Source organism: Bombus vancouverensis, unplaced genomic scaffold (genome assembly GCF_051014615.1).
Source record: "Bombus vancouverensis nearcticus unplaced genomic scaffold, iyBomVanc1_principal scaffold0033, whole genome shotgun sequence".
NCBI classification, from domain to species: Eukaryota; Metazoa; Arthropoda; class Insecta; order Hymenoptera; family Apidae; genus Bombus; species Bombus vancouverensis.
In genome coordinates, this window is record NW_027468924.1 from 13,883 (window position 1) to 143,212 (window position 129,330).

The 129,330-nt window shown below is 35.6% G+C and overlaps 8 protein-coding genes across 15 annotated transcripts; 5 read left to right on the forward strand and 3 right to left on the reverse strand.

The window, feature by feature from the left end:
* The first annotated feature begins 13,937 nt into the window (after nt 1-13,937).
* LOC143304385 (omega-amidase NIT2-A-like) lies at nt 13,938-20,433 on the forward strand. 2 transcript variants are annotated; one of them, XR_013061072.1, is made up of 5 exons: nt 13,938-14,025; nt 18,664-18,848; nt 19,250-19,418; nt 19,693-19,926; nt 20,078-20,433. XR_013061072.1 is itself a non-coding variant. In XM_076626844.1 (4 exons), the coding sequence occupies exons 2-4, from the start codon at nt 18,765-18,767 to the stop codon at nt 19,824-19,826; spliced, it is 387 nt and encodes a 128-aa protein (XP_076482959.1). In that variant the 5' UTR covers nt 13,938-14,025; nt 18,664-18,764; the 3' UTR covers nt 19,827-20,433. The 2 variants fall into 2 exon arrangements, 1 of the variants encoding a protein (XP_076482959.1); XM_076626844.1 differs by having other exon boundaries at nt 19,693-20,433.
* An 18,378-nt stretch (nt 20,434-38,811) lies between these two features.
* LOC143304378 (omega-amidase NIT2-A-like) lies at nt 38,812-45,307 on the forward strand. 2 transcript variants are annotated; one of them, XR_013061068.1, is made up of 5 exons: nt 38,812-38,899; nt 43,538-43,722; nt 44,124-44,292; nt 44,567-44,800; nt 44,952-45,307. XR_013061068.1 is itself a non-coding variant. In XM_076626832.1 (4 exons), exons 2-4 carry the CDS (start codon nt 43,639-43,641, stop codon nt 44,698-44,700), a joined length of 387 nt encoding a protein of 128 aa, XP_076482947.1. In that variant the 5' UTR covers nt 38,812-38,899; nt 43,538-43,638; the 3' UTR covers nt 44,701-45,307. The 2 variants fall into 2 exon arrangements, 1 of the variants encoding a protein (XP_076482947.1); XM_076626832.1 differs by having other exon boundaries at nt 44,567-45,307.
* Nucleotides 45,308-61,169: 15,862 nt separating this feature from the next.
* On the reverse strand, nt 61,170-65,557 carry LOC143304384 (venom serine protease Bi-VSP-like). Its single transcript, XM_076626843.1, has 8 exons — nt 65,303-65,557; nt 64,799-65,120; nt 62,973-64,470; nt 62,665-62,760; nt 62,310-62,588; nt 61,966-62,234; nt 61,809-61,905; nt 61,170-61,646 (listed from the first exon to the last, which is right to left on the reverse strand). The coding sequence occupies exons 1-2, from the start codon at nt 65,532-65,534 to the stop codon at nt 65,017-65,019; spliced, it is 336 nt and encodes a 111-aa protein (XP_076482958.1). The 5' UTR covers nt 65,535-65,557; the 3' UTR covers nt 61,170-61,646; nt 61,809-61,905; nt 61,966-62,234; nt 62,310-62,588; nt 62,665-62,760; nt 62,973-64,470; nt 64,799-65,016.
* Nucleotides 63,632-70,127, forward strand: LOC143304383 (omega-amidase NIT2-A-like). 2 transcript variants are annotated; one of them, XR_013061071.1, is made up of 5 exons: nt 63,632-63,719; nt 68,358-68,542; nt 68,944-69,112; nt 69,387-69,620; nt 69,772-70,127. XR_013061071.1 is itself a non-coding variant. In XM_076626842.1 (4 exons), exons 2-4 carry the CDS (start codon nt 68,459-68,461, stop codon nt 69,518-69,520), a joined length of 387 nt encoding a protein of 128 aa, XP_076482957.1. In that variant the 5' UTR covers nt 63,632-63,719; nt 68,358-68,458; the 3' UTR covers nt 69,521-70,127. The 2 variants fall into 2 exon arrangements, 1 of the variants encoding a protein (XP_076482957.1); XM_076626842.1 differs by having other exon boundaries at nt 69,387-70,127.
* Nucleotides 70,128-86,020: 15,893 nt separating this feature from the next.
* LOC143304380 (venom serine protease Bi-VSP-like) lies at nt 86,021-90,408 on the reverse strand. 3 transcript variants are annotated; one of them, XM_076626836.1, is made up of 8 exons: nt 90,154-90,408; nt 89,650-89,971; nt 88,444-89,321; nt 87,824-88,367; nt 87,516-87,611; nt 87,161-87,439; nt 86,660-87,085; nt 86,021-86,497 (listed from the first exon to the last, which is right to left on the reverse strand). In XM_076626836.1, exons 1-2 carry the CDS (start codon nt 90,383-90,385, stop codon nt 89,868-89,870), a joined length of 336 nt encoding a protein of 111 aa, XP_076482951.1. In that variant the 5' UTR covers nt 90,386-90,408; the 3' UTR covers nt 86,021-86,497; nt 86,660-87,085; nt 87,161-87,439; nt 87,516-87,611; nt 87,824-88,367; nt 88,444-89,321; nt 89,650-89,867. The 3 variants fall into 3 exon arrangements, with proteins under 3 accessions (XP_076482951.1, XP_076482952.1, XP_076482950.1); XM_076626837.1 differs by having other exon boundaries at nt 86,660-86,756; nt 86,817-87,085; nt 87,824-89,321; XM_076626835.1 differs by having other exon boundaries at nt 87,824-89,321.
* On the forward strand, nt 88,483-94,978 carry LOC143304379 (omega-amidase NIT2-A-like). 2 transcript variants are annotated; one of them, XR_013061069.1, is made up of 5 exons: nt 88,483-88,570; nt 93,209-93,393; nt 93,795-93,963; nt 94,238-94,471; nt 94,623-94,978. XR_013061069.1 is itself a non-coding variant. In XM_076626834.1 (4 exons), exons 2-4 carry the CDS (start codon nt 93,310-93,312, stop codon nt 94,369-94,371), a joined length of 387 nt encoding a protein of 128 aa, XP_076482949.1. In that variant the 5' UTR covers nt 88,483-88,570; nt 93,209-93,309; the 3' UTR covers nt 94,372-94,978. The 2 variants fall into 2 exon arrangements, 1 of the variants encoding a protein (XP_076482949.1); XM_076626834.1 differs by having other exon boundaries at nt 94,238-94,978.
* A 15,836-nt stretch (nt 94,979-110,814) lies between these two features.
* LOC143304377 (venom serine protease Bi-VSP-like) lies at nt 110,815-115,202 on the reverse strand. The gene is made up of 8 exons (XM_076626831.1): nt 114,948-115,202; nt 114,444-114,765; nt 112,618-114,115; nt 112,310-112,405; nt 111,955-112,233; nt 111,611-111,879; nt 111,454-111,550; nt 110,815-111,291 (listed from the first exon to the last, which is right to left on the reverse strand). The coding sequence occupies exons 1-2, from the start codon at nt 115,177-115,179 to the stop codon at nt 114,662-114,664; spliced, it is 336 nt and encodes a 111-aa protein (XP_076482946.1). The 5' UTR covers nt 115,180-115,202; the 3' UTR covers nt 110,815-111,291; nt 111,454-111,550; nt 111,611-111,879; nt 111,955-112,233; nt 112,310-112,405; nt 112,618-114,115; nt 114,444-114,661.
* LOC143304376 (omega-amidase NIT2-A-like) lies at nt 113,277-119,772 on the forward strand. Of its 2 annotated transcripts, XR_013061067.1 has the most exons (5): nt 113,277-113,364; nt 118,003-118,187; nt 118,589-118,757; nt 119,032-119,265; nt 119,417-119,772. XR_013061067.1 is itself a non-coding variant. In XM_076626830.1 (4 exons), exons 2-4 carry the CDS (start codon nt 118,104-118,106, stop codon nt 119,163-119,165), a joined length of 387 nt encoding a protein of 128 aa, XP_076482945.1. In that variant the 5' UTR covers nt 113,277-113,364; nt 118,003-118,103; the 3' UTR covers nt 119,166-119,772. The 2 variants fall into 2 exon arrangements, 1 of the variants encoding a protein (XP_076482945.1); XM_076626830.1 differs by having other exon boundaries at nt 119,032-119,772.
* The last annotated feature ends 9,558 nt before the right edge of the window (nt 119,773-129,330 follow it).

Below are 129,330 nucleotides of genomic sequence, written 5' to 3' on the forward strand. Positions count from 1 at the left end.
ATCGAAATAATTTATATTATTAATTATGTGATCGGTACAACCGCTATCTAATAGCCACACTATTTCGTTCTTACTTATTTCATTCGTCTCACTGCTGTTTGCTGCGTGCGCCGTTGCTGTCCATATGCCTGCTCTTGAGTTTCCATGCTCGCCCGTGCCGGTTCTTGATTGACGATGAAAGTTTCCACGTCCTCTGCTCGTATTGCCTTTGTTCTCTCTTCCTCTGTTTCGACCACGTGTTGGCCCATGCCAATAGCCGTTACTGCTTCCCGCTTGGACGCCATTTTGACACTCTCTCGCAAAGTGTCCTAATCTTCCACATCTGAAGCATCCTTCCTTTTTTGCAGAAAAGGCGTTGGTTTGCCTTTCTCCTCCATTGGATTTATTTTTCTTCTCTGCTATTTCTATTTTATTTTTCACATACGCTACCGTTTGATTCTCTTCTTTCAATGCGTCTATTATGTCCGCTATGTAGCTGTATTCTTCGGCTAACGTATTCAGCATGTAATTCAGCTTTTCCCTCTCACTTACTTGTGCGCCCGCACTTTTTAATTCATTTATTAATTTTTCGAAATCGTTAAAGAATGATGCTGAATCACTGTAGTTCTCCAGTCTTATGTTTTCCAATCTCCTTCTGCATACGATCTGCAGTGCCGTCGACTCTTTCAAGTACATTTCATCGAACCTCTTTATTATATCATACGCCGTTTTTCCTTCCCTAACATACTCCAATTGTCTGTTCGATATTGCACTATAAATTATATTTATCGCCTTCAAATCCTTTTTGTCCCAGTCTTCATCGTCTCTTTCGTTCTTCATTCTAGTTGTAACAACCTCGCATTCCTTATATTTGAGAAACATCGTGATTCTTTGCTTCCACATTCCATAATCCTCGCCATCGAATATAGGTATCATGATTTCCGATCCCTCCATTTTAATTGATTCTTCTTTTTTTTTTCTTTTCTTACTCAAGCGTTCCTACGTGCTCGAAGTATATTTTGTTCCTCTGAAAGTTTTTTTTTCTTTACTGAAAACTCACTCGCAAGATCGTAACCACGCACTAAATATCTTGCAAAACTAGTAACCACGCTCTGCTACCATGTTAAGGAAATTCGAGGATTTGGGAATACAAATAATTGACTATATTTCCCACACAACAGTTATACATCTATATTACACTCTGAAGAACGTCTTGCACGCACGCTTGTCGCCAACCGACTATCCTAGATTCTTCTAACATCTGGCAACAGTCTTTTGTCTCCACTAAGACCTTGACGCCCTCTGGCCCTTACACACACACTCTCATGTACAGTGTAAATGTATCACTTCCTTAACACAATTATCCCGCGTTAGGTTCAATCAGGTTAGTCCCACGCGAAATTGATCCAACCATGCGAAAAAGAGTGTATTCTGATTTCTGTCGCAGATACTTCTGGCTAGTGCGGTACTTACGCCACTGCTAAACTTCTTTTACGCTTCTGATCGCGACTTATTACGACTAAGAAGATGTACCACTGTTGGAGATTCTACCTGAAAGTGATCATAATTGCGGTCTCTGTACCGCCTGCACTTCTTTCTATTCTACCGTTAAAGACCGGTAAGTTGATACTGATTAATTATGCGATCGAAATCTTATATAATGGCTACAAAAAATATTTGCATCATTATTCTCGTTTCCTAATGAATCGCTGTTTTAATCAAGTTTTATATTGCATCAAATTTCTGTAGTTACACGAAAGTAGTAAATTATAGAAAACTTGATATACACGGATTTAATTAATTGATAAATTAGTCAATATATAGGCATTATTATTTCACGTGAAATTTTACAACGTCAAAAACCTAACATTCCTGTACGAGCAGTATTAATCACAAATTGTGAGAATGCCTACTGATAAGGAAGAAAGATAATATAGAAAACGCGGACTTGTGGAAAGAGAATCCCTGACATTAGACACGAATACGCGATTTCACGAAATATTTTATGGTATATCTAAGATAGAGAATATATATAGAGTACATATAAGTATATATAGAGTAAGAATATATATAGAGTATATATAAGTACCAAAAATACATCCTAAGACGTGTATGCGATCTACGCTGTATGGGACGTGTTATAAATGGTTTCCGCCACTCAACGCAACTCAATGACAGGAATAATTTTTTGTTACGGGTCGTTTAATTTATTCGTTCGTTAGGACGATTGGTCTGACAAATTCAAAGTCTTGTTCCGTATAAATATTTTTAAACAAGCACGTCATAAGCTTTGTATATTTTTTTTATCGCAACGAAGAAAGTTCAGAGAAATGTTGAAATTATTAATTACAAAAGAAGACATTTACGTTGTAAAAATGTTAGCGAAAACATTTGTGAAAAAGTTACTTTGTTATAAATTCTACAAAAAGAAATATTGAAAATCACGTCCCATTTATTCAGTATTTATGCACGTATGAAAAGTATTTTGCATTCGCGCAAAAAAATCCCTTAAGGATACATATTTTATAATAATTGGAGTGTCAAAGTTATTACGCGGATTGGCGTACCTTAACCACGTGCCTTTTAATGAAACTAGGTTATTCATTTGTTATTCGTTCCTAACTTTCAACTTTATGATTTTTGCGGAATAAAATTTTATATTCCGGTTCAGTTTATAAATGATTCAGGGTAAATACATTTATTACGATCGTTTAAAGTTTAAAGAAACACCGTTATAAAGTCGTAATACGAGACAAAGCGATTCAGAACTCGAATTCATTTGTTGGAACGACGCCATGGGCAAAAGTAGATAATGGAAAACTTTCTTCCAAAGACCATTTGATAGCGCCGACGTAATCAAGAGTGTGACGATATTGCCAGAGACGTTTCTGCAAATAGAAGACTAACTTATTTACGAATTGCCGTAACACGATTGCCGCTGGTAGTATGGTTAGTAATCGCTTTATTGAATTTTCGCTTGATGTGACATCGTCGAGAGTTTCTAGCGAAATTCTTCTCCCTGTAAAACTATGTTTCTACAGCAATGGCTGTAATTTTCGAGTTACCGTTTGCGAAGAAATCTTTTTCTTTGTTACGTGTAATAGATTATTTTTAAGTTTTAAGTTTTAAATTACATTGGTAACCTTCTATAATTTATTACTCGAAGGTGGTAATTTTTTCTTAAATAGTTTGTTTTTCCTATAATTTATTATAATATATTTTACTACAGAATCCTCAAAAACATGATGTATGTATATATATATCCTGAAATATTATCAGTCTATTGTCAAGTTATAGAACATTATGGAAATTGCCAATTAAAGTCATAAAAAACAAAAAATAAGGAAGTTCGTTAAAATAATCAAGATATAGAATTTATTCGAGTAATATAGATTACGGTAGAGATGGTGACGGTAACAATGAGTGGACTGATACTTCGTGCGAAAACAAATTGGAAGCGCAGAGCGATGTATTGTTTCAGCGAATATCGATTTTAAAGCACGGTTTTAAAACACGGTATAATCAATTTTTTTACATAAAATTATATTGTATAGGCTATTGTTATTTAAACATTTTAAATTGGATGGTTTTTACATATGCTAAAAAAATGGAAAATGATGATGATGAATCAATGACACGTAGAAAATTATAATCTATTGTATTGCTGTTATCTAATGGTGTTGTAGTTGACTGTATGGTGGATGTATCTAATGGTGTTGTAGTTGACTGTATGTTGTTCAATATTGCTATGAAACTCTTCTGATTCATTGTCACTTATACGAAGGATGGAAGTATACGAAATCGATAAAATTATTAATAATATTTACGAAGAGAAAGTAAACTGTTGGATATATGACAAAATAATTCTATTTTAAATGAGAGACTGGTCAGCGTGGTTATTTTGTTTACAAAATCAAACGAATTTAATGAATGTAATGGTAAGGAAGTAACTATAAGTGGCTGTTAAACTATTTTTATGCTTGAAAAGTAATTCGCAAAGTAATGTAAAGCAGTACTACTGAGTTGTACATAACCTCTTTCAGAATTTGTTCTTAACCTCTTGCTTCATAACTTCCTTAATTATACTCTTCAAACTTATTGACTACTTCGATGTTGTTACGAACAGAAACTGATAAAATATTAATCTTAAATATAGATTGAAATGAAAGCTTGTCACGTAAATATATATATATGTACTACTTACTCAAACTATGGATCACATAACCTATACAAAAAAAAAAAAAAAAGAAAAAAAGAAAAAAATTATTGTACACTATAAAGCAAGAGGTTAAATCTTTAATCTGTTAAGAATTAAATTTTTTATTGTAACTGCGAAAATTATAAAAGTACCAAGCGAAGCAAGTACGGAATATATGCGGAATATGAATCGCTCAACGAACCAAAGAGCGGCTCAGTGACAAAATTAGCAAAGTAAAGACCACAAATATTACAACATTATATTCTACCACAAAATAATTCTCTATACAAAAAAGGTACACAACGAATCGATTTTTCACAACGATAAGAGTCAACAGAACCAATCAAGACCAGGCGAGACTCTCATAAGACAACGATATCAGAGGGATCAAATCAGCGACTTCAATCTATGTTACAGAGTATAGTTATCAAGAAAAATTGCTCTTTTCATGAAAAGTATGGTAATGATACTCTTATAATACATTGTATATCTGGCAGTCGGATGTGCCCGTGGCCATCGGAAATGTAAAGACGACGCTTTTAGAAAGTGATAGCGCCTTCGCGTTTTAAAAACGCGTTAGAAGAAGGACGGTTTCGCTATCCAAGGCGAATCGAAAAGTGCGCGTGTTGCGAGAATCAGAGTTGATCGAGACGTCGAAGCATAGAGTCGTTAGAATTGAGTTGCGAGTGTTGTCGAGTGTTGGAGTTGCTAGTGAGAGAGAGAGAGAGAGGGAGAGAGAGAGAGAGAGTTACCAAATAGTTGTCAAGTTATTTGTTGCAAATACGAGCGTTGCATTTAGTTTTCCTGTTAATCAAACATCGTTTCTCTGTCTAACTAATATCTGTATTTTCAATCCATTATTAATATATTCCGATATTACAAGTGGGGGCTCGTCCGGGATTGAATAAGACAGAGAAACGATACGATTTAACGGAGCTATTTGTGCGGGAGTAGAAAAGAATAGAATAAAATGGCAAACGTTGAAGACGAACGATTGTCGGGTGAAGAGGATTTGACGCTGGAGGAGCTGAGGAGTAAGCTCGCACAGATGAATCTGCCTATATCCGGTGCGAGATCAGTGCTGGTTGCCAGGTTGAACAAAGCGTGCAAACCTGGTCGATCTACTCCTAAGGATTCGAAGCGTGGCGAAGAACCAACAAACCAGCGAGATCTAAGAAGCAAGCAGAGAGCCGAACGCAGTCAAGAGGGAGAGGAAGACCTCGAGAAGCTGAGGACGAAAGAGCTGAGAGCGCTTCTCGTTAGCTTGGGGTTGAAGGTAACGGGAAGAAAATCCGAACTACGCGCGCGGCTACAGGCGGCCCTAGAAGGAGACGATGTATCGTCGGAAGAAGAGAGCTCCGACGAAAGTGAAGGCGAGGACGATAAACAAGGCGCGCGAGAATACAGGAGAGGCACGCGAGCGGTGTATCAGGACCGCGATGAGTATCAGCAGAAGTATATGCTTCGGTTCGATGTTGAGTCTTAAAGACGTGGAAGACTCATTAGAGAAATTCAGCGGGGATGATCTGCTGAGTGTAAATCAGTGGGTGGAAGACTTCGAGGAAATGGCAGAAGTGTGGGGTTGGTCAGACGCCCACATGGTGGCCTATGCTAAGAAATTACTCGCAGGCTCCGCTCAGGCCTTCGTACGACAAGAGCGATGCGCGAAGTTCTGGGCAAAGCTAAAAAAGGCGTTGAGGAATGAGTTTGAAAATGTAGTAAGCGACCAACAGATACATGGCGAGTTATCCCATAGAAAGAAGAAAGCAGATGAGAGTCTGCAACAATATATGTATCACATGTGCGGGATTGCAAAACAAGGAAGGGTTGATACGCAATCCTTGATAGACTACATTATTCAAGGCATTCCCGACGAGGTCGCGAACAAGACTGTGCTATACGGAGCCAGGAATATCGAGCAATTAAAAGAGCGTTTCAGGCGCTACGAAGCGATAAAAAGAGATATGGAGATGAGGACGAAATTTGAGGAGCCGAAGAGTAGCAGGGTAAAGCCGGTGGCGAAGCTGTCCGAAACCGAGAGGAACAAGGAACCCGGTCGATCTGGAGATGCGAGGAAGTCGAGAGGACCTAAATGCTTCAAATGTAGGGAGTACGGACACATCGCATCAAAATGCGACAAGGCACTGGGTGAGCCGTCAAAAAAAGTTTACAGCGTGTTTCGGTCGTTACAAACAAGGCGTTGTAAGGATGTTAAGATGGAAAATTTCGAATTGAGCGCGTTGATAGACACCGGTAGTGAGCTGACTCTAATGCGAGCAGATCAGCATGTGAAAATCGGAGCGCCCAGATTAAGTCGGGAAATCGTTGGATTTGGCGGTGTCGGTTCCGGAAGGAATTTTACGCTCGGGAAATTTTCGACGAACATTATTATAGACAATGAGTCGTACTGTATAACCATACACGTAGTTCCAGACACAGTGATGCAACATTCGCTTATTATTGGCGCAGACTTTTTGGACACTGTTGAAATAAGTATAAAAGGGGGAGAATCTTTTATTAGTAGAATAAAGGACGAAAATCCCGATGAGTGTCCGGAAGTCCTCAAGATAGATGTAGAGACACAGGCGAGTGAGATAGATTTGTCACACGTTAAGGACATGCAACATAGTCTAAAAAGAGATTTGAAGAGAACCAAAGCATTGCTAAGAGACGCTCAAACGATGCCGGAGAGATCGAAAGGTGACTCGACGGGTAAAGCAGCTTTACGACAGCTGAAGAACCAGTTAGAAGATGCAGAATGCGCTAGAGCAGTTGCAGTTAAAGCGAAACAGGCACTGGAGCAAGAACCGAATGAGACGCAGGCTTCGTTGCAGGAAGTACTGCGGCAACGTTCCGAAGCAGAAGATCGTGATTAATGTAGCTAGTCGCGAACGAACTGAGCTACTGTCGCAATTGGAAGAAAATAAAGAAGAGTTAGCAGAAGTTTTGAAGAAGTATCGGGCAGCTGTGCAGCAAGTGTCGGAGGAACGGAGAATAGTGGCAAGACACGTGGTGATTGGTAAAGTGGACCACGAGATGGTGTCCTCGTCGGATTCTTGCGGCCAGCAGGAGGACTTAGCGAACATCACGAGGAGGAAGAATCTGGCTAAACAACAGCAACAGGATGTTGTTGATGATATTTGCGAATTTACTGAGAAGGATAGCGTTGCGGGTGTGAGGGTTGTTTCAAGTTTTCGGATAGACTCGAAGAGAGTGAATGCAAGGCGAACGAAAAGACAAGGGAAGTCGCACGCGCGGAATCCCTCCAATAATATCGATACAAAGATTCGATATACAGAGGATGTGGATGACGAGGACGACGATGGGATTGTCGAGGACACGATGAACGTGAAGACCTTCGAAAAAGAAGAGATCATAGTCTCGGTAGATGGTAAGTTGTTAACGTCTTCCATGTACGAACCGAGCCTACGAAAATGTCACGATGCTGCCACGACGATCAAAGCCCCTGACAAGAGTGAAATGGGTAAACAAACAACGGAGAGGAAGATAGAGGAAGAGCGAAAGAGGAGCAGTAGCATCGAGGACGAACAGGCCGCGGTGTTCCAAGAGGAACGAGATCAGCTGCGTGCGGACGCAAAGAGACGGATTGAGGAGATCCAAATCCGAAACAAGCGGGCGTATAACAGGAGACGCAAGAAGGCGACAGCATACAGGACGGCAGATCTAGTGGCAATCGAGAGGATGCAGAGGGGTCCCGGGCTAAAGCTGCATCCGAAGTTTCTTGGACCGTATCGGGTGATAAAAGTCCTGCGAAATGACCGATACATAGTGCAGCGAGAGGGGGAGCACGAAGGGCCACGTACAACTTCCACGGCAGCCGATCACATGAAATGGTGGAATGCTGACGATAGTGATGTAAGTGCGAGCGGCGATGATGAGCACATCTGAGGGCAGATGTGATTGTCAGGAAAGGCCGATTGTAATATCGTAGAATAGCTTTGATTGGAGATCGGCTGAAAATAGAAAAACCGTGTACGTCGTGTTTCTGTGGTTCGTTTACATTTAAGAGTGCCTACGTGACTAAAGGCACGTAGTTGGTAGTTCTTACGTATGTATGAGGGAAACAATAGACCACGGTAGAAGAAGGACGGTTTCGCTATCCAAGGCGAATCGAAAAGTGTGCGTGTTGCGAGAATCAGAGTTGATCGAGACGTCGAAGCATAGAGTCGTTAGAATTGAGTTGCGAGTGTTGTCGAGTGTTAGAGTTGCTAGTGAGAGAGAGAGAGAGAGAGAGAGAGTTACCAAATAGTTGTCAAGTTATTTGTTGCAAATACGAGCGTTGCATTTAGTTTTCCTGTTAATCAAACATCGTTTCTCTGTCTAACTAATATCTGTATTTTCAATCCATTATTAATAAATTATAATTAATCGGACAAAATTACACCTTTAATATATTCCGATATTACATTACCGTGATGTAATATTTATCATGCTTATTTTGTACGTAAAACGAATCGTTGGAATATTCCCGAAGCTAACGAAGCATTTCCCAAAAGTTAAACCGAAGAAATTAACGCGAATAGTTAAGTGAAATTTTTCCATTAACTTGCTGACCAACCGGCAAATAAAGAATCATAAAAATTGTTTCAATGTGTTGAGGTCACGCATAACTTCTTTTTTCATTGACGATTACCAAACAGGTAAAATTTCGAAATTGTACGAAGGCCACGTGACCAGATCGTATTGGAATTTGAAGTGCATGGAAAAAGACAACTCGAAGTACAAACCTTGAGCTGTACTACTCGAAGTACAAACGTGAACTAATGGATGCAGAAAAGCAATTAACGCCAAACATCCGAACAGCATCTTGGAGCTCGTCATTGTTCTGAAATAAAAGAAGTGACGAATTAAAAAGACGCAGGACTAATAATAATAAAGGAAACTTAGTTCGTATTATAAATTGAATTTACATCAGAAAAGAAGCACGATCAAGCGAAACAGATCGTAGAAATGACAAATATCATCGATATACGTTTCAGTGTAATTTCACTTTTGAAAATTATTTAGTTTAATACGATCGTATTCATCGCTCTGAAACTTTCATTGTGCTGCAATTTGTGCTGCGTCTTTTTAATTTCTCTATCTTTCTGTGTTTTCGGAAAAATTACTTGAAAGATTAAGAATTGCTTGCCTTATTTTATTTTCGATTAGTTAGGATTTGATTATTCCAGGTAAGGTTTATTATTTATAACAGGTTTTATCACTTGTTTATTATTTAGGAGTTTGTTATTTTAGGATTAGTACCTTTTAGGATTTCTTATCCTTCGAGTTTCTGTTTCAGATATCTAGGTCTATTTCAAGATGTTTTATTACATTAGGATTATTTATTCGATTAAGATAATTTAAGAGTTTCACAATGTACAAAGAAATAATCGCGTGAAATTTAGATTTATGCTTTAAACGTATTAAACACGCGGTAATTTCAATGTCTATAGCCTCGAACGTGTTCTGATTAGTTGTGTCATTGTCTGTGACATTGAAATCACAAAAATCCATTGCAAGTGTGCTGTCATGCAATGTGGATGTAATTGGGTTTTTTGGGTATTTCCTGTATCATCTGATTTGTACAGTACTATTTTAACGCAAGGACAGGAAACTTATTATATATTTCCCGTCCATTATTTGAATCGTTGTGAAGTGTAACGAATTATATTCGATTCGAGGAGATGTTAATGAATTACCCATTTCATATGTAATTACATGGAAATAAAAATCATTGCAAAAATAATTGATCTAATGACAACGGAATTTCCAATATTTTTTTGTTTCGTCACGTCTTTTTCATAATATATCTTTTATAGGTACGTGATTTATTAATCGTTCGAATGGAAATAATTATTCGTATAATATTCAAATGATTCTAGCCATAAAATAAATTAAAACGATACCTGTCAATGATATGCAATCTGCGTATGACGTCAACCTCGATCTATGCTTATACAAGAAATTTTATCAATCAATGACTAGATATACAATAATCAAATATTATAAAATTTCCTGAAAACCTTTAGGTGTTAATATTAAGGTGTTAATATCTTTAATATTTGCAAGTTATTGTTTAGCGCTAATTAGTTAGAATGTAACAAGTGGTGTACCAGAATTGAGATAATTAAGCTACACGAACAATCTTATTTAGATCTTTTTAATTTTTTAATTCTCTTTTGCTCTAATACTTCGTAAAATTAATCTTCATTAGCTACTACACTTCATAGAATGACAAGAGATAATTTTTCTTATATAACGTTTCATTCATAAAATCTATCATTAAAGTATATCTTCATAAAAATATCATTCCATACTAACGGTATATTTGGTGTCATACGAGATAACAGTTACCAGTGATGACATATGTAACTTTATAAAGATATCTCGTTTTATTATATATTAAAAGAATGTACTCATTGCTGCTATATTTCAGATGAAAAAAAGGAGGCAACGATTTTACAGTAAAATCGTTCGTTTACAACTGATTCATTTACATTTCATGATAATACTGTGCATTCTGAATATGCTATGATTTGCTTTAAAATAATAAATAGTCCATTCTTGCATACTATTGCTCCGGCTTTACTTGTATTTTCGATATTGGTATAAATAGAAAGACAATTAATGTCGTTCGAGTCTATTTTCGGATCATTTATATTACGTTTAATCCATATAGTTATTATATGAGACATAGTATCGTAAAATTTGGAAGAATAAAACGTTCGTACAGGAAGTACATTTTATAAGAACTCCAACAAATCTGCGTGTGCACCTAAAATACAAACTGATAGTGATTGTTCATAAGTTTATATACATTATCTAATGTCAATCGAAGGTATCAATTCTTTTTCTCCATAAGAGTACTTTTTCATTTATATGTGTTCAACCGTGAAGCATATGTCACCTACAACGAAAAAGAGTTTTCCTATACTTAATATTTCCTTTATATACCTATGAAAGTCTATTCTTCGCGTAGTATGAAATTATGAATAAATCTGGAATATTGTTCAATCTGGAAAGAAAAATAACTCATTGACATCATTCATTGATACGAGATTCAGAATGTTTGTTTTGTCTTGCAGAAAAAGAAGGCAGCCCTCCCTTTCTTTTAATGTGAAATAGAAAGCGAAAATTTGAAAACAGATTTTTTGGAAATTTACTTGCAAATATCGTTTTCAATATCGTGATTTTCTTCCCAATGGTACTGTACTTTCAAATTTTCCAGTATCCCTCTAAAAACAAAAAGTCGAACCTCGTTATCATTAACATAGGCATTACAAGGAAGAGAAGTATTAGAAAGCAGCTCCTTTTTATTATGGATTTCTTTATAATCGTGTAAATAAGAAATTCCGGAAATTTTTTCCTCAAGAATTTAATTCTTGTGTTTTGATTGATAATTATTACACTGCATACTAACATTTCGCATACTGTTCGCGTCTAACAATTTCCTAATAATAACTACTTCAAAATTACATATGTTCTTGCACGAATTCAAAAGTACGTATGATACAATTACAATTGATTCTAAAATAATAATTATTTGAAGATATTAAGATACTAATTAAACGTTTCACTATATTTCAAAATCTGGAACAACAAATTTTTATTTATAAAAAATGAAACTGTCTTTATATATTCTTTGTCATGATGCTATTTCTTATTACCATGTCGACATTTTTTAAAATTCATTTTGTTATCTCTACGCAATATGAAAATTCATATACTGCTTAATATTTTTTACATATTATCCATCCACCGCATGATATCTCCTGAAAAATCAAAATATTAATGTTATATTATTACAATGCTTCTTAAATTTCAATTTTTGACAAATTTGAAATCCAATATATTTTGCACAATTATTATTTATCAAAAAATTCTAAGTTAGTAACTTTCTTTTCAAATGGCAAATAACATATACATTGACTTACCTGTAAGTTTTTGTTCCCAATCATCATTTCCTCTTATAGAACATCATTATTGTTCTCATAATTACTACCAGTGTCATAGATATTGTAGTGGCTACAACTGAATTAATAGAAAATGATAAATAACTGTGTATAACAATGACACATAACTTTTACTTACATATCAGTCGATAAGGGATTACTGTGATATCCTGTTGATGTTTCTTAAGGCACTTGATTAGGTGCGATACGGTATCATTCCTTATGGTATACTGTAGAGAAGTATTTTAGAAAATAACAAGAATAAATCTAAATTATTCAGAGGTTCCAGTTTCGGCTTAGACATAAATACAGGACCATTTGCAAAGAAGAAAGGGTGCGTTTCTACAGCCTCGTTATAGTAACCATGAATACCGATCTCTGAATTACTGGTTACTAAACATAAATATCCTATAAAATTTAATATATTTCTTTAATTTTTAATACATACATGAGTTAGTAGTTCTAAATTATGAATCATCTTACCTGTGATATTACACTTTTCCTTATAATATCATCACTCAAGTGAACAACATTAAGATCATGTAAACCATGTCATCCTATCTTACTGTGAAGATACTTAGTTATGTTATCTAACATTATAAAAATATCATCAAATTCAAGTCCTTTTATTCACATCACATGGCCACGACGATCTGGTTCTTCGTTATATAATGTTCTAAAATTTGTCGTACATATAGGATGTACAAACCGTGATATCAAGGTATCAGTTCTTCCTTCCCAAGGGACAGTTTCATTAAAATTCTGATAGAATTAAAAATTAATTATTAATATTCTAACAATCATATATGTTAAATACATTATAGTCAACGATATATACCTGAGCGAATGTAGGGGTGATTCCTCGATAATTATAAATGTCATCAGCCCACATCATTGTGCCACTTCTTTGTACTCCAGCCTCTGGATTAGCAGCCTAAACAAACATACAAAATTTTATAGAAGCTGCACAAAATATAGTATATATGCGCAATATTGAAGCGTTCAAGGGGATATAAAGGTAATGTGCATCACATACACGTGTACTCTCATGCAACAAAATACAATTAGATTTAATAGTATAAGCTCTTTTATTCATCATAATAGATTGGAAATTTAAGTGTCTTACGAGGGTGAGTAAAAAGTTACCCGCTCTGTCGGTGTAGAATTTATTTTAAGCAATTGTCAAAAAAGACATACATCATTTTTTGACATAATCACTCAATTTCTGTATACACTTTGTCCATTTGCTGAAGGACCTTCGTATTTTCTCATTAAAAAATGTTTTGGGCTGAGCTGCGAACCACGAATGCATCGTCGTCTTCACCTTTTCATCAGCTTTCTCGGCATCCATCTCGCACAAACTTTTTAAAACCCAAATCTGTCGTGCACTATTGCATAAGCAGAGCCGTGGCTGATTTGCAAATGATTTGCCACATTATCCAGTGTCACTCGTCTATTCCATAGAGCATAAGTTCATGAGCACGTTCAATGTTGTCATCGTGGATGTGGACGGGCGTCCAGCTGTTTTTTCATAACACTTGTGCGATCTTCTTTGAACTTTTGTGCCCATTCAAACACACTTCGTGACAAAACACTTTCTCCATAATGTGCATTAAATCTTTGATAAATATAGGCATCAAACATAACCTCCGACCACAAGAAACGAATCACAGCATCCTGCACTGTTTTCCTGCAAATCGCCATTGCAAAGCGCCATTACTCGCGCAACGGTCACAAACGAATTGACGTAACATAATGAAACCTACGCAGCAGCACTGAACAGATATTGACGTCATACGAAGAGTGCAGATGGATCAATACGGTCGACAGAAATTTTAACTATCTGTAGTGCGGATAAATTTTTACCGAGAGTCGTATAGGAATCTATAATTTGTAAGTACACCTTTGGCTGAATGGAAATTTCTCTTACATATAGTCAAAAATGCAGAAACAGTGTATTGAATTGGAAAGTGATAAAAAATAAGCGAAGTTTCGAGGTTGCATGTGATTGCATGAGTACACAGGACGTTTTTAGCGAATAAAAAATAATTTTGAAAGACACGAGACTTATCTTGTATTTTATGCACTCTCTGTGTCCGAATCTCCAGAATCTCTCTATCTTATGAAGTGTTTTAGATTAGCCGGAAAATTTTGTATGTACATACAAGAAGTATACGATCTAAGTGGAATATTCCATTATTCTCTTGATACAACAGAAACGAAATTTACAGAACTTCTCAGAAAGTTGGTTTATTATTACCAAATTAATAGAATTAATATACGTTTATCATCTTTACATACCTAAGTCGTGGAGGTTTATCGTGCGTAGAAAATTAGTGTCGTTTCAAAGTTACATTTCGTACATTTTAAGCCTATAATTTGTAACGTACAAAGCAATGCAAATTTGTGCTGTTTCTGATCTCCACAATAAGAAAATCCAACTTTAGGTTTTTTACACAATGATATTTATGGAACAGTAATATCATATTATTGCATCGCTTGGAGAATGAAGTCAAGGTACGATGTGACCCTAGTGTAAACGCTGGGATAGCCAGCTGTGCCGCACTTATAAGCATAAGACACAATACCTATTAAATACGAGGTTAATACAATGTTGTATCAGCAGTGGTCCGCCACGGTCAGCCTGAAAGGATCGTTAAATTTTTAATCAAAGATACTGAAATATATCGATCGAATTGTATTGAAATTATACTTATATACAGTAATAATCTTCTATTGATTTGTGTATTGAAATACTCCAATTTATAATGTACATGTTATATGTATTTTGAGCAAAACTAAGATTAGAAGGAAATTAGATTAAATACCATAATGAGGTGTGAGAAGTGGGCAAAACTATTGAATTGTGTTTATCTATTATTTCTAATGTTTAAGACGTCGATTTGATGTTAATTCGAATTGACGTGTCTTCAGATACCGTATAGTTTGTAGTAACTCTGTAACTTAATTACCGTACAAGAATCCTTTCCACCCTGAGCATGTTCGGCGCATATTATACCATCAGTGATATCAGGTGCATTAGGAAATTTGGAACAAGCTATTTTGCATTCGGCGTTCTTAATCACTGGCATTTGTACTACCATTAATGCATTACGTCGTGGTCGTCCTACGAAGAAAATAAGAAAGATATTTAAGACTGGAACTGTTTAATTTTATTATAAAATTGATATCACTTACTATATCTTAACGCTCCCCATCCAGCAACAAGGGGGTTATAGCCGACGAAGTTGCTCTTTCGTAGGGGCTCTTTCGTACAAATGGGATATACGTACCCTGAAAAATAAAAAAATAAATGAAAATGCAGGAAACGAATGACCAAAAGTATGAGAAAGAATTGTACACGCTTTATGACACAATATATGTGTACAGTAAGAAATTTCAGGATATGATACTTCAGTAATACTCAATAGCATATATATATATATATATACATATATATATATTTGAGGACTTACTCGAAAATGGCACCTCCTCCGCCAATCTAAGAATGGCAATATTATGATTGCGTATGTTTTCTATTCCATCCATATGTGCACAATGTGCTGCGGTCAAAACATGCCTAGCCGATATCAGGGAACCTCCGCACTTCCATAGTGGTTTGTCTGGGTGTCGGGGATTACGAAAACCTAATGCAGCGATCCATGGCCAAGCGCCTAAAATGCAATAGTCATAGTTGTGAATATACATAATTTTTTCTCACGTAACGAGTAACAACGATTATTACCTATTCGATATTCGATCATACAGCAGACGATAAGTACATACGTACAAATACTCTGAAATAGAGATTTGATAAAGACAGAAATTAAATTTTTATTCCAGTGAAATACAAATTATTAAATAATTCTATATAATTTCTATTTGAACTATACTGAACTATAAAGTTCAAACGTGTAATTTCTGCCCTAACAGTTTTTGATCTCTATCCATATTATTACTCCTATATCAATTTTTTATTTCAAGCAAAAAGATACTCTTTCTAACATGAAGTAAAAGAAAGAAATAATTCAAGTTAATAAGTAAAGTTACTACCGATGAAATCATAGCATTATTATTTAGTCTAATTGAAATGTACATTGATGTGCTGTTTAATGCCTTTAAAGTTCATTCTTTGCAGTAAATGGCTTATTATTAATCGGAAAGAAAGACATAAAACGTACCAAGTTCAGCTGGTTTACCATCGACCAGCCTGGTATGAGAGACGTTGCTAAAACCACAGTATGGTGGTCGCAAAGCCTTATACTTGTACACAGTTTTTATTAAAATTTCTCTCTTCTCTTTGTTTGGATCGTTCGGACAGCAAACGATCGTAACATTGCCCTGGTATCTGCACACTGATCGTCTATAAAAATCGGTGGCTGTACGGTACTGTATCTGCCATATTTCTTGCAGAGGTTTACATTTTCTGTAGTCAAGGCACCTGCCTTCTTGATTGTCCGGTGTGGTACATTCTGGATCAAACAATTTTAAAACATTTATACAGTTCAAAGATGCGTAAGAAAGCGACACCGATTACTCAACTTTCGAAGTAAAAAGCCGATCAAGTCCACCGGATTGCCCTACAGACACGTATTAATCCGTAAGAGTTAGTCATCATGTTGATAATAATTATCTAAAGAAACTTTTCACGTGAAAATATAAAATTTTAATTGATTAGATATTGTGTTAGCCATACTTAAGAAAGAAAATGAAAATGAATGAAATGAAAGAAAAGGACTACCTTCAACCTCATTTTTTAAATAAACACTTTGTCAGTTTTGCGGTAAATAAATTCTTAGGAATTCAGGACAGTTTTTAGTGAATCATTTTGTTTCGACCGTTCGCGGAGAGACGCGATCGCGAGATAGCACGTCAACGAGAGTTGTAAGTTCCCGTTACGATTAAATAATCGACGCCACGAACTGATCGATCCCCTTATTTCGATTATGATAATAAGGGTAGTTCAATGAAATTCCACAGAATTAACACAAATAAATTAATGTTTATTTCAACAACTTATTAACTAGAAAGATATAAAAGGAACAAAAAAAATGTAACTGCGTTTTGGTTGATAAGTAATGCGCGACATACCACATGTGTTGACGGTTCGACTTCTCGAAAAGTTCTGAACGCCTTTCGATTTTTTTCGTTTTTTCTGGAAGGCGACCCCCACTACGTTCGGATCACGCCACATTCTTTTACTGCGAGGTAAAATACGGGCCACGAGTCGACGTTTCTGGAAGTCGCCCTGCTTAATGAACCACGCGCTTGCCACTACAATGTTTGTTTGCCGGGCAGACGCGACGATCCGTCTGCGACATTATAGTGCCGCGATCGATAGTTAAGAATATGACCTATGGTAAGCCGCATGGCGTAACATTCTCCCCCCGTTGAGAGGGTACCGATCAAACTAGCGAGGTGTGGTTGAAGTTCCCATCTTATTTCGTCTCGGTGGCTAGTTGTTCGGGTTTCTCGAGATCGGGTTGAATTGGCAGTGGGACAAGCCTTTTGACGCCCCGATCCAAAATGCTCTTTGCCGTCTGAACTGTAGCTGTCCGGATGACACCATCGGCGCCTGGATGAACCTTGATAACTCGGCCCAGAGGCCAATGCATGGAGGGAACGTTGTCCTCTCCGAGGATGACGATTGTGCCCTTTTGGATGCTGTGTCCACCCTTGCTCCATTTATTGCGGTTGGTTAGCTCGTTCAAATACTCCTTATGCCAGCTGCCATTTGGAGAGTCGGTTCGATGGAATGTCTCTGAAATCTCGATCACGTAAGCACATTAATGAATCGCCAATGAGGAAATGTCCGGGAGTGAGGGCTAGGAGATCATTTGGATCGGTGGAGATAGGAGTTAGCGGGCGGGAATTGAGGACTGCTTCTATTTCTATGATAAGAGTATTACGGTGTTAAGCTCATATGTTTCTGTTTCTCCACTCGCGCTGCGCCATAATATCCTTTGATATTTCCGATCCTCTGGTCGTACGAGGAATTGCCGATACATTTTCTCGATGTCGCCAGTGAGTACGTACTGATGAGCGCGGAATCTAATTAATATACAAAATAAATTGTGAATTGATTCGAGAATATAGGATTTCCCCATTTTCATGATTATCGTGATTTTTGTATAAATATATTTGTGAAGATACTAATAATTAGGTACTTATAAATTAGTATTGTCAATTATTTTGCATTTATAATTCCGCCTCTAGTATAAGTGTTAATTGAAAACTAACTTTATGTTTCAAAAAGTACTAGCAAAGTCGTTGAGTAACAAGCCACTGATGCTAACACAAATAGCATTGTCGTAATTAAATATTTCTAAATATTCATTTTTCATTTTGAACCTGTAGAAACGATTTATTATATATACTATTAGCTAAGTAATTGCATATTTAATTAAGTCGAAATATAAAACTTAGTTATTTTAATAATTTAAAAAATAAAAAACTGACAAACATTTCAATTTAATTTATGGTTGGAACAAAAGACAGTTATTTTTCATTAATTGAAATATTGCAATGCAGAGTACTTTCCAAAATACGCCGAGAGTATTCCTGATGGTGAAACGAGCGTTGCTTCATCGAACGCAGCTAAAGAAAACAACATCTATGTAGTTGGTGGTACGATGCCTGAAATAGAGGGCGATAAATTGTACAATACCTGTACTATTTGGGGTCCCGATGGAACTTTGATAGCAAAGCACCGAAAGGTAAGTAATATATTCCTTTATGGCTTTGAATTTGAAAATATTGGGGTGAAGAAAGTGACTCTATCTAGGAATAATTTAGGAATATACATATGTACATACGTATACTATAACCAATTCTATAATTTACGGTTTATAAAATACGTTATGATACGGGAAACGCCCATTTTTGTTGTAATGTGTTTGTTGTTGTATAAATTTTTCACATACTTAAAATATTATTATACTTATTTTTTCTCCTTTTTAAACATTATTAAATGATAAGATTCTTTAATAAAAGAAAGTGATAAAAACGCTGTCAGTTATTAAATAAAAAATAATTAAAGTTTAGGAGTTGGTAACTTTGATATTAAATTAGAAAAGTTGCAGCAATAGAATTAGCGACCACATTTTTATGTTATTAGGTACATCTATTCGACATCGACATTCCTAATAAGATTACTTTTCGAGAGAGTGATTCACTCAGTCCTGGTAACTCCCTAACGACGTTCGATGTGAAGGGCTGCAAAATAGGTATTGGCATTTGCTATGATATTAGATTCGAGGAAATGGCACGCATTTATCGGAACAAAGGTACAGTAACTTAATCGATCAATACTTAACTAGCAAAAAATTAAATATCTTTCTTAAATATATTCTATATAAAATTAATATAATCTGTAACTCTGTATAAAAAGAAGCTTAATTTAAAAAACCAGTATATTTGCTGAAAATGAAACAAATAAAAGAATTAAAAGCACAATAAGAGGACTGTCCTCGCATATTCAGAAATGATGGAATGTGAACCGTGCAACTACGAAGTTAATTGGTATTCGGTGGCTTCATATTTCCTGCTTCTCTGGGTTAGGTTGCCAAATGCTGATATATCCAGCGGCATTCAATATGACCACTGGACCACTGCACTGGTCATTACTTCAGCGTTTCAGAGCGAATGATAATCAATTATACGTTGCCTGCATATCACCGGCTCGTGTTCCTTAAGCAAGTTACGTCGCATGGGGACATACACAGTTGACCAATCCCTGGGGAAAGATTCTTTACGATTTGGAAACTCAAGAGAATATGGCAGTCACCGATATCGGTAATTTACAGCTTAAAATTAAAAGCGAGAGATCCATGATGTAATTAATTTTTAGTCTCGTTAATTTATCGATTTAGCCATCTTCCTCTGTATTTGTTGAATTTATTAGTAAGCATTACTTATTACTTCGTATGTTTCTTTTTTCTATCAGATCTAAAAGTTGTTGAGGAAGTAAGGGCTCAGATGCCTACATTTTCTCAGAGACGTACAGATTTGTACGACACTGTCTGTAAGAAGGAGTAACTCTACACTAAAACAGAAAATGTTTTTTTATAATATTTCTACTGCAATATCCCTTTTTTGTGAATTATTACTAATTTCTTATCATTTGTACTAAACGAATGACTCAATTAAGAAAACCAAAACGTTATAAATAATAATCTGTATATCTTGTGTATCAACATGTAATTGGATATTATAATAATATAGGAATGCTATAATAATATAGGATAATAATATAGGAGAATAATAATATAGAAAAAAATACATGCTTTTAAACACCTTTAATATCGATCACATAAATTGGTATAATTCACAATGATTACGCATACATAAAAGACCCCTTGATAGTAAAATTTACGATCAAAAGGCAATTACGTATCGTTTAACAACATTTAATTTATAACACCTTTTAAACATTTAGACAGATTAACACATAACACTTCTTATATATAAACATCAATTCGAAGTTATCAGCTTGAAGAAATTGGTCGATTAATACCTGTAGATTGTCTGTCTCGATGAAAGACTTAAAGAGAGCAAAAACATGATGATGCCGCTAATATAATATTCCTTCTTTCTTGTATCTGTCTGCCTCTCAGGTCGTTTTACTAATTACAATAAGTAATTTCGACTTCTTTGCGCTCTCTTTTAACGCATTCGAGACCGAAAGAAATTCATATCAGTCAGTAGGCAAGGATATAATATACATATTTTATATATAACTTATGTAGTAATGTATATATCATGTTAGTTTCATATTTTTTTCAACATAGAATTATTATATATATATATATATATATATATATATATATATATATAACTGTACATAATACATTATAGAATAACATAGTATATAATTTTATATTTTAAAAATATGAAGCATACTATTTAAGATTGTCATCGATTTAAAATCAAAGTATGAAAAGGATACCCTGGAGAGAGTAAAACACAGAATCATTCCAACTAAACATTCAGATCGTACCGACACCTAGGTATCGTCTTACAATTAAATCTCGGTCTCGAATGGATTAAAATGAAATACATACTTGCAGCTTCAACATCTTCAATATCGAGGAGATTCAAACTTTACAAATAAATGTAAATTGCGATGTAAAACAAAGCGATGTAAAAAGGGAAAAAGGAAGGAAAGAAGGAACAGGGAAGCAAAGAGAAGAAACGAATTTTTCATTTTCTCGAAACTGGATCAAGTTTCAGGAAGACCATCCAAGTAATTGATGTCCTCTGTAATTATTTGTTAATCATGCGCGGAATCAGAACGATTCGACCTCGTTCCAAAGCAAATCGTTACTAGAGTAGAGACGGGAATTAATAATTCGTGTCAATTGTTCGATCGTGTTCACAAATTCAAATGCGGTTGAGTGGCGGAAACCATTTATAACACGTCCCATACAGCGTAGATCGCATACACGTCTTAGGATGTATTTTTGGTACTTATATATACTCTATATATATTCTTACTCTATATATACTTATATGTACTCTACATATATTCTCTATCTTAGATATACCATAAAATATTTCGTGTAATCGCGTATTCGTGTCTAATGTCAGGGATTCTCTTTCCATAAGTCTGCGTTTTCTATATTATCTTTCTTCCTTATCAGTAGGCATTCTCACAATTTGTGATTAATACTGCTCGTACAGGAATGTTAGGTTTTTGACGTTGTAAAATTTCACGTGAAATAATAATGCCTATATATTGACTAATTTATCAATTAATTAAATCCGTGTATATCAAGTTTTCTATAATTTACTACTTTCGTGTAACTACAGAAATTTGATGCAATATAAAACTTGATTAAAACAGCGATTCATTAGGAAACGAGAATAATGATGCAAATATTTTTTGTAGCCATTATATAGGATTTCGATCGCATAATTAATCAGTATCAACTTACCGGTCTTTAACGGTAGAATAGAAAGAAGTGCAGGCGGTACGGAGACCGCAATTATGATCACTTTCAGATAGAATCTCCAACAGTGGTACATCTTCTTAGTCGTAATAAGTCGCGATCAGAAGCGTAAAAGAAGTTTAGCAGTGGCGTAAGTACCGCACTAGCCAGAAGTATCTGCGACAGAAATCAGAATACACTCTTTTTCGCATGGTTGGATCAATTTCGCGTGGGACTAACCTGATTGAACCTAACGCGGGATAATTGCTCAACTCACGACCTTAACCAGCCCGCTTGATTCTCTGTAAATGCTTGAAATTGACGCTTGGATTCTTTCCAGATTAACTAGCTTTGCCCCTCCCTCCCTTTATCTATTTTCTTAGATCGACTTAGAATGGATCGAACAAAGGCACAAAAGAATTCGAAGAAAACAACAACTTATTATCCAAATTGTTCATCGAGGGTAATCAATGCTGTATACTTCCTAGAATTAGGATGAATAGGGATTTGGAGAAACCCACCGGCCATGTCCAGAATAATAAAATATCTCGCTTTTGCAATCTCGCGACTCGATCCGCAATGAGGGGTAAAGGATACCGATCCGCGACCGTATATTTATTTAGTTCTCGAAAATCTGCCTATCATCTATCTGAACCATTGTTCGTCTTCACGAGTAACACGGGATATAGAAGGGAAAATAAAGGAAAGGAAGGTGGGGATAAGTAGAAGCTTGGGGCCAAGTTTAATTCACTGAAACCGAGCTGCTTGTATTATCACAAAACAAAATTGCCAGTACGTCATTTCCGTACTCTCGTCCTCGCGAAAATGGTTTTGCTCGTTAAGAAAAAACGAAGAGACAGGGGAAGAGAAGAGAGGAAAAAGCAAACGGAGAGCGCTTTTAAAAAGCTGGCGAACCGTGTGTTACCACAACGAGATACGCGGTGCTATTTGTCGCTTTAAATTGTGTCGCAACTCGTTTTTGAGATCTTTGCCAGGGACGCGTTAAAACACGCTGCAAATATATTTCTGGCTTTTCTGGGGTTTAACTGAAATATGACAAATAACGTTGTAAAACATATGTACTTATGACTTACAGAGTAATTGAGTGTACAAAATATATAGTATACAAAATAGCCAGCGATTTAGGGCTTTAAAAGATCAAAAGAAAAGAAAAGAAAAGAAAAGAAAAGAAAAGAAAAGAAAAGAAAAGAAAAGAAAAGAAAAGAAAAGAAAAGAAAAGAAAAGAAAAGAAAAGAAAAGAAAAGAAAAGAAAAGAAAAGAAAAGAAAAGAAAAGAAAAGAAAAGAAAAGAAAAGAAAAGAAGAAAGATAATATGTTGTGGCAGTCTAAGTCGATCTAAGAAAATAGATAAAGGGAGGGAGGGGCAAAGCTAGTTAATCCGGAAAGAATCCAAGCGTCAATTTCAAGCATTTACAGAGAATCACTATTGAAAGTTCAAAGGCCGACTAGTGAGCTTCATCCTATCTCATTTTTTAATCAGGCGATGGATCGACGAATCGTATTGATTTCGAGGATTATTATAGTTCTGTGGGAATTTTAAAGCGTGGTTTGTCTAATCTTGTCTCGTTAGCTACAGACTGAGTTAGCTACAGAAGTTTGGCGAGCAGCCTGAAACTTGATCCAGTTTCGAGAAAATGAAAAATTCGTTTTTCCTCTTTGCTTCCCTGTTCCTTCTTTCCTCCTTTTTCCCTTTTTACATCGCGTTAAGACCCGTTAAATAATATTGACTGCCGTGGACGCTGGCTGAGAAGTGCACTTTATAACTAGCTTTAAAATCACTGACGTCGATGAGGACAAAGGTAAGTTAGAGGGTCATTTATCTGAGCTGGTGTTATTCCGCTGTACAAACTATTTCCGGCCAGTACCTTTTATGTACTTTCGCTTCCGCTAACAAGCAACGCGCCATGTCCATCACTGTTCTATTATACCTTTCCGCTGTCCCGTTTAATTCATGTACGTATGTTGGGCAATTATTTATTCTTATACCTTTATCCCTAGCAAATTTATAAATTCGATTATTTAAATATTCTTTACCATTATCGCATCTTAATATTTTTAACCTCTTGCCCGTTAAATTTTCGGCTTCATTTACGAACTGTACGAAAGAATCAAAGACCTCATCTTTTGATTTTATACAATAGATCCTAGCTGTTTTACTATAATCATCGATAAATGAAATGAAATATTTTTCTCCATTGAATCCGGTAGTCTTAAAGGGACCACATACGTCCGTATGAATAATTTCCATTATTTCCTTAGCCTTAGTTCGATTATTTTTGAAAGGTAAGTTATGCATTTTGCTTTCTATACACACCCTACATTTCAAAAGTTCCTTTTCAAATTCATTCGGTATGCCAGTCACTAGCTGCTCTTTACCCAAAATCTCTAAATATTTAAAATTTACGTGTCCTAGCATCCTATGCCATCTTTCCTTTTTACTCATACCACTACGTTCGGCGCTGTTTACTAAGTGCTTCTTCCCTTTCAATATACTTTTTATTCTATATGTCCCATTCTCTTTGAACGCTACAGCTGTAAGTATATTATCCTCATCTATTACTTTCGCAATATTTCCTTTGGAAATAACCGTATTCTTATTGTCTGTTAGTTTACCTAAACTAATCAAATTTGCGGACATTTCTTTCGCGTAAAATACTTTCCTCATATTTATTTTATTTTGTTTTCCGAATGCTTCAAAATGACTTATAACATTCCCAACTTTTGTCGCTTTTATCGGTCTATTATCGCCTGAATATATAATATATTTACCGGTTCTTTTAGGTCGATAGATTTATCGAAATAATTTATATTATTAATTATGTGATCGGTACAACCGCTATCTAATAGCCACACTATTTCGTTCTTACTTATTTCATTCGTCTCACTGCTGTTTGCTGCGTGCGCCGTTGCTGTCCATATGCCTGCTCTTGAGTTTCCATGCTCGCCCGTGCCGGTTCTTGATTGACGATGAAAGTTTCCACGTCCTCTGCTCGTATTGCCTTTGTTCTCTCTTCCTCTGTTTCGACCACGTGTTGGCCCATGCCAATAGCCGTTACTGCTTCCCGCTTGGACGCCATTTTGACACTCTCTCGCAAAGTGTCCTAATCTTCCACATCTGAAGCATCCTTCCTTTTTTGCAGAAAAGGCGTTGGTTTGCCTTTCTCCTCCATTGGATTTATTTTTCTTCTCTGCTATTTCTATTTTATTTTTCACATACGCTACCGTTTGATTCTCTTCTTTCAATGCGTCTATTATGTCCGCTATGTAGCTGTATTCTTCGGCTAACGTATTCAGCATGTAATTCAGCTTTTCCCTCTCACTTACTTGTGCGCCCGCACTTTTTAATTCATTTATTAATTTTTCGAAATCGTTAAAGAATGATGCTGAATCACTGTAGTTCTCCAGTCTTATGTTTTCCAATCTCCTTCTGCATACGATCTGCAGTGCCGTCGACTCTTTCAAGTACATTTCATCGAACCTCTTTATTATATCATACGCCGTTTTTCCTTCCCTAACATACTCCAATTGTCTGTTCGATATTGCACTATAAATTATATTTATCGCCTTCAAATCCTTTTTGTCCCAGTCTTCATCGTCTCTTTCGTTCTTCATTCTAGTTGTAACAACCTCGCATTCCTTATATTTGAGAAACATCGTGATTCTTTGCTTCCACATTCCATAATCCTCGCCATCGAATATAGGTATCATGATTTCCGATCCCTCCATTTTAATTGATTCTTCTTTTTTTTTTCTTTTCTTACTCAAGCGTTCCTACGTGCTCGAAGTATATTTTGTTCCTCTGAAAGTTTTTTTTTCTTTACTGAAAACTCACTCGCAAGATCGTAACCACGCACTAAATATCTTGCAAAACTAGTAACCACGCTCTGCTACCATGTTAAGGAAATTCGAGGATTTGGGAATACAAATAATTGACTATATTTCCCACACAACAGTTATACATCTATATTACACTCTGAAGAACGTCTTGCACGCACGCTTGTCGCCAACCGACTATCCTAGATTCTTCTAACATCTGGCAACAGTCTTTTGTCTCCACTAAGACCTTGACGCCCTCTGGCCCTTACACACACACTCTCATGTACAGTGTAAATGTATCACTTCCTTAACACAATTATCCCGCGTTAGGTTCAATCAGGTTAGTCCCACGCGAAATTGATCCAACCATGCGAAAAAGAGTGTATTCTGATTTCTGTCGCAGATACTTCTGGCTAGTGCGGTACTTACGCCACTGCTAAACTTCTTTTACGCTTCTGATCGCGACTTATTACGACTAAGAAGATGTACCACTGTTGGAGATTCTACCTGAAAGTGATCATAATTGCGGTCTCTGTACCGCCTGCACTTCTTTCTATTCTACCGTTAAAGACCGGTAAGTTGATACTGATTAATTATGCGATCGAAATCTTATATAATGGCTACAAAAAATATTTGCATCATTATTCTCGTTTCCTAATGAATCGCTGTTTTAATCAAGTTTTATATTGCATCAAATTTCTGTAGTTACACGAAAGTAGTAAATTATAGAAAACTTGATATACACGGATTTAATTAATTGATAAATTAGTCAATATATAGGCATTATTATTTCACGTGAAATTTTACAACGTCAAAAACCTAACATTCCTGTACGAGCAGTATTAATCACAAATTGTGAGAATGCCTACTGATAAGGAAGAAAGATAATATAGAAAACGCGGACTTGTGGAAAGAGAATCCCTGACATTAGACACGAATACGCGATTTCACGAAATATTTTATGGTATATCTAAGATAGAGAATATATATAGAGTACATATAAGTATATATAGAGTAAGAATATATATAGAGTATATATAAGTACCAAAAATACATCCTAAGACGTGTATGCGATCTACGCTGTATGGGACGTGTTATAAATGGTTTCCGCCACTCAACGCAACTCAATGACAGGAATAATTTTTTGTTACGGGTCGTTTAATTTATTCGTTCGTTAGGACGATTGGTCTGACAAATTCAAAGTCTTGTTCCGTATAAATATTTTTAAACAAGCACGTCATAAGCTTTGTATATTTTTTTTATCGCAACGAAGAAAGTTCAGAGAAATGTTGAAATTATTAATTACAAAAGAAGACATTTACGTTGTAAAAATGTTAGCGAAAACATTTGTGAAAAAGTTACTTTGTTATAAATTCTACAAAAAGAAATATTGAAAATCACGTCCCATTTATTCAGTATTTATGCACGTATGAAAAGTATTTTGCATTCGCGCAAAAAAATCCCTTAAGGATACATATTTTATAATAATTGGAGTGTCAAAGTTATTACGCGGATTGGCGTACCTTAACCACGTGCCTTTTAATGAAACTAGGTTATTCATTTGTTATTCGTTCCTAACTTTCAACTTTATGATTTTTGCGGAATAAAATTTTATATTCCGGTTCAGTTTATAAATGATTCAGGGTAAATACATTTATTACGATCGTTTAAAGTTTAAAGAAACACCGTTATAAAGTCGTAATACGAGACAAAGCGATTCAGAACTCGAATTCATTTGTTGGAACGACGCCATGGGCAAAAGTAGATAATGGAAAACTTTCTTCCAAAGACCATTTGATAGCGCCGACGTAATCAAGAGTGTGACGATATTGCCAGAGACGTTTCTGCAAATAGAAGACTAACTTATTTACGAATTGCCGTAACACGATTGCCGCTGGTAGTATGGTTAGTAATCGCTTTATTGAATTTTCGCTTGATGTGACATCGTCGAGAGTTTCTAGCGAAATTCTTCTCCCTGTAAAACTATGTTTCTACAGCAATGGCTGTAATTTTCGAGTTACCGTTTGCGAAGAAATCTTTTTCTTTGTTACGTGTAATAGATTATTTTTAAGTTTTAAGTTTTAAATTACATTGGTAACCTTCTATAATTTATTACTCGAAGGTGGTAATTTTTTCTTAAATAGTTTGTTTTTCCTATAATTTATTATAATATATTTTACTACAGAATCCTCAAAAACATGATGTATGTATATATATATCCTGAAATATTATCAGTCTATTGTCAAGTTATAGAACATTATGGAAATTGCCAATTAAAGTCATAAAAAACAAAAAATAAGGAAGTTCGTTAAAATAATCAAGATATAGAATTTATTCGAGTAATATAGATTACGGTAGAGATGGTGACGGTAACAATGAGTGGACTGATACTTCGTGCGAAAACAAATTGGAAGCGCAGAGCGATGTATTGTTTCAGCGAATATCGATTTTAAAGCACGGTTTTAAAACACGGTATAATCAATTTTTTTACATAAAATTATATTGTATAGGCTATTGTTATTTAAACATTTTAAATTGGATGGTTTTTACATATGCTAAAAAAATGGAAAATGATGATGATGAATCAATGACACGTAGAAAATTATAATCTATTGTATTGCTGTTATCTAATGGTGTTGTAGTTGACTGTATGGTGGATGTATCTAATGGTGTTGTAGTTGACTGTATGTTGTTCAATATTGCTATGAAACTCTTCTGATTCATTGTCACTTATACGAAGGATGGAAGTATACGAAATCGATAAAATTATTAATAATATTTACGAAGAGAAAGTAAACTGTTGGATATATGACAAAATAATTCTATTTTAAATGAGAGACTGGTCAGCGTGGTTATTTTGTTTACAAAATCAAACGAATTTAATGAATGTAATGGTAAGGAAGTAACTATAAGTGGCTGTTAAACTATTTTTATGCTTGAAAAGTAATTCGCAAAGTAATGTAAAGCAGTACTACTGAGTTGTACATAACCTCTTTCAGAATTTGTTCTTAACCTCTTGCTTCATAACTTCCTTAATTATACTCTTCAAACTTATTGACTACTTCGATGTTGTTACGAACAGAAACTGATAAAATATTAATCTTAAATATAGATTGAAATGAAAGCTTGTCACGTAAATATATATATATGTACTACTTACTCAAACTATGGATCACATAACCTATACAAAAAAAAAAAAAAAAGAAAAAAAGAAAAAAATTATTGTACACTATAAAGCAAGAGGTTAAATCTTTAATCTGTTAAGAATTAAATTTTTTATTGTAACTGCGAAAATTATAAAAGTACCAAGCGAAGCAAGTACGGAATATATGCGGAATATGAATCGCTCAACGAACCAAAGAGCGGCTCAGTGACAAAATTAGCAAAGTAAAGACCACAAATATTACAACATTATATTCTACCACAAAATAATTCTCTATACAAAAAAGGTACACAACGAATCGATTTTTCACAACGATAAGAGTCAACAGAACCAATCAAGACCAGGCGAGACTCTCATAAGACAACGATATCAGAGGGATCAAATCAGCGACTTCAATCTATGTTACAGAGTATAGTTATCAAGAAAAATTGCTCTTTTCATGAAAAGTATGGTAATGATACTCTTATAATACATTGTATATCTGGCAGTCGGATGTGCCCGTGGCCATCGGAAATGTAAAGACGACGCTTTTAGAAAGTGATAGCGCCTTCGCGTTTTAAAAACGCGTTAGAAGAAGGACGGTTTCGCTATCCAAGGCGAATCGAAAAGTGCGCGTGTTGCGAGAATCAGAGTTGATCGAGACGTCGAAGCATAGAGTCGTTAGAATTGAGTTGCGAGTGTTGTCGAGTGTTGGAGTTGCTAGTGAGAGAGAGAGAGAGAGGGAGAGAGAGAGAGAGAGTTACCAAATAGTTGTCAAGTTATTTGTTGCAAATACGAGCGTTGCATTTAGTTTTCCTGTTAATCAAACATCGTTTCTCTGTCTAACTAATATCTGTATTTTCAATCCATTATTAATATATTCCGATATTACAAGTGGGGGCTCGTCCGGGATTGAATAAGACAGAGAAACGATACGATTTAACGGAGCTATTTGTGCGGGAGTAGAAAAGAATAGAATAAAATGGCAAACGTTGAAGACGAACGATTGTCGGGTGAAGAGGATTTGACGCTGGAGGAGCTGAGGAGTAAGCTCGCACAGATGAATCTGCCTATATCCGGTGCGAGATCAGTGCTGGTTGCCAGGTTGAACAAAGCGTGCAAACCTGGTCGATCTACTCCTAAGGATTCGAAGCGTGGCGAAGAACCAACAAACCAGCGAGATCTAAGAAGCAAGCAGAGAGCCGAACGCAGTCAAGAGGGAGAGGAAGACCTCGAGAAGCTGAGGACGAAAGAGCTGAGAGCGCTTCTCGTTAGCTTGGGGTTGAAGGTAACGGGAAGAAAATCCGAACTACGCGCGCGGCTACAGGCGGCCCTAGAAGGAGACGATGTATCGTCGGAAGAAGAGAGCTCCGACGAAAGTGAAGGCGAGGACGATAAACAAGGCGCGCGAGAATACAGGAGAGGCACGCGAGCGGTGTATCAGGACCGCGATGAGTATCAGCAGAAGTATATGCTTCGGTTCGATGTTGAGTCTTAAAGACGTGGAAGACTCATTAGAGAAATTCAGCGGGGATGATCTGCTGAGTGTAAATCAGTGGGTGGAAGACTTCGAGGAAATGGCAGAAGTGTGGGGTTGGTCAGACGCCCACATGGTGGCCTATGCTAAGAAATTACTCGCAGGCTCCGCTCAGGCCTTCGTACGACAAGAGCGATGCGCGAAGTTCTGGGCAAAGCTAAAAAAGGCGTTGAGGAATGAGTTTGAAAATGTAGTAAGCGACCAACAGATACATGGCGAGTTATCCCATAGAAAGAAGAAAGCAGATGAGAGTCTGCAACAATATATGTATCACATGTGCGGGATTGCAAAACAAGGAAGGGTTGATACGCAATCCTTGATAGACTACATTATTCAAGGCATTCCCGACGAGGTCGCGAACAAGACTGTGCTATACGGAGCCAGGAATATCGAGCAATTAAAAGAGCGTTTCAGGCGCTACGAAGCGATAAAAAGAGATATGGAGATGAGGACGAAATTTGAGGAGCCGAAGAGTAGCAGGGTAAAGCCGGTGGCGAAGCTGTCCGAAACCGAGAGGAACAAGGAACCCGGTCGATCTGGAGATGCGAGGAAGTCGAGAGGACCTAAATGCTTCAAATGTAGGGAGTACGGACACATCGCATCAAAATGCGACAAGGCACTGGGTGAGCCGTCAAAAAAAGTTTACAGCGTGTTTCGGTCGTTACAAACAAGGCGTTGTAAGGATGTTAAGATGGAAAATTTCGAATTGAGCGCGTTGATAGACACCGGTAGTGAGCTGACTCTAATGCGAGCAGATCAGCATGTGAAAATCGGAGCGCCCAGATTAAGTCGGGAAATCGTTGGATTTGGCGGTGTCGGTTCCGGAAGGAATTTTACGCTCGGGAAATTTTCGACGAACATTATTATAGACAATGAGTCGTACTGTATAACCATACACGTAGTTCCAGACACAGTGATGCAACATTCGCTTATTATTGGCGCAGACTTTTTGGACACTGTTGAAATAAGTATAAAAGGGGGAGAATCTTTTATTAGTAGAATAAAGGACGAAAATCCCGATGAGTGTCCGGAAGTCCTCAAGATAGATGTAGAGACACAGGCGAGTGAGATAGATTTGTCACACGTTAAGGACATGCAACATAGTCTAAAAAGAGATTTGAAGAGAACCAAAGCATTGCTAAGAGACGCTCAAACGATGCCGGAGAGATCGAAAGGTGACTCGACGGGTAAAGCAGCTTTACGACAGCTGAAGAACCAGTTAGAAGATGCAGAATGCGCTAGAGCAGTTGCAGTTAAAGCGAAACAGGCACTGGAGCAAGAACCGAATGAGACGCAGGCTTCGTTGCAGGAAGTACTGCGGCAACGTTCCGAAGCAGAAGATCGTGATTAATGTAGCTAGTCGCGAACGAACTGAGCTACTGTCGCAATTGGAAGAAAATAAAGAAGAGTTAGCAGAAGTTTTGAAGAAGTATCGGGCAGCTGTGCAGCAAGTGTCGGAGGAACGGAGAATAGTGGCAAGACACGTGGTGATTGGTAAAGTGGACCACGAGATGGTGTCCTCGTCGGATTCTTGCGGCCAGCAGGAGGACTTAGCGAACATCACGAGGAGGAAGAATCTGGCTAAACAACAGCAACAGGATGTTGTTGATGATATTTGCGAATTTACTGAGAAGGATAGCGTTGCGGGTGTGAGGGTTGTTTCAAGTTTTCGGATAGACTCGAAGAGAGTGAATGCAAGGCGAACGAAAAGACAAGGGAAGTCGCACGCGCGGAATCCCTCCAATAATATCGATACAAAGATTCGATATACAGAGGATGTGGATGACGAGGACGACGATGGGATTGTCGAGGACACGATGAACGTGAAGACCTTCGAAAAAGAAGAGATCATAGTCTCGGTAGATGGTAAGTTGTTAACGTCTTCCATGTACGAACCGAGCCTACGAAAATGTCACGATGCTGCCACGACGATCAAAGCCCCTGACAAGAGTGAAATGGGTAAACAAACAACGGAGAGGAAGATAGAGGAAGAGCGAAAGAGGAGCAGTAGCATCGAGGACGAACAGGCCGCGGTGTTCCAAGAGGAACGAGATCAGCTGCGTGCGGACGCAAAGAGACGGATTGAGGAGATCCAAATCCGAAACAAGCGGGCGTATAACAGGAGACGCAAGAAGGCGACAGCATACAGGACGGCAGATCTAGTGGCAATCGAGAGGATGCAGAGGGGTCCCGGGCTAAAGCTGCATCCGAAGTTTCTTGGACCGTATCGGGTGATAAAAGTCCTGCGAAATGACCGATACATAGTGCAGCGAGAGGGGGAGCACGAAGGGCCACGTACAACTTCCACGGCAGCCGATCACATGAAATGGTGGAATGCTGACGATAGTGATGTAAGTGCGAGCGGCGATGATGAGCACATCTGAGGGCAGATGTGATTGTCAGGAAAGGCCGATTGTAATATCGTAGAATAGCTTTGATTGGAGATCGGCTGAAAATAGAAAAACCGTGTACGTCGTGTTTCTGTGGTTCGTTTACATTTAAGAGTGCCTACGTGACTAAAGGCACGTAGTTGGTAGTTCTTACGTATGTATGAGGGAAACAATAGACCACGGTAGAAGAAGGACGGTTTCGCTATCCAAGGCGAATCGAAAAGTGTGCGTGTTGCGAGAATCAGAGTTGATCGAGACGTCGAAGCATAGAGTCGTTAGAATTGAGTTGCGAGTGTTGTCGAGTGTTAGAGTTGCTAGTGAGAGAGAGAGAGAGAGAGAGAGAGTTACCAAATAGTTGTCAAGTTATTTGTTGCAAATACGAGCGTTGCATTTAGTTTTCCTGTTAATCAAACATCGTTTCTCTGTCTAACTAATATCTGTATTTTCAATCCATTATTAATAAATTATAATTAATCGGACAAAATTACACCTTTAATATATTCCGATATTACATTACCGTGATGTAATATTTATCATGCTTATTTTGTACGTAAAACGAATCGTTGGAATATTCCCGAAGCTAACGAAGCATTTCCCAAAAGTTAAACCGAAGAAATTAACGCGAATAGTTAAGTGAAATTTTTCCATTAACTTGCTGACCAACCGGCAAATAAAGAATCATAAAAATTGTTTCAATGTGTTGAGGTCACGCATAACTTCTTTTTTCATTGACGATTACCAAACAGGTAAAATTTCGAAATTGTACGAAGGCCACGTGACCAGATCGTATTGGAATTTGAAGTGCATGGAAAAAGACAACTCGAAGTACAAACCTTGAGCTGTACTACTCGAAGTACAAACGTGAACTAATGGATGCAGAAAAGCAATTAACGCCAAACATCCGAACAGCATCTTGGAGCTCGTCATTGTTCTGAAATAAAAGAAGTGACGAATTAAAAAGACGCAGGACTAATAATAATAAAGGAAACTTAGTTCGTATTATAAATTGAATTTACATCAGAAAAGAAGCACGATCAAGCGAAACAGATCGTAGAAATGACAAATATCATCGATATACGTTTCAGTGTAATTTCACTTTTGAAAATTATTTAGTTTAATACGATCGTATTCATCGCTCTGAAACTTTCATTGTGCTGCAATTTGTGCTGCGTCTTTTTAATTTCTCTATCTTTCTGTGTTTTCGGAAAAATTACTTGAAAGATTAAGAATTGCTTGCCTTATTTTATTTTCGATTAGTTAGGATTTGATTATTCCAGGTAAGGTTTATTATTTATAACAGGTTTTATCACTTGTTTATTATTTAGGAGTTTGTTATTTTAGGATTAGTACCTTTTAGGATTTCTTATCCTTCGAGTTTCTGTTTCAGATATCTAGGTCTATTTCAAGATGTTTTATTACATTAGGATTATTTATTCGATTAAGATAATTTAAGAGTTTCACAATGTACAAAGAAATAATCGCGTGAAATTTAGATTTATGCTTTAAACGTATTAAACACGCGGTAATTTCAATGTCTATAGCCTCGAACGTGTTCTGATTAGTTGTGTCATTGTCTGTGACATTGAAATCACAAAAATCCATTGCAAGTGTGCTGTCATGCAATGTGGATGTAATTGGGTTTTTTGGGTATTTCCTGTATCATCTGATTTGTACAGTACTATTTTAACGCAAGGACAGGAAACTTATTATATATTTCCCGTCCATTATTTGAATCGTTGTGAAGTGTAACGAATTATATTCGATTCGAGGAGATGTTAATGAATTACCCATTTCATATGTAATTACATGGAAATAAAAATCATTGCAAAAATAATTGATCTAATGACAACGGAATTTCCAATATTTTTTTGTTTCGTCACGTCTTTTTCATAATATATCTTTTATAGGTACGTGATTTATTAATCGTTCGAATGGAAATAATTATTCGTATAATATTCAAATGATTCTAGCCATAAAATAAATTAAAACGATACCTGTCAATGATATGCAATCTGCGTATGACGTCAACCTCGATCTATGCTTATACAAGAAATTTTATCAATCAATGACTAGATATACAATAATCAAATATTATAAAATTTCCTGAAAACCTTTAGGTGTTAATATTAAGGTGTTAATATCTTTAATATTTGCAAGTTATTGTTTAGCGCTAATTAGTTAGAATGTAACAAGTGGTGTACCAGAATTGAGATAATTAAGCCACACGAACAATCTTATTTAGATCTTTTTAATTTTTTAATTCTCTTTTGCTCTAATACTTCGTAAAATTAATCTTCATTAGCTACTACACTTCATAGAATGACAAGAGATAATTTTTCTTATATAACGTTTCATTCATAAAATCTATCATTAAAGTATATCTTCATAAAAATATCATTCCATACTAACGGTATATTTGGTGTCATACGAGATAACAGTTACCAGTGATGACATATGTAACTTTATAAAGATATCTCGTTTTATTATATATTAAAAGAATGTACTCATTGCTGCTATATTTCAGATGAAAAAAAGGAGGCAACGATTTTACAGTAAAATCGTTCGTTTACAACTGATTCATTTACATTTCATGATAATACTGTGCATTCTGAATATGCTATGATTTGCTTTAAAATAATAAATAGTCCATTCTTGCATACTATTGCTCCGGCTTTACTTGTATTTTCGATATTGGTATAAATAGAAAGACAATTAATGTCGTTCGAGTCTATTTTCGGATCATTTATATTACGTTTAATCCATATAGTTATTATATGAGACATAGTATCGTAAAATTTGGAAGAATAAAACGTTCGTACAGGAAGTACATTTTATAAGAACTCCAACAAATCTGCGTGTGCACCTAAAATACAAACTGATAGTGATTGTTCATAAGTTTATATACATTATCTAATGTCAATCGAAGGTATCAATTCTTTTTCTCCATAAGAGTACTTTTTCATTTATATGTGTTCAACCGTGAAGCATATGTCACCTACAACGAAAAAGAGTTTTCCTATACTTAATATTTCCTTTATATACCTATGAAAGTCTATTCTTCGCGTAGTATGAAATTATGAATAAATCTGGAATATTGTTCAATCTGGAAAGAAAAATAACTCATTGACATCATTCATTGATACGAGATTCAGAATGTTTGTTTTGTCTTGCAGAAAAAGAAGGCAGCCCTCCCTTTCTTTTAATGTGAAATAGAAAGCGAAAATTTGAAAACAGATTTTTTGGAAATTTACTTGCAAATATCGTTTTCAATATCGTGATTTTCTTCCCAATGGTACTGTACTTTCAAATTTTCCAGTATCCCTCTAAAAACAAAAAGTCGAACCTCGTTATCATTAACATAGGCATTACAAGGAAGAGAAGTATTAGAAAGCAGCTCCTTTTTATTATGGATTTCTTTATAATCGTGTAAATAAGAAATTCCGGAAATTTTTTCCTCAAGAATTTAATTCTTGTGTTTTGATTGATAATTATTACACTGCATACTAACATTTCGCATACTGTTCGCATCTAACAATTTCCTAATAATAACTACTTCAAAATTACATATGTTCTTGCACGAATTCAAAAGTACGTATGATACAATTACAATTGATTCTAAAATAATAATTATTTGAAGATATTAAGATACTAATTAAACGTTTCACTATATTTCAAAATCTGGAACAACAAATTTTTATTTATAAAAAATGAAACTGTCTTTATATATTCTTTGTCATGATGCTATTTCTTATTACCATGTCGACATTTTTTAAAATTCATTTTGTTATCTCTACGCAATATGAAAATTCATATACTGCTTAATATTTTTTACATATTATCCATCCACCGCATGATATCTCCTGAAAAATCAAAATATTAATGTTATATTATTACAATGCTTCTTAAATTTCAATTTTTGACAAATTTGAAATCCAATATATTTTGCACAATTATTATTTATCAAAAAATTCTAAGTTAGTAACTTTCTTTTCAAATGGCAAATAACATATACATTGACTTACCTGTAAGTTTTTGTTCCCAATCATCATTTCCTCTTATAGAACATCATTATTGTTCTCATAATTACTACCAGTGTCATAGATATTGTAGTGGCTACAACTGAATTAATAGAAAATGATAAATAACTGTGTATAACAATGACACATAACTTTTACTTACATATCAGTCGATAAGGGATTACTGTGATATCCTGTTGATGTTTCTTAAGGCACTTGATTAGGTGCGATACGGTATCATTCCTTATGGTATACTGTAGAGAAGTATTTTAGAAAATAACAAGAATAAATCTAAATTATTCAGAGGTTCCAGTTTCGGCTTAGACATAAATACAGGACCATTTGCAAAGAAGAAAGGGTGCGTTTCTACAGCCTCGTTATAGTAACCATGAATACCGATCTCTGAATTACTGGTTACTAAACATAAATATCCTATAAAATTTAATATATTTCTTTAATTTTTAATACATACATGAGTTAGTAGTTCTAAATTATGAATCATCTTACCTGTGATATTACACTTTTCCTTATAATATCATCACTCAAGTGAACAACATTAAGATCATGTAAACCATGTCATCCTATCTTACTGTGAAGATACTTAGTTATGTTATCTAACATTATAAAAATATCATCAAATTCAAGTCCTTTTATTCACATCACATGGCCACGACGATCTGGTTCTTCGTTATATAATGTTCTAAAATTTGTCGTACATATAGGATGTACAAACCGTGATATCAAGGTATCAGTTCTTCCTTCCCAAGGGACAGTTTCATTAAAATTCTGATAGAATTAAAAATTAATTATTAATATTCTAACAATCATATATGTTAAATACATTATAGTCAACGATATATACCTGAGCGAATGTAGGGGTGATTCCTCGATAATTATAAATGTCATCAGCCCACATCATTGTGCCACTTCTTTGTACTCCAGCCTCTGGATTAGCAGCCTAAACAAACATACAAAATTTTATAGAAGCTGCACAAAATATAGTATATATGCGCAATATTGAAGCGTTCAAGGGGATATAAAGGTAATGTGCATCACATACACGTGTACTCTCATGCAACAAAATACAATTAGATTTAATAGTATAAGCTCTTTTATTCATCATAATAGATTGGAAATTTAAGTGTCTTACGAGGGTGAGTAAAAAGTTACCCGCTCTGTCGGTGTAGAATTTATTTTAAGCAATTGTCAAAAAAGACATACATCATTTTTTGACATAATCACTCAATTTCTGTATACACTTTGTCCATTTGCTGAAGGACCTTCGTATTTTCTCATTAAAAAATGTTTTGGGCTGAGCTGCGAACCACGAATGCATCGTCGTCTTCACCTTTTCATCAGCTTTCTCGGCATCCATCTCGCACAAACTTTTTAAAACCCAAATCTGTCGTGCACTATTGCATAAGCAGAGCCGTGGCTGATTTGCAAATGATTTGCCACATTATCCAGTGTCACTCGTCTATTCCATAGAGCATAAGTTCATGAGCACGTTCAATGTTGTCATCGTGGATGTGGACGGGCGTCCAGCTGTTTTTTCATAACACTTGTGCGATCTTCTTTGAACTTTTGTGCCCATTCAAACACACTTCGTGACAAAACACTTTCTCCATAATGTGCATTAAATCTTTGATAAATATAGGCATCAAACATAACCTCCGACCACAAGAAACGAATCACAGCATCCTGCACTGTTTTCCTGCAAATCGCCATTGCAAAGCGCCATTACTCGCGCAACGGTCACAAACGAATTGACGTAACATAATGAAACCTACGCAGCAGCACTGAACAGATATTGACGTCATACGAAGAGTGCAGATGGATCAATACGGTCGACAGAAATTTTAACTATCTGTAGTGCGGATAAATTTTTACCGAGAGTCGTATAGGAATCTATAATTTGTAAGTACACCTTTGGCTGAATGGAAATTTCTCTTACATATAGTCAAAAATGCAGAAACAGTGTATTGAATTGGAAAGTGATAAAAAATAAGCGAAGTTTCGAGGTTGCATGTGATTGCATGAGTACACAGGACGTTTTTAGCGAATAAAAAATAATTTTGAAAGACACGAGACTTATCTTGTATTTTATGCACTCTCTGTGTCCGAATCTCCAGAATCTCTCTATCTTATGAAGTGTTTTAGATTAGCCGGAAAATTTTGTATGTACATACAAGAAGTATACGATCTAAGTGGAATATTCCATTATTCTCTTGATACAACAGAAACGAAATTTACAGAACTTCTCAGAAAGTTGGTTTATTATTACCAAATTAATAGAATTAATATACGTTTATCATCTTTACATACCTAAGTCGTGGAGGTTTATCGTGCGTAGAAAATTAGTGTCGTTTCAAAGTTACATTTCGTACATTTTAAGCCTATAATTTGTAACGTACAAAGCAATGCAAATTTGTGCTGTTTCTGATCTCCACAATAAGAAAATCCAACTTTAGGTTTTTTACACAATGATATTTATGGAACAGTAATATCATATTATTGCATCGCTTGGAGAATGAAGTCAAGGTACGATGTGACCCTAGTGTAAACGCTGGGATAGCCAGCTGTGCCGCACTTATAAGCATAAGACACAATACCTATTAAATACGAGGTTAATACAATGTTGTATCAGCAGTGGTCCGCCACGGTCAGCCTGAAAGGATCGTTAAATTTTTAATCAAAGATACTGAAATATATCGATCGAATTGTATTGAAATTATACTTATATACAGTAATAATCTTCTATTGATTTGTGTATTGAAATACTCCAATTTATAATGTACATGTTATATGTATTTTGAGCAAAACTAAGATTAGAAGGAAATTAGATTAAATACCATAATGAGGTGTGAGAAGTGGGCAAAACTATTGAATTGTGTTTATCTATTATTTCTAATGTTTAAGACGTCGATTTGATGTTAATTCGAATTGACGTGTCTTCAGATACCGTATAGTTTGTAGTAACTCTGTAACTTAATTACCGTACAAGAATCCTTTCCACCCTGAGCATGTTCGGCGCATATTATACCATCAGTGATATCAGGTGCATTAGGAAATTTGGAACAAGCTATTTTGCATTCGGCGTTCTTAATCACTGGCATTTGTACTACCATTAATGCATTACGTCGTGGTCGTCCTACGAAGAAAATAAGAAAGATATTTAAGACTGGAACTGTTTAATTTTATTATAAAATTGATATCACTTACTATATCTTAACGCTCCCCATCCAGCAACAAGGGGGTTATAGCCGACGAAGTTGCTCTTTCGTAGGGGCTCTTTCGTACAAATGGGATATACGTACCCTGAAAAATAAAAAAATAAATGAAAATGCAGGAAACGAATGACCAAAAGTATGAGAAAGAATTGTACACGCTTTATGACACAATATATGTGTACAGTAAGAAATTTCAGGATATGATACTTCAGTAATACTCAATAGCATATATATATATATATATACATATATATATATTTGAGGACTTACTCGAAAATGGCACCTCCTCCGCCAATCTAAGAATGGCAATATTATGATTGCGTATGTTTTCTATTCCATCCATATGTGCACAATGTGCTGCGGTCAAAACATGCCTAGCCGATATCAGGGAACCTCCGCACTTCCATAGTGGTTTGTCTGGGTGTCGGGGATTACGAAAACCTAATGCAGCGATCCATGGCCAAGCGCCTAAAATGCAATAGTCATAGTTGTGAATATACATAATTTTTTCTCACGTAACGAGTAACAACGATTATTACCTATTCGATATTCGATCATACAGCAGACGATAAGTACATACGTACAAATACTCTGAAATAGAGATTTGATAAAGACAGAAATTAAATTTTTATTCCAGTGAAATACAAATTATTAAATAATTCTATATAATTTCTATTTGAACTATACTGAACTATAAAGTTCAAACGTGTAATTTCTGCCCTAACAGTTTTTGATCTCTATCCATATTATTACTCCTATATCAATTTTTTATTTCAAGCAAAAAGATACTCTTTCTAACATGAAGTAAAAGAAAGAAATAATTCAAGTTAATAAGTAAAGTTACTACCGATGAAATCATAGCATTATTATTTAGTCTAATTGAAATGTACATTGATGTGCTGTTTAATGCCTTTAAAGTTCATTCTTTGCAGTAAATGGCTTATTATTAATCGGAAAGAAAGACATAAAACGTACCAAGTTCAGCTGGTTTACCATCGACCAGCCTGGTATGAGAGACGTTGCTAAAACCACAGTATGGTGGTCGCAAAGCCTTATACTTGTACACAGTTTTTATTAAAATTTCTCTCTTCTCTTTGTTTGGATCGTTCGGACAGCAAACGATCGTAACATTGCCCTGGTATCTGCACACTGATCGTCTATAAAAATCGGTGGCTGTACGGTACTGTATCTGCCATATTTCTTGCAGAGGTTTACATTTTCTGTAGTCAAGGCACCTGCCTTCTTGATTGTCCGGTGTGGTACATTCTGGATCAAACAATTTTAAAACATTTATACAGTTCAAAGATGCGTAAGAAAGCGACACCGATTACTCAACTTTCGAAGTAAAAAGCCGATCAAGTCCACCGGATTGCCCTACAGACACGTATTAATCCGTAAGAGTTAGTCATCATGTTGATAATAATTATCTAAAGAAACTTTTCACGTGAAAATATAAAATTTTAATTGATTAGATATTGTGTTAGCCATACTTAAGAAAGAAAATGAAAATGAATGAAATGAAAGAAAAGGACTACCTTCAACCTCATTTTTTAAATAAACACTTTGTCAGTTTTGCGGTAAATAAATTCTTAGGAATTCAGGACAGTTTTTAGTGAATCATTTTGTTTCGACCGTTCGCGGAGAGACGCGATCGCGAGATAGCACGTCAACGAGAGTTGTAAGTTCCCGTTACGGTTAAATAATCGACGCCACGAACTGATCGATCCCCTTATTTCGATTATGATAATAAGGGTAGTTCAATGAAATTCCACAGAATTAACACAAATAAATTAATGTTTATTTCAACAACTTATTAACTAGAAAGATATAAAAGGAACAAAAAAAATGTAACTGCGTTTTGGTTGATAAGTAATGCGCGACATACCACATGTGTTGACGGTTCGACTTCTCGAAAAGTTCTGAACGCCTTTCGATTTTTTTCGTTTTTTCTGGAAGGCGACCCCCACTACGTTCGGATCACGCCACATTCTTTTACTGCGAGGTAAAATACGGGCCACGAGTCGACGTTTCTGGAAGTCGCCCTGCTTAATGAACCACGCGCTTGCCACTACAATGTTTGTTTGCCGGGCAGACGCGACGATCCGTCTGCGACATTATAGTGCCGCGATCGATAGTTAAGAATATGACCTATGGTAAGCCGCATGGCGTAACATTCTCCCCCCGTTGAGAGGGTACCGATCAAACTAGCGAGGTGTGGTTGAAGTTCCCATCTTATTTCGTCTCGGTGGCTAGTTGTTCGGGTTTCTCGAGATCGGGTTGAATTGGCAGTGGGACAAGCCTTTTGACGCCCCGATCCAAAATGCTCTTTGCCGTCTGAACTGTAGCTGTCCGGATGACACCATCGGCGCCTGGATGAACCTTGATAACTCGGCCCAGAGGCCAATGCATGGAGGGAACGTTGTCCTCTCCGAGGATGACGATTGTGCCCTTTTGGATGCTGTGTCCACCCTTGCTCCATTTATTGCGGTTGGTTAGCTCGTTCAAATACTCCTTATGCCAGCTGCCATTTGGAGAGTCGGTTCGATGGAATGTCTCTGAAATCTCGATCACGTAAGCACATTAATGAATCGCCAATGAGGAAATGTCCGGGAGTGAGGGCTAGGAGATCATTTGGATCGGTGGAGATAGGAGTTAGCGGGCGGGAATTGAGGACTGCTTCTATTTCTATGATAAGAGTATTACGGTGTTAAGCTCATATGTTTCTGTTTCTCCACTCGCGCTGCGCCATAATATCCTTTGATATTTCCGATCCTCTGGTCGTACGAGGAATTGCCGATACATTTTCTCGATGTCGCCAGTGAGTACGTACTGATGAGCGCGGAATCTAATTAATATACAAAATAAATTGTGAATTGATTCGAGAATATAGGATTTCCCCATTTTCATGATTATCGTGATTTTTGTATAAATATATTTGTGAAGATACTAATAATTAGGTACTTATAAATTAGTATTGTCAATTATTTTGCATTTATAATTCCGCCTCTAGTATAAGTGTTAATTGAAAACTAACTTTATGTTTCAAAAAGTACTAGCAAAGTCGTTGAGTAACAAGCCACTGATGCTAACACAAATAGCATTGTCGTAATTAAATATTTCTAAATATTCATTTTTCATTTTGAACCTGTAGAAACGATTTATTATATATACTATTAGCTAAGTAATTGCATATTTAATTAAGTCGAAATATAAAACTTAGTTATTTTAATAATTTAAAAAATAAAAAACTGACAAACATTTCAATTTAATTTATGGTTGGAACAAAAGACAGTTATTTTTCATTAATTGAAATATTGCAATGCAGAGTACTTTCCAAAATACGCCGAGAGTATTCCTGATGGTGAAACGAGCGTTGCTTCATCGAACGCAGCTAAAGAAAACAACATCTATGTAGTTGGTGGTACGATGCCTGAAATAGAGGGCGATAAATTGTACAATACCTGTACTATTTGGGGTCCCGATGGAACTTTGATAGCAAAGCACCGAAAGGTAAGTAATATATTCCTTTATGGCTTTGAATTTGAAAATATTGGGGTGAAGAAAGTGACTCTATCTAGGAATAATTTAGGAATATACATATGTACATACGTATACTATAACCAATTCTATAATTTACGGTTTATAAAATACGTTATGATACGGGAAACGCCCATTTTTGTTGTAATGTGTTTGTTGTTGTATAAATTTTTCACATACTTAAAATATTATTATACTTATTTTTTCTCCTTTTTAAACATTATTAAATGATAAGATTCTTTAATAAAAGAAAGTGATAAAAACGCTGTCAGTTATTAAATAAAAAATAATTAAAGTTTAGGAGTTGGTAACTTTGATATTAAATTAGAAAAGTTGCAGCAATAGAATTAGCGACCACATTTTTATGTTATTAGGTACATCTATTCGACATCGACATTCCTAATAAGATTACTTTTCGAGAGAGTGATTCACTCAGTCCTGGTAACTCCCTAACGACGTTCGATGTGAAGGGCTGCAAAATAGGTATTGGCATTTGCTATGATATTAGATTCGAGGAAATGGCACGCATTTATCGGAACAAAGGTACAGTAACTTAATCGATCAATACTTAACTAGCAAAAAATTAAATATCTTTCTTAAATATATTCTATATAAAATTAATATAATCTGTAACTCTGTATAAAAAGAAGCTTAATTTAAAAAACCAGTATATTTGCTGAAAATGAAACAAATAAAAGAATTAAAAGCACAATAAGAGGACTGTCCTCGCATATTCAGAAATGATGGAATGTGAACCGTGCAACTACGAAGTTAATTGGTATTCGGTGGCTTCATATTTCCTGCTTCTCTGGGTTAGGTTGCCAAATGCTGATATATCCAGCGGCATTCAATATGACCACTGGACCACTGCACTGGTCATTACTTCAGCGTTTCAGAGCGAATGATAATCAATTATACGTTGCCTGCATATCACCGGCTCGTGTTCCTTAAGCAAGTTACGTCGCATGGGGACATACACAGTTGACCAATCCCTGGGGAAAGATTCTTTACGATTTGGAAACTCAAGAGAATATGGCAGTCACCGATATCGGTAATTTACAGCTTAAAATTAAAAGCGAGAGATCCATGATGTAATTAATTTTTAGTCTCGTTAATTTATCGATTTAGCCATCTTCCTCTGTATTTGTTGAATTTATTAGTAAGCATTACTTATTACTTCGTATGTTTCTTTTTTCTATCAGATCTAAAAGTTGTTGAGGAAGTAAGGGCTCAGATGCCTACATTTTCTCAGAGACGTACAGATTTGTACGACACTGTCTGTAAGAAGGAGTAACTCTACACTAAAACAGAAAATGTTTTTTTATAATATTTCTACTGCAATATCCCTTTTTTGTGAATTATTACTAATTTCTTATCATTTGTACTAAACGAATGACTCAATTAAGAAAACCAAAACGTTATAAATAATAATCTGTATATCTTGTGTATCAACATGTAATTGGATATTATAATAATATAGGAATGCTATAATAATATAGGATAATAATATAGGAGAATAATAATATAGAAAAAAATACATGCTTTTAAACACCTTTAATATCGATCACATAAATTGGTATAATTCACAATGATTACGCATACATAAAAGACCCCTTGATAGTAAAATTTACGATCAAAAGGCAATTACGTATCGTTTAACAACATTTAATTTATAACACCTTTTAAACATTTAGACAGATTAACACATAACACTTCTTATATATAAACATCAATTCGAAGTTATCAGCTTGAAGAAATTGGTCGATTAATACCTGTAGATTGTCTGTCTCGATGAAAGACTTAAAGAGAGCAAAAACATGATGATGCCGCTAATATAATATTCCTTCTTTCTTGTATCTGTCTGCCTCTCAGGTCGTTTTACTAATTACAATAAGTAATTTCGACTTCTTTGCGCTCTCTTTTAACGCATTCGAGACCGAAAGAAATTCATATCAGTCAGTAGGCAAGGATATAATATACATATTTTATATATAACTTATGTAGTAATGTATATATCATGTTAGTTTCATATTTTTTTCAACATAGAATTATTATATATATATATATATATATATATATATATATATATAACTGTACATAATACATTATAGAATAACATAGTATATAATTTTATATTTTAAAAATATGAAGCATACTATTTAAGATTGTCATCGATTTAAAATCAAAGTATGAAAAGGATACCCTGGAGAGAGTAAAACACAGAATCATTCCAACTAAACATTCAGATCGTACCGACACCTAGGTATCGTCTTACAATTAAATCTCGGTCTCGAATGGATTAAAATGAAATACATACTTGCAGCTTCAACATCTTCAATATCGAGGAGATTCAAACTTTACAAATAAATGTAAATTGCGATGTAAAACAAAGCGATGTAAAAAGGGAAAAAGGAGGAAAGAAGGAACAGGGAAGCAAAGAGAAGAAACGAATTTTTCATTTTCTCGAAACTGGATCAAGTTTCAGGAAGACCATCCAAGTAATTGATGTCCTCTGTAATTATTTGTTAATCATGCGCGGAATCAGAACGATTCGACCTCGTTCCAAAGCAAATCGTTACTAGAGTAGAGACGGGAATTAATAATTCGTGTCAATTGTTCGATCGTGTTCACAAATTCAAATGCGGTTGAGTGGCGGAAACCATTTATAACACGTCCCATACAGCGTAGATCGCATACACGTCTTAGGATGTATTTTTGGTACTTATATATACTCTATATATATTCTTACTCTATATATACTTATATGTACTCTACATATATTCTCTATCTTAGATATACCATAAAATATTTCGTGTAATCGCGTATTCGTGTCTAATGTCAGGGATTCTCTTTCCATAAGTCTGCGTTTTCTATATTATCTTTCTTCCTTATCAGTAGGCATTCTCACAATTTGTGATTAATACTGCTCGTACAGGAATGTTAGGTTTTTGACGTTGTAAAATTTCACGTGAAATAATAATGCCTATATATTGACTAATTTATCAATTAATTAAATCCGTGTATATCAAGTTTTCTATAATTTACTACTTTCGTGTAACTACAGAAATTTGATGCAATATAAAACTTGATTAAAACAGCGATTCATTAGGAAACGAGAATAATGATGCAAATATTTTTTGTAGCCATTATATAGGATTTCGATCGCATAATTAATCAGTATCAACTTACCGGTCTTTAACGGTAGAATAGAAAGAAGTGCAGGCGGTACGGAGACCGCAATTATGATCACTTTCAGATAGAATCTCCAACAGTGGTACATCTTCTTAGTCGTAATAAGTCGCGATCAGAAGCGTAAAAGAAGTTTAGCAGTGGCGTAAGTACCGCACTAGCCAGAAGTATCTGCGACAGAAATCAGAATACACTCTTTTTCGCATGGTTGGATCAATTTCGCGTGGGACTAACCTGATTGAACCTAACGCGGGATAATTGCTCAACTCACGACCTTAACCAGCCCGCTTGATTCTCTGTAAATGCTTGAAATTGACGCTTGGATTCTTTCCAGATTAACTAGCTTTGCCCCTCCCTCCCTTTATCTATTTTCTTAGATCGACTTAGAATGGATCGAACAAAGGCACAAAAGAATTCGAAGAAAACAACAACTTATTATCCAAATTGTTCATCGAGGGTAATCAATGCTGTATACTTCCTAGAATTAGGATGAATAGGGATTTGGAGAAACCCACCGGCCATGTCCAGAATAATAAAATATCTCGCTTTTGCAATCTCGCGACTCGATCCGCAATGAGGGGTAAAGGATACCGATCCGCGACCGTATATTTATTTAGTTCTCGAAAATCTGCCTATCATCTATCTGAACCATTGTTCGTCTTCACGAGTAACACGGGATATAGAAGGGAAAATAAAGGAAAGGAAGGTGGGGATAAGTAGAAGCTTGGGGCCAAGTTTAATTCACTGAAACCGAGCTGCTTGTATTATCACAAAACAAAATTGCCAGTACGTCATTTCCGTACTCTCGTCCTCGCGAAAATGGTTTTGCTCGTTAAGAAAAAACGAAGAGACAGGGGAAGAGAAGAGAGGAAAAAGCAAACGGAGAGCGCTTTTAAAAAGCTGGCGAACCGTGTGTTACCACAACGAGATACGCGGTGCTATTTGTCGCTTTAAATTGTGTCGCAACTCGTTTTTGAGATCTTTGCCAGGGACGCGTTAAAACACGCTGCAAATATATTTCTGGCTTTTCTGGGGTTTAACTGAAATATGACAAATAACGTTGTAAAACATATGTACTTATGACTTACAGAGTAATTGAGTGTACAAAATATATAGTATACAAAATAGCCAGTGATTTAGGGCTTTAAAAGATCAAAAGAAAAGAAAAGAAAAGAAAAGAAAAGAAAAGAAAAGAAAAGAAAAGAAAAGAAAAGAAAAGAAAAGAAAAGAAAAGAAAAGAAAAGAAAAGAAAAGAAAAGAAAAGAAGAAAGATAATATGTTGTGGCAGTCTAAGTCGATCTAAGAAAATAGATAAAGGGAGGGAGGGGCAAAGCTAGTTAATCCGGAAAGAATCCAAGCGTCAATTTCAAGCATTTACAGAGAATCACTATTGAAAGTTCAAAGGCCGACTAGTGAGCTTCATCCTATCTCATTTTTTAATCAGGCGATGGATCGACGAATCGTATTGATTTCGAGGATTATTATAGTTCTGTGGGAATTTTAAAGCGTGGTTTGTCTAATCTTGTCTCGTTAGCTACAGACTGAGTTAGCTACAGAAGTTTGGCGAGCAGCCTGAAACTTGATCCAGTTTCGAGAAAATGAAAAATTCGTTTTTCCTCTTTGCTTCCCTGTTCCTTCTTTCCTCCTTTTTCCCTTTTTACATCGCGTTAAGACCCGTTAAATAATATTGACTGCCGTGGACGCTGGCTGAGAAGTGCACTTTATAACTAGCTTTAAAATCACTGACGTCGATGAGGACAAAGGTAAGTTAGAGGGTCATTTATCTGAGCTGGTGTTATTCCGCTGTACAAACTATTTCCGGCCAGTACCTTTTATGTACTTTCGCTTCCGCTAACAAGCAACGCGCCATGTCCATCACTGTTCTATTATACCTTTCCGCTGTCCCGTTTAATTCATGTACGTATGTTGGGCAATTATTTATTCTTATACCTTTATCCCTAGCAAATTTATAAATTCGATTATTTAAATATTCTTTACCATTATCGCATCTTAATATTTTTAACCTCTTGCCCGTTAAATTTTCGGCTTCATTTACGAACTGTACGAAAGAATCAAAGACCTCATCTTTTGATTTTATACAATAGATCCTAGCTGTTTTACTATAATCATCGATAAATGAAATGAAATATTTTTCTCCATTGAATCCGGTAGTCTTAAAGGGACCACATACGTCCGTATGAATAATTTCCATTATTTCCTTAGCCTTAGTTCGATTATTTTTGAAAGGTAAGTTATGCATTTTGCTTTCTATACACACCCTACATTTCAAAAGTTCCTTTTCAAATTCATTCGGTATGCCAGTCACTAGCTGCTCTTTACCCAAAATCTCTAAATATTTAAAATTTACGTGTCCTAGCATCCTATGCCATCTTTCCTTTTTACTCATACCACTACGTTCGGCGCTGTTTACTAAGTGCTTCTTCCCTTTCAATATACTTTTTATTCTATATGTCCCATTCTCTTTGAACGCTACAGCTGTAAGTATATTATCCTCATCTATTACTTTCGCAATATTTCCTTTGGAAATAACCGTATTCTTATTGTCTGTTAGTTTACCTAAACTAATCAAATTTGCGGACATTTCTTTCGCGTAAAATACTTTCCTCATATTTATTTTATTTTGTTTTCCGAATGCTTCAAAATGACTTATAACATTCCCAACTTTTGTCGCTTTTATCGGTCTATTATCGCCTAAATATATAATATATTTACCGGTTCTTTTAGGTCGATAGATTTATCGAAATAATTTATATTATTAATTATGTGATCGGTACAACCGCTATCTAATAGCCACACTATTTCGTTCTTACTTATTTCATTCGTCTCACTGCTGTTTGCTGCGTGCGCCGTTGCTGTCCATATGCCTGCTCTTGAGTTTCCATGCTCGCCCGTGCCGGTTCTTGATTGACGATGAAAGTTTCCACGTCCTCTGCTCGTATTGCCTTTGTTCTCTCTTCCTCTGTTTCGACCACGTGTTGGCCCATGCCAATAGCCGTTACTGCTTCCCGCTTGGACGCCATTTTGACACTCTCTCGCAAAGTGTCCTAATCTTCCACATCTGAAGCATCCTTCCTTTTTTGCAGAAAAGGCGTTGGTTTGCCTTTCTCCTCCATTGGATTTATTTTTCTTCTCTGCTATTTCTATTTTATTTTTCACATACGCTACCGTTTGATTCTCTTCTTTCAATGCGTCTATTATGTCCGCTATGTAGCTGTATTCTTCGGCTAACGTATTCAGCATGTAATTCAGCTTTTCCCTCTCACTTACTTGTGCGCCCGCACTTTTTAATTCATTTATTAATTTTTCGAAATCGTTAAAGAATGATGCTGAATCACTGTAGTTCTCCAGTCTTATGTTTTCCAATCTCCTTCTGCATACGATCTGCAGTGCCGTCGACTCTTTCAAGTACATTTCATCGAACCTCTTTATTATATCATACGCCGTTTTTCCTTCCCTAACATACTCCAATTGTCTGTTCGATATTGCACTATAAATTATATTTATCGCCTTCAAATCCTTTTTGTCCCAGTCTTCATCGTCTCTTTCGTTCTTCATTCTAGTTGTAACAACCTCGCATTCCTTATATTTGAGAAACATCGTGATTCTTTGCTTCCACATTCCATAATCCTCGCCATCGAATATAGGTATCATGATTTCCGATCCCTCCATTTTAATTGATTCTTCTTTTTTTTTTCTTTTCTTACTCAAGCGTTCCTACGTGCTCGAAGTATATTTTGTTCCTCTGAAAGTTTTTTTTTCTTTACTGAAAACTCACTCGCAAGATCGTAACCACGCACTAAATATCTTGCAAAACTAGTAACCACGCTCTGCTACCATGTTAAGGAAATTCGAGGATTTGGGAATACAAATAATTGACTATATTTCCCACACAACAGTTATACATCTATATTACACTCTGAAGAACGTCTTGCACGCACGCTTGTCGCCAACCGACTATCCTAGATTCTTCTAACATCTGGCAACAGTCTTTTGTCTCCACTAAGACCTTGACGCCCTCTGGCCCTTACACACACACTCTCATGTACAGTGTAAATGTATCACTTCCTTAACACAATTATCCCGCGTTAGGTTCAATCAGGTTAGTCCCACGCGAAATTGATCCAACCATGCGAAAAAGAGTGTATTCTGATTTCTGTCGCAGATACTTCTGGCTAGTGCGGTACTTACGCCACTGCTAAACTTCTTTTACGCTTCTGATCGCGACTTATTACGACTAAGAAGATGTACCACTGTTGGAGATTCTACCTGAAAGTGATCATAATTGCGGTCTCTGTACCGCCTGCACTTCTTTCTATTCTACCGTTAAAGACCGGTAAGTTGATACTGATTAATTATGCGATCGAAATCTTATATAATGGCTACAAAAAATATTTGCATCATTATTCTCGTTTCCTAATGAATCGCTGTTTTAATCAAGTTTTATATTGCATCAAATTTCTGTAGTTACACGAAAGTAGTAAATTATAGAAAACTTGATATACACGGATTTAATTAATTGATAAATTAGTCAATATATAGGCATTATTATTTCACGTGAAATTTTACAACGTCAAAAACCTAACATTCCTGTACGAGCAGTATTAATCACAAATTGTGAGAATGCCTACTGATAAGGAAGAAAGATAATATAGAAAACGCGGACTTGTGGAAAGAGAATCCCTGACATTAGACACGAATACGCGATTTCACGAAATATTTTATGGTATATCTAAGATAGAGAATATATATAGAGTACATATAAGTATATATAGAGTAAGAATATATATAGAGTATATATAAGTACCAAAAATACATCCTAAGACGTGTATGCGATCTACGCTGTATGGGACGTGTTATAAATGGTTTCCGCCACTCAACGCAACTCAATGACAGGAATAATTTTTTGTTACGGGTCGTTTAATTTATTCGTTCGTTAGGGCGATTGGTCTGACAAATTCAAAGTCTTGTTCCGTATAAATATTTTTAAACAAGCACGTCATAAGCTTTGTATATTTTTTTTATCGCAACGAAGAAAGTTCAGAGAAATGTTGAAATTATTAATTACAAAAGAAGACATTTACGTTGTAAAAATGTTAGCGAAAACATTTGTGAAAAAGTTACTTTGTTATAAATTCTACAAAAAGAAATATTGAAAATCACGTCCCATTTATTCAGTATTTATGCACGTATGAAAAGTATTTTGCATTCGCGCAAAAAAATCCCTTAAGGATACATATTTTATAATAATTGGAGTGTCAAAGTTATTACGCGGATTGGCGTACCTTAACCACGTGCCTTTTAATGAAACTAGGTTATTCATTTGTTATTCGTTCCTAACTTTCAACTTTATGATTTTTGCGGAATAAAATTGTATATTCCGGTTCAGTTTATAAATGATTCAGGGTAAATACATTTATTACGATCGTTTAAAGTTTAAAGAAACACCGTTATAAAGTCGTAATACGAGACAAAGCGATTCAGAACTCGAATTCATTTGTTGGAACGACGCCATGGGCAAAAGTAGATAATGGAAAACTTTCTTCCAAAGACCATTTGATAGCGCCGACGTAATCAAGAGTGTGACGATATTGCCAGAGACGTTTCTGCAAATAGAAGACTAACTTATTTACGAATTGCCGTAACACGATTGCCGCTGGTAGTATGGTTAGTAATCGCTTTATTGAATTTTCGCTTGATGTGACATCGTCGAGAGTTTCTAGCGAAATTCTTCTCCCTGTAAAACTATGTTTCTACAGCAATGGCTGTAATTTTCGAGTTACCGTTTGCGAAGAAATCTTTTTCTTTGTTACGTGTAATAGATTATTTTTAAGTTTTAAGTTTTAAATTACATTGGTAACCTTCTATAATTTATTACTCGAAGGTGGTAATTTTTTCTTAAATAGTTTGTTTTTCCTATAATTTATTATAATATATTTTACTACAGAATCCTCAAAAACATGATGTATGTATATATATATCCTGAAATATTATCAGTCTATTGTCAAGTTATAGAACATTATGGAAATTGCCAATTAAAGTCATAAAAAACAAAAAATAAGGAAGTTCGTTAAAATAATCAAGATATAGAATTTATTCGAGTAATATAGATTACGGTAGAGATGGTGACGGTAACAATGAGTGGACTGATACTTCGTGCGAAAACAAATTGGAAGCGCAGAGCGATGTATTGTTTCAGCGAATATCGATTTTAAAGCACGGTTTTAAAACACGGTATAATCAATTTTTTTACATAAAATTATATTGTATAGGCTATTGTTATTTAAACATTTTAAATTGGATGGTTTTTACATATGCTAAAAAAATGGAAAATGATGATGATGAATCAATGACACGTAGAAAATTATAATCTATTGTATTGCTGTTATCTAATGGTGTTGTAGTTGACTGTATGGTGGATGTATCTAATGGTGTTGTAGTTGACTGTATGTTGTTCAATATTGCTATGAAACTCTTCTGATTCATTGTCACTTATACGAAGGATGGAAGTATACGAAATCGATAAAATTATTAATAATATTTACGAAGAGAAAGTAAACTGTTGGATATATGACAAAATAATTCTATTTTAAATGAGAGACTGGTCAGCGTGGTTATTTTGTTTACAAAATCAAACGAATTTAATGAATGTAATGGTAAGGAAGTAACTATAAGTGGCTGTTAAACTATTTTTATGCTTGAAAAGTAATTCGCAAAGTAATGTAAAGCAGTACTACTGAGTTGTACATAACCTCTTTCAGAATTTGTTCTTAACCTCTTGCTTCATAACTTCCTTAATTATACTCTTCAAACTTATTGACTACTTCGATGTTGTTACGAACAGAAACTGATAAAATATTAATCTTAAATATAGATTGAAATGAAAGCTTGTCACGTAAATATATATATATGTACTACTTACTCAAACTATGGATCACATAACCTATACAAAAAAAAAAAAAAAAGAAAAAAAGAAAAAAATTATTGTACACTATAAAGCAAGAGGTTAAATCTTTAATCTGTTAAGAATTAAATTTTTTATTGTAACTGCGAAAATTATAAAAGTACCAAGCGAAGCAAGTACGGAATATATGCGGAATATGAATCGCTCAACGAACCAAAGAGCGGCTCAGTGACAAAATTAGCAAAGTAAAGACCACAAATATTACAACATTATATTCTACCACAAAATAATTCTCTATACAAAAAAGGTACACAACGAATCGATTTTTCACAACGATAAGAGTCAACAGAACCAATCAAGACCAGGCGAGACTCTCATAAGACAACGATATCAGAGGGATCAAATCAGCGACTTCAATCTATGTTACAGAGTATAGTTATCAAGAAAAATTGCTCTTTTCATGAAAAGTATGGTAATGATACTCTTATAATACATTGTATATCTGGCAGTCGGATGTGCCCGTGGCCATCGGAAATGTAAAGACGACGCTTTTAGAAAGTGATAGCGCCTTCGCGTTTTAAAAACGCGTTAGAAGAAGGACGGTTTCGCTATCCAAGGCGAATCGAAAAGTGCGCGTGTTGCGAGAATCAGAGTTGATCGAGACGTCGAAGCATAGAGTCGTTAGAATTGAGTTGCGAGTGTTGTCGAGTGTTGGAGTTGCTAGTGAGAGAGAGAGAGAGAGGAGAGAGAGAGAGAGAGTTACCAAATAGTTGTCAAGTTATTTGTTGCAAATACGAGCGTTGCATTTAGTTTTCCTGTTAATCAAACATCGTTTCTCTGTCTAACTAATATCTGTATTTTCAATCCATTATTAATATATTCCGATATTACAAGTGGGGGCTCGTCCGGGATTGAATAAGACAGAGAAACGATACGATTTAACGGAGCTATTTGTGCGGGAGTAGAAAAGAATAGAATAAAATGGCAAACGTTGAAGACGAACGATTGTCGGGTGAAGAGGATTTGACGCTGGAGGAGCTGAGGAGTAAGCTCGCACAGATGAATCTGCCTATATCCGGTGCGAGATCAGTGCTGGTTGCCAGGTTGAACAAAGCGTGCAAACCTGGTCGATCTACTCCTAAGGATTCGAAGCGTGGCGAAGAACCAACAAACCAGCGAGATCTAAGAAGCAAGCAGAGAGCCGAACGCAGTCAAGAGGGAGAGGAAGACCTCGAGAAGCTGAGGACGAAAGAGCTGAGAGCGCTTCTCGTTAGCTTGGGGTTGAAGGTAACGGGAAGAAAATCCGAACTACGCGCGCGGCTACAGGCGGCCCTAGAAGGAGACGATGTATCGTCGGAAGAAGAGAGCTCCGACGAAAGTGAAGGCGAGGACGATAAACAAGGCGCGCGAGAATACAGGAGAGGCACGCGAGCGGTGTATCAGGACCGCGATGAGTATCAGCAGAAGTATATGCTTCGGTTCGATGTTGAGTCTTAAAGACGTGGAAGACTCATTAGAGAAATTCAGCGGGGATGATCTGCTGAGTGTAAATCAGTGGGTGGAAGACTTCGAGGAAATGGCAGAAGTGTGGGGTTGGTCAGACGCCCACATGGTGGCCTATGCTAAGAAATTACTCGCAGGCTCCGCTCAGGCCTTCGTACGACAAGAGCGATGCGCGAAGTTCTGGGCAAAGCTAAAAAAGGCGTTGAGGAATGAGTTTGAAAATGTAGTAAGCGACCAACAGATACATGGCGAGTTATCCCATAGAAAGAAGAAAGCAGATGAGAGTCTGCAACAATATATGTATCACATGTGCGGGATTGCAAAACAAGGAAGGGTTGATACGCAATCCTTGATAGACTACATTATTCAAGGCATTCCCGACGAGGTCGCGAACAAGACTGTGCTATACGGAGCCAGGAATATCGAGCAATTAAAAGAGCGTTTCAGGCGCTACGAAGCGATAAAAAGAGATATGGAGATGAGGACGAAATTTAAGGAGCCGAAGAGTAGCAGGGTAAAGCCGGTGGCGAAGCTGTCCGAAACCGAGAGGAACAAGGAACCCGGTCGATCTGGAGATGCGAGGAAGTCGAGAGGACCTAAATGCTTCAAATGTAGGGAGTACGGACACATCGCATCAAAATGCGACAAGGCACTGGGTGAGCCGTCAAAAAAAGTTTACAGCGTGTTTCGGTCGTTACAAACAAGGCGTTGTAAGGATGTTAAGATGGAAAATTTCGAATTGAGCGCGTTGATAGACACCGGTAGTGAGCTGACTCTAATGCGAGCAGATCAGCATGTGAAAATCGGAGCGCCCAGATTAAGTCGGGAAATCGTTGGATTTGGCGGTGTCGGTTCCGGAAGGAATTTTACGCTCGGGAAATTTTCGACGAACATTATTATAGACAATGAGTCGTACTGTATAACCATACACGTAGTTCCAGACACAGTGATGCAACATTCGCTTATTATTGGCGCAGACTTTTTGGACACTGTTGAAATAAGTATAAAAGGGGGAGAATCTTTTATTAGTAGAATAAAGGACGAAAATCCCGATGAGTGTCCGGAAGTCCTCAAGATAGATGTAGAGACACAGGCGAGTGAGATAGATTTGTCACACGTTAAGGACATGCAACATAGTCTAAAAAGAGATTTGAAGAGAACCAAAGCATTGCTAAGAGACGCTCAAACGATGCCGGAGAGATCGAAAGGTGACTCGACGGGTAAAGCAGCTTTACGACAGCTGAAGAACCAGTTAGAAGATGCAGAATGCGCTAGAGCAGTTGCAGTTAAAGCGAAACAGGCACTGGAGCAAGAACCGAATGAGACGCAGGCTTCGTTGCAGGAAGTACTGCGGCAACGTTCCGAAGCAGAAGATCGTGATTAATGTAGCTAGTCGCGAACGAACTGAGCTACTGTCGCAATTGGAAGAAAATAAAGAAGAGTTAGCAGAAGTTTTGAAGAAGTATCGGGCAGCTGTGCAGCAAGTGTCGGAGGAACGGAGAATAGTGGCAAGACACGTGGTGATTGGTAAAGTGGACCACGAGATGGTGTCCTCGTCGGATTCTTGCGGCCAGCAGGAGGACTTAGCGAACATCACGAGGAGGAAGAATCTGGCTAAACAACAGCAACAGGATGTTGTTGATGATATTTGCGAATTTACTGAGAAGGATAGCGTTGCGGGTGTGAGGGTTGTTTCAAGTTTTCGGATAGACTCGAAGAGAGTGAATGCAAGGCGAACGAAAAGACAAGGGAAGTCGCACGCGCGGAATCCCTCCAATAATATCGATACGAAGATTCGATATACAGAGGATGTGGATGACGAGGACGACGATGGGATTGTCGAGGACACGATGAACGTGAAGACCTTCGAAAAAGAAGAGATCATAGTCTCGGTAGATGGTAAGTTGTTAACGTCTTCCATGTACGAACCGAGCCTACGAAAATGTCACGATGCTGCCACGACGATCAAAGCCCCTGACAAGAGTGAAATGGGTAAACAAACAACGGAGAGGAAGATAGAGGAAGAGCGAAAGAGGAGCAGTAGCATCGAGGACGAACAGGCCGCGGTGTTCCAAGAGGAACGAGATCAGCTGCGTGCGGACGCAAAGAGACGGATTGAGGAGATCCAAATCCGAAACAAGCGGGCGTATAACAGGAGACGCAAGAAGGCGACAGCATACAGGACGGCAGATCTAGTGGCAATCGAGAGGATGCAGAGGGGTCCCGGGCTAAAGCTGCATCCGAAGTTTCTTGGACCGTATCGGGTGATAAAAGTCCTGCGAAATGACCGATACATAGTGCAGCGAGAGGGGGAGCACGAAGGGCCACGTACAACTTCCACGGCAGCCGATCACATGAAATGGTGGAATGCTGACGATAGTGATGTAAGTGCGAGCGGCGATGATGAGCACATCTGAGGGCAGATGTGATTGTCAGGAAAGGCCGATTGTAATATCGTAGAATAGCTTTGATTGGAGATCGGCTGAAAATAGAAAAACCGTGTACGTCGTGTTTCTGTGGTTCGTTTACATTTAAGAGTGCCTACGTGACTAAAGGCACGTAGTTGGTAGTTCTTACGTATGTATGAGGGAAACAATAGACCACGGTAGAAGAAGGACGGTTTCGCTATCCAAGGCGAATCGAAAAGTGTGCGTGTTGCGAGAATCAGAGTTGATCGAGACGTCGAAGCATAGAGTCGTTAGAATTGAGTTGCGAGTGTTGTCGAGTGTTAGAGTTGCTAGTGAGAGAGAGAGAGAGAGAGAGAGAGTTACCAAATAGTTGTCAAGTTATTTGTTGCAAATACGAGCGTTGCATTTAGTTTTCCTGTTAATCAAACATCGTTTCTCTGTCTAACTAATATCTGTATTTTCAATCCATTATTAATAAATTATAATTAATCGGACAAAATTACACCTTTAATATATTCCGATATTACATTACCGTGATGTAATATTTATCATGCTTATTTTGTACGTAAAACGAATCGTTGGAATATTCCCGAAGCTAACGAAGCATTTCCCAAAAGTTAAACCGAAGAAATTAACGCGAATAGTTAAGTGAAATTTTTCCATTAACTTGCTGACCAACCGGCAAATAAAGAATCATAAAAATTGTTTCAATGTGTTGAGGTCACGCATAACTTCTTTTTTCATTGACGATTACCAAACAGGTAAAATTTCGAAATTGTACGAAGGCCACGTGACCAGATCGTATTGGAATTTGAAGTGCATGGAAAAAGACAACTCGAAGTACAAACCTTGAGCTGTACTACTCGAAGTACAAACGTGAACTAATGGATGCAGAAAAGCAATTAACGCCAAACATCCGAACAGCATCTTGGAGCTCGTCATTGTTCTGAAATAAAAGAAGTGACGAATTAAAAAGACGCAGGACTAATAATAATAAAGGAAACTTAGTTCGTATTATAAATTGAATTTACATCAGAAAAGAAGCACGATCAAGCGAAACAGATCGTAGAAATGACAAATATCATCGATATACGTTTCAGTGTAATTTCACTTTTGAAAATTATTTAGTTTAATACGATCGTATTCATCGCTCTGAAACTTTCATTGTGCTGCAATTTGTGCTGCGTCTTTTTAATTTCTCTATCTTTCTGTGTTTTCGGAAAAATTACTTGAAAGATTAAGAATTGCTTGCCTTATTTTATTTTCGATTAGTTAGGATTTGATTATTCCAGGTAAGGTTTATTATTTATAACAGGTTTTATCACTTGTTTATTATTTAGGAGTTTGTTATTTTAGGATTAGTACCTTTTAGGATTTCTTATCCTTCGAGTTTCTGTTTCAGATATCTAGGTCTATTTCAAGATGTTTTATTACATTAGGATTATTTATTCGATTAAGATAATTTAAGAGTTTCACAATGTACAAAGAAATAATCGCGTGAAATTTAGATTTATGCTTTAAACGTATTAAACACGCGGTAATTTCAATGTCTATAGCCTCGAACGTGTTCTGATTAGTTGTGTCATTGTCTGTGACATTGAAATCACAAAAATCCATTGCAAGTGTGCTGTCATGCAATGTGGATGTAATTGGGTTTTTTGGGTATTTCCTGTATCATCTGATTTGTACAGTACTATTTTAACGCAAGGACAGGAAACTTATTATATATTTCCCGTCCATTATTTGAATCGTTGTGAAGTGTAACGAATTATATTCGATTCGAGGAGATGTTAATGAATTACCCATTTCATATGTAATTACATGGAAATAAAAATCATTGCAAAAATAATTGATCTAATGACAACGGAATTTCCAATATTTTTTTGTTTCGTCACGTCTTTTTCATAATATATCTTTTATAGGTACGTGATTTATTAATCGTTCGAATGGAAATAATTATTCGTATAATATTCAAATGATTCTAGCCATAAAATAAATTAAAACGATACCTGTCAATGATATGCAATCTGCGTATGACGTCAACCTCGATCTATGCTTATACAAGAAATTTTATCAATCAATGACTAGATATACAATAATCAAATATTATAAAATTTCCTGAAAACCTTTAGGTGTTAATATTAAGGTGTTAATATCTTTAATATTTGCAAGTTATTGTTTAGCGCTAATTAGTTAGAATGTAACAAGTGGTGTACCAGAATTGAGATAATTAAGCCACACGAACAATCTTATTTAGATCTTTTTAATTTTTTAATTCTCTTTTGCTCTAATACTTCGTAAAATTAATCTTCATTAGCTACTACACTTCATAGAATGACAAGAGATAATTTTTCTTATATAACGTTTCATTCATAAAATCTATCATTAAAGTATATCTTCATAAAAATATCATTCCATACTAACGGTATATTTGGTGTCATACGAGATAACAGTTACCAGTGATGACATATGTAACTTTATAAAGATATCTCGTTTTATTATATATTAAAAGAATGTACTCATTGCTGCTATATTTCAGATGAAAAAAAGGAGGCAACGATTTTACAGTAAAATCGTTCGTTTACAACTGATTCATTTACATTTCATGATAATACTGTGCATTCTGAATATGCTATGATTTGCTTTAAAATAATAAATAGTCCATTCTTGCATACTATTGCTCCGGCTTTACTTGTATTTTCGATATTGGTATAAATAGAAAGACAATTAATGTCGTTCGAGTCTATTTTCGGATCATTTATATTACGTTTAATCCATATAGTTATTATATGAGACATAGTATCGTAAAATTTGGAAGAATAAAACGTTCGTACAGGAAGTACATTTTATAAGAACTCCAACAAATCTGCGTGTGCACCTAAAATACAAACTGATAGTGATTGTTCATAAGTTTATATACATTATCTAATGTCAATCGAAGGTATCAATTCTTTTTCTCCATAAGAGTACTTTTTCATTTATATGTGTTCAACCGTGAAGCATATGTCACCTACAACGAAAAAGAGTTTTCCTATACTTAATATTTCCTTTATATACCTATGAAAGTCTATTCTTCGCGTAGTATGAAATTATGAATAAATCTGGAATATTGTTCAATCTGGAAAGAAAAATAACTCATTGACATCATTCATTGATACGAGATTCAGAATGTTTGTTTTGTCTTGCAGAAAAAGAAGGCAGCCCTCCCTTTCTTTTAATGTGAAATAGAAAGCGAAAATTTGAAAACAGATTTTTTGGAAATTTACTTGCAAATATCGTTTTCAATATCGTGATTTTCTTCCCAATGGTACTGTACTTTCAAATTTTCCAGTATCCCTCTAAAAACAAAAAGTCGAACCTCGTTATCATTAACATAGGCATTACAAGGAAGAGAAGTATTAGAAAGCAGCTCCTTTTTATTATGGATTTCTTTATAATCGTGTAAATAAGAAATTCCGGAAATTTTTTCCTCAAGAATTTAATTCTTGTGTTTTGATTGATAATTATTACACTGCATACTAACATTTCGCATACTGTTCGCATCTAACAATTTCCTAATAATAACTACTTCAAAATTACATATGTTCTTGCACGAATTCAAAAGTACGTATGATACAATTACAATTGATTCTAAAATAATAATTATTTGAAGATATTAAGATACTAATTAAACGTTTCACTATATTTCAAAATCTGGAACAACAAATTTTTATTTATAAAAAATGAAACTGTCTTTATATATTCTTTGTCATGATGCTATTTCTTATTACCATGTCGACATTTTTTAAAATTCATTTTGTTATCTCTACGCAATATGAAAATTCATATACTGCTTAATATTTTTTACATATTATCCATCCACCGCATGATATCTCCTGAAAAATCAAAATATTAATGTTATATTATTACAATGCTTCTTAAATTTCAATTTTTGACAAATTTGAAATCCAATATATTTTGCACAATTATTATTTATCAAAAAATTCTAAGTTAGTAACTTTCTTTTCAAATGGCAAATAACATATACATTGACTTACCTGTAAGTTTTTGTTCCCAATCATCATTTCCTCTTATAGAACATCATTATTGTTCTCATAATTACTACCAGTGTCATAGATATTGTAGTGGCTACAACTGAATTAATAGAAAATGATAAATAACTGTGTATAACAATGACACATAACTTTTACTTACATATCAGTCGATAAGGGATTACTGTGATATCCTGTTGATGTTTCTTAAGGCACTTGATTAGGTGCGATACGGTATCATTCCTTATGGTATACTGTAGAGAAGTATTTTAGAAAATAACAAGAATAAATCTAAATTATTCAGAGGTTCCAGTTTCGGCTTAGACATAAATACAGGACCATTTGCAAAGAAGAAAGGGTGCGTTTCTACAGCCTCGTTATAGTAACCATGAATACCGATCTCTCAATTACTGGTTACTAAACATAAATATCCTATAAAATTTAATATATTTCTTTAATTTTTAATACATACATGAGTTAGTAGTTCTAAATTATGAATCATCTTACCTGTGATATTACACTTTTCCTTATAATATCATCACTCAAGTGAACAACATTAAGATCATGTAAACCATGTCATCCTATCTTACTGTGAAGATACTTAGTTATGTTATCTAACATTATAAAAATATCATCAAATTCAAGTCCTTTTATTCACATCACATGGCCACGACGATCTGGTTCTTCGTTATATAATGTTCTAAAATTTGTCGTACATATAGGATGTACAAACCGTGATATCAAGGTATCAGTTCTTCCTTCCCAAGGGACAGTTTCATTAAAATTCTGATAGAATTAAAAATTAATTATTAATATTCTAACAATCATATATGTTAAATACATTATAGTCAACGATATATACCTGAGCGAATGTAGGGGTGATTCCTCGATAATTATAAATGTCATCAGCCCACATCATTGTGCCACTTCTTTGTACTCCAGCCTCTGGATTAGCAGCCTAAACAAACATACAAAATTTTATAGAAGCTGCACAAAATATAGTATATATGCGCAATATTGAAGCGTTCAAGGGGATATAAAGGTAATGTGCATCACATACACGTGTACTCTCATGCAACAAAATACAATTAGATTTAATAGTATAAGCTCTTTTATTCATCATAATAGATTGGAAATTTAAGTGTCTTACGAGGGTGAGTAAAAAGTTACCCGCTCTGTCGGTGTAGAATTTATTTTAAGCAATTGTCAAAAAAGACATACATCATTTTTTGACATAATCACTCAATTTCTGTATACACTTTGTCCATTTGCTGAAGGACCTTCGTATTTTCTCATTAAAAAATGTTTTGGGCTGAGCTGCGAACCACGAATGCATCGTCGTCTTCACCTTTTCATCAGCTTTCTCGGCATCCATCTCGCACAAACTTTTTAAAACCCAAATCTGTCGTGCACTATTGCATAAGCAGAGCCGTGGCTGATTTGCAAATGATTTGCCACATTATCCAGTGTCACTCGTCTATTCCATAGAGCATAAGTTCATGAGCACGTTCAATGTTGTCATCGTGGATGTGGACGGGCGTCCAGCTGTTTTTTCATAACACTTGTGCGATCTTCTTTGAACTTTTGTGCCCATTCAAACACACTTCGTGACAAAACACTTTCTCCATAATGTGCATTAAATCTTTGATAAATATAGGCATCAAACATAACCTCCGACCACAAGAAACGAATCACAGCATCCTGCACTGTTTTCCTGCAAATCGCCATTGCAAAGCGCCATTACTCGCGCAACGGTCACAAACGAATTGACGTAACATAATGAAACCTACGCAGCAGCACTGAACAGATATTGACGTCATACGAAGAGTGCAGATGGATCAATACGGTCGACAGAAATTTTAACTATCTGTAGTGCGGATAAATTTTTACCGAGAGTCGTATAGGAATCTATAATTTGTAAGTACACCTTTGGCTGAATGGAAATTTCTCTTACATATAGTCAAAAATGCAGAAACAGTGTATTGAATTGGAAAGTGATAAAAAATAAGCGAAGTTTCGAGGTTGCATGTGATTGCATGAGTACACAGGACGTTTTTAGCGAATAAAAAATAATTTTGAAAGACACGAGACTTATCTTGTATTTTATGCACTCTCTGTGTCCGAATCTCCAGAATCTCTCTATCTTATGAAGTGTTTTAGATTAGCCGGAAAATTTTGTATGTACATACAAGAAGTATACGATCTAAGTGGAATATTCCATTATTCTCTTGATACAACAGAAACGAAATTTACAGAACTTCTCAGAAAGTTGGTTTATTATTACCAAATTAATAGAATTAATATACGTTTATCATCTTTACATACCTAAGTCGTGGAGGTTTATCGTGCGTAGAAAATTAGTGTCGTTTCAAAGTTACATTTCGTACATTTTAAGCCTATAATTTGTAACGTACAAAACAATGCAAATTTGTGCTGTTTCTGATCTCCACAATAAGAAAATCCAACTTTAGGTTTTTTACACAATGATATTTATGGAACAGTAATATCATATTATTGCATCGCTTGGAGAATGAAGTCAAGGTACGATGTGACCCTAGTGTAAACGCTGGGATAGCCAGCTGTGCAGCACTTATAAGCATAAGACACAATACCTATTAAATACGAGGTTAATACAATGTTGTATCAGCAGTGGTCCGCCGCGGTCAGCCTGAAAGGATCGTTAAATTTTTAATCAAAGATACTGAAATATATCGATCGAATTGTATTGAAATTATACTTATATACAGTAATAATCTTCTATTGATTTGTGTATTGAAATACTCCAATTTATAATGTACATGTTATATGTATTTTGAGCAAAACTAAGATTAGAAGGAAATTAGATTAAATACCATAATGAGGTGTGAGAAGTGGGCAAAACTATTGAATTGTGTTTATCTATTATTTCTAATGTTTAAGACGTCGATTTGATGTTAATTCGAATTGACGTGTCTTCAGATACCGTATAGTTTGTAGTAACTCTGTAACTTAATTACCGTACAAGAATCCTTTCCACCCTGAGCATGTTCGGCGCATATTATACCATCAGTGATATCAGGTGCATTAGGAAATTTGGAACAAGCTATTTTGCATTCGGCGTTCTTAATCACTGGCATTTGTACTACCATTAATGCATTACGTCGTGGTCGTCCTACGAAGAAAATAAGAAAGATATTTAAGACTGGAACTGTTTAATTTTATTATAAAATTGATATCACTTACTATATCTTAACGCTCCCCATCCAGCAACAAGGGGGTTATAGCCGACGAAGTTGCTCTTTCGTAGGGGCTCTTTCGTACAAATGGGATATACGTACCCTGAAAAATAAAAAAATAAATGAAAATGCAGGAAACGAATGACCAAAAGTATGAGAAAGAATTGTACACGCTTTATGACACAATATATGTGTACAGTAAGAAATTTCAGGATATGATACTTCAGTAATACTCAATAGCATATATATATATATATATACATATATATATATTTGAGGACTTACTCGAAAATGGCACCTCCTCCGCCAATCTAAGAATGGCAATATTATGATTGCGTATGTTTTCTATTCCATCCATATGTGCACAATGTGCTGCGGTCAAAACATGCCTAGCCGATATCAGGGAACCTCCGCACTTCCATAGTGGTTTGTCTGGGTGTCGGGGATTACGAAAACCTAATGCAGCGATCCATGGCCAAGCGCCTAAAATGCAATAGTCATAGTTGTGAATATACATAATTTTTTCTCACGTAACGAGTAACAACGATTATTACCTATTCGATATTCGATCATACAGCAGACGATAAGTACATACGTACAAATACTCTGAAATAGAGATTTGATAAAGACAGAAATTAAATTTTTATTCCAGTGAAATACAAATTATTAAATAATTCTATATAATTTCTATTTGAACTATACTGAACTATAAAGTTCAAACGTGTAATTTCTGCCCTAACAGTTTTTGATCTCTATCCATATTATTACTCCTATATCAATTTTTTATTTCAAGCAAAAAGATACTCTTTCTAACATGAAGTAAAAGAAAGAAATAATTCAAGTTAACAAGTAAAGTTACTACCGATGAAATCATAGCATTATTATTTAGTCTAATTGAAATGTACATTGATGTGCTGTTTAATGCCTTTAAAGTTCATTCTTTGCAGTAAATGGCTTATTATTAATCGGAAAGAAAGACATAAAACGTACCAAGTTCAGCTGGTTTACCATCGACCAGCCTGGTATGAGAGACGTTGCTAAAACCACAGTATGGTGGTCGCAAAGCCTTATACTTGTACACAGTTTTTATTAAAATTTCTCTCTTCTCTTTGTTTGGATCGTTCGGACAGCAAACGATCGTAACATTGCCCTGGTATCTGCACACTGATCGTCTATAAAAATCGGTGGCTGTACGGTACTGTATCTGCCATATTTCTTGCAGAGGTTTACATTTTCTGTAGTCAAGGCACCTGCCTTCTTGATTGTCCGGTGTGGTACATTCTGGATCAAACAATTTTAAAACATTTATACAGTTCAAAGATGCGTAAGAAAGCGACACCGATTACTCAACTTTCGAAGTAAAAAGCCGATCAAGTCCACCGGATTGCCCTACAGACACGTATTAATCCGTAAGAGTTAGTCATCATGTTGATAATAATTATCTAAAGAAACTTTTCACGTGAAAATATAAAATTTTAATTGATTAGATATTGTGTTAGCCATACTTAAGAAAGAAAATGAAAATGAATGAAATGAAAGAAAAGGACTACCTTCAACCTCATTTTTTAAATAAACACTTTGTCAGTTTTGCGGTAAATAAATTCTTAGGAATTCAGGACAGTTTTTAGTGAATCATTTTGTTTCGACCGTTCGCGGAGAGACGCGATCGCGAGATAGCACGTCAACGAGAGTTGTAAGTTCCCGTTACGATTAAATAATCGACGCCACGAACTGATCGATCCCCTTATTTCGATTATGATAATAAGGGTAGTTCAATGAAATTCCACAGAATTAACACAAATAAATTAATGTTTATTTCAACAACTTATTAACTAGAAAGATATAAAAGGAACAAAAAAAATGTAACTGCGTTTTGGTTGATAAGTAATGCGCGACATACCACATGTGTTGACGGTTCGACTTCTCGAAAAGTTCTGAACGCCTTTCGATTTTTTTCGTTTTTTCTGGAAGGCGACCCCCACTACGTTCGGATCACGCCACATTCTTTTACTGCGAGGTAAAATACGGGCCACGAGTCGACGTTTCTGGAAGTCGCCCTGCTTAATGAACCACGCGCTTGCCACTACAATGTTTGTTTGCCGGGCAGACGCGACGATCCGTCTGCGACATTATAGTGCCGCGATCGATAGTTAAGAATATGACCTATGGTAAGCCGCATGGCGTAACATTCTCCCCCCGTTGAGAGGGTACCGATCAAACTAGCGAGGTGTGGTTGAAGTTCCCATCTTATTTCGTCTCGGTGGCTAGTTGTTCGGGTTTCTCGAGATCGGGTTGAATTGGCAGTGGGACAAGCCTTTTGACGCCCCGATCCAAAATGCTCTTTGCCGTCTGAACTGTAGCTGTCCGGATGACACCATCGGCGCCTGGATGAACCTTGATAACTCGGCCCAGAGGCCAATGCATGGAGGGAACGTTGTCCTCTCCGAGGATGACGATTGTGCCCTTTTGGATGCTGTGTCCACCCTTGCTCCATTTATTGCGGTTGGTTAGCTCGTTCAAATACTCCTTATGCCAGCTGCCATTTGGAGAGTCGGTTCGATGGAATGTCTCTGAAATCTCGATCACGTAAGCACATTAATGAATCGCCAATGAGGAAATGTCCGGGAGTGAGGGCTAGGAGATCATTTGGATCGGTGGAGATAGGAGTTAGCGGGCGGGAATTGAGGACTGCTTCTATTTCTATGATAAGAGTATTACGGTGTTAAGCTCATATGTTTCTGTTTCTCCACTCGCGCTGCGCCATAATATCCTTTGATATTTCCGATCCTCTGGTCGTACGAGGAATTGCCGATACATTTTCTCGATGTCGCCAGTGAGTACGTACTGATGAGCGCGGAATCTAATTAATATACAAAATAAATTGTGAATTGATTCGAGAATATAGGATTTCCCCATTTTCATGATTATCGTGATTTTTGTATAAATATATTTGTGAAGATACTAATAATTAGGTACTTATAAATTAGTATTGTCAATTATTTTGCATTTATAATTCCGCCTCTAGTATAAGTGTTAATTGAAAACTAACTTTATGTTTCAAAAAGTACTAGCAAAGTCGTTGAGTAACAAGCCACTGATGCTAACACAAATAGCATTGTCGTAATTAAATATTTCTAAATATTCATTTTTCATTTTGAACCTGTAGAAACGATTTATTATATATACTATTAGCTAAGTAATTGCATATTTAATTAAGTCGAAATATAAAACTTAGTTATTTTAATAATTTAAAAAATAAAAAACTGACAAACATTTCAATTTAATTTATGGTTGGAACAAAAGACAGTTATTTTTCATTAATTGAAATATTGCAATGCAGAGTACTTTCCAAAATACGCCGAGAGTATTCCTGATGGTGAAACGAGCGTTGCTTCATCGAACGCAGCTAAAGAAAACAACATCTATGTAGTTGGTGGTACGATGCCTGAAATAGAGGGCGATAAATTGTACAATACCTGTACTATTTGGGGTCCCGATGGAACTTTGATAGCAAAGCACCGAAAGGTAAGTAATATATTCCTTTATGGCTTTGAATTTGAAAATATTGGGGTGAAGAAAGTGACTCTATCTAGGAATAATTTAGGAATATACATATGTACATACGTATACTATAACCAATTCTATAATTTACGGTTTATAAAATACGTTATGATACGGGAAACGCCCATTTTTGTTGTAATGTGTTTGTTGTTGTATAAATTTTTCACATACTTAAAATATTATTATACTTATTTTTTCTCCTTTTTAAACATTATTAAATGATAAGATTCTTTAATAAAAGAAAGTGATAAAAACGCTGTCAGTTATTAAATAAAAAATAATTAAAGTTTAGGAGTTGGTAACTTTGATATTAAATTAGAAAAGTTGCAGCAATAGAATTAGCGACCACATTTTTATGTTATTAGGTACATCTATTCGACATCGACATTCCTAATAAGATTACTTTTCGAGAGAGTGATTCACTCAGTCCTGGTAACTCCCTAACGACGTTCGATGTGAAGGGCTGCAAAATAGGTATTGGCATTTGCTATGATATTAGATTCGAGGAAATGGCACGCATTTATCGGAACAAAGGTACAGTAACTTAATCGATCAATACTTAACTAGCAAAAAATTAAATATCTTTCTTAAATATATTCTATATAAAATTAATATAATCTGTAACTCTGTATAAAAAGAAGCTTAATTTAAAAAACCAGTATATTTGCTGAAAATGAAACAAATAAAAGAATTAAAAGCACAATAAGAGGACTGTCCTCGCATATTCAGAAATGATGGAATGTGAACCGTGCAACTACGAAGTTAATTGGTATTCGGTGGCTTCATATTTCCTGCTTCTCTGGGTTAGGTTGCCAAATGCTGATATATCCAGCGGCATTCAATATGACCACTGGACCACTGCACTGGTCATTACTTCAGCGTTTCAGAGCGAATGATAATCAATTATACGTTGCCTGCATATCACCGGCTCGTGTTCCTTAAGCAAGTTACGTCGCATGGGGACATACACAGTTGACCAATCCCTGGGGAAAGATTCTTTACGATTTGGAAACTCAAGAGAATATGGCAGTCACCGATATCGGTAATTTACAGCTTAAAATTAAAAGCGAGAGATCCATGATGTAATTAATTTTTAGTCTCGTTAATTTATCGATTTAGCCATCTTCCTCTGTATTTGTTGAATTTATTAGTAAGCATTACTTATTACTTCGTATGTTTCTTTTTTCTATCAGATCTAAAAGTTGTTGAGGAAGTAAGGGCTCAGATGCCTACATTTTCTCAGAGACGTACAGATTTGTACGACACTGTCTGTAAGAAGGAGTAACTCTACACTAAAACAGAAAATGTTTTTTTATAATATTTCTACTGCAATATCCCTTTTTTGTGAATTATTACTAATTTCTTATCATTTGTACTAAACGAATGACTCAATTAAGAAAACCAAAACGTTATAAATAATAATCTGTATATCTTGTGTATCAACATGTAATTGGATATTATAATAATATAGGAATGCTATAATAATATAGGATAATAATATAGGAGAATAATAATATAGAAAAAAATACATGCTTTTAAACACCTTTAATATCGATCACATAAATTGGTATAATTCACAATGATTACGCATACATAAAAGACCCCTTGATAGTAAAATTTACGATCAAAAGGCAATTACGTATCGTTTAACAACATTTAATTTATAACACCTTTTAAACATTTAGACAGATTAACACATAACACTTCTTATATATAAACATCAATTCGAAGTTATCAGCTTGAAGAAATTGGTCGATTAATACCTGTAGATTGTCTGTCTCGATGAAAGACTTAAAGAGAGCAAAAACATGATGATGCCGCTAATATAATATTCCTTCTTTCTTGTATCTGTCTGCCTCTCAGGTCGTTTTACTAATTACAATAAGTAATTTCGACTTCTTTGCGCTCTCTTTTAACGCATTCGAGACCGAAAGAAATTCATATCAGTCAGTAGGCAAGGATATAATATACATATTTTATATATAACTTATGTAGTAATGTATATATCATGTTAGTTTCATATTTTTTTCAACATAGATATTATATATATATATATATATATATATATATATATATATATATACTGTACATAATACATTATAGAATAACATAGTATATAATTTTATATTTTAAAAATATGAAGCATACTATTTAAGATTGTCATCGATTTAAAATCAAAGTATGAAAAGGATACCCTGGAGAGAGTAAAACACAGAATCATTCCAACTAAACATTCAGATCGTACCGACACCTAGGTATCGTCTTACAATTAAATCTCGGTCTCGAATGGATTAAAATGAAATACATACTTGCAGCTTCAACATCTTCAATATCGAGGAGATTCAAACTTTACAAATAAATGTAAATTGCGATGTAAAACAAAGCGATGTAAAAAGGGAAAAAGGAGGAAAGAAGGAACAGGGAAGCAAAGAGAAGAAACGAATTTTTCATTTTCTCGAAACTGGATCAAGTTTCAGGAAGACCATCCAAGTAATTGATGTCCTCTGTAATTATTTGTTAATCATGCGCGGAATCAGAACGATTCGACCTCGTTCCAAAGCAAATCGTTACTAGAGTAGAGACGGGAATTAATAATTCGTGTCAATTGTTCGATCGTGTTCACAAATTCAAATGCGGTTGAGTGGCGGAAACCATTTATAACACGTCCCATACAGCGTAGATCGCATACACGTCTTAGGATGTATTTTTGGTACTTATATATACTCTATATATATTCTTACTCTATATATACTTATATGTACTCTACATATATTCTCTATCTTAGATATACCATAAAATATTTCGTGTAATCGCGTATTCGTGTCTAATGTCAGGGATTCTCTTTCCATAAGTCTGCGTTTTCTATATTATCTTTCTTCCTTATCAGTAGGCATTCTCACAATTTGTGATTAATACTGCTCGTACAGGAATGTTAGGTTTTTGACGTTGTAAAATTTCACGTGAAATAATAATGCCTATATATTGACTAATTTATCAATTAATTAAATCCGTGTATATCAAGTTTTCTATAATTTACTACTTTCGTGTAACTACAGAAATTTGATGCAATATAAAACTTGATTAAAACAGCGATTCATTAGGAAACGAGAATAATGATGCAAATATTTTTTGTAGCCATTATATAGGATTTCGATCGCATAATTAATCAGTATCAACTTACCGGTCTTTAACGGTAGAATAGAAAGAAGTGCAGGCGGTACGGAGACCGCAATTATGATCACTTTCAGATAGAATCTCCAACAGTGGTACATCTTCTTAGTCGTAATAAGTCGCGATCAGAAGCGTAAAAGAAGTTTAGCAGTGGCGTAAGTACCGCACTAGCCAGAAGTATCTGCGACAGAAATCAGAATACACTCTTTTTCGCATGGTTGGATCAATTTCGCGTGGGACTAACCTGATTGAACCTAACGCGGGATAATTGCTCAACTCACGACCTTAACCAGCCCGCTTGATTCTCTGTAAATGCTTGAAATTGACGCTTGGATTCTTTCCAGATTAACTAGCTTTGCCCCTCCCTCCCTTTATCTATTTTCTTAGATCGACTTAGAATGGATCGAACAAAGGCACAAAAGAATTCGAAGAAAACAACAACTTATTATCCAAATTGTTCATCGAGGGTAATCAATGCTGTATACTTCCTAGAATTAGGATGAATAGGGATTTGGAGAAACCCACCGGCCATGTCCAGAATAATAAAATATCTCGCTTTTGCAATCTCGCGACTCGATCCGCAATGAGGGGTAAAGGATACCGATCCGCGACCGTATATTTATTTAGTTCTCGAAAATCTGCCTATCATCTATCTGAACCATTGTTCGTCTTCACGAGTAACACGGGATATAGAAGGGAAAATAAAGGAAAGGAAGGTGGGGATAAGTAGAAGCTTGGGGCCAAGTTTAATTCACTGAAACCGAGCTGCTTGTATTATCACAAAACAAAATTGCCAGTACGTCATTTCCGTACTCTCGTCCTCGCGAAAATGGTTTTGCTCGTTAAGAAAAAACGAAGAGACAGGGGAAGAGAAGAGAGGAAAAAGCAAACGGAGAGCGCTTTTAAAAAGCTGGCGAACCGTGTGTTACCACAACGAGATACGCGGTGCTATTTGTCGCTTTAAATTGTGTCGCAACTCGTTTTTGAGATCTTTGCCAGGGACGCGTTAAAACACGCTGCAAATATATTTCTGGCTTTTCTGGGGTTTAACTGAAATATGACAAATAACGTTGTAAAACATATGTACTTATGACTTACAGAGTAATTGAGTGTACAAAATATATAGTATACAAAATAGCCAGCGATTTAGGGCTTTAAAAGATCAAAAGAAAAGAAAAGAAAAGAAAAGAAAAGAAAAGAAAAGAAAAGAAAAGAAAAGAAAAGAAAAGAAAAGAAAAGAAAAGAAAAGAAAAGAAAAGAAAAGAAAAGAAAAGAAAAGAAAAGAAAAGAAAAGAAGAAAGATAATATGTTGTGGCAGTCTAAGTCGATCTAAGAAAATAGATAAAGGGAGGGAGGGGCAAAGCTAGTTAATCCGGAAAGAATCCAAGCGTCAATTTCAAGCATTTACAGAGAATCACTATTGAAAGTTCAAAGGCCGACTAGTGAGCTTCATCCTATCTCATTTTTTAATCAGGCGATGGATCGACGAATCGTATTGATTTCGAGGATTATTATAGTTCTGTGGGAATTTTAAAGCGTGGTTTGTCTAATCTTGTCTCGTTAGCTACAGACTGAGTTAGCTACAGAAGTTTGGCGAGCAGCCTGAAACTTGATCCAGTTTCGAGAAAATGAAAAATTCGTTTTTCCTCTTTGCTTCCCTGTTCCTTCTTTCCTCCTTTTTCCCTTTTTACATCGCGTTAAGACCCGTTAAATAATATTGACTGCCGTGGACGCTGGCTGAGAAGTGCACTTTATAACTAGCTTTAAAATCACTGACGTCGATGAGGACAAAGGTAAGTTAGAGGGTCATTTATCTGAGCTGGTGTTATTCCGCTGTACAAACTATTTCCGGCCAGTACCTTTTATGTACTTTCGCTTCCGCTAACAAGCAACGCGCCATGTCCATCACTGTTCTATTATACCTTTCCGCTGTCCCGTTTAATTCATGTACGTATGTTGGGCAATTATTTATTCTTATACCTTTATCCCTAGCAAATTTATAAATTCGATTATTTAAATATTCTTTACCATTATCGCATCTTAATATTTTTAACCTCTTGCCCGTTAAATTTTCGGCTTCATTTACGAACTGTACGAAAGAATCAAAGACCTCATCTTTTGATTTTATACAATAGATCCTAGCTATTTTACTATAATCATCGATAAATGAAATGAAATATTTTTCTCCATTGAATCCGGTAGTCTTAAAGGGACCACATACGTCCGTATGAATAATTTCCATTATTTCCTTAGCCTTAGTTCGATTATTTTTGAAAGGTAAGTTATGCATTTTGCTTTCTATACACACCCTACATTTCAAAAGTTCCTTTTCAAATTCATTCGGTATGCCAGTCACTAGCTGCTCTTTACCCAAAATCTCTAAATATTTAAAATTTACGTGTCCTAGCATCCTATGCCATCTTTCCTTTTTACTCATACCACTACGTTCGGCGCTGTTTACTAAGTGCTTCTTCCCTTTCAATATACTTTTTATTCTATATGTCCCATTCTCTTTGAACGCTACAGCTGTAAGTATATTATCCTCATCTATTACTTTCGCAATATTTCCTTTGGAAATAACCGTATTCTTATTGTCTGTTAGTTTACCTAAACTAATCAAATTTGCGGACATTTCTTTCGCGTAAAATACTTTCCTCATATTTATTTTATTTTGTTTTCCGAATGCTTCAAAATGACTTATAACATTCCCAACTTTTGTCGCTTTTATCGGTCTATTATCGCCTAAATATATAATATATTTACCGGTTCTTTTAGGTCGATAGATTTATCGAAATAATTTATATTATTAATTATGTGATCGGTACAACCGCTATCTAATAGCCACACTATTTCGTTCTTACTTATTTCATTCGTCTCACTGCTGTTTGCTGCGTGCGCCGTTGCTGTCCATATGCCTGCTCTTGAGTTTCCATGCTCGCCCGTGCCGGTTCTTGATTGACGATGAAAGTTTCCACGTCCTCTGCTCGTATTGCCTTTGTTCTCTCTTCCTCTGTTTCGACCACGTGTTGGCCCATGCCAATAGCCGTTACTGCTTCCCGCTTGGACGCCATTTTGACACTCTCTCGCAAAGTGTCCTAATCTTCCACATCTGAAGCATCCTTCCTTTTTTGCAGAAAAGGCGTTGGTTTGCCTTTCTCCTCCATTGGATTTATTTTTCTTCTCTGCTATTTCTATTTTATTTTTCACATACGCTACCGTTTGATTCTCTTCTTTCAATGCGTCTATTATGTCCGCTATGTAGCTGTATTCTTCGGCTAACGTATTCAGCATGTAATTCAGCTTTTCCCTCTCACTTACTTGTGCGCCCGCACTTTTTAATTCATTTATTAATTTTTCGAAATCGTTAAAGAATGATGCTGAATCACTGTAGTTCTCCAGTCTTATGTTTTCCAATCTCCTTCTGCATACGATCTGCAGTGCCGTCGACTCTTTCAAGTACATTTCATCGAACCTCTTTATTATATCATACGCCGTTTTTCCTTCCCTAACATACTCCAATTGTCTGTTCGATATTGCACTATAAATTATATTTATCGCCTTCAAATCCTTTTTGTCCCAGTCTTCATCGTCTCTTTCGTTCTTCATTCTAGTTGTAACAACCTCGCATTCCTTATATTTGAGAAACATCGTGATTCTTTGCTTCCACATTCCATAATCCTCGCCATCGAATATAGGTATCATGATTTCCGATCCCTCCATTTTAATTGATTCTTCTTTTTTTTTTCTTTTCTTACTCAAGCGTTCCTACGTGCTCGAAGTATATTTTGTTCCTCTGAAAGTTTTTTTTTCTTTACTGAAAACTCACTCGCAAGATCGTAACCACGCACTAAATATCTTGCAAAACTAGTAACCACGCTCTGCTACCATGTTAAGGAAATTCGAGGATTTGGGAATACAAATAATTGACTATATTTCCCACACAACAGTTATACATCTATATTACACTCTGAAGAACGTCTTGCACGCACGCTTGTCGCCAACCGACTATCCTAGATTCTTCTAACATCTGGCAACAGTCTTTTGTCTCCACTAAGACCTTGACGCCCTCTGGCCCTTACACACACACTCTCATGTACAGTGTAAATGTATCACTTCCTTAACACAATTATCCCGCGTTAGGTTCAATCAGGTTAGTCCCACGCGAAATTGATCCAACCATGCGAAAAAGAGTGTATTCTGATTTCTGTCGCAGATACTTCTGGCTAGTGCGGTACTTACGCCACTGCTAAACTTCTTTTACGCTTCTGATCGCGACTTATTACGACTAAGAAGATGTACCACTGTTGGAGATTCTACCTGAAAGTGATCATAATTGCGGTCTCTGTACCGCCTGCACTTCTTTCTATTCTACCGTTAAAGACCGGTAAGTTGATACTGATTAATTATGCGATCGAAATCTTATATAATGGCTACAAAAAATATTTGCATCATTATTCTCGTTTCCTAATGAATCGCTGTTTTAATCAAGTTTTATATTGCATCAAATTTCTGTAGTTACACGAAAGTAGTAAATTATAGAAAACTTGATATACACGGATTTAATTAATTGATAAATTAGTCAATATATAGGCATTATTATTTCACGTGAAATTTTACAACGTCAAAAACCTAACATTCCTGTACGAGCAGTATTAATCACAAATTGTGAGAATGCCTACTGATAAGGAAGAAAGATAATATAGAAAACGCGGACTTGTGGAAAGAGAATCCCTGACATTAGACACGAATACGCGATTTCACGAAATATTTTATGGTATATCTAAGATAGAGAATATATATAGAGTACATATAAGTATATATAGAGTAAGAATATATATAGAGTATATATAAGTACCAAAAATACATCCTAAGACGTGTATGCGATCTACGCTGTATGGGACGTGTTATAAATGGTTTCCGCCACTCAACGCAACTCAATGACAGGAATAATTTTTTGTTACGGGTCGTTTAATTTATTCGTTCGTTAGGGCGATTGGTCTGACAAATTCAAAGTCTTGTTCCGTATAAATATTTTTAAACAAGCACGTCATAAGCTTTGTATATTTTTTTTATCGCAACGAAGAAAGTTCAGAGAAATGTTGAAATTATTAATTACAAAAGAAGACATTTACGTTGTAAAAATGTTAGCGAAAACATTTGTGAAAAAGTTACTTTGTTATAAATTCTACAAAAAGAAATATTGAAAATCACGTCCCATTTATTCAGTATTTATGCACGTATGAAAAGTATTTTGCATTCGCGCAAAAAAATCCCTTAAGGATACATATTTTATAATAATTGGAGTGTCAAAGTTATTACGCGGATTGGCGTACCTTAACCACGTGCCTTTTAATGAAACTAGGTTATTCATTTGTTATTCGTTCCTAACTTTCAACTTTATGATTTTTGCGGAATAAAATTGTATATTCCGGTTCAGTTTATAAATGATTCAGGGTAAATACATTTATTACGATCGTTTAAAGTTTAAAGAAACACCGTTATAAAGTCGTAATACGAGACAAAGCGATTCAGAACTCGAATTCATTTGTTGGAACGACGCCATGGGCAAAAGTAGATAATGGAAAACTTTCTTCCAAAGACCATTTGATAGCGCCGACGTAATCAAGAGTGTGACGATATTGCCAGAGACGTTTCTGCAAATAGAAGACTAACTTATTTACGAATTGCCGTAACACGATTGCCGCTGGTAGTATGGTTAGTAATCGCTTTATTGAATTTTCGCTTGATGTGACATCGTCGAGAGTTTCTAGCGAAATTCTTCTCCCTGTAAAACTATGTTTCTACAGCAATGGCTGTAATTTTCGAGTTACCGTTTGCGAAGAAATCTTTTTCTTTGTTACGTGTAATAGATTATTTTTAAGTTTTAAGTTTTAAATTACATTGGTAACCTTCTATAATTTATTACTCGAAGGTGGTAATTTTTTCTTAAATAGTTTGTTTTTCCTATAATTTATTATAATATATTTTACTACAGAATCCTCAAAAACATGATGTATGTATATATATATCCTGAAATATTATCAGTCTATTGTCAAGTTATAGAACATTATGGAAATTGCCAATTAAAGTCATAAAAAACAAAAAATAAGGAAGTTCGTTAAAATAATCAAGATATAGAATTTATTCGAGTAATATAGATTACGGTAGAGATGGTGACGGTAACAATGAGTGGACTGATACTTCGTGCGAAAACAAATTGGAAGCGCAGAGCGATGTATTGTTTCAGCGAATATCGATTTTAAAGCACGGTTTTAAAACACGGTATAATCAATTTTTTTACATAAAATTATATTGTATAGGCTATTGTTATTTAAACATTTTAAATTGGATGGTTTTTACATATGCTAAAAAAATGGAAAATGATGATGATGAATCAATGACACGTAGAAAATTATAATCTATTGTATTGCTGTTATCTAATGGTGTTGTAGTTGACTGTATGGTGGATGTATCTAATGGTGTTGTAGTTGACTGTATGTTGTTCAATATTGCTATGAAACTCTTCTGATTCATTGTCACTTATACGAAGGATGGAAGTATACGAAATCGATAAAATTATTAATAATATTTACGAAGAGAAAGTAAACTGTTGGATATATGACAAAATAATTCTATTTTAAATGAGAGACTGGTCAGCGTGGTTATTTTGTTTACAAAATCAAACGAATTTAATGAATGTAATGGTAAGGAAGTAACTATAAGTGGCTGTTAAACTATTTTTATGCTTGAAAAGTAATTCGCAAAGTAATGTAAAGCAGTACTACTGAGTTGTACATAACCTCTTTCAGAATTTGTTCTTAACCTCTTGCTTCATAACTTCCTTAATTATACTCTTCAAACTTATTGACTACTTCGATGTTGTTACGAACAGAAACTGATAAAATATTAATCTTAAATATAGATTGAAATGAAAGCTTGTCACGTAAATATATATATATGTACTACTTACTCAAACTATGGATCACATAACCTATACAAAAAAAAAAAAAAAGAAAAAAAGAAAAAAATTATTGTACACTATAAAGCAAGAGGTTAAATCTTTAATCTGTTAAGAATTAAATTTTTTATTGTAACTGCGAAAATTATAAAAGTACCAAGCGAAGCAAGTACGGAATATATGCGGAATATGAATCGCTCAACGAACCAAAGAGCGGCTCAGTGACAAAATTAGCAAAGTAAAGACCACAAATATTACAACATTATATTCTACCACAAAATAATTCTCTATACAAAAAAGGTACACAACGAATCGATTTTTCACAACGATAAGAGTCAACAGAACCAATCAAGACCAGGCGAGACTCTCATAAGACAACGATATCAGAGGGATCAAATCAGCGACTTCAATCTATGTTACAGAGTATAGTTATCAAGAAAAATTGCTCTTTTCATGAAAAGTATGGTAATGATACTCTTATAATACATTGTATATCTGGCAGTCGGATGTGCCCGTGGCCATCGGAAATGTAAAGACGACGCTTTTAGAAAGTGATAGCGCCTTCGCGTTTTAAAAACGCGTTAGAAGAAGGACGGTTTCGCTATCCAAGGCGAATCGAAAAGTGCGCGTGTTGCGAGAATCAGAGTTGATCGAGACGTCGAAGCATAGAGTCGTTAGAATTGAGTTGCGAGTGTTGTCGAGTGTTGGAGTTGCTAGTGAGAGAGAGAGAGAGAGGGAGAGAGAGAGAGAGAGTTACCAAATAGTTGTCAAGTTATTTGTTGCAAATACGAGCGTTGCATTTAGTTTTCCTGTTAATCAAACATCGTTTCTCTGTCTAACTAATATCTGTATTTTCAATCCATTATTAATATATTCCGATATTACAAGTGGGGGCTCGTCCGGGATTGAATAAGACAGAGAAACGATACGATTTAACGGAGCTATTTGTGCGGGAGTAGAAAAGAATAGAATAAAATGGCAAACGTTGAAGACGAACGATTGTCGGGTGAAGAGGATTTGACGCTGGAGGAGCTGAGGAGTAAGCTCGCACAGATGAATCTGCCTATATCCGGTGCGAGATCAGTGCTGGTTGCCAGGTTGAACAAAGCGTGCAAACCTGGTCGATCTACTCCTAAGGATTCGAAGCGTGGCGAAGAACCAACAAACCAGCGAGATCTAAGAAGCAAGCAGAGAGCCGAACGCAGTCAAGAGGGAGAGGAAGACCTCGAGAAGCTGAGGACGAAAGAGCTGAGAGCGCTTCTCGTTAGCTTGGGGTTGAAGGTAACGGGAAGAAAATCCGAACTACGCGCGCGGCTACAGGCGGCCCTAGAAGGAGACGATGTATCGTCGGAAGAAGAGAGCTCCGACGAAAGTGAAGGCGAGGACGATAAACAAGGCGCGCGAGAATACAGGAGAGGCACGCGAGCGGTGTATCAGGACCGCGATGAGTATCAGCAGAAGTATATGCTTCGGTTCGATGTTGAGTCTTAAAGACGTGGAAGACTCATTAGAGAAATTCAGCGGGGATGATCTGCTGAGTGTAAATCAGTGGGTGGAAGACTTCGAGGAAATGGCAGAAGTGTGGGGTTGGTCAGACGCCCACATGGTGGCCTATGCTAAGAAATTACTCGCAGGCTCCGCTCAGGCCTTCGTACGACAAGAGCGATGCGCGAAGTTCTGGGCAAAGCTAAAAAAGGCGTTGAGGAATGAGTTTGAAAATGTAGTAAGCGACCAACAGATACATGGCGAGTTATCCCATAGAAAGAAGAAAGCAGATGAGAGTCTGCAACAATATATGTATCACATGTGCGGGATTGCAAAACAAGGAAGGGTTGATACGCAATCCTTGATAGACTACATTATTCAAGGCATTCCCGACGAGGTCGCGAACAAGACTGTGCTATACGGAGCCAGGAATATCGAGCAATTAAAAGAGCGTTTCAGGCGCTACGAAGCGATAAAAAGAGATATGGAGATGAGGACGAAATTTGAGGAGCCGAAGAGTAGCAGGGTAAAGCCGGTGGCGAAGCTGTCCGAAACCGAGAGGAACAAGGAAGCCGGTCGATCTGGAGATGCGAGGAAGTTGAGAGGACCTAAATGCTTCAAATGTAGGGAGTACGGACACATCGCATCAAAATGCGACAAGGCACTGGGTGAGCCGTCAAAAAAAGTTTACAGCGTGTTTCGGTCGTTACAAACAAGGCGTTGTAAGGATGTTAAGATGGAAAATTTCGAATTGAGCGCGTTGATAGACACCGGTAGTGAGCTGACTCTAATGCGAGCAGATCAGCATGTGAAAATCGGAGCGCCCAGATTAAGTCGGGAAATCGTTGGATTTGGCGGTGTCGGTTCCGGAAGGAATTTTACGCTCGGGAAATTTTCGACGAACATTATTATAGACAATGAGTCGTACTGTATAACCATACACGTAGTTCCAGACACAGTGATGCAACATTCGCTTATTATTGGCGCAGACTTTTTGGACACTGTTGAAATAAGTATAAAAGGGGGAGAATCTTTTATTAGTAGAATAAAGGACGAAAATCCCGATGAGTGTCCGGAAGTCCTCAAGATAGATGTAGAGACACAGGCGAGTGAGATAGATTTGTCACACGTTAAGGACATGCAACATAGTCTAAAAAGAGATTTGAAGAGAACCAAAGCATTGCTAAGAGACGCTCAAACGATGCCGGAGAGATCGAAAGGTGACTCGACGGGTAAAGCAGCTTTACGACAGCTGAAGAACCAGTTAGAAGATGCAGAATGCGCTAGAGCAGTTGCAGTTAAAGCGAAACAGGCACTGGAGCAAGAACCGAATGAGACGCAGGCTTCGTTGCAGGAAGTACTGCGGCAACGTTCCGAAGCAGAAGATCGTGATTAATGTAGCTAGTCGCGAACGAACTGAGCTACTGTCGCAATTGGAAGAAAATAAAGAAGAGTTAGCAGAAGTTTTGAAGAAGTATCGGGCAGCTGTGCAGCAAGTGTCGGAGGAACGGAGAATAGTGGCAAGACACGTGGTGATTGGTAAAGTGGACCACGAGATGGTGTCCTCGTCGGATTCTTGCGGCCAGCAGGAGGACTTAGCGAACATCACGAGGAGGAAGAATCTGGCTAAACAACAGCAACAGGATGTTGTTGATGATATTTGCGAATTTACTGAGAAGGATAGCGTTGCGGGTGTGAGGGTTGTTTCAAGTTTTCGGATAGACTCGAAGAGAGTGAATGCAAGGCGAACGAAAAGACAAGGGAAGTCGCACGCGCGGAATCCCTCCAATAATATCGATACGAAGATTCGATATACAGAGGATGTGGATGACGAGGACGACGATGGGATTGTCGAGGACACGATGAACGTGAAGACCTTCGAAAAAGAAGAGATCATAGTCTCGGTAGATGGTAAGTTGTTAACGTCTTCCATGTACGAACCGAGCCTACGAAAATGTCACGATGCTGCCACGACGATCAAAGCCCCTGACAAGAGTGAAATGGGTAAACAAACAACGGAGAGGAAGATAGAGGAAGAGCGAAAGAGGAGCAGTAGCATCGAGGACGAACAGGCCGCGGTGTTCCAAGAGGAACGAGATCAGCTGCGTGCGGACGCAAAGAGACGGATTGAGGAGATCCAAATCCGAAACAAGCGGGCGTATAACAGGAGACGCAAGAAGGCGACAGCATACAGGACGGCAGATCTAGTGGCAATCGAGAGGATGCAGAGGGGTCCCGGGCTAAAGCTGCATCCGAAGTTTCTTGGACCGTATCGGGTGATAAAAGTCCTGCGAAATGACCGATACATAGTGCAGCGAGAGGGGGAGCACGAAGGGCCACGTACAACTTCCACGGCAGCCGATCACATGAAATGGTGGAATGCTGACGATAGTGATGTAAGTGCGAGCGGCGATGATGAGCACATCTGAGGGCAGATGTGATTGTCAGGAAAGGCCGATTGTAATATCGTAGAATAGCTTTGATTGGAGATCGGCTGAAAATAGAAAAACCGTGTACGTCGTGTTTCTGTGGTTCGTTTACATTTAAGAGTGCCTACGTGACTAAAGGCACGTAGTTGGTAGTTCTTACGTATGTATGAGGGAAACAATAGACCACGGTAGAAGAAGGACGGTTTCGCTATCCAAGGCGAATCGAAAAGTGTGCGTGTTGCGAGAATCAGAGTTGATCGAGACGTCGAAGCATAGAGTCGTTAGAATTGAGTTGCGAGTGTTGTCGAGTGTTAGAGTTGCTAGTGAGAGAGAGAGAGAGAGAGAGAGAGAGAGAGAGAGTTACCAAATAGTTGTCAAGTTATTTGTTGCAAATACGAGCGTTGCATTTAGTTTTCCTGTTAATCAAACATCGTTTCTCTGTCTAACTAATATCTGTATTTTCAATCCATTATTAATAAATTATAATTAATCGGACAAAATTACACCTTTAATATATTCCGATATTACATTACCGTGATGTAATATTTATCATGCTTATTTTGTACGTAAAACGAATCGTTGGAATATTCCCGAAGCTAACGAAGCATTTCCCAAAAGTTAAACCGAAGAAATTAACGCGAATAGTTAAGTGAAATTTTTCCATTAACTTGCTGACCAACCGGCAAATAAAGAATCATAAAAATTGTTTCAATGTGTTGAGGTCACGCATAACTTCTTTTTTCATTGACGATTACCAAACAGGTAAAATTTCGAAATTGTACGAAGGCCACGTGACCAGATCGTATTGGAATTTGAAGTGCATGGAAAAAGACAACTCGAAGTACAAACCTTGAGCTGTACTACTCGAAGTACAAACGTGAACTAATGGATGCAGAAAAGCAATTAACGCCAAACATCCGAACAGCATCTTGGAGCCCGTCATTGTTCTGAAATAAAAGAAGTGACGAATTAAAAAGACGCAGGACTAATAATAATAAAGGAAACTTAGTTCGTATTATAAATTGAATTTACATCAGAAAAGAAGCACGATCAAGCGAAACAGATCGTAGAAATGACAAATATCATCGATATACGTTTCAGTGTAATTTCACTTTTGAAAATTATTTAGTTTAATACGATCGTATTCATCGCTCTGAAACTTTCATTGTGCTGCAATTTGTGCTGCGTCTTTTTAATTTCTCTATCTTTCTGTGTTTTCGGAAAAATTACTTGAAAGATTAAGAATTGCTTGCCTTATTTTATTTTCGATTAGTTAGGATTTGATTATTCCAGGTAAGGTTTATTATTTATAACAGGTTTTATCACTTGTTTATTATTTAGGAGTTTGTTATTTTAGGATTAGTACCTTTTAGGATTTCTTATCCTTCGAGTTTCTGTTTCAGATATCTAGGTCTATTTCAAGATGTTTTATTACATTAGGATTATTTATTCGATTAAGATAATTTAAGAGTTTCACAATGTACAAAGAAATAATCGCGTGAAATTTAGATTTATGCTTTAAACGTATTAAACACGCGGTAATTTCAATGTCTATAGCCTCGAACGTGTTCTGATTAGTTGTGTCATTGTCTGTGACATTGAAATCACAAAAATCCATTGCAAGTGTGCTGTCATGCAATGTGGATGTAATTGGGTTTTTTGGGTATTTCCTGTATCATCTGATTTGTACAGTACTATTTTAACGCAAGGACAGGAAACTTATTATATATTTCCCGTCCATTATTTGAATCGTTGTGAAGTGTAACGAATTATATTCGATTCGAGGAGATGTTAATGAATTACCCATTTCATATGTAATTACATGGAAATAAAAATCATTGCAAAAATAATTGATCTAATGACAACGGAATTTCCAATATTTTTTTGTTTCGTCACGTCTTTTTCATAATATATCTTTTATAGGTACGTGATTTATTAATCGTTCGAATGGAAATAATTATTCGTATAATATTCAAATGATTCTAGCCATAAAATAAATTAAAACGATACCTGTCAATGATATGCAATCTGCGTATGACGTCAACCTCGATCTATGCTTACACAAGAAATTTTATCAATCAATGATTAGATATACAATAATCAAATATTATAAAATTTCCTGAAAACCTTTAGGTGTTAATATTAAGGTGTTAATATCTTTAATATTTGCAAGTTATTGTTTAGCGCTAATTAGTTAGAATGTAACAAGTGGTGTACCAGAATTGAGATAATTAAGCCACACGAACAATCTTATTTAGATCTTTTTAATTTTTTAATTCTCTTTTGCTCTAATACTTCGTAAAATTAATCTTCATTAGCTACTACACTTCATAGAATGACAAGAGATAATTTTTCTTATATAACGTTTCATTCATAAAATCTATCATTAAAGTATATCTTCATAAAAATATCATTCCATACTAACGGTATATTTGGTGTCATACGAGATAACAGTTACCAGTGATGACATATGTAACTTTATAAAGATATCTCGTTTTATTATATATTAAAAGAATGTACTCATTGCTGCTATATTTCAGATGAAAAAAAGGAGGCAACGATTTTACAGTAAAATCGTTCGTTTACAACTGATTCATTTACATTTCATGATAATACTGTGCATTCTGAATATGCTATGATTTGCTTTAAAATAATAAATAGTCCATTCTTGCATACAATTGCTCCGGCTTTACTTGTATTTTCGATATTGGTATAAATAGAAAGACAATTAATGTCGTTCGAGTCTATTTTCGGATCATTTATATTACGTTTAATCCATATAGTTATTATATGAGACATAGTATCGTAAAATTTGGAAGAATAAAACGTTCGTACAGGAAGTACATTTTATAAGAACTCCAACAAATCTGCGTGTGCACCTAAAATACAAACTGATAGTGATTGCTCATAAGTTTATATACATTATCTAATGTCAATCGAAGGTATCAATTCTTTTTCTCCATAAGAGTACTTTTTCATTTATATGTGTTCAACCGTGAAGCATATGTCACCTACAACGAAATAGAGTTTTCCTATACTTAATATTTCCTTTACATACCTATGAAAGTCTATTCTTCGCGTAGTATGAAATTATGAATAAATCTGGAATATTGTTCAATCTGAAAAGAAAAATAACTCATTGACATCATTCATTGATACGAGATTCAGAATGTTTGTTTTGTCTTGCAGAAAAAGAAGGCAGCCCTCCCTTTCTTTTAATGTGAAATAGAAAGCGAAAATTTGAAAACAGATTTTTTGGAAATTTACTTGCAAATATCGTTTTCAATATCGTGATTTTCTTCCCAATGGTACTGTACTTTCAAATTTTCCAGTATCCCTCTAAAAACAAAAAGTCGAACCTCGTTATCATTAACATAGGCATTACAAGGAAGAGAAGTATTAGAAAGCAGCTCCTTTTTATTATGGATTTCTTTATAATCGTGTAAATAAGAAATTCCGGAAATTTTTTCCTCAAGAATTTAATTCTTGTGTTTTGATTGATAATTATTACACTGCATACTAACATTTCGCATACTGTTCGCGTCTAACAATTTCCTAATAATAACTACTTCAAAATTACATATGTTCTTGCACGAATTCAAAAGTACGTATGATACAATTACAATTGATTCTAAAATAATAATTATTTGAAGATATTAAGATACTAATTAAACGTTTCACTATATTTCAAAATCTGGAACAACAAATTTTTATTTATAAAAAATGAAACTGTCTTTATATATTCTTTGTCATGATGCTATTTCTTATTACCATGTCGACATTTTTTAAAATTCATTTTGTTATCTCTACGCAATATGAAAATTCATATACTGCTTAATATTTTTTACATATTATCCATCCACCGCATGATATCTCCTGAAAAATCAAAATATTAATGTTATATTATTACAATGCTTCTTAAATTTCAATTTTTGACAAATTTGAAATCCAATATATTTTGCACAATTATTATTTATCAAAAAATTCTAAGTTAGTAACTTTCTTTTCAAATGGCAAATAACATATACATTGACTTACCTGTAAGTTTTTGTTCCCAATCATCATTTCCTCTTATAGAACATCATTATTGTTCTCATAATTACTACCAGTGTCATAGATATTGTAGTGGCTACAACTGAATTAATAGAAAATGATAAATAACTGTGTATAACAATGACACATAACTTTTACTTACATATCAGTCGATAAGGGATTACTGTGATATCCTGTTGATGTTTCTTAAGGCACTTGATTAGGTGCGATACGGTATCATTCCTTATGGTATACTGTAGAGAAGTATTTTAGAAAATAACAAGAATAAATCTAAATTATTCAGAGGTTCCAGTTTCGGCTTAGACATAAATACAGGACCATTTGCAAAGAAGAAAGGGTGCGTTTCTACAGCCTCGTTATAGTAACCATGAATACCGATCTCTCAATTACTGGTTACTAAACATAAATATCCTATAAAATTTAATATATTTCTTTAATTTTTAATACATACATGAGTTAGTAGTTCTAAATTATGAATCATCTTACCTGTGATATTACACTTTTCCTTATAATATCATCACTCAAGTGAACAACATTAAGATCATGTAAACCATGTCATCCTATCTTACTGTGAAGATACTTAGTTATGTTATCTAACATTATAAAAATATCATCAAATTCAAGTCCTTTTATTCACATCACATGGCCACGACGATCTGGTTCTTCGTTATATAATGTTCTAAAATTTGTCGTACATATAGGATGTACAAACCGTGATATCAAGGTATCAGTTCTTCCTTCCCAAGGGACAGTTTCATTAAAATTCTGATAGAATTAAAAATTAATTATTAATATTCTAACAATCATATATGTTAAATACATTATAGTCAACGATATATACCTGAGCGAATGTAGGGGTGATTCCTCGATAATTATAAATGTCATCAGCCCACATCATTGTGCCACTTCTTTGTACTCCAGCCTCTGGATTAGCAGCCTAAACAAACATACAAAATTTTATAGAAGCTGCACAAAATATAGTATATATGCGCAATATTGAAGCGTTCAAGGGGATATAAAGGTAATGTGCATCACATACACGTGTACTCTCATGCAACAAAATACAATTAGATTTAATAGTATAAGCTCTTTTATTCATCATAATAGATTGGAAATTTAAGTGTCTTACGAGGGTGAGTAAAAAGTTACCCGCTCTGTCGGTGTAGAATTTATTTTAAGCAATTGTCAAAAAAGACATACATCATTTTTTGACATAATCACTCAATTTCTGTATACACTTTGTCCATTTGCTGAAGGACCTTCGTATTTTCTCATTAAAAAATGTTTTGGGCTGAGCTGCGAACCACGAATGCATCGTCGTCTTCACCTTTTCATCAGCTTTCTCGGCATCCATCTCGCACAAACTTTTTAAAACCCAAATCTGTCGTGCACTATTGCATAAGCAGAGCCGTGGCTGATTTGCAAATGATTTGCCACATTATCCAGTGTCACTCGTCTATTCCATAGAGCATAAGTTCATGAGCACGTTCAATGTTGTCATCGTGGATGTGGACGGGCGTCCAGCTGTTTTTTCATAACACTTGTGCGATCTTCTTTGAACTTTTGTGCCCATTCAAACACACTTCGTGACAAAACACTTTCTCCATAATGTGCATTAAATCTTTGATAAATATAGGCATCAAACATAACCTCCGACCACAAGAAACGAATCACAGCATCCTGCACTGTTTTCCTGCAAATCGCCATTGCAAAGCGCCATTACTCGCGCAACGGTCACAAACGAATTGACGTAACATAATGAAACCTACGCAGCAGCACTGAACAGATATTGACGTCATACGAAGAGTGCAGATGGATCAATACGGTCGACAGAAATTTTAACTATCTGTAGTGCGGATAAATTTTTACCGAGAGTCGTATAGGAATCTATAATTTGTAAGTACACCTTTGGCTGAATGGAAATTTCTCTTACATATAGTCAAAAATGCAGAAACAGTGTATTGAATTGGAAAGTGATAAAAAATAAGCGAAGTTTCGAGGTTGCATGTGATTGCATGAGTACACAGGACGTTTTTAGCGAATAAAAAATAATTTTGAAAGACACGAGACTTATCTTGTATTTTATGCACTCTCTGTGTCCGAATCTCCAGAATCTCTCTATCTTATGAAGTGTTTTAGATTAGCCGGAAAATTTTGTATGTACATACAAGAAGTATACGATCTAAGTGGAATATTCCATTATTCTCTTGATACAACAGAAACGAAATTTACAGAACTTCTCAGAAAGTTGGTTTATTATTACCAAATTAATAGAATTAATATACGTTTATCATCTTTACATACCTAAGTCGTGGAGGTTTATCGTGCGTAGAAAATTAGTGTCGTTTCAAAGTTACATTTCGTACATTTTAAGCCTATAATTTGTAACGTACAAAGCAATGCAAATTTGTGCTGTTTCTGATCTCCACAATAAGAAAATCCAACTTTAGGTTTTTTACACAATGATATTTATGGAACAGTAATATCATATTATTGCATCGCTTGGAGAATGAAGTCAAGGTACGATGTGACCCTAGTGTAAACGCTGGGATAGCCAGCTGTGCCGCACTTATAAGCATAAGACACAATACCTATTAAATACGAGGTTAATACAATGTTGTATCAGCAGTGGTCCGCCGCGGTCAGCCTGAAAGGATCGTTAAATTTTTAATCAAAGATACTGAAATATATCGATCGAATTGTATTGAAATTATACTTATATACAGTAATAATCTTCTATTGATTTGTGTATTGAAATACTCCAATTTATAATGTACATGTTATATGTATTTTGAGCAAAACTAAGATTAGAAGGAAATTAGATTAAATACCATAATGAGGTGTGAGAAGTGGGCAAAACTATTGAATTGTGTTTATCTATTATTTCTAATGTTTAAGACGTCGATTTGATGTTAATTCGAATTGACGTGTCTTCAGATACCGTATAGTTTGTAGTAACTCTGTAACTTAATTACCGTACAAGAATCCTTTCCACCCTGAGCATGTTCGGCGCATATTATACCATCAGTGATATCAGGTGCATTAGGAAATTTGGAACAAGCTATTTTGCATTCGGCGTTCTTAATCACTGGCATTTGTACTACCATTAATGCATTACGTCGTGGTCGTCCTACGAAGAAAATAAGAAAGATATTTAAGACTGGAACTGTTTAATTTTATTATAAAATTGATATCACTTACTATATCTTAACGCTCCCCATCCAGCAACAAGGGGGTTATAGCCGACGAAGTTGCTCTTTCGTAGGGGCTCTTTCGTACAAATGGGATATACGTACCCTGAAAAATAAAAAAATAAATGAAAATGCAGGAAACGAATGACCAAAAGTATGAGAAAGAATTGTACACGCTTTATGACACAATATATGTGTACAGTAAGAAATTTCAGGATATGATACTTCAGTAATACTCAATAGCATATATATATATATATATACATATATATATATTTGAGGACTTACTCGAAAATGGCACCTCCTCCGCCAATCTAAGAATGGCAATATTATGATTGCGTATGTTTTCTATTCCATCCATATGTGCACAATGTGCTGCGGTCAAAACATGCCTAGCCGATATCAGGGAACCTCCGCACTTCCATAGTGGTTTGTCTGGGTGTCGGGGATTACGAAAACCTAATGCAGCGATCCATGGCCAAGCGCCTAAAATGCAATAGTCATAGTTGTGAATATACATAATTTTTTCTCACGTAACGAGTAACAACGATTATTACCTATTCGATATTCGATCATACAGCAGACGATAAGTACATACGTACAAATACTCTGAAATAGAGATTTGATAAAGACAGAAATTAAATTTTTATTCCAGTGAAATACAAATTATTAAATAATTCTATATAATTTCTATTTGAACTATACTGAACTATAAAGTTCAAACGTGTAATTTCTGCCCTAACAGTTTTTGATCTCTATCCATATTATTACTCCTATATCAATTTTTTATTTCAAGCAAAAAGATACTCTTTCTAACATGAAGTAAAAGAAAGAAATAATTCAAGTTAATAAGTAAAGTTACTACCGATGAAATCATAGCATTATTATTTAGTCTAATTGAAATGTACATTGATGTGCTGTTTAATGCCTTTAAAGTTCATTCTTTGCAGTAAATGGCTTATTATTAATCGGAAAGAAAGACATAAAACGTACCAAGTTCAGCTGGTTTACCATCGACCAGCCTGGTATGAGAGACGTTGCTAAAACCACAGTATGGTGGTCGCAAAGCCTTATACTTGTACACAGTTTTTATTAAAATTTCTCTCTTCTCTTTGTTTGGATCGTTCGGACAGCAAACGATCGTAACATTGCCCTGGTATCTGCACACTGATCGTCTATAAAAATCGGTGGCTGTACGGTACTGTATCTGCCATATTTCTTGCAGAGGTTTACATTTTCTGTAGTCAAGGCACCTGCCTTCTTGATTGTCCGGTGTGGTACATTCTGGATCAAACAATTTTAAAACATTTATACAGTTCAAAGATGCGTAAGAAAGCGACACCGATTACTCAACTTTCGAAGTAAAAAGCCGATCAAGTCCACCGGATTGCCCTACAGACACGTATTAATCCGTAAGAGTTAGTCATCATGTTGATAATAATTATCTAAAGAAACTTTTCACGTGAAAATATAAAATTTTAATTGATTAGATATTGTGTTAGCCATACTTAAGAAAGAAAATGAAAATGAATGAAATGAAAGAAAAGGACTACCTTCAACCTCATTTTTTAAATAAACACTTTGTCAGTTTTGCGGTAAATAAATTCTTAGGAATTCAGGACAGTTTTTAGTGAATCATTTTGTTTCGACCGTTCGCGGAGAGACGCGATCGCGAGATAGCACGTCAACGAGAGTTGTAAGTTCCCGTTACGATTAAATAATCGACGCCACGAACTGATCGATCCCCTTATTTCGATTATGATAATAAGGGTAGTTCAATGAAATTCCACAGAATTAACACAAATAAATTAATGTTTATTTCAACAACTTATTAACTAGAAAGATATAAAAGGAACAAAAAAAATGTAACTGCGTTTTGGTTGATAAGTAATGCGCGACATACCACATGTGTTGACGGTTCGACTTCTCGAAAAGTTCTGAACGCCTTTCGATTTTTTTCGTTTTTTCTGGAAGGCGACCCCCACTACGTTCGGATCACGCCACATTCTTTTACTGCGAGGTAAAATACGGGCCACGAGTCGACGTTTCTGGAAGTCACCCTGCTTAATGAACCACGCGCTTGCCACTACAATGTTTGTTTGCCGGGCAGACGCGACGATCCGTCTGCGACATTATAGTGCCGCGATCGATAGTTAAGAATATGACCTATGGTAAGCCGCATGGCGTAACATTCTCCCCCCGTTGAGAGGGTACCGATCAAACTAGCGAGGTGTGGTTGAAGTTCCCATCTTATTTCGTCTCGGTGGCTAGTTGTTCGGGTTTCTCGAGATCGGGTTGAATTGGCAGTGGGACAAGCCTTTTGACGCCCCGATCCAAAATGCTCTTTGCCGTCTGAACTGTAGCTGTCCGGATGACACCATCGGCGCCTGGATGAACCTTGATAACTCGGCCCAGAGGCCAATGCATGGAGGGAACGTTGTCCTCTCCGAGGATGACGATTGTGCCCTTTTGGATGCTGTGTCCACCCTTGCTCCATTTATTGCGGTTGGTTAGCTCGTTCAAATACTCCTTATGCCAGCTGCCATTTGGAGAGTCGGTTCGATGGAATGTCTCTGAAATCTCGATCACGTAAGCACATTAATGAATCGCCAATGAGGAAATGTCCGGGAGTGAGGGCTAGGAGATCATTTGGATCGGTGGAGATAGGAGTTAGCGGGCGGGAATTGAGGACTGCTTCTATTTCTATGATAAGAGTATTACGGTGTTAAGCTCATATGTTTCTGTTTCTCCACTCGCGCTGCGCCATAATATCCTTTGATATTTCCGATCCTCTGGTCGTACGAGGAATTGCCGATACATTTTCTCGATGTCGCCAGTGAGTACGTACTGATGAGCGCGGAATCTAATTAATATACAAAATAAATTGTGAATTGATTCGAGAATATAGGATTTCCCCATTTTCATGATTATCGTGATTTTTGTATAAATATATTTGTGAAGATACTAATAATTAGGTACTTATAAATTAGTATTGTCAATTATTTTGCATTTATAATTCCGCCTCTAGTATAAGTGTTAATTGAAAACTAACTTTATGTTTCAAAAAGTACTAGCAAAGTCGTTGAGTAACAAGCCACTGATGCTAACACAAATAGCATTGTCGTAATTAAATATTTCTAAATATTCATTTTTCATTTTGAACCTGTAGAAACGATTTATTATATATACTATTAGCTAAGTAATTGCATATTTAATTAAGTCGAAATATAAAACTTAGTTATTTTAATAATTTAAAAAATAAAAAACTGACAAACATTTCAATTTAATTTATGGTTGGAACAAAAGACAGTTATTTTTCATTAATTGAAATATTGCAATGCAGAGTACTTTCCAAAATACGCCGAGAGTATTCCTGATGGTGAAACGAGCGTTGCTTCATCGAACGCAGCTAAAGAAAACAACATCTATGTAGTTGGTGGTACGATGCCTGAAATAGAGGGCGATAAATTGTACAATACCTGTACTATTTGGGGTCCCGATGGAACTTTGATAGCAAAGCACCGAAAGGTAAGTAATATATTCCTTTATGGCTTTGAATTTGAAAATATTGGGGTGAAGAAAGTGACTCTATCTAGGAATAATTTAGGAATATACATATGTACATACGTATACTATAACCAATTCTATAATTTACGGTTTATAAAATACGTTATGATACGGGAAACGCCCATTTTTGTTGTAATGTGTTTGTTGTTGTATAAATTTTTCACATACTTAAAATATTATTATACTTATTTTTTCTCCTTTTTAAACATTATTAAATGATAAGATTCTTTAATAAAAGAAAGTGATAAAAACGCTGTCAGTTATTAAATAAAAAATAATTAAAGTTTAGGAGTTGGTAACTTTGATATTAAATTAGAAAAGTTGCAGCAATAGAATTAGCGACCACATTTTTATGTTATTAGGTACATCTATTCGACATCGACATTCCTAATAAGATTACTTTTCGAGAGAGTGATTCACTCAGTCCTGGTAACTCCCTAACGACGTTCGATGTGAAGGGCTGCAAAATAGGTATTGGCATTTGCTATGATATTAGATTCGAGGAAATGGCACGCATTTATCGGAACAAAGGTACAGTAACTTAATCGATCAATACTTAACTAGCAAAAAATTAAATATCTTTCTTAAATATATTCTATATAAAATTAATATAATCTGTAACTCTGTATAAAAAGAAGCTTAATTTAAAAAACCAGTATATTTGCTGAAAATGAAACAAATAAAAGAATTAAAAGCACAATAAGAGGACTGTCCTCGCATATTCAGAAATGATGGAATGTGAACCGTGCAACTACGAAGTTAATTGGTATTCGGTGGCTTCATATTTCCTGCTTCTCTGGGTTAGGTTGCCAAATGCTGATATATCCAGCGGCATTCAATATGACCACTGGACCACTGCACTGGTCATTACTTCAGCGTTTCAGAGCGAATGATAATCAATTATACGTTGCCTGCATATCACCGGCTCGTGTTCCTTAAGCAAGTTACGTCGCATGGGGACATACACAGTTGACCAATCCCTGGGGAAAGATTCTTTACGATTTGGAAACTCAAGAGAATATGGCAGTCACCGATATCGGTAATTTACAGCTTAAAATTAAAAGCGAGAGATCCATGATGTAATTAATTTTTAGTCTCGTTAATTTATCGATTTAGCCATCTTCCTCTGTATTTGTTGAATTTATTAGTAAGCATTACTTATTACTTCGTATGTTTCTTTTTTCTATCAGATCTAAAAGTTGTTGAGGAAGTAAGGGCTCAGATGCCTACATTTTCTCAGAGACGTACAGATTTGTACGACACTGTCTGTAAGAAGGAGTAACTCTACACTAAAACAGAAAATGTTTTTTTATAATATTTCTACTGCAATATCCCTTTTTTGTGAATTATTACTAATTTCTTATCATTTGTACTAAACGAATGACTCAATTAAGAAAACCAAAACGTTATAAATAATAATCTGTATATCTTGTGTATCAACATGTAATTGGATATTATAATAATATAGGAATGCTATAATAATATAGGATAATAATATAGGAGAATAATAATATAGAAAAAAATACATGCTTTTAAACACCTTTAATATCGATCACATAAATTGGTATAATTCACAATGATTACGCATACATAAAAGACCCCTTGATAGTAAAATTTACGATCAAAAGGCAATTACGTATCGTTTAACAACATTTAATTTATAACACCTTTTAAACATTTAGACAGATTAACACATAACACTTCTTATATATAAACATCAATTCGAAGTTATCAGCTTGAAGAAATTGGTCGATTAATACCTGTAGATTGTCTGTCTCGATGAAAGACTTAAAGAGAGCAAAAACATGATGATGCCGCTAATATAATATTCCTTCTTTCTTGTATCTGTCTGCCTCTCAGGTCGTTTTACTAATTACAATAAGTAATTTCGACTTCTTTGCGCTCTCTTTTAACGCATTCGAGACCGAAAGAAATTCATATCAGTCAGTAGGCAAGGATATAATATACATATTTTATATATAACTTATGTAGTAATGTATATATCATGTTAGTTTCATATTTTTTTCAACATAGAATTATTATATATATATATATATATATATATATATAACTGTACATAATACATTATAGAATAACATAGTATATAATTTTATATTTTAAAAATATGAAGCATACTATTTAAGATTGTCATCGATTTAAAATCAAAGTATGAAAAGGATACCCTGGAGAGAGTAAAACACAGAATCATTCCAACTAAACATTCAGATCGTACCGACACCTAGGTATCGTCTTACAATTAAATCTCGGTCTCGAATGGATTAAAATGAAATACATACTTGCAGCTTCAACATCTTCAATATCGAGGAGATTCAAACTTTACAAATAAATGTAAATTGCGATGTAAAACAAAGCGATATAAAAAGGGAAAAAGGAGGAAAGAAGGAACAGGGAAGCAAAGAGAAGAAACGAATTTTTCATTTTCTCGAAACTGGATCAAGTTTCAGGAAGACCATCCAAGTAATTGATGTCCTCTGTAATTATTTGTTAATCATGCGCGGAATCAGAACGATTCGACCTCGTTCCAAAGCAAATCGTTACTAGAGTAGAGACGGGAATTAATAATTCGTGTCAATTGTTCGATCGTGTTCACAAATTCAAATGCGGTTGAGTGGCGGAAACCATTTATAACACGTCCCATACAGCGTAGATCGCATACACGTCTTAGGATGTATTTTTGGTACTTATATATACTCTATATATATTCTTACTCTATATATACTTATATGTACTCTACATATATTCTCTATCTTAGATATACCATAAAATATTTCGTGTAATCGCGTATTCGTGTCTAATGTCAGGGATTCTCTTTCCATAAGTCTGCGTTTTCTATATTATCTTTCTTCCTTATCAGTAGGCATTCTCACAATTTGTGATTAATACTGCTCGTACAGGAATGTTAGGTTTTTGACGTTGTAAAATTTCACGTGAAATAATAATGCCTATATATTGACTAATTTATCAATTAATTAAATCCGTGTATATCAAGTTTTCTATAATTTACTACTTTCGTGTAACTACAGAAATTTGATGCAATATAAAACTTGATTAAAACAGCGATTCATTAGGAAACGAGAATAATGATGCAAATATTTTTTGTAGCCATTATATAAGATTTCGATCGCATAATTAATCAGTATCAACTTACCGGTCTTTAACGGTAGAATAGAAAGAAGTGCAGGCGGTACAGAGACCGCAATTATGATCACTTTCAGGTAGAATCTCCAACAGTGGTACATCTTCTTAGTCGTAATAAGTCGCGATCAGAAGCGTAAAAGAAGTTTAGCAGTGGCGTAAGTACCGCACTAGCCAGAAGTATCTGCGACAGAAATCAGAATACACTCTTTTTCGCATGGTTGGATCAATTTCGCGTGGGACTAACCTGATTGAACCTAACGCGGGATAATTGCTCAACTCACGACCTTAACCAGCCCGCTTGATTCTCTGTAAATGCTTGAAATTGACGCTTGGATTCTTTCCAGATTAACTAGCTTTGCCCCTCCCTCCCTTTATCTATTTTCTTAGATCGACTTAGAATGGATCGAACAAAGGCACAAAAGAATTCGAAGAAAACAACAACTTATTATCCAAATTGTTCATCGAGGGTAATCAATGCTGTATACTTCCTAGAATTAGGATGAATAGGGATTTGGAGAAACCCACCGGCCATGTCCAGAATAATAAAATATCTCGCTTTTGCAATCTCGCGACTCGATCCGCAATGAGGGGTAAAGGATACCGATCCGCGACCGTATATTTATTTAGTTCTCGAAAATCTGCCTATCATCTATCTGAACCATTGTTCGTCTTCACGAGTAACACGGGATATAGAAGGGAAAATAAAGGAAAGGAAGGTGGGGATAAGTAGAAGCTTGGGGCCAAGTTTAATTCACTGAAACCGAGCTGCTTGTATTATCACAAAACAAAATTGCCAGTACGTCATTTCCGTACTCTCGTCCTCGCGAAAATGGTTTTGCTCGTTAAGAAAAAACGAAGAGACAGGGGAAGAGAAGAGAGGAAAAAGCAAACGGAGAGCGCTTTTAAAAAGCTGGCGAACCGTGTGTTACCACAACGAGATACGCGGTGCTATTTGTCGCTTTAAATTGTGTCGCAACTCGTTTTTGAGATCTTTGCCAGGGACGCGTTAAAACACGCTGCAAATATATTTCTGGCTTTTCTGGGGTTTAACTGAAATATGACAAATAACGTTGTAAAACATATGTACTTATGACTTACAGAGTAATTGAGTGTACAAAATATATAGTATACAAAATAGCCAGCGATTTAGGGCTTTAAAAGATCAAAAGAAAAGAAAAGAAAAGAAAAGAAAAGAAAAGAAAAGAAAAGAAAAGAAAAGAAAAGAAAAGAAAAGAAAAGAAAAGAAAAGAAAAGAAAAGAAAAGAAAAGAAGAAAGATAATATGTTGTGGCAGTCTAAGTCGATCTAAGAAAATAGATAAAGGGAGGGAGGGGCAAAGCTAGTTAATCCGGAAAGAATCCAAGCGTCAATTTCAAGCATTTACAGAGAATCACTATTGAAGGTTCAAAGGCCGACTAGTGAGCTTCATCCTATCTCATTTTTTAATCAGGCGATGGATCGACGAATCGTATTGATTTCGAGGATTATTATAGTTCTGTGGGAATTTTAAAGCGTGGTTTGTCTAATCTTGTCTCGTTAGCTACAGACTCTTTGGCGAGCAGCCTGAAACTTGATCCAGTTTCGAGAAAATGAAAAATTCGTTTTTCCTCTTTGCTTCCCTGTTCCTTCTTTCCTCCTTTTTCCCTTTTTACATCGCGTTAAGACCCGTTAAATAATATTGACTGCCGTGGACGCTGGCTGAGAAGTGCACTTTATAACTAGCTTTAAAATCACTGACGTCGATGAGGACAAAGGTAAGTTAGAGGGTCATTTATCTGAGCTGGTGTTATTCCGCTGTACAAACTATTTCCGGCCAGTACCTTTTATGTACTTTCGCTTCCGCTAACAAGCAACGCGCCATGTCCATCACTGTTCTATTATACCTTTCCGCTGTCCCGTTTAATTCATGTACGTATGTTGGGCAATTATTTATTCTTATACCTTTATCCCTAGCAAATTTATAAATTCGATTATTTAAATATTCTTTACCATTATCGCATCTTAATATTTTTAACCTCTTGCCCGTTAAATTTTCGGCTTCATTTACGAACTGTACGAAAGAATCAAAGACCTCATCTTTTGATTTTATACAATAGATCCTAGCTATTTTACTATAATCATCGATAAATGAAATGAAATATTTTTCTCCATTGAATCCGGTAGTCTTAAAGGGACCACATACGTCCGTATGAATAATTTCCATTATTTCCTTAGCCTTAGTTCGATTATTTTTGAAAGGTAAGTTATGCATTTTGCTTTCTATACACACCCTACATTTCAAAAGTTCCTTTTCAAATTCATTTGGTATGCCAGTCACTAGCTGCTCTTTACCCAAAATCTCTAAATATTTAAAATTTACGTGTCCTAGCATCCTATGCCATCTTTCCTTTTTACTCATACCACTACGTTCGGCGCTGTTTACTAAGTGCTTCTTCCCTTTCAATATACTTTTTATTCTATATGTCCCATTCTCTTTGAACGCTACAGCTGTAAGTATATTATCCTCATCTATTACTTTCGCAATATTTCCTTTGGAAATAACCGTATTCTTATTGTCTGTTAGTTTACCTAAACTAATCAAATTTGCGGACATTTCTTTCGCGTAAAATACTTTCCTCATATTTATTTTATTTTGTTTTCCGAATGCTTCAAAATGACTTATAACATTCCCAACTTTTGTCGCTTTTATCGGTCTATTATCGCCTAAATATATAATATATTTACCGGTTCTTTTAGGTCGATAGATTTATCGAAATAATTTATATTATTAATTATGTGATCGGTACAACCGCTATCTAATAGCCACACTATTTCGTTCTTACTTATTTCATTCGTCTCACTGCTGTTTGCTGCGTGCGCCGTTGCTGTCCATATGCCTGCTCTTGAGTTTCCATGCTCGCCCGTGCCGGTTCTTGATTGACGATGAAAGTTTCCACGTCCTCTGCTCGTATTGCCTTTGTTCTCTCTTCCTCTGTTTCGACCACGTGTTGGCCCATGCCAATAGCCGTTACTGCTTCCCGCTTGGACGCCATTTTGACACTCTCTCGCAAAGTGTCCTAATCTTCCACATCTGAAGCATCCTTCCTTTTTTGCAGAAAAGGCGTTGGTTTGCCTTTCTCCTCCATTGGATTTATTTTTCTTCTCTGCTATTTCTATTTTATTTTTCACATACGCTACCGTTTGATTCTCTTCTTTCAATGCGTCTATTATGTCCGCTATGTAGCTGTATTCTTCGGCTAACGTATTCAGCATGTAATTCAGCTTTTCCCTCTCACTTACTTGTGCGCCCGCACTTTTTAATTCATTTATTAATTTTTCGAAATCGTTAAAGAATGATGCTGAATCACTGTAGTTCTCCAGTCTTATGTTTTCCAATCTCCTTCTGCATACGATCTGCAGTGCCGTCGACTCTTTCAAGTACATTTCATCGAACCTCTTTATTATATCATACGCCGTTTTTCCTTCCCTAACATACTCCAATTGTCTGTTCGATATTGCACTATAAATTATATTTATCGCCTTCAAATCCTTTTTGTCCCAGTCTTCATCGTCTCTTTCGTTCTTCATTCTAGTTGTAACAACCTCGCATTCCTTATATTTGAGAAACATCGTGATTCTTTGCTTCCACATTCCATAATCCTCGCCATCGAATATAGGTATCATGATTTCCGATCCCTCCATTTTAATTGATTCTTCTTTTTTTTTTCTTTTCTTACTCAAGCGTTCCTACGTGCTCGAAGTATATTTTGTTCCTCTGAAAGTTTTTTTTTCTTTACTGAAAACTCACTCGCAAGATCGTAACCACGCACTAAATATCTTGCAAAACTAGTAACCACGCTCTGCTACCATGTTAAGGAAATTCGAGGATTTGGGAATACAAATAATTGACTATATTTCCCACACAACAGTTATACATCTATATTACACTCTGAAGAACGTCTTGCACGCACGCTTGTCGCCAACCGACTATCCTAGATTCTTCTAACATCTGGCAACAGTCTTTTGTCTCCACTAAGACCTTGACGCCCTCTGGCCCTTACACACACACTCTCATGTACAGTGTAAATGTATCACTTCCTTAACACAATTATCCCGCGTTAGGTTCAATCAGGTTAGTCCCACGCGAAATTGATCCAACCATGCGAAAAAGAGTGTATTCTGATTTCTGTCGCAGATACTTCTGGCTAGTGCGGTACTTACGCCACTGCTAAACTTCTTTTACGCTTCTGATCGCGACTTATTACGACTAAGAAGATGTACCACTGTTGGAGATTCTACCTGAAAGTGATCATAATTGCGGTCTCTGTACCGCCTGCACTTCTTTCTATTCTACCGTTAAAGACCGGTAAGTTGATACTGATTAATTATGCGATCGAAATCTTATATAATGGCTACAAAAAATATTTGCATCATTATTCTCGTTTCCTAATGAATCGCTGTTTTAATCAAGTTTTATATTGCATCAAATTTCTGTAGTTACACGAAAGTAGTAAATTATAGAAAACTTGATATACACGGATTTAATTAATTGATAAATTAGTCAATATATAGGCATTATTATTTCACGTGAAATTTTACAACGTCAAAAACCTAACATTCCTGTACGAGCAGTATTAATCACAAATTGTGAGAATGCCTACTGATAAGGAAGAAAGATAATATAGAAAACGCGGACTTGTGGAAAGAGAATCCCTGACATTAGACACGAATACGCGATTTCACGAAATATTTTATGGTATATCTAAGATAGAGAATATATATAGAGTACATATAAGTATATATAGAGTAAGAATATATATAGAGTATATATAAGTACCAAAAATACATCCTAAGACGTGTATGCGATCTACGCTGTATGGGACGTGTTATAAATGGTTTCCGCCACTCAACGCAACTCAATGACAGGAATAATTTTTTGTTACGGGTCGTTTAATTTATTCGTTCGTTAGGACGATTGGTCTGACAAATTCAAAGTCTTGTTCCGTATAAATATTTTTAAACAAGCACGTCATAAGCTTTGTATATTTTTTTTATCGCAACGAAGAAAGTTCAGAGAAATGTTGAAATTATTAATTACAAAAGAAGACATTTACGTTGTAAAAATGTTAGCGAAAACATTTGTGAAAAAGTTACTTTGTTATAAATTCTACAAAAAGAAATATTGAAAATCACGTCCCATTTATTCAGTATTTATGCACGTATGAAAAGTATTTTGCATTCGCGCAAAAAAATCCCTTAAGGATACATATTTTATAATAATTGGAGTGTCAAAGTTATTACGCGGATTGGCGTACCTTAACCACGTGCCTTTTAATGAAACTAGGTTATTCATTTGTTATTCGTTCCTAACTTTCAACTTTATGATTTTTGCGGAATAAAATTGTATATTCCGGTTCAGTTTATAAATGATTCAGGGTAAATACATTTATTACGATCGTTTAAAGTTTAAAGAAACACCGTTATAAAGTCGTAATACGAGACAAAGCGATTCAGAACTCGAATTCATTTGTTGGAACGACGCCATGGGCAAAAGTAGATAATGGAAAACTTTCTTCCAAAGACCATTTGATAGCGCCGACGTAATCAAGAGTGTGACGATATTGCCAGAGACGTTTCTGCAAATAGAAGACTAACTTATTTACGAATTGCCGTAACACGATTGCCGCTGGTAGTATGGTTAGTAATCGCTTTATTGAATTTTCGCTTGATGTGACATCGTCGAGAGTTTCTAGCGAAATTCTTCTCCCTGTAAAACTATGTTTCTACAGCAATGGCTGTAATTTTCGAGTTACCGTTTGCGAAGAAATCTTTTTCTTTGTTACGTGTAATAGATTATTTTTAAGTTTTAAGTTTTAAATTACATTGGTAACCTTCTATAATTTATTACTCGAAGGTGGTAATTTTTTCTTAAATAGTTTGTTTTTCCTATAATTTATTATAATATATTTTACTACAGAATCCTCAAAAACATGATGTATGTATATATATATCCTGAAATATTATCAGTCTATTGTCAAGTTATAGAACATTATGGAAATTGCCAATTAAAGTCATAAAAAACAAAAAATAAGGAAGTTCGTTAAAATAATCAAGATATAGAATTTATTCGAGTAATATAGATTACGGTAGAGATGGTGACGGTAACAATGAGTGGACTGATACTTCGTGCGAAAACAAATTGGAAGCGCAGAGCGATGTATTGTTTCAGCGAATATCGATTTTAAAGCACGGTTTTAAAACACGGTATAATCAATTTTTTTACATAAAATTATATTGTATAGGCTATTGTTATTTAAACATTTTAAATTGGATGGTTTTTACATATGCTAAAAAAATGGAAAATGATGATGATGAATCAATGACACATAGAAAATTATAATCTATTGTATTGCTGTTATCTAATGGTGTTGTAGTTGACTGTATGGTGGATGTATCTAATGGTGTTGTAGTTGACTGTATGTTGTTCAATATTGCTATGAAACTCTTCTGATTCATTGTCACTTATACGAAGGATGGAAGTATACGAAATCGATAAAATTATTAATAATATTTACGAAGAGAAAGTAAACTGTTGGATATATGACAAAATAATTCTATTTTAAATGAGAGACTGGTCAGCGTGGTTATTTTGTTTACAAAATCAAACGAATTTAATGAATGTAATGGTAAGGAAGTAACTATAAGTGGCTGTTAAACTATTTTTATGCTTGAAAAGTAATTCGCAAAGTAATGTAAAGCAGTACTACTGAGTTGTACATAACCTCTTTCAGAATTTGTTCTTAACCTCTTGCTTCATAACTTCCTTAATTATACTCTTCAAACTTATTGACTACTTCGATGTTGTTACGAACAGAAACTGATAAAATATTAATCTTAAATATAGATTGAAATGAAAGCTTGTCACGTAAATATATATATATGTACTACTTACTCAAACTATGGATCACATAACCTATACAAAAAAAAAAAAAAAAAGAAAAAAAGAAAAAAATTATTGTACACTATAAAGCAAGAGGTTAAATCTTTAATCTGTTAAGAATTAAATTTTTTATTGTAACTGCGAAAATTATAAAAGTACCAAGCGAAGCAAGTACGGAATATATGCGGAATATGAATCGCTCAACGAACCAAAGAGCGGCTCAGTGACAAAATTAGCAAAGTAAAGACCACAAATATTACAACATTATATTCTACCACAAAATAATTCTCTATACAAAAAAGGTACACAACGAATCGATTTTTCACAACGATAAGAGTCAACAGAACCAATCAAGACCAGGCGAGACTCTCATAAGACAACGATATCAGAGGGATCAAATCAGCGACTTCAATCTATGTTACAGAGTATAGTTATCAAGAAAAATTGCTCTTTTCATGAAAAGTATGGTAATGATACTCTTATAATACATTGTATATCTGGCAGTCGGATGTGCCCGTGGCCATCGGAAATGTAAAGACGACGCTTTTAGAAAGTGATAGCGCCTTCGCGTTTTAAAAACGCGTTAGAAGAAGGACGGTTTCGCTATCCAAGGCGAATCGAAAAGTGCGCGTGTTGCGAGAATCAGAGTTGATCGAGACGTCGAAGCATAGAGTCGTTAGAATTGAGTTGCGAGTGTTGTCGAGTGTTGGAGTTGCTAGTGAGAGAGAGAGAGAGAGGGAGAGAGAGAGAGAGAGTTACCAAATAGTTGTCAAGTTATTTGTTGCAAATACGAGCGTTGCATTTAGTTTTCCTGTTAATCAAACATCGTTTCTCTGTCTAACTAATATCTGTATTTTCAATCCATTATTAATATATTCCGATATTACAAGTGGGGGCTCGTCCGGGATTGAATAAGACAGAGAAACGATACGATTTAACGGAGCTATTTGTGCGGGAGTAGAAAAGAATAGAATAAAATGGCAAACGTTGAAGACGAACGATTGTCGGGTGAAGAGGATTTGACGCTGGAGGAGCTGAGGAGTAAGCTCGCACAGATGAATCTGCCTATATCCGGTGCGAGATCAGTGCTGGTTGCCAGGTTGAACAAAGCGTGCAAACCTGGTCGATCTACTCCTAAGGATTCGAAGCGTGGCGAAGAACCAACAAACCAGCGAGATCTAAGAAGCAAGCAGAGAGCCGAACGCAGTCAAGAGGGAGAGGAAGACCTCGAGAAGCTGAGGACGAAAGAGCTGAGAGCGCTTCTCGTTAGCTTGGGGTTGAAGGTAACGGGAAGAAAATCCGAACTACGCGCGCGGCTACAGGCGGCCCTAGAAGGAGACGATGTATCGTCGGAAGAAGAGAGCTCCGACGAAAGTGAAGGCGAGGACGATAAACAAGGCGCGCGAGAATACAGGAGAGGCACGCGAGCGGTGTATCAGGACCGCGATGAGTATCAGCAGAAGTATATGCTTCGGTTCGATGTTGAGTCTTAAAGACGTGGAAGACTCATTAGAGAAATTCAGCGGGGATGATCTGCTGAGTGTAAATCAGTGGGTGGAAGACTTCGAGGAAATGGCAGAAGTGTGGGGTTGGTCAGACGCCCACATGGTGGCCTATGCTAAGAAATTACTCGCAGGCTCCGCTCAGGCCTTCGTACGACAAGAGCGATGCGCGAAGTTCTGGGCAAAGCTAAAAAAGGCGTTGAGGAATGAGTTTGAAAATGTAGTAAGCGACCAACAGATACATGGCGAGTTATCCCATAGAAAGAAGAAAGCAGATGAGAGTCTGCAACAATATATGTATCACATGTGCGGGATTGCAAAACAAGGAAGGGTTGATACGCAATCCTTGATAGACTACATTATTCAAGGCATTCCCGACGAGGTCGCGAACAAGACTGTGCTATACGGAGCCAGGAATATCGAGCAATTAAAAGAGCGTTTCAGGCGCTACGAAGCGATAAAAAGAGATATGGAGATGAGGACGAAATTTGAGGAGCCGAAGAGTAGCAGGGTAAAGCCGGTGGCGAAGCTGTCCGAAACCGAGAGGAACAAGGAACCCGGTCGATCTGGAGATGCGAGGAAGTCGAGAGGACCTAAATGCTTCAAATGTAGGGAGTACGGACACATCGCATCAAAATGCGACAAGGCACTGGGTGAGCCGTCAAAAAAAGTTTACAGCGTGTTTCGGTCGTTACAAACAAGGCGTTGTAAGGATGTTAAGATGGAAAATTTCGAATTGAGCGCGTTGATAGACACCGGTAGTGAGCTGACTCTAATGCGAGCAGATCAGCATGTGAAAATCGGAGCGCCCAGATTAAGTCGGGAAATCGTTGGATTTGGCGGTGTCGGTTCCGGAAGGAATTTTACGCTCGGGAAATTTTCGACGAACATTATTATAGACAATGAGTCGTACTGTATAACCATACACGTAGTTCCAGACACAGTGATGCAACATTCGCTTATTATTGGCGCAGACTTTTTGGACACTGTTGAAATAAGTATAAAAGGGGGAGAATCTTTTATTAGTAGAATAAAGGACGAAAATCCCGATGAGTGTCCGGAAGTCCTCAAGATAGATGTAGAGACACAGGCGAGTGAGATAGATTTGTCACACGTTAAGGACATGCAACATAGTCTAAAAAGAGATTTGAAGAGAACCAAAGCATTGCTAAGAGACGCTCAAACGATGCCGGAGAGATCGAAAGGTGACTCGACGGGTAAAGCAGCTTTACGACAGCTGAAGAACCAGTTAGAAGATGCAGAATGCGCTAGAGCAGTTGCAGTTAAAGCGAAACAGGCACTGGAGCAAGAACCGAATGAGACGCAGGCTTCGTTGCAGGAAGTACTGCGGCAACGTTCCGAAGCAGAAGATCGTGATTAATGTAGCTAGTCGCGAACGAACTGAGCTACTGTCGCAATTGGAAGAAAATAAAGAAGAGTTAGCAGAAGTTTTGAAGAAGTATCGGGCAGCTGTGCAGCAAGTGTCGGAGGAACGGAGAATAGTGGCAAGACACGTGGTGATTGGTAAAGTGGACCACGAGATGGTGTCCTCGTCGGATTCTTGCGGCCAGCAGGAGGACTTAGCGAACATCACGAGGAGGAAGAATCTGGCTAAACAACAGCAACAGGATGTTGTTGATGATATTTGCGAATTTACTGAGAAGGATAGCGTTGCGGGTGTGAGGGTTGTTTCAAGTTTTCGGATAGACTCGAAGAGAGTGAATGCAAGGCGAACGAAAAGACAAGGGAAGTCGCACGCGCGGAATCCCTCCAATAATATCGATACGAAGATTCGATATACAGAGGATGTGGATGACGAGGACGACGATGGGATTGTCGAGGACACGATGAACGTGAAGACCTTCGAAAAAGAAGAGATCATAGTCTCGGTAGATGGTAAGTTGTTAACGTCTTCCATGTACGAACCGAGCCTACGAAAATGTCACGATGCTGCCACGACGATCAAAGCCCCTGACAAGAGTGAAATGGGTAAACAAACAACGGAGAGGAAGATAGAGGAAGAGCGAAAGAGGAGCAGTAGCATCGAGGACGAACAGGCCGCGGTGTTCCAAGAGGAACGAGATCAGCTGCGTGCGGACGCAAAGAGACGGATTGAGGAGATCCAAATCCGAAACAAGCGGGCGTATAACAGGAGACGCAAGAAGGCGACAGCATACAGGACGGCAGATCTAGTGGCAATCGAGAGGATGCAGAGGGGTCCCGGGCTAAAGCTGCATCCGAAGTTTCTTGGACCGTATCGGGTGATAAAAGTCCTGCGAAATGACCGATACATAGTGCAGCGAGAGGGGGAGCACGAAGGGCCACGTACAACTTCCACGGCAGCCGATCACATGAAATGGTGGAATGCTGACGATAGTGATGTAAGTGCGAGCGGCGATGATGAGCACATCTGAGGGCAGATGTGATTGTCAGGAAAGGCCGATTGTAATATCGTAGAATAGCTTTGATTGGAGATCGGCTGAAAATAGAAAAACCGTGTACGTCGTGTTTCTGTGGTTCGTTTACATTTAAGAGTGCCTACGTGACTAAAGGCACGTAGTTGGTAGTTCTTACGTATGTATGAGGGAAACAATAGACCACGGTAGAAGAAGGACGGTTTCGCTATCCAAGGCGAATCGAAAAGTGTGCGTGTTGCGAGAATCAGAGTTGATCGAGACGTCGAAGCATAGAGTCGTTAGAATTGAGTTGCGAGTGTTGTCGAGTGTTAGAGTTGCTAGTGAGAGAGAGAGAGAGAGAGAGAGAGTTACCAAATAGTTGTCAAGTTATTTGTTGCAAATACGAGCGTTGCATTTAGTTTTCCTGTTAATCAAACATCGTTTCTCTGTCTAACTAATATCTGTATTTTCAATCCATTATTAATAAATTATAATTAATCGGACAAAATTACACCTTTAATATATTCCGATATTACATTACCGTGATGTAATATTTATCATGCTTATTTTGTACGTAAAACGAATCGTTGGAATATTCCCGAAGCTAACGAAGCATTTCCCAAAAGTTAAACCGAAGAAATTAACGCGAATAGTTAAGTGAAATTTTTCCATTAACTTGCTGACCAACCGGCAAATAAAGAATCATAAAAATTGTTTCAATGTGTTGAGGTCACGCATAACTTCTTTTTTCATTGACGATTACCAAACAGGTAAAATTTCGAAATTGTACGAAGGCCACGTGACCAGATCGTATTGGAATTTGAAGTGCATGGAAAAAGACAACTCGAAGTACAAACCTTGAGCTGTACTACTCGAAGTACAAACGTGAACTAATGGATGCAGAAAAGCAATTAACGCCAAACATCCGAACAGCATCTTGGAGCTCGTCATTGTTCTGAAATAAAAGAAGTGACGAATTAAAAAGACGCAGGACTAATAATAATAAAGGAAACTTAGTTCGTATTATAAATTGAATTTACATCAGAAAAGAAGCACGATCAAGCGAAACAGATCGTAGAAATGACAAATATCATCGATATACGTTTCAGTGTAATTTCACTTTTGAAAATTATTTAGTTTAATACGATCGTATTCATCGCTCTGAAACTTTCATTGTGCTGCAATTTGTGCTGCGTCTTTTTAATTTCTCTATCTTTCTGTGTTTTCGGAAAAATTACTTGAAAGATTAAGAATTGCTTGCCTTATTTTATTTTCGATTAGTTAGGATTTGATTATTCCAGGTAAGGTTTATTATTTATAACAGGTTTTATCACTTGTTTATTATTTAGGAGTTTGTTATTTTAGGATTAGTACCTTTTAGGATTTCTTATCCTTCGAGTTTCTGTTTCAGATATCTAGGTCTATTTCAAGATGTTTTATTACATTAGGATTATTTATTCGATTAAGATAATTTAAGAGTTTCACAATGTACAAAGAAATAATCGCGTGAAATTTAGATTTATGCTTTAAACGTATTAAACACGCGGTAATTTCAATGTCTATAGCCTCGAACGTGTTCTGATTAGTTGTGTCATTGTCTGTGACATTGAAATCACAAAAATCCATTGCAAGTGTGCTGTCATGCAATGTGGATGTAATTGGGTTTTTTGGGTATTTCCTGTATCATCTGATTTGTACAGTACTATTTTAACGCAAGGACAGGAAACTTATTATATATTTCCCGTCCATTATTTGAATCGTTGTGAAGTGTAACGAATTATATTCGATTCGAGGAGATGTTAATGAATTACCCATTTCATATGTAATTACATGGAAATAAAAATCATTGCAAAAATAATTGATCTAATGACAACGGAATTTCCAATATTTTTTTGTTTCGTCACGTCTTTTTCATAATATATCTTTTATAGGTACGTGATTTATTAATCGTTCGAATGGAAATAATTATTCGTATAATATTCAAATGATTCTAGCCATAAAATAAATTAAAACGATACCTGTCAATGATATGCAATCTGCGTATGACGTCAACCTCGATCTATGCTTATACAAGAAATTTTATCAATCAATGACTAGATATACAATAATCAAATATTATAAAATTTCCTGAAAACCTTTAGGTGTTAATATTAAGGTGTTAATATCTTTAATATTTGCAAGTTATTGTTTAGCGCTAATTAGTTAGAATGTAACAAGTGGTGTACCAGAATTGAGATAATTAAGCCACACGAACAATCTTATTTAGATCTTTTTAATTTTTTAATTCTCTTTTGCTCTAATACTTCGTAAAATTAATCTTCATTAGCTACTACACTTCATAGAATGACAAGAGATAATTTTTCTTATATAACGTTTCATTCATAAAATCTATCATTAAAGTATATCTTCATAAAAATATCATTCCATACTAACGGTATATTTGGTGTCATACGAGATAACAGTTACCAGTGATGACATATGTAACTTTATAAAGATATCTCGTTTTATTATATATTAAAAGAATGTACTCATTGCTGCTATATTTCAGATGAAAAAAAGGAGGCAACGATTTTACAGTAAAATCGTTCGTTTACAACTGATTCATTTACATTTCATGATAATACTGTGCATTCTGAATATGCTATGATTTGCTTTAAAATAATAAATAGTCCATTCTTGCATACTATTGCTCCGGCTTTACTTGTATTTTCGATATTGGTATAAATAGAAAGACAATTAATGTCGTTCGAGTCTATTTTCGGATCATTTATATTACGTTTAATCCATATAGTTATTATATGAGACATAGTATCGTAAAATTTGGAAGAATAAAACGTTCGTACAGGAAGTACATTTTATAAGAACTCCAACAAATCTGCGTGTGCACCTAAAATACAAACTGATAGTGATTGTTCATAAGTTTATATACATTATCTAATGTCAATCGAAGGTATCAATTCTTTTTCTCCATAAGAGTACTTTTTCATTTATATGTGTTCAACCGTGAAGCATATGTCACCTACAACGAAAAAGAGTTTTCCTATACTTAATATTTCCTTTATATACCTATGAAAGTCTATTCTTCGCGTAGTATGAAATTATGAATAAATCTGGAATATTGTTCAATCTGGAAAGAAAAATAACTCATTGACATCATTCATTGATACGAGATTCAGAATGTTTGTTTTGTCTTGCAGAAAAAGAAGGCAGCCCTCCCTTTCTTTTAATGTGAAATAGAAAGCGAAAATTTGAAAACAGATTTTTTGGAAATTTACTTGCAAATATCGTTTTCAATATCGTGATTTTCTTCCCAATGGTACTGTACTTTCAAATTTTCCAGTATCCCTCTAAAAACAAAAAGTCGAACCTCGTTATCATTAACATAGGCATTACAAGGAAGAGAAGTATTAGAAAGCAGCTCCTTTTTATTATGGATTTCTTTATAATCGTGTAAATAAGAAATTCCGGAAATTTTTTCCTCAAGAATTTAATTCTTGTGTTTTGATTGATAATTATTACACTGCATACTAACATTTCGCATACTGTTCGCATCTAACAATTTCCTAATAATAACTACTTCAAAATTACATATGTTCTTGCACGAATTCAAAAGTACGTATGATACAATTACAATTGATTCTAAAATAATAATTATTTGAAGATATTAAGATACTAATTAAACGTTTCACTATATTTCAAAATCTGGAACAACAAATTTTTATTTATAAAAAATGAAACTGTCTTTATATATTCTTTGTCATGATGCTATTTCTTATTACCATGTCGACATTTTTTAAAATTCATTTTGTTATCTCTACGCAATATGAAAATTCATATACTGCTTAATATTTTTTACATATTATCCATCCACCGCATGATATCTCCTGAAAAATCAAAATATTAATGTTATATTATTACAATGCTTCTTAAATTTCAATTTTTGACAAATTTGAAATCCAATATATTTTGCACAATTATTATTTATCAAAAAATTCTAAGTTAGTAACTTTCTTTTCAAATGGCAAATAACATATACATTGACTTACCTGTAAGTTTTTGTTCCCAATCATCATTTCCTCTTATAGAACATCATTATTGTTCTCATAATTACTACCAGTGTCATAGATATTGTAGTGGCTACAACTGAATTAATAGAAAATGATAAATAACTGTGTATAACAATGACACATAACTTTTACTTACATATCAGTCGATAAGGGATTACTGTGATATCCTGTTGATGTTTCTTAAGGCACTTGATTAGGTGCGATACGGTATCATTCCTTATGGTATACTGTAGAGAAGTATTTTAGAAAATAACAAGAATAAATCTAAATTATTCAGAGGTTCCAGTTTCGGCTTAGACATAAATACAGGACCATTTGCAAAGAAGAAAGGGTGCGTTTCTACAGCCTCGTTATAGTAACCATGAATACCGATCTCTGAATTACTGGTTACTAAACATAAATATCCTATAAAATTTAATATATTTCTTTAATTTTTAATACATACATGAGTTAGTAGTTCTAAATTATGAATCATCTTACCTGTGATATTACACTTTTCCTTATAATATCATCACTCAAGTGAACAACATTAAGATCATGTAAACCATGTCATCCTATCTTACTGTGAAGATACTTAGTTATGTTATCTAACATTATAAAAATATCATCAAATTCAAGTCCTTTTATTCACATCACATGGCCACGACGATCTGGTTCTTCGTTATATAATGTTCTAAAATTTGTCGTACATATAGGATGTACAAACCGTGATATCAAGGTATCAGTTCTTCCTTCCCAAGGGACAGTTTCATTAAAATTCTGATAGAATTAAAAATTAATTATTAATATTCTAACAATCATATATGTTAAATACATTATAGTCAACGATATATACCTGAGCGAATGTAGGGGTGATTCCTCGATAATTATAAATGTCATCAGCCCACATCATTGTGCCACTTCTTTGTACTCCAGCCTCTGGATTAGCAGCCTAAACAAACATACAAAATTTTATAGAAGCTGCACAAAATATAGTATATATGCGCAATATTGAAGCGTTCAAGGGGATATAAAGGTAATGTGCATCACATACACGTGTACTCTCATGCAACAAAATACAATTAGATTTAATAGTATAAGCTCTTTTATTCATCATAATAGATTGGAAATTTAAGTGTCTTACGAGGGTGAGTAAAAAGTTACCCGCTCTGTCGGTGTAGAATTTATTTTAAGCAATTGTCAAAAAAGACATACATCATTTTTTGACATAATCACTCAATTTCTGTATACACTTTGTCCATTTGCTGAAGGACCTTCGTATTTTCTCATTAAAAAATGTTTTGGGCTGAGCTGCGAACCACGAATGCATCGTCGTCTTCACCTTTTCATCAGCTTTCTCGGCATCCATCTCGCACAAACTTTTTAAAACCCAAATCTGTCGTGCACTATTGCATAAGCAGAGCCGTGGCTGATTTGCAAATGATTTGCCACATTATCCAGTGTCACTCGTCTATTCCATAGAGCATAAGTTCATGAGCACGTTCAATGTTGTCATCGTGGATGTGGACGGGCGTCCAGCTGTTTTTTCATAACACTTGTGCGATCTTCTTTGAACTTTTGTGCCCATTCAAACACACTTCGTGACAAAACACTTTCTCCATAATGTGCATTAAATCTTTGATAAATATAGGCATCAAACATAACCTCCGACCACAAGAAACGAATCACAGCATCCTGCACTGTTTTCCTGCAAATCGCCATTGCAAAGCGCCATTACTCGCGCAACGGTCACAAACGAATTGACGTAACATAATGAAACCTACGCAGCAGCACTGAACAGATATTGACGTCATACGAAGAGTGCAGATGGATCAATACGGTCGACAGAAATTTTAACTATCTGTAGTGCGGATAAATTTTTACCGAGAGTCGTATAGGAATCTATAATTTGTAAGTACACCTTTGGCTGAATGGAAATTTCTCTTACATATAGTCAAAAATGCAGAAACAGTGTATTGAATTGGAAAGTGATAAAAAATAAGCGAAGTTTCGAGGTTGCATGTGATTGCATGAGTACACAGGACGTTTTTAGCGAATAAAAAATAATTTTGAAAGACACGAGACTTATCTTGTATTTTATGCACTCTCTGTGTCCGAATCTCCAGAATCTCTCTATCTTATGAAGTGTTTTAGATTAGCCGGAAAATTTTGTATGTACATACAAGAAGTATACGATCTAAGTGGAATATTCCATTATTCTCTTGATACAACAGAAACGAAATTTACAGAACTTCTCAGAAAGTTGGTTTATTATTACCAAATTAATAGAATTAATATACGTTTATCATCTTTACATACCTAAGTCGTGGAGGTTTATCGTGCGTAGAAAATTAGTGTCGTTTCAAAGTTACATTTCGTACATTTTAAGCCTATAATTTGTAACGTACAAAACAATGCAAATTTGTGCTGTTTCTGATCTCCACAATAAGAAAATCCAACTTTAGGTTTTTTACACAATGATATTTATGGAACAGTAATATCATATTATTGCATCGCTTGGAGAATGAAGTCAAGGTACGATGTGACCCTAGTGTAAACGCTGGGATAGCCAGCTGTGCAGCACTTATAAGCATAAGACACAATACCTATTAAATACGAGGTTAATACAATGTTGTATCAGCAGTGGTCCGCCGCGGTCAGCCTGAAAGGATCGTTAAATTTTTAATCAAAGATACTGAAATATATCGATCGAATTGTATTGAAATTATACTTATATACAGTAATAATCTTCTATTGATTTGTGTATTGAAATACTCCAATTTATAATGTACATGTTATATGTATTTTGAGCAAAACTAAGATTAGAAGGAAATTAGATTAAATACCATAATGAGGTGTGAGAAGTGGGCAAAACTATTGAATTGTGTTTATCTATTATTTCTAATGTTTAAGACGTCGATTTGATGTTAATTCGAATTGACGTGTCTTCAGATACCGTATAGTTTGTAGTAACTCTGTAACTTAATTACCGTACAAGAATCCTTTCCACCCTGAGCATGTTCGGCGCATATTATACCATCAGTGATATCAGGTGCATTAGGAAATTTGGAACAAGCTATTTTGCATTCGGCGTTCTTAATCACTGGCATTTGTACTACCATTAATGCATTACGTCGTGGTCGTCCTACGAAGAAAATAAGAAAGATATTTAAGACTGGAACTGTTTAATTTTATTATAAAATTGATATCACTTACTATATCTTAACGCTCCCCATCCAGCAACAAGGGGGTTATAGCCGACGAAGTTGCTCTTTCGTAGGGGCTCTTTCGTACAAATGGGATATACGTACCCTGAAAAATAAAAAAATAAATGAAAATGCAGGAAACGAATGACCAAAAGTATGAGAAAGAATTGTACACGCTTTATGACACAATATATGTGTACAGTAAGAAATTTCAGGATATGATACTTCAGTAATACTCAATAGCATATATATATATATATATACATATATATATATTTGAGGACTTACTCGAAAATGGCACCTCCTCCGCCAATCTAAGAATGGCAATATTATGATTGCGTATGTTTTCTATTCCATCCATATGTGCACAATGTGCTGCGGTCAAAACATGCCTAGCCGATATCAGGGAACCTCCGCACTTCCATAGTGGTTTGTCTGGGTGTCGGGGATTACGAAAACCTAATGCAGCGATCCATGGCCAAGCGCCTAAAATGCAATAGTCATAGTTGTGAATATACATAATTTTTTCTCACGTAACGAGTAACAACGATTATTACCTATTCGATATTCGATCATACAGCAGACGATAAGTACATACGTACAAATACTCTGAAATAGAGATTTGATAAAGACAGAAATTAAATTTTTATTCCAGTGAAATACAAATTATTAAATAATTCTATATAATTTCTATTTGAACTATACTGAACTATAAAGTTCAAACGTGTAATTTCTGCCCTAACAGTTTTTGATCTCTATCCATATTATTACTCCTATATCAATTTTTTATTTCAAGCAAAAAGATACTCTTTCTAACATGAAGTAAAAGAAAGAAATAATTCAAGTTAATAAGTAAAGTTACTACCGATGAAATCATAGCATTATTATTTAGTCTAATTGAAATGTACATTGATGTGCTGTTTAATGCCTTTAAAGTTCATTCTTTGCAGTAAATGGCTTATTATTAATCGGAAAGAAAGACATAAAACGTACCAAGTTCAGCTGGTTTACCATCGACCAGCCTGGTATGAGAGACGTTGCTAAAACCACAGTATGGTGGTCGCAAAGCCTTATACTTGTACACAGTTTTTATTAAAATTTCTCTCTTCTCTTTGTTTGGATCGTTCGGACAGCAAACGATCGTAACATTGCCCTGGTATCTGCACACTGATCGTCTATAAAAATCGGTGGCTGTACGGTACTGTATCTGCCATATTTCTTGCAGAGGTTTACATTTTCTGTAGTCAAGGCACCTGCCTTCTTGATTGTCCGGTGTGGTACATTCTGGATCAAACAATTTTAAAACATTTATACAGTTCAAAGATGCGTAAGAAAGCGACACCGATTACTCAACTTTCGAAGTAAAAAGCCGATCAAGTCCACCGGATTGCCCTACAGACACGTATTAATCCGTAAGAGTTAGTCATCATGTTGATAATAATTATCTAAAGAAACTTTTCACGTGAAAATATAAAATTTTAATTGATTAGATATTGTGTTAGCCATACTTAAGAAAGAAAATGAAAATGAATGAAATGAAAGAAAAGGACTACCTTCAACCTCATTTTTTAAATAAACACTTTGTCAGTTTTGCGGTAAATAAATTCTTAGGAATTCAGGACAGTTTTTAGTGAATCATTTTGTTTCGACCGTTCGCGGAGAGACGCGATCGCGAGATAGCACGTCAACGAGAGTTGTAAGTTCCCGTTACGATTAAATAATCGACGCCACGAACTGATCGATCCCCTTATTTCGATTATGATAATAAGGGTAGTTCAATGAAATTCCACAGAATTAACACAAATAAATTAATGTTTATTTCAACAACTTATTAACTAGAAAGATATAAAAGGAACAAAAAAAATGTAACTGCGTTTTGGTTGATAAGTAATGCGCGACATACCACATGTGTTGACGGTTCGACTTCTCGAAAAGTTCTGAACGCCTTTCGATTTTTTTCGTTTTTTCTGGAAGGCGACCCCCACTACGTTCGGATCACGCCACATTCTTTTACTGCGAGGTAAAATACGGGCCACGAGTCGACGTTTCTGGAAGTCGCCCTGCTTAATGAACCACGCGCTTGCCACTACAATGTTTGTTTGCCGGGCAGACGCGACGATCCGTCTGCGACATTATAGTGCCGCGATCGATAGTTAAGAATATGACCTATGGTAAGCCGCATGGCGTAACATTCTCCCCCCGTTGAGAGGGTACCGATCAAACTAGCGAGGTGTGGTTGAAGTTCCCATCTTATTTCGTCTCGGTGGCTAGTTGTTCGGGTTTCTCGAGATCGGGTTGAATTGGCAGTGGGACAAGCCTTTTGACGCCCCGATCCAAAATGCTCTTTGCCGTCTGAACTGTAGCTGTCCGGATGACACCATCGGCGCCTGGATGAACCTTGATAACTCGGCCCAGAGGCCAATGCATGGAGGGAACGTTGTCCTCTCCGAGGATGACGATTGTGCCCTTTTGGATGCTGTGTCCACCCTTGCTCCATTTATTGCGGTTGGTTAGCTCGTTCAAATACTCCTTATGCCAGCTGCCATTTGGAGAGTCGGTTCGATGGAATGTCTCTGAAATCTCGATCACGTAAGCACATTAATGAATCGCCAATGAGGAAATGTCCGGGAGTGAGGGCTAGGAGATCATTTGGATCGGTGGAGATAGGAGTTAGCGGGCGGGAATTGAGGACTGCTTCTATTTCTATGATAAGAGTATTACGGTGTTAAGCTCATATGTTTCTGTTTCTCCACTCGCGCTGCGCCATAATATCCTTTGATATTTCCGATCCTCTGGTCGTACGAGGAATTGCCGATACATTTTCTCGATGTCGCCAGTGAGTACGTACTGATGAGCGCGGAATCTAATTAATATACAAAATAAATTGTGAATTGATTCGAGAATATAGGATTTCCCCATTTTCATGATTATCGTGATTTTTGTATAAATATATTTGTGAAGATACTAATAATTAGGTACTTATAAATTAGTATTGTCAATTATTTTGCATTTATAATTCCGCCTCTAGTATAAGTGTTAATTGAAAACTAACTTTATGTTTCAAAAAGTACTAGCAAAGTCGTTGAGTAACAAGCCACTGATGCTAACACAAATAGCATTGTCGTAATTAAATATTTCTAAATATTCATTTTTCATTTTGAACCTGTAGAAACGATTTATTATATATACTATTAGCTAAGTAATTGCATATTTAATTAAGTCGAAATATAAAACTTAGTTATTTTAATAATTTAAAAAATAAAAAACTGACAAACATTTCAATTTAATTTATGGTTGGAACAAAAGACAGTTATTTTTCATTAATTGAAATATTGCAATGCAGAGTACTTTCCAAAATACGCCGAGAGTATTCCTGATGGTGAAACGAGCGTTGCTTCATCGAACGCAGCTAAAGAAAACAACATCTATGTAGTTGGTGGTACGATGCCTGAAATAGAGGGCGATAAATTGTACAATACCTGTACTATTTGGGGTCCCGATGGAACTTTGATAGCAAAGCACCGAAAGGTAAGTAATATATTCCTTTATGGCTTTGAATTTGAAAATATTGGGGTGAAGAAAGTGACTCTATCTAGGAATAATTTAGGAATATACATATGTACATACGTATACTATAACCAATTCTATAATTTACGGTTTATAAAATACGTTATGATACGGGAAACGCCCATTTTTGTTGTAATGTGTTTGTTGTTGTATAAATTTTTCACATACTTAAAATATTATTATACTTATTTTTTCTCCTTTTTAAACATTATTAAATGATAAGATTCTTTAATAAAAGAAAGTGATAAAAACGCTGTCAGTTATTAAATAAAAAATAATTAAAGTTTAGGAGTTGGTAACTTTGATATTAAATTAGAAAAGTTGCAGCAATAGAATTAGCGACCACATTTTTATGTTATTAGGTACATCTATTCGACATCGACATTCCTAATAAGATTACTTTTCGAGAGAGTGATTCACTCAGTCCTGGTAACTCCCTAACGACGTTCGATGTGAAGGGCTGCAAAATAGGTATTGGCATTTGCTATGATATTAGATTCGAGGAAATGGCACGCATTTATCGGAACAAAGGTACAGTAACTTAATCGATCAATACTTAACTAGCAAAAAATTAAATATCTTTCTTAAATATATTCTATATAAAATTAATATAATCTGTAACTCTGTATAAAAAGAAGCTTAATTTAAAAAACCAGTATATTTGCTGAAAATGAAACAAATAAAAGAATTAAAAGCACAATAAGAGGACTGTCCTCGCATATTCAGAAATGATGGAATGTGAACCGTGCAACTACGAAGTTAATTGGTATTCGGTGGCTTCATATTTCCTGCTTCTCTGGGTTAGGTTGCCAAATGCTGATATATCCAGCGGCATTCAATATGACCACTGGACCACTGCACTGGTCATTACTTCAGCGTTTCAGAGCGAATGATAATCAATTATACGTTGCCTGCATATCACCGGCTCGTGTTCCTTAAGCAAGTTACGTCGCATGGGGACATACACAGTTGACCAATCCCTGGGGAAAGATTCTTTACGATTTGGAAACTCAAGAGAATATGGCAGTCACCGATATCGGTAATTTACAGCTTAAAATTAAAAGCGAGAGATCCATGATGTAATTAATTTTTAGTCTCGTTAATTTATCGATTTAGCCATCTTCCTCTGTATTTGTTGAATTTATTAGTAAGCATTACTTATTACTTCGTATGTTTCTTTTTTCTATCAGATCTAAAAGTTGTTGAGGAAGTAAGGGCTCAGATGCCTACATTTTCTCAGAGACGTACAGATTTGTACGACACTGTCTGTAAGAAGGAGTAACTCTACACTAAAACAGAAAATGTTTTTTTATAATATTTCTACTGCAATATCCCTTTTTTGTGAATTATTACTAATTTCTTATCATTTGTACTAAACGAATGACTCAATTAAGAAAACCAAAACGTTATAAATAATAATCTGTATATCTTGTGTATCAACATGTAATTGGATATTATAATAATATAGGAATGCTATAATAATATAGGATAATAATATAGGAGAATAATAATATAGAAAAAAATACATGCTTTTAAACACCTTTAATATCGATCACATAAATTGGTATAATTCACAATGATTACGCATACATAAAAGACCCCTTGATAGTAAAATTTACGATCAAAAGGCAATTACGTATCGTTTAACAACATTTAATTTATAACACCTTTTAAACATTTAGACAGATTAACACATAACACTTCTTATATATAAACATCAATTCGAAGTTATCAGCTTGAAGAAATTGGTCGATTAATACCTGTAGATTGTCTGTCTCGATGAAAGACTTAAAGAGAGCAAAAACATGATGATGCCGCTAATATAATATTCCTTCTTTCTTGTATCTGTCTGCCTCTCAGGTCGTTTTACTAATTACAATAAGTAATTTCGACTTCTTTGCGCTCTCTTTTAACGCATTCGAGACCGAAAGAAATTCATATCAGTCAGTAGGCAAGGATATAATATACATATTTTATATATAACTTATGTAGTAATGTATATATCATGTTAGTTTCATATTTTTTTCAACATAGAATTATTATATATATATATATATATATATATATATATATATATATATAACTGTACATAATACATTATAGAATAACATAGTATATAATTTTATATTTTAAAAATATGAAGCATACTATTTAAGATTGTCATCGATTTAAAATCAAAGTATGAAAAGGATACCCTGGAGAGAGTAAAACACAGAATCATTCCAACTAAACATTCAGATCGTACCGACACCTAGGTATCGTCTTACAATTAAATCTCGGTCTCGAATGGATTAAAATGAAATACATACTTGCAGCTTCAACATCTTCAATATCGAGGAGATTCAAACTTTACAAATAAATGTAAATTGCGATGTAAAACAAAGCGATGTAAAAAGGGAAAAAGGAGGAAAGAAGGAACAGGGAAGCAAAGAGAAGAAACGAATTTTTCATTTTCTCGAAACTGGATCAAGTTTCAGGAAGACCATCCAAGTAATTGATGTCCTCTGTAATTATTTGTTAATCATGCGCGGAATCAGAACGATTCGACCTCGTTCCAAAGCAAATCGTTACTAGAGTAGAGACGGGAATTAATAATTCGTGTCAATTGTTCGATCGTGTTCACAAATTCAAATGCGGTTGAGTGGCGGAAACCATTTATAACACGTCCCATACAGCGTAGATCGCATACACGTCTTAGGATGTATTTTTGGTACTTATATATACTCTATATATATTCTTACTCTATATATACTTATATGTACTCTACATATATTCTCTATCTTAGATATACCATAAAATATTTCGTGTAATCGCGTATTCGTGTCTAATGTCAGGGATTCTCTTTCCATAAGTCTGCGTTTTCTATATTATCTTTCTTCCTTATCAGTAGGCATTCTCACAATTTGTGATTAATACTGCTCGTACAGGAATGTTAGGTTTTTGACGTTGTAAAATTTCACGTGAAATAATAATGCCTATATATTGACTAATTTATCAATTAATTAAATCCGTGTATATCAAGTTTTCTATAATTTACTACTTTCGTGTAACTACAGAAATTTGATGCAATATAAAACTTGATTAAAACAGCGATTCATTAGGAAACGAGAATAATGATGCAAATATTTTTTGTAGCCATTATATAGGATTTCGATCGCATAATTAATCAGTATCAACTTACCGGTCTTTAACGGTAGAATAGAAAGAAGTGCAGGCGGTACGGAGACCGCAATTATGATCACTTTCAGATAGAATCTCCAACAGTGGTACATCTTCTTAGTCGTAATAAGTCGCGATCAGAAGCGTAAAAGAAGTTTAGCAGTGGCGTAAGTACCGCACTAGCCAGAAGTATCTGCGACAGAAATCAGAATACACTCTTTTTCGCATGGTTGGATCAATTTCGCGTGGGACTAACCTGATTGAACCTAACGCGGGATAATTGCTCAACTCACGACCTTAACCAGCCCGCTTGATTCTCTGTAAATGCTTGAAATTGACGCTTGGATTCTTTCCAGATTAACTAGCTTTGCCCCTCCCTCCCTTTATCTATTTTCTTAGATCGACTTAGAATGGATCGAACAAAGGCACAAAAGAATTCGAAGAAAACAACAACTTATTATCCAAATTGTTCATCGAGGGTAATCAATGCTGTATACTTCCTAGAATTAGGATGAATAGGGATTTGGAGAAACCCACCGGCCATGTCCAGAATAATAAAATATCTCGCTTTTGCAATCTCGCGACTCGATCCGCAATGAGGGGTAAAGGATACCGATCCGCGACCGTATATTTATTTAGTTCTCGAAAATCTGCCTATCATCTATCTGAACCATTGTTCGTCTTCACGAGTAACACGGGATATAGAAGGGAAAATAAAGGAAAGGAAGGTGGGGATAAGTAGAAGCTTGGGGCCAAGTTTAATTCACTGAAACCGAGCTGCTTGTATTATCACAAAACAAAATTGCCAGTACGTCATTTCCGTACTCTCGTCCTCGCGAAAATGGTTTTGCTCGTTAAGAAAAAACGAAGAGACAGGGGAAGAGAAGAGAGGAAAAAGCAAACGGAGAGCGCTTTTAAAAAGCTGGCGAACCGTGTGTTACCACAACGAGATACGCGGTGCTATTTGTCGCTTTAAATTGTGTCGCAACTCGTTTTTGAGATCTTTGCCAGGGACGCGTTAAAACACGCTGCAAATATATTTCTGGCTTTTCTGGGGTTTAACTGAAATATGACAAATAACGTTGTAAAACATATGTACTTATGACTTACAGAGTAATTGAGTGTACAAAATATATAGTATACAAAATAGCCAGCGATTTAGGGCTTTAAAAGATCAAAAGAAAAGAAAAGAAAAGAAAAGAAAAGAAAAGAAAAGAAAAGAAAAGAAAAGAAAAGAAAAGAAAAGAAAAGAAAAGAAAAGAAAAGAAAAGAAAAGAAAAGAAAAGAAAAGAAAAGAAAAGAAAAGAAAAGAAAAGAAAAGAAAAGAAAAGAAGAAAGATAATATGTTGTGGCAGTCTAAGTCGATCTAAGAAAATAGATAAAGGGAGGGAGGGGCAAAGCTAGTTAATCCGGAAAGAATCCAAGCGTCAATTTCAAGCATTTACAGAGAATCACTATTGAAAGTTCAAAGGCCGACTAGTGAGCTTCATCCTATCTCATTTTTTAATCAGGCGATGGATCGACGAATCGTATTGATTTCGAGGATTATTATAGTTCTGTGGGAATTTTAAAGCGTGGTTTGTCTAATCTTGTCTCGTTAGCTACAGACTGAGTTAGCTACAGAAGTTTGGCGAGCAGCCTGAAACTTGATCCAGTTTCGAGAAAATGAAAAATTCGTTTTTCCTCTTTGCTTCCCTGTTCCTTCTTTCCTCCTTTTTCCCTTTTTACATCGCGTTAAGACCCGTTAAATAATATTGACTGCCGTGGACGCTGGCTGAGAAGTGCACTTTATAACTAGCTTTAAAATCACTGACGTCGATGAGGACAAAGGTAAGTTAGAGGGTCATTTATCTGAGCTGGTGTTATTCCGCTGTACAAACTATTTCCGGCCAGTACCTTTTATGTACTTTCGCTTCCGCTAACAAGCAACGCGCCATGTCCATCACTGTTCTATTATACCTTTCCGCTGTCCCGTTTAATTCATGTACGTATGTTGGGCAATTATTTATTCTTATACCTTTATCCCTAGCAAATTTATAAATTCGATTATTTAAATATTCTTTACCATTATCGCATCTTAATATTTTTAACCTCTTGCCCGTTAAATTTTCGGCTTCATTTACGAACTGTACGAAAGAATCAAAGACCTCATCTTTTGATTTTATACAATAGATCCTAGCTGTTTTACTATAATCATCGATAAATGAAATGAAATATTTTTCTCCATTGAATCCGGTAGTCTTAAAGGGACCACATACGTCCGTATGAATAATTTCCATTATTTCCTTAGCCTTAGTTCGATTATTTTTGAAAGGTAAGTTATGCATTTTGCTTTCTATACACACCCTACATTTCAAAAGTTCCTTTTCAAATTCATTCGGTATGCCAGTCACTAGCTGCTCTTTACCCAAAATCTCTAAATATTTAAAATTTACGTGTCCTAGCATCCTATGCCATCTTTCCTTTTTACTCATACCACTACGTTCGGCGCTGTTTACTAAGTGCTTCTTCCCTTTCAATATACTTTTTATTCTATATGTCCCATTCTCTTTGAACGCTACAGCTGTAAGTATATTATCCTCATCTATTACTTTCGCAATATTTCCTTTGGAAATAACCGTATTCTTATTGTCTGTTAGTTTACCTAAACTAATCAAATTTGCGGACATTTCTTTCGCGTAAAATACTTTCCTCATATTTATTTTATTTTGTTTTCCGAATGCTTCAAAATGACTTATAACATTCCCAACTTTTGTCGCTTTTATCGGTCTATTATCGCCTGAATATATAATATATTTACCGGTTCTTTTAGGTCGATAGATTTATCGAAATAATTTATATTATTAATTATGTGATCGGTACAACCGCTATCTAATAGCCACACTATTTCGTTCTTACTTATTTCATTCGTCTCACTGCTGTTTGCTGCGTGCGCCGTTGCTGTCCATATGCCTGCTCTTGAGTTTCCATGCTCGCCCGTGCCGGTTCTTGATTGACGATGAAAGTTTCCACGTCCTCTGCTCGTATTGCCTTTGTTCTCTCTTCCTCTGTTTCGACCACGTGTTGGCCCATGCCAATAGCCGTTACTGCTTCCCGCTTGGACGCCATTTTGACACTCTCTCGCAAAGTGTCCTAATCTTCCACATCTGAAGCATCCTTCCTTTTTTGCAGAAAAGGCGTTGGTTTGCCTTTCTCCTCCATTGGATTTATTTTTCTTCTCTGCTATTTCTATTTTATTTTTCACATACGCTACCGTTTGATTCTCTTCTTTCAATGCGTCTATTATGTCCGCTATGTAGCTGTATTCTTCGGCTAACGTATTCAGCATGTAATTCAGCTTTTCCCTCTCACTTACTTGTGCGCCCGCACTTTTTAATTCATTTATTAATTTTTCGAAATCGTTAAAGAATGATGCTGAATCACTGTAGTTCTCCAGTCTTATGTTTTCCAATCTCCTTCTGCATACGATCTGCAGTGCCGTCGACTCTTTCAAGTACATTTCATCGAACCTCTTTATTATATCATACGCCGTTTTTCCTTCCCTAACATACTCCAATTGTCTGTTCGATATTGCACTATAAATTATATTTATCGCCTTCAAATCCTTTTTGTCCCAGTCTTCATCGTCTCTTTCGTTCTTCATTCTAGTTGTAACAACCTCGCATTCCTTATATTTGAGAAACATCGTGATTCTTTGCTTCCACATTCCATAATCCTCGCCATCGAATATAGGTATCATGATTTCCGATCCCTCCATTTTAATTGATTCTTCTTTTTTTTTTCTTTTCTTACTCAAGCGTTCCTACGTGCTCGAAGTATATTTTGTTCCTCTGAAAGTTTTTTTTTCTTTACTGAAAACTCACTCGCAAGATCGTAACCACGCACTAAATATCTTGCAAAACTAGTAACCACGCTCTGCTACCATGTTAAGGAAATTCGAGGATTTGGGAATACAAATAATTGACTATATTTCCCACACAACAGTTATACATCTATATTACACTCTGAAGAACGTCTTGCACGCACGCTTGTCGCCAACCGACTATCCTAGATTCTTCTAACATCTGGCAACAGTCTTTTGTCTCCACTAAGACCTTGACGCCCTCTGGCCCTTACACACACACTCTCATGTACAGTGTAAATGTATCACTTCCTTAACACAATTATCCCGCGTTAGGTTCAATCAGGTTAGTCCCACGCGAAATTGATCCAACCATGCGAAAAAGAGTGTATTCTGATTTCTGTCGCAGATACTTCTGGCTAGTGCGGTACTTACGCCACTGCTAAACTTCTTTTACGCTTCTGATCGCGACTTATTACGACTAAGAAGATGTACCACTGTTGGAGATTCTACCTGAAAGTGATCATAATTGCGGTCTCTGTACCGCCTGCACTTCTTTCTATTCTACCGTTAAAGACCGGTAAGTTGATACTGATTAATTATGCGATCGAAATCTTATATAATGGCTACAAAAAATATTTGCATCATTATTCTCGTTTCCTAATGAATCGCTGTTTTAATCAAGTTTTATATTGCATCAAATTTCTGTAGTTACACGAAAGTAGTAAATTATAGAAAACTTGATATACACGGATTTAATTAATTGATAAATTAGTCAATATATAGGCATTATTATTTCACGTGAAATTTTACAACGTCAAAAACCTAACATTCCTGTACGAGCAGTATTAATCACAAATTGTGAGAATGCCTACTGATAAGGAAGAAAGATAATATAGAAAACGCGGACTTGTGGAAAGAGAATCCCTGACATTAGACACGAATACGCGATTTCACGAAATATTTTATGGTATATCTAAGATAGAGAATATATATAGAGTACATATAAGTATATATAGAGTAAGAATATATATAGAGTATATATAAGTACCAAAAATACATCCTAAGACGTGTATGCGATCTACGCTGTATGGGACGTGTTATAAATGGTTTCCGCCACTCAACGCAACTCAATGACAGGAATAATTTTTTGTTACGGGTCGTTTAATTTATTCGTTCGTTAGGACGATTGGTCTGACAAATTCAAAGTCTTGTTCCGTATAAATATTTTTAAACAAGCACGTCATAAGCTTTGTATATTTTTTTTATCGCAACGAAGAAAGTTCAGAGAAATGTTGAAATTATTAATTACAAAAGAAGACATTTACGTTGTAAAAATGTTAGCGAAAACATTTGTGAAAAAGTTACTTTGTTATAAATTCTACAAAAAGAAATATTGAAAATCACGTCCCATTTATTCAGTATTTATGCACGTATGAAAAGTATTTTGCATTCGCGCAAAAAAATCCCTTAAGGATACATATTTTATAATAATTGGAGTGTCAAAGTTATTACGCGGATTGGCGTACCTTAACCACGTGCCTTTTAATGAAACTAGGTTATTCATTTGTTATTCGTTCCTAACTTTCAACTTTATGATTTTTGCGGAATAAAATTGTATATTCCGGTTCAGTTTATAAATGATTCAGGGTAAATACATTTATTACGATCGTTTAAAGTTTAAAGAAACACCGTTATAAAGTCGTAATACGAGACAAAGCGATTCAGAACTCGAATTCATTTGTTGGAACGACGCCATGGGCAAAAGTAGATAATGGAAAACTTTCTTCCAAAGACCATTTGATAGCGCCGACGTAATCAAGAGTGTGACGATATTGCCAGAGACGTTTCTGCAAATAGAAGACTAACTTATTTACGAATTGCCGTAACACGATTGCCGCTGGTAGTATGGTTAGTAATCGCTTTATTGAATTTTCGCTTGATGTGACATCGTCGAGAGTTTCTAGCGAAATTCTTCTCCCTGTAAAACTATGTTTCTACAGCAATGGCTGTAATTTTCGAGTTACCGTTTGCGAAGAAATCTTTTTCTTTGTTACGTGTAATAGATTATTTTTAAGTTTTAAGTTTTAAATTACATTGGTAACCTTCTATAATTTATTACTCGAAGGTGGTAATTTTTTCTTAAATAGTTTGTTTTTCCTATAATTTATTATAATATATTTTACTACAGAATCCTCAAAAACATGATGTATGTATATATATATCCTGAAATATTATCAGTCTATTGTCAAGTTATAGAACATTATGGAAATTGCCAATTAAAGTCATAAAAAACAAAAAATAAGGAAGTTCGTTAAAATAATCAAGATATAGAATTTATTCGAGTAATATAGATTACGGTAGAGATGGTGACGGTAACAATGAGTGGACTGATACTTCGTGCGAAAACAAATTGGAAGCGCAGAGCGATGTATTGTTTCAGCGAATATCGATTTTAAAGCACGGTTTTAAAACACGGTATAATCAATTTTTTTACATAAAATTATATTGTATAGGCTATTGTTATTTAAACATTTTAAATTGGATGGTTTTTACATATGCTAAAAAAATGGAAAATGATGATGATGAATCAATGACACGTAGAAAATTATAATCTATTGTATTGCTGTTATCTAATGGTGTTGTAGTTGACTGTATGGTGGATGTATCTAATGGTGTTGTAGTTGACTGTATGTTGTTCAATATTGCTATGAAACTCTTCTGATTCATTGTCACTTATACGAAGGATGGAAGTATACGAAATCGATAAAATTATTAATAATATTTACGAAGAGAAAGTAAACTGTTGGATATATGACAAAATAATTCTATTTTAAATGAGAGACTGGTCAGCGTGGTTATTTTGTTTACAAAATCAAACGAATTTAATGAATGTAATGGTAAGGAAGTAACTATAAGTGGCTGTTAAACTATTTTTATGCTTGAAAAGTAATTCGCAAAGTAATGTAAAGCAGTACTACTGAGTTGTACATAACCTCTTTCAGAATTTGTTCTTAACCTCTTGCTTCATAACTTCCTTAATTATACTCTTCAAACTTATTGACTACTTCGATGTTGTTACGAACAGAAACTGATAAAATATTAATCTTAAATATAGATTGAAATGAAAGCTTGTCACGTAAATATATATATATGTACTACTTACTCAAACTATGGATCACATAACCTATACAAAAAAAAAAAAAAAAAGAAAAAAAGAAAAAAATTATTGTACACTATAAAGCAAGAGGTTAAATCTTTAATCTGTTAAGAATTAAATTTTTTATTGTAACTGCGAAAATTATAAAAGTACCAAGCGAAGCAAGTACGGAATATATGCGGAATATGAATCGCTCAACGAACCAAAGAGCGGCTCAGTGACAAAATTAGCAAAGTAAAGACCACAAATATTACAACATTATATTCTACCACAAAATAATTCTCTATACAAAAAAGGTACACAACGAATCGATTTTTCACAACGATAAGAGTCAACAGAACCAATCAAGACCAGGCGAGACTCTCATAAGACAACGATATCAGAGGGATCAAATCAGCGACTTCAATCTATGTTACAGAGTATAGTTATCAAGAAAAATTGCTCTTTTCATGAAAAGTATGGTAATGATACTCTTATAATACATTGTATATCTGGCAGTCGGATGTGCCCGTGGCCATCGGAAATGTAAAGACGACGCTTTTAGAAAGTGATAGCGCCTTCGCGTTTTAAAAACGCGTTAGAAGAAGGACGGTTTCGCTATCCAAGGCGAATCGAAAAGTGCGCGTGTTGCGAGAATCAGAGTTGATCGAGACGTCGAAGCATAGAGTCGTTAGAATTGAGTTGCGAGTGTTGTCGAGTGTTGGAGTTGCTAGTGAGAGAGAGAGAGAGAGGGAGAGAGAGAGAGAGAGTTACCAAATAGTTGTCAAGTTATTTGTTGCAAATACGAGCGTTGCATTTAGTTTTCCTGTTAATCAAACATCGTTTCTCTGTCTAACTAATATCTGTATTTTCAATCCATTATTAATATATTCCGATATTACAAGTGGGGGCTCGTCCGGGATTGAATAAGACAGAGAAACGATACGATTTAACGGAGCTATTTG

Excerpts from the sequence above, each read along its gene's own strand:
- LOC143304385 (XM_076626844.1), top strand. The coding sequence starts at position 18,765 with ATGCCTGAAATAGAGGGCGATAAATTGTACAATACCTGTACTATTTGG. Across the intron at positions 18,849-19,249 it reads TGATAGCAAAGCACCGAAAG|GTACATCTATTCGACATCGA; the intron begins GTAAGTAATATA and ends TTATGTTATTAG. Across the intron at positions 19,419-19,692 it reads ACGCATTTATCGGAACAAAG|GTTGCCAAATGCTGATATAT; the intron begins GTACAGTAACTT and ends TCTCTGGGTTAG.
- LOC143304378 (XM_076626832.1), top strand. The coding sequence starts at position 43,639 with ATGCCTGAAATAGAGGGCGATAAATTGTACAATACCTGTACTATTTGG. Across the intron at positions 43,723-44,123 it reads TGATAGCAAAGCACCGAAAG|GTACATCTATTCGACATCGA; the intron begins GTAAGTAATATA and ends TTATGTTATTAG. Across the intron at positions 44,293-44,566 it reads ACGCATTTATCGGAACAAAG|GTTGCCAAATGCTGATATAT; the intron begins GTACAGTAACTT and ends TCTCTGGGTTAG.
- LOC143304384 (XM_076626843.1), bottom strand. The coding sequence starts at position 65,534 with ATGTATATTCACAACTATGACTATTGCATTTTAGGCGCTTGGCCATGG. Across the intron at positions 65,121-65,302 it reads GGAGGAGGTGCCATTTTCGA|GGTACGTATATCCCATTTGT; the intron begins GTAAGTCCTCAA and ends TTTATTTTTCAG.
- LOC143304383 (XM_076626842.1), top strand. The coding sequence starts at position 68,459 with ATGCCTGAAATAGAGGGCGATAAATTGTACAATACCTGTACTATTTGG. Across the intron at positions 68,543-68,943 it reads TGATAGCAAAGCACCGAAAG|GTACATCTATTCGACATCGA; the intron begins GTAAGTAATATA and ends TTATGTTATTAG. Across the intron at positions 69,113-69,386 it reads ACGCATTTATCGGAACAAAG|GTTGCCAAATGCTGATATAT; the intron begins GTACAGTAACTT and ends TCTCTGGGTTAG.
- LOC143304380 (XM_076626836.1), bottom strand. The coding sequence starts at position 90,385 with ATGTATATTCACAACTATGACTATTGCATTTTAGGCGCTTGGCCATGG. Across the intron at positions 89,972-90,153 it reads GGAGGAGGTGCCATTTTCGA|GGTACGTATATCCCATTTGT; the intron begins GTAAGTCCTCAA and ends TTTATTTTTCAG.
- LOC143304379 (XM_076626834.1), top strand. The coding sequence starts at position 93,310 with ATGCCTGAAATAGAGGGCGATAAATTGTACAATACCTGTACTATTTGG. Across the intron at positions 93,394-93,794 it reads TGATAGCAAAGCACCGAAAG|GTACATCTATTCGACATCGA; the intron begins GTAAGTAATATA and ends TTATGTTATTAG. Across the intron at positions 93,964-94,237 it reads ACGCATTTATCGGAACAAAG|GTTGCCAAATGCTGATATAT; the intron begins GTACAGTAACTT and ends TCTCTGGGTTAG.
- LOC143304377 (XM_076626831.1), bottom strand. The coding sequence starts at position 115,179 with ATGTATATTCACAACTATGACTATTGCATTTTAGGCGCTTGGCCATGG. Across the intron at positions 114,766-114,947 it reads GGAGGAGGTGCCATTTTCGA|GGTACGTATATCCCATTTGT; the intron begins GTAAGTCCTCAA and ends TTTATTTTTCAG.
- LOC143304376 (XM_076626830.1), top strand. The coding sequence starts at position 118,104 with ATGCCTGAAATAGAGGGCGATAAATTGTACAATACCTGTACTATTTGG. Across the intron at positions 118,188-118,588 it reads TGATAGCAAAGCACCGAAAG|GTACATCTATTCGACATCGA; the intron begins GTAAGTAATATA and ends TTATGTTATTAG. Across the intron at positions 118,758-119,031 it reads ACGCATTTATCGGAACAAAG|GTTGCCAAATGCTGATATAT; the intron begins GTACAGTAACTT and ends TCTCTGGGTTAG.